The 121,896-nt window shown below is 40.6% G+C and overlaps 1 protein-coding gene across 4 annotated transcripts; it reads right to left on the bottom strand.

Moving 5' to 3' along the window:
• Positions 1–1,684: 1,684 nt before the first annotated feature.
• Positions 1,685–57,411, bottom strand: shc2 (SHC (Src homology 2 domain containing) transforming protein 2). Of its 4 annotated transcripts, none has more exons than XM_029000393.1 (14): positions 57,275–57,411; positions 55,925–56,176; positions 51,507–51,577; positions 40,300–40,360; positions 39,883–40,002; positions 39,528–39,581; positions 39,342–39,393; positions 33,117–33,243; positions 23,921–24,080; positions 10,121–10,214; positions 7,554–7,724; positions 7,178–7,467; positions 3,857–3,964; positions 1,685–3,546 (listed from the first exon to the last, which is right to left on the bottom strand). In XM_029000393.1, exons 2-14 carry the CDS (start codon positions 56,066–56,068, stop codon positions 3,436–3,438), a joined length of 1,563 nt encoding a protein of 520 aa, XP_028856226.1. In that variant the 5' UTR covers positions 56,069–56,176; positions 57,275–57,411; the 3' UTR covers positions 1,685–3,435. The 4 variants fall into 4 exon arrangements, with proteins under 4 accessions (XP_028856226.1, XP_028856224.1, XP_028856222.1 ...); XM_029000391.1 differs by lacking the exon at positions 57,275–57,411 and adding an exon at positions 56,269–56,394; XM_029000389.1 differs by lacking the exon at positions 57,275–57,411 and having other exon boundaries at positions 55,925–56,980.
• Positions 57,412–121,896: the final 64,485 nt, after the last annotated feature.

Raw genomic sequence — 121,896 nt, 5'->3', positions numbered from 1 at the left:
TTATAATATTTTTCTTTTTCTTAATTAAGTGAAAGTTAAGTGATTGAACGTGAAAGTGAAGTGATTGTCACTTTTGATACACAGCAGCACAGCACACGGTGCACACAGTGAAATTTGTCCTCTGCATTTAACCCATCACCCTGAGTGAGCAGTGGGCAGCCATGACAGGCGCCCGGGGAGCAGTGTGTGGGGATGGGTGCTTTGCTCAGTGGCACCTCTGTGGCACCTTGGCGGATCGGCAACCTTCACACCATGCTATGGTGTGAATCGATGATGTTGAAGAAATCAGATTAGGACTATGTAAATTAAAGCAACAATCCTAAAATTAATAATAATTTAAACAATGCTTAGTTAAAGACACAAATTAGGCTTTAAATATTTCTTCTTGTAATGGAAATATTCTTCTAATCTAATATAAACCTTAAAACTGACTCACTCCAACCTGCAGAAAATGCACTGTTTACTGCAGCCTGAGTGGTATTATAACTGCAATGCTCTCATCCTTGGTGTGATACAAACTTCTGACAATGCTACATTAAAGGTACATACTAACATGATAATTGGTAAGATGTACATATTCCGTATTCGCAAGCACACTGCTGGTGTCTTCCTATTGTAAGTCGCTTTGGATAAAAGCGTCTGCTAAATAAAGTAAAGTAAAGTAAAGTAAAAGCACATTGTATTTATTATACAATTATTACAATTATTTCCACATTAAGTTTTTATATAAAGTATTAGTATCTGGATCAGTATTGCCGATACCAAGCTAAATTTTACTTGGTATTTGTCTGGATTGGCTCCAGGTGAGGTTGCCAGCTGGGGTCAATTCTGATAGCTGTTAAAAGTCTGTGGCTCCGCCCCTTCTGCAGGGACTGCATTTTCGTGGACTCTGTGTGTGAAATTGACCTGTTCCTGTGTTTTTTGAGTTCTGCCAACCACCACATGCCTGCGGGCTTGTTTGGGTTTTTCCCTTGTTTAACTTTCACTCTTTTCGGCCACCAAGCCATGTTTATTTGTGTTTGTTAATAAATCCTTGTCCCCAGTATGTCCCGCCTCAGCACTTCCTTCCCCCATCAGCTTGCCATCGTGACTATTGAATCGGAAAGAAAATCAGTTGTATTGCACATCCCTACCTGGATGTCCGTGCCAGGTTTTCTTGGTGTTTCTGTCTATTGTGCTCCTGTTATCACCGGTATGTTATTCTAAATATGGTTTGTATGTGGCCAGTCTTTGTGCCAGCATTGTACCTGTCACCTGGTCTGTTTCCTGCTTCATTTCATGTCTTGTCATTAAATCCTGGTTTTGTTTTGGAGTTTGTGTCCTCCCTGCCCTGTACCGCCATGACAAGCCCCTTTTTCAAGTAGGCTATTTCAGTTTGAAAAATATAAAATCAGTTATTAGAAACAAAGACAAAGACAGACTAAGTTGAACTACACTATCCATTTCATCATCCTTTCCATTATTTTAACCAGTGAGGATGAGCTCTGCACTCAATTTCTCTTCCTGTAGGTCCCCAAATGTCAGCTTGAATTACCGATAAGCATCTTCACTTGAAACAAAATGTGCTGAATAATATCGGATGAATAAAGTTATTTCCATTAATGATTATGTTTGACTTTTTTACTGAATTTCAATGCCTGTATATTTGCATAATGAATCTTAAATGCATTAATTACCAATTAAATAAATTCAAGAATGTTTTTTATTCAGTTGCAGTTTTTTTTTGTTGTTGCTCCATACAATATATAAATACATTTTACTGTGATGAAAATAATTTCTAAAGCATTTCTGAAACAACCACTTCCCCTTTGACAAGGCCCCTAGCAGAAAGACATGTGAGTTTGAACCTTTTCATGTGCAGCAAACACATTTCATTTGAAAGAAAACAAATACAACAGAGAGGTTTAAGTACATTTAAGATCTGCAGTTGCAGCCATAATAAGTCAGGCAATGGAGCTCATGAAGAAGTCAGAGTATAACCCTGAACACTAATTGACCAACTTATCAAACTATTTGGTATTGGAGCAATTTTTACAATATATGAATTATGCTGGAATAAAAATGTTACAAACACTGCTGATATTAAGGAAGAACGATGTAAACATGAATTGCTGAGTGTTCCACAAATTCAAAGACATTTACAACATTTGGCAGACATTCCTAGCCATAGCAACTTACATAAGTTACATAAATGTAGGACCCTTTCTTAGTAGGATATTAGGACCTTTAGAAGCTATGCAAGACTCTTTTCCTTAGGAGAACACATCATTAAACAGTCTATAATGTATACATTTACAGCTTCATTTTAAAGGTCCCACCCATGTAAATTTGCACAAGATGATGGGTTTTATGAACACTAATGATACACACATGAATCCCTGAAAAAGTTTCTGAGTGAAAGATCTTATCCTCAGTCAGATTTGAAGGAGAATTGACATTCTCCTGTGGTATCCTTGAGATGCGTCTTTACTTGACTGAGAAACATAAGATGGGAGGGTGTTTTTTTTTGTTATTCTCATCAGAAAACAGCTTGACTTCATCTACTTAATATTCCAAAATGAATTCTTATAGAAAGACTTCATAGGATCAACTTAAATTTTGGTCCTGAGATTGGGTTGCAATAAATAGCTAAATTGTAAAAACATGAATACACGTTCTATAGAGCTTTTCTGGGATTGCAGAAAAATACAAATACAGACATTTCATAGAAGGCATTATATATGAATCTATACGAATTCTGCATCCTGCTAACCAGCTACTGCAAATTTTTGAATTCACAACAATCCTCAAACATACTGTCCAGCTTTTATAATGTGATCTGGCAACTTTGCATACATTGCATAGTGCAACATTGCATAGTGCTGTATGTGTTCAGTTAGAAGATCGTGCACAGAAATTACTCTACTTCTCTACCTCAAGCTATACTGTGTGTGCGATTAGCCACATTGGGTTTTAAAGCAGAAATTGAACAGCATGCACTCACCAACTACTTTATTAGGTACACATGTTCAATTGCATGTTCAATATGGCAGAAACAGAATGAATTTAAGCATCTAGATGTGGTGAAGACAACTTGCTGAAGTGAAAGTAAAGTGATTGTCATTGTGAAACGCAGCACAGCACATGGTGCCCTCTGCTTATCCCATCACCCTTGGTGAGCAGTGGGCAGCCATGAAAGGTACCCGGGGAGCAGTGAGTGGGGACGGTGCTTTGCTCAGTGGCACCTTGGCGGTCTGCAACCAGCAACCTTCTGATTACAGGTCCTTTTCCTTACCCACTAGGCCAACCACTGCCCCTGAATAAAGAACAAAGGATTGATTTTGGAGTGACTTTGAACATAGAATGTTGTTGGTGAGGGTCAGAATGCCTTGTTGATATCAGAAGTCAGAGGAGAATGGGCAGACTGTTTCAGATGATAGAAAAGTGACAGTTGTTTTAATAACCACTTTTTACAACCAAGTTATGCAGAATACCATCTCTGAATGCAAATGTTGAAAGCTGAAGCAGATGGGCTACAATTTCAAAAGACCACACTCGGTGCCACTCCTGTCGGATAGGAAAAACAGGAAAATGAGGCCACAATATGCACAAGCTCGTCAATATGGGACAACAGAAGATTGGAAAATGTTGCCTAGATTGATAAGCCTATATTTAAGATGCGACATTCATCTGGCATAAACAAGCAATGTTATCAAGGTCTACCTAATGAAGTGGTCAGAGAGTGTACACAGATATGACAAATTAGAATCTAAATTTAGGCTCATAATGAATGACTGCCTGGATGTGTGAAGCATGCATATATGAAGCAGAAATACCTGGCTGGGTGGATGTAAGTTCATTGCTTCCGGCACACTACCTGCTGGAGGTGAAGTTCACTCTCAGCTGCCATGATGGGAAGTTGGTTCCTCAGGTGGTAGTTGATGAGGTGGCTTATGCTCTCAAACAGCATGTCTTTAGTACGCACCTGTAAAACAAGAATTAAGCTGTCAGTAGTCTATTTTTGCAAGCATTGCAAGTATTGAAACTGACTTATGGCCTATCTCACATATTTTAATCTTGAACATCACAATCGTGATTGGGAACATTGGGAACACTGGGAAAGTAAAATGTTTTAAAATCCATTAAAATTAAAATTCATTTTGTAGAAGAATTTTCTTTACTTAGTTGTTGGTTCTGTGTGGCACACCCTGAATTTTCACCCAAATGGCCTGGTAAATGCACAGTCTGTGATAGCTCTGAGCACACAACGAACATTCACTGTAGGATGCATAAGCTCTGTTTCAGATGTTACTCTCCTGGACATGTTGGTAGTAACTGTAATTCTGTGCCACGCAGATCAAAATCTGGTCACAAAAAGGACGGGCTGTGTCAGGGAAACTGAAATGCCTTGAGTTGAAGGAGGGCAATGAGGGGCTAATTGATTCATCCTCCACTGATGATAATGAGTCTGTTTATTCACATTGTTGTACTATGGCGCCAGGGGGTAAGGCAGTGGTGTTTCAGAATTCTTAAAAAGCAGGTCAGAGTGAGGGCCTGTTTTACACCTCAGTACGAACTGCAGGGGATGCTCGATAGCGGATCTATGGCTACTACCCTATGTGCAGATGTCATTGCTCAGCTACAGGAGGAAGGTGTGTTCAGTGATCACCAGTTAACCCTGTCAGATGTGCTATTGGTGGGATGTGGGGGTAAGCAGACTAACCCAGTGGGTGAATGTACACTAAAACTCGAATTGTTTGGAATTAGTTTTGAGGTTTCTGTATTAGTGGTAGAAGATCAAGTAGATCAATTGGTTATTGGTACTAACGTTTTGAAACCATTGATCAGGCAGTTGAAATCCAATGACCGTTATTGGAGTGTCTTAAACAAACCGGATGGACTGTGTCAAAATGAACATGGTAATTTTCTGCGGATGTTATCCAATCTGGAGAGATGGAGGGGGGGAAAGCCTTCCAGATAAAGTGGGTACAGTTAAGTTGAAGAGGGCTGTCACACTTGAACCCTTAAGTGAACATCTGGTCTGGGAATGATTGCCACCTGGAACACATCTCTCTGCAGGTAGTACTGTCGTAGTTGAGCCGTGTAAGACCCGGTGTGTGCATCGTAACCTACTGGTGGGTAGAGTCGTTTCACCTCTTTGGGGAGACGGATGGCTCCCAGTAAAAAAGATAAACCCTACTCCCTCTGAAATCACACTTTGCCAGAATGCAAAAATTGTTGATGTGTTCCCATGTATCGCATTGGAAATTTCACAGAATTTTGGAACACTGGCGTCTGACAGGAAAAATCATTGTCTGATAGCAACAAGCACTGTAAGTGTGGTTGGAACGTCTATGGAGAGTAGATTGGAGAATTTCGGTCTGCAGGACATAGAAAGATAAACTTCTGGAGCTGATTGAGAAATACGAAAGTGTGTTTTACAAACATAGGTTGGATTGTGGAGAGGCAAGTGATTTTTGTCACAGGATACGTCTCACTGATGACAGACCCTTCCGGCTTCCCTATCGGAGGATTTCACCAGCACATTATCAGACGTTGAGAGAGGATTGGATGACATGGAGGAGAAGGAGATAATACGCAAGTCGAGCAGTGAGTATGTGTCACCTTTTGTGTTCGTGTGGAAAAAGACCTACGCATCTGTACTGATTTCAGATGGTTGAATGCTCGCACAGTGAAGGACGCCCATCCGTTGCCTCACCAGGCAGATGTCCTTGCTGCACTTGGAGGCAATGCATATTTTAGTACCATGGATTTGACGTCGGGCTACTATAACATTCCCTTAGATGAGGAGGACAAAAAGTTCACTGCTTTTTCGTCCCCCTTGGGTCTGCATGAGTACAATCGTCTCCCACAGGGATTGTGTAATAGTCCGGCAACTTTTATGCGAATTATGTTGACTGTGTTTGGCGACCAAAATTGTATACGTCTCCTCTATTATTTGGATGATTTATTGGTTTTTGGGAAGACTGCGGAGAAGAATTTGCAGAGGTTGGAAATGGTGCTCCAATGTCTCAAGCAGCATAACCTGAAACCTTCTCCATCCAAGTGTCAGTTTTTGAGACAGTCACTTTTGGGCCATATCATCAGTGTGGAGGATGTGGCTACTGATCCAGCGAAGGTGGAGGCTATTTTAAATGTGAATGAGCAGGATTTGATGGAGTCAGATGGTGTCACACCTTCAGTAACTAAATTAAGATCTTTTCTTGGCATGGTAGTATATTACCAACATTTCATAGAGCATTGTTCCACCATAGCAAGACCACTGTTTTTGCTGACCGCTGTTCCGAAGAAGCCTCGCCGAGGTAAGGTTGTGAAAAGGACCACTAGCACTCGTCGGTTGACTCTGTCAGACTGGACTAGTGAGTGTAGAGAGGCCTTAAGATTGTTGAATGCTCACATCTCCGGTAAGACATACCAGAGATGTGAGCATTCCTCATATGTTGTGAGATAGGATGTATCAGTCTTGTGTGTAACTGTTTGTTGGGCATAGTTACCTATAGGTAATTTGGGGGGTGACCTCCATCGGGTTACCTTAATCCTTTAGGGGATAGCATATTAGCTGGAGAATCACTTTTGATTATAAATCAAGACTGTGTTTTAGGGTTTTGGAGTGTTTTCTCTCTGCTCAAAATATTTTTTTCTGTGTTTTTTTTTTCTGTTATTTGTATCATTGTTTTGTGAGTGGGTTGTTTTGGGGAGTTTTATTAATCTAGTGTAATCCATGGTTACACTAGATTTATAAGTATATTTCTATAAAGGTGTGCTTTGTGTCTTTTATTTTCTTATTTTCTAAAGACTTTTATTTTGGTTACCTGTATTCTGGTGTGGGTAAGGGAATTATAATGACAATCCAGGTGTTTAATTAATTGTAGAATGTCGAAGTGTGTTAGTGTTTCTGGTTATGCCAAATATGTTTCTATATTTTTGTTTGTTCAATTTATGGTTATTGTAAAACATTATGTGGGTTATAAAACTTTGATCACCCCCCAACAATTGTTTGGAAGCGGCCGTGCCCTTGGGTTAGTGGGTTGGAGACCCACCCGGTTCAGTTCTCTTGGACATATTTGCGGTTCGAGAAACGAAAAAAAAAAATTTACACAACGCAGAAGAAGAACCGCTACATTAGCTTAATACATGCAATTATAACTTACAGCCTAGTATCATTAAAATATCTTACCACTCCCTCTGGGTCAACAAGCAGCAGGTGTTTTGGCAGACCACAGTGCATGCCGGTCAGGACATATTGCCCAGGGTTAGTGGTGCTGTCACGAACAAAGAAGTCTCCGTCTCTGACCAAAAGCTTCTCAGCATCCCGCCGGCTCATGCGACCATGGTACCAGGGTTCGTGCCTCAGTATCTCATCAGTGGGTGCAACAGGTGCCCGTCTGCTTGGAGGGCTTGGCCATTCGTCCGTAACCATGCATACACCACCAGCCTCATGTAGTCGCAGTGCATCCTCAAGTGGCCCTGAAGGAATTTTTTTTTCTCTAATGTGTTGATGTAAAAAATTTATTTTTTTTACTCACTTTAATACTCATGTTTCAGAGACTTACTCATGTCAAATATATCCTTGTTAGGACTTTCTGCTCTGACTCCACCATGGTTGCTGGCTGTCCTACTCTCCAGACTGTCCAGGTTCTGCGTGTTTACATACAGGTGCTCCTCATAGTCCCGACTGCCATGGAGATCGCCATCAGCCCGTAGGTAGCCATCTGAGGTTAACACTAGATCAGGTAGAAAACGGCAAATATGCAGAAATTGTCTTCCTTGAGATATGTTCCATAAAACTGAGATAATTTATGTCCTTATACACCTACATCATTTCATCTCAAGCAGGAATGTCATAAAACATGGAAACATTATAACTGAACTAATAACATCAATACATTTTGTAACCTTCAATTTATTGAAGTCATTTTTCATTTATTTATCATTCACTTAAAATACAAGTGTTTTATGATTCCCTTTGATTTACTGTAGAATACTGTAGAACATTAGGTTTTTGGATGTGTACCCTTGTACACATACAGTACAAGCCAAATGTTTTCATTCATTGTGTTTATTTTCATGACCATTGACATTGGTAGATTCTCACTGAATGCATCAAAACTATGAATGAAACACATGTGGAGTTATGTACTTAACAAAAAAAGGTGAAATAACTGAAACCATGTTTTATATTCTTGTTTCTTCAAAATAGCCATCCTTTGCTCTGATTATTGCTTTGCACACTCTTGGCATTCTCTCGATGAGCTTCAAGAGGTAGTCACCTGAAATTGTTTTCCAACAATTGGAAGTACATAACTCCACATGTGTTCATTCATTGTTTTGATGCCTTCAGTGAGAATCTACCAATGTAAATGGTCATGAGAATACATTGAATGAGAAGGTGTGTCCATACTTTTGGCCTGTACGGTATACCTATGAAATATGTCTATTTACACCACTAAGCCACAATTCAGATTAGGAAAAGTGTAGGACAACATCCTTGTTTGTGATTGGACAGTACTCGTGTCACTCATGACAATGAATCCTGTTGTCATTTTCTGCTTGACCTTTCTTGCATAAATGTTAGCTAAGATCGTTTGTAGGAAGAATGATCAGTCATTGCCAAGATTATGTGATTAGTGTGGGAAAGCATTGACATCCCTATAAAAAGTTCCAGGAGAGACTAAACAGATTAAGTGTAGCATTACTCTGATTATCTGTACTTTTTTCTACTCCTTCTTAACACTTTTCTTTATTTAGGTTTAAGGAAATTTAGCCACTTTCCAATTTTTTTTTCTTAAGATAAATTTAGTGTCTCCTCCAAAACTTAGCCTCATGCCCTCACAGAACAATACAGACATGCTCTGGCATCAGCAAAACCAAATTAATTTGTGCAGCTAGCACCATCTAGATTCCTGTGTAATAAGGATTAAAGTATTAAACATTCAACAATACAGTAAACATCAAGATATAAGGGTGGTAGTAGCCTAATAGGTAACACACTCGCTTATGAACCAGAAGACCCAGGTTCAAATCCCACTTACTACCATTGTGTCCCTGAGCAAGACACTTAACCCTAAATTGCTCCAGGGGTACTGTCCCTGTCACTACTGATTGTAAGTCGCTCTGGATAAGGCCGTCTGGTAAATGCTGTAAATGTAAATGTAACACCCTTGATCCTTGCTGCAGTGGTTTATGTGTGATTTTGTATAGATTATATTTAGTGTAAATAATACCCTATAAAGGAATAGTTGTTACCTGGTTTACTCCCATCCTCCCACTGCACTACACCACAACAGCCTTGTTCTTCTCCTTACCCTAGACCAGGGGACAGGAACACCCATATTCGCAGAATCTTGGCAGCAACTGAAACCTCTTCCCACAAAATGCATAATACATATCCTAATTAACTCCTGATTACCTCAGCTAACACTTGCACAAAGAAAGTCAAAGGACAACCAGGAAATGACAACAAAGAACATTGTCATGCATGTCATTATACTGTCTAATCATAAAAAAGAAATGTGGTCCTACCCTTTTCATAATGTGAAATGTTGTGTTTTTTTAAATGTCATTGTGGTTTTTGAAATGTCTTTAACAAAGGATTTAAATTTGGATAATTACTGCATGGATGATTTATTTAACCCTAACTGATGCAGTGAGTAGCTTCTCATTTCTTAAACAACCATATCACAAGACATGTCCTGTTGTTCAAAAGTGGTTAAATTATTGGCATGCATCAAATAAAGAAAACATCTAAGGAGATTTGGTTAAGAGCATTTCATCTTAACAACAGACATTTGCTCATTCATTCTGATACAATCAGAGCTTAATGTTCACCATATTACACTGTGTTTATTTTTTATCTCTGTTTGATTTAGTCCAGTCTAATGCAGCATGTGCATGTTGCTTCAACTTCCCAGATTGTGTTTAGCCTCTTGTTAGTTTAGTTCTTCCCCTTTAGACATTTTCTGTCATTTGATGTTTTTTTTTTATCATAAAACTGATTAGTTTGTTTCTGTAACTTTTCTTCATACATTTAAGGTAATAAAAACAAATGTGAGTGAGTATCTGTTTTATTAATGTTAATGATGAAAAAAACATTTGTTGTTCCTGCCATGTGGTGTCTCACCTGTGTTGCTACTGCTCTCTGTGTCCCACTGGGGTTCATAACTTGGCTGAGAGCAGGGGAGAATGGATATGTCTCTTTTCACATGAGACCCAATCTGAGGACAGCAGACCAAATTACATTTTTATCATCTTTTATCATGACCAATAAAATTACACACGTTAACTTTCAGTAACCAAGTAGGTCTGTGTTATAAATATGCAGCACAAAAAGGTTAGCCTCCTGACTAAAAACATTTTCTAAAAATATTTACACATCTTTATATCAGAATATATAATTGTAAAAATTGTGCCAATTTTTTAACTGTATAACAATGTTCAGTTTGTCTTTGGGGCCCATTGACTTACACTGAATGCAAATTATGCACTGCGTTTTTTGTGCATTCACATACACTACACATTTTGTTACGACAACAAACTAAATACTTTATTGAGATTTTTTTATGTAGGAAACTCATTTTGTATCCGCTTGTATCCGCGATCTTGTTCTTTCAGTCATTAACCAAAGCTCATGACCATAGGTGAGGATTGGTACAAAGATTGACCGGTAAATCGAGAACCTTGCTTTCTGGCTCAGCTCCCTCTTCACCACAAAAGATCGGTTCAGCGTCTGCACCACTGAACCTACCCAGCAAGAGATGAAAGTCAGATCCTAATGATGCTAGGAGGACCACATCATCTGCAAAAAGCAGAGACCCATATTCTCCTGCCACCAAACTCCACAACACGACTGTGCCTAGAAATTCTTCAGAACCGGTGACAAAGGGCAGCCCTGGTGGAGTCCAACCTTCACTGAGAACAGGTCCGACTTACTGCCGGCTATGCGGATCAAGCTCACGCACCTCTGGTACAGGGACTGAATGACCCTTATCAAAAGGTCATTCACCTCGTACTCATGGAGCGCTCCCCATAGGGTGCTCCTGGGTACACGGTCATAAGCCTTCTCCAAATCCATTGGTTGGGCAAACTCCCATGCCCCCTCCATCACTCTAGCAAGGGTAAAGAGCTGGTCAACAGTTCTACGGACAGGACGTAAACCACATTGCTCCTCCTCAATCTGAGATTCAACTATCGACCGGACCCAGTACACTGGAGTAGACCTTTCCAGGGAGGCTGAGGAGTGTGATCCCCCTATATCTTAATCTTGGTAATCAGCTTTTGTCGTTTTTCATGATCATAGCCCGACTTATTGAAAGTGAAGTGAAAGTGAAGTGATTGTCACACGTGATACACAGCAGCACAGAACACAGTGCACACAGTGAAATTTGTCCTCTGCATTTAACCCATCACCCTGAGTGAGCAGTGGGCAGCCATGACAGGCGCCCGGGGAGCAGTGTGTGGGGATGGTGCTTTGCTCAGTGGCACCTCAGTGGTACCTTGGCAGATCGGGATTCGAACCAGCAAGCTTCTGATTACGGGGCCGCTTCCTTAACCACTAGGCCACCACTAGTGGAGGCCAGCCAACCTGACTGTACCAGCATGCTTTGTGAGAACTAGACTAGGAGAGAGAGGAAATGAATGAGTCGGATGTAAATAGTTGAGCGTTACATGTAACACAGATGTGTGTTACATGCATAAGCAAAAATCCACCCACTGACATAAATGTGTCACCCACAAAACCCTATAAAACACAAAATATTTTTTATTTAAACAATAGATTAATGTTTGTTGAATGCACAATACAAGTTTTGCTACTTAAAAACACACTGTTTAAGAGTTATAACAAGTCTTATAACAACCCAAAGTGCACTGTGAGGTGTAGAGCAGTGCTGATTGGCATGTATATAGTTGCCTGGTGAGTTTTTTTATGCATTCAGTCATGTGTTTAATGCATTAAAACTGATTATTGATCACTACATTTGTTCAACAAGCACAACACAGGACAGTTCAGCTCCTTTGTGCAAAGTTTCACATAGGCAACATATATTGTTAGCTTAAGCAGCGTGATGTGTTTATATTTATAGGTGCAGGGCTTGTTTGATCAGGTGGAGGTGCTCATCAGAATCTTGTTGGTGGTACCAGTGTCTTCATGTGAAGCGGAGAGGAGGTTTAGTGCATTGCGCAGATTGAAGAGCTGGCTTTGTGCTAATATGGTTTAAGAGAGGCTGAATAATGAACAACATTTGGTTCTTTGTTTAGAAAAATGTTTCTTGTTTCTTATGTGGAGAAGTGTTTTAGTGTAATACAGTGCATTGCTGGCATGGTTGAGAGGTTCCAATGAAGATACATTTATTTTATAAACCACAGGGCTTCTGTTGTGTCCTCCCTTTGGAGGACCCAGCCCATCAGGCTGGCTCCCTGGTGTGGTTCCGCATGGTGGCCCCGGACCCTCGGGCTGGCTCCACAGCATGGTCCTAAATGGTGGTCCCCGACCCTCCAACCTGCATACATAAATCAAGGACGATCCTTCCAGGTACATGCGGGCCCTGTCTCCGCATGTCCCCTTTGACGCCTATTGCGTCGTCCCTGCCCTGCGCAGGTGCCTGCTGGGATCATGTAGCCCCTCTCACTGCACGACCCCGCTGGCAGAGCGACCGGCTTCTCTCTGGTTCCCGCTCTGGGCTCTCCGGGACCTCCTCAGGGGGTACAGCCAGGATCACCGGAGGTACAACCGTCTCGCTGCCCACCAGCGCTGGGCCTTCTTGCACCAGATCCTGACTGGCGCTGGGTGTGGTGGTGGGGCAGAGTTCGATCCCTGGCTCAGGCTCTGGCCGAAAAAAACTCCACCCTCAGTCTCTCCAGGAAGTCCTGAAAACCCATTCTGTCTGTCTCTCCCTTCTGCCATAGGGATGCACCCCAGCCCCAGATGCGTGAGGATAGTGGTGATCTTCTCCGTGTCTGAAAGGGAGGGAAGAACAGCAAAGTACACACCACAGGATCTTATATATGACTGGCAGGGCCGTTCAGATGGGGAGTGACCAGAGATGGAGAGGCGGATTCCCCGCGAGGCAGTCCCACCAGCGCAGTTGCTGGCTGACCTCCCGTCGCCATGTTCAACCAGCTTACCTCCTCGTCGCCGTCTTCCTCCTTGCTGTCCTCACACCTCTGGGAGTGACGTGGGTCTCCCCGGACCTCGCAACGAACCTGGACGGGAGCAATGGAAGGAGTCATCCCAGCACCGAACGCCCATCCCGCATCATGGCTCATCGTAGTCCGTGTCTCCTTTGTCTTCCTCATAACCCCGGAAGTCATGTGGGTCGTCACGGATGGCCGGAGCCATCCCGGCCCCAACCGCCCACCAATCCACGTCATTGTCGCTTTCGTCATTCGTGTCCTCCCACTGGTGATCCTGAGGGTTGTCCACCCTGCTGACATATCGGACCCAGGGCACGATCAGCTCCCACAGGCAGTACTCTGGCCCATCGCTCCACTGGAGGAACGCCTCTGTTGCCGCTTCCGGGTTTCACTGACTCTCCAGGGGTTGACGTCATTGCGCGGCGCCACGCCATGGCTCGCCGGGAAGAAAGCGGTCCACCAGAACGGGTGGTGCATCTCGCCGCGGATCTCTACCTCACAGGCGTCCCTCCAGCGCTTCCTGCTGGCGCCTGCACTCACCATGCCTGGCTAAGCGCTTTTGGTATATATTATTTTATTTAATTTTTTTATTATAAATAAATAATTTACATTCACATCATTTATCAGACGCCCTTACAGCAACTTACAGTCAGTAGCTACAGGGACAGTCCCCCCCTGGAGCAATTTAGGGTTAAGTGTCTTGCTCAGGGATATAATGGTAGTAAGTGGGATTTGAACCTGGGTCTTCTGGTTCACAGGCGAGTGTGTTACCCACTAGGCCACTACCACCCCAAATAAATGCGGCGCGATAGCCGAAAACAGTGGACATAAAGGGAAGAAATAAAAACTAGCCCGCAGGTCTGTGGCAATTGCCAGAACTCAAAATACACATACGACGTTGCCAGGTCATGATCACACACAGGTTCATGAACTGTCACATGACTCCATCATGTGACCGGGAGTAACACGGAAACGAGGTAACGTGACTCCTATAAATTAGGCTAGAGAGCAGCTGCCAACTACTCAGTCATTGAAGGACGCACGTCATTTGACTCGGCCCCGAGGTGTATGAGTACCTGTCCTCTCTGTTCTCCTGATTCTCGAACTCCTTCCTGTCACCCTGTTCTGCCCTGTCTTGTGTCTTAAAACGCGAACGACAACATCAGTGTGGTGTTGCGGCTCGCGCTGTTCGCGTTCGCAGATAAACGCGGAGGAACTTACCTGCCTCGCTGCGTCCCGCCGCACCGACGTTTTTCGTCTCCTCCTACACGCCTCTCTCGTTCTGATCCCGGTTCGTGTGACAGAATGACTGAGCCGGAAGTACGCGCTTCACAACTCGCTGCTTTATGCGATCAAGTAGCGTGGCAGGAGAATCTTTTTGGATGTCTGTCGCAGGAGGTCTACATGAGATGACTGTCGTGCACCGAGAGCATGAAGCGGCGAATGCTGCGCAGAGCCCTCGCCCTGCCGCGGTTCCCGAACCCAGTTTGCTGCTCCCGGAGCGCTGGAACGGGACCGAGGGGAGCGGCGAGTCACTCCTCACCCCTCTCTCGTTGATTTTCGAGCTGCAGCCTAGCCGCTACCCCAGTCCCGATCATGAATCGCCTTATTATTCACCCTGCTCGTTGGTCCCGCGGCGGAGTGGGTGGCCTTGCGAATCAGCTCACCCAGTTCTGCGTCCCTCTCATATTCCGAATTCGTGGAGGAATTGAAAATCACCTTCTGCCATCCGAACGGTGTGGAAGACGTCGTGTCGCAGCTCTACCGTCTGCGCCAGGGTTCCTCATCTGTCAGCCAGTTTACCGCAAGATTCTGGACCCTAACTGCAAAGACTACGCTGGGCGACCACGCCCTCCGGATGATGTACTATGAGAGACTGGCCCCACAAATTCGTGGGGAGATGGTCAGCCGGGAGATGTCAGCAACGTATGAGGCCCTCATACAACTCGTGCTGAGGATTGTGCCTGCTGGCACTCCCGAAAACTGCAGCCCCCACTCCAACCCTGCACCGGACTCCCCGACCGCCTTTCTCACCACCTCAGCCCACCGTCATTCCTCCAGACCATAGGAGGGAACCCAGGCAGCTGTGATGGACAACCCTCACACCCGAAGAAAAGCAGCTGCGTTTTCGGGAGGGTTTGTGTGCATACTGCGCTTCCCCCTCACACCTCCGGCTGACCTGCCCTATTCGTCTGGGGAAACGGGACACCCAGCAGATCGGCGTGGCGCGGTCAGCTGGGTCCTATCCTCCACATCTGATGACACCGACCTCCCGACTCACTCTCCCGGCCGTCCTGGAATGGAATCAGCGAGTCATCTCCACCACAGTCTTTGAGGATTCCGGGGCGGCTGGAAATTTCATAGACCGCTCCTTCGTCCGACAACATCACATTCCCCTGGAACTCCTCACAAGTCCTCTCACAATCACCTCCGTGGATGGTCATTCGGTCTCCTCAGGACCCATCATTCACCGCACGGTCCCTCTTCAGGATGCATTTAACACTATAGTAGGATGAAAGAGGAAGCATGGAAGACGAAACCAAAGAATAATGATGAATTCTGGGAGGCATGCAAGACTGCTTTATTTGCTATTCCTGATGACTTCATCAATAAATTGTATGAATCCTTGCCAAACCGCATGGATGCAGTTCTTCAAGCTCATGGAAGTCATACAAGATATATCTCACAACACCACTACTTAATTTGCTGACATATTTTTGTATTTGCAGTAAATTTGTTTAATTTCTGTATAGGCTACAAAACTTTTGTCTTGCCAAAATTTTACCTTTCTGTCTTGATTAAATGATAAATCATTTTTCAGTGAAATTAATTCATTTTAAGCTTGTGATAGTTGGCCATACCACCGCTCCTTATAATTTATTATGCCTTGGCTGGGCCTTTGCTAGTCTTATCTCATTTCTTCCCATACCTCCCAAGCCTTTGGTTAGCTTTCAAACCCTAGGGAGTTTTCTGCAGGGGCATATGAAGTTTAGAATGAACTTAGGTGGAGGGTCAGTTTTTACTGCTTATTTTTATTTATACTCCATAAATGTATGTCTGTCTCTCTGTGTACTTGTATGTCTTGTACATACATTGTACTTACATTATATGTATTTTTCTCTGTGCATTTGAGCATAAGCAATTTCCTTCAGGATTAATAAAGCTTTCTGATTCAGATTCTTCAAATTCAAATTTTTATTTGTCACATATACAGTCATAGACGGTATGATATGCAGTAAAATGCTTGTGCAACTGCTATTGACCTTGATAATTACAAATATTGTAAGTAATTACAAAAGTGTGATTACAAAAGTCCATTTCACCTGTGTGTGCGTCTATTTCAGCTGTATCTGTGTGCGCCTTTCATATGTGTGTGCATCCATTTCACCTGTATCACACCTGTGTGTGTGAGTTTTCAGTAGTATAAATGCATGCATGTCAGCTTTACACCTTGGCCGCACAAATTAATTACAATGCAACTTGCAAGTTCTTGATGGGACAATTAGAGGCTTTAAAAGGTAGTCTTACAACACTTGTCACAGAATTAGTGTGAGGTTTTCTGATGATTTGGCTTTACAATGACCTTACACTCTAGATGGCCTAGCGTGTAAGGTAGCAGATTTAGGAGGTCCAACGAGTTCTCAGAACGCTGATGCCAGCTCTCAAAGAATCGTCAGTGTTTGAGAGTGCAGAAGAGAGAAGTTTTATACTATTATACAGCATGTGAATCAAGTGCCAAATTCACTTGATTCACATGCTGTAATTATTGTATAAAACTTGTTTTAAGTTGGAATTCTTAATTCCTTTTATTTTTTTAAAGGGCCAATGTGTTCATTTTTAGTGTATACACTTACATAGTGTAGCACTGATTTCTTCCTATTTTTTTTCCGTTTTAATGTGACTTAAAATGTTACAGTAACTAAAAACAGAAAAATTATTTATTTCGTGCTACTGCCTAGTGGGCCATTTTCTACCCATCAACAGAACAATTTTAAACTGACACTTCTCCTGCCTGTTCCTTTGGCCATCTGGCATTTTTTCTCACCACATGGTTGCACCTTATCCTAGAGGGTAAACCAAAATTCTGTACTCCTTCTTTAAAAAAGTGAAGAACACTTACTGCCCTGTTGTTGTCCAAACACCTGAGATACACAATGGTCCTACTCTCCTGGTCCTGCACAACCATGAAACACCTTGCCATCTCACTAATTTATGATTTCCATTCAAATGCCCATGAATAAAAAATCTCAGTTTAACTCAAAAACTTGACTGTAATAACTTTAGGCAGTGTGTCCCCGTAATCACTAAATGTGAGAACGTCACCTAAATATAAAGGTGATGCTCTTACATAATTAGTTTGGCGAACGAATGGTGTCGGAAGGAGTGTCCAATAGGGTCAACAATGTGTAGCCTCATTCGTACACGCCAGTGCTGGATACGTAAGCCTCGAGAAAACAGACTCCCAATTATGTGGACTTCACCTGCACATCTTTTGTGTATTACAAAGAAGGTCAATTTCAATAAATGTCCACAAAGGAAACCACAGTTGGCCTCTGTTCATCCAACCTGCACACAGAAAACATCAGGGCCGACCATTCCGGGTTCCAGATGCAGTCCCTCACGCTGCACGTCCCTGCTGGCAGAGCGACCAGCTTCTCTTGCTGCACCGCGCAGGGAGGTCATTCCGGATCCTCTGGCAACCATTTACGGCACCCCTGTCTGGTGCTTTCTGGGCACGTGCAGGCCCTCTCACTGCACGTCCCCGCTGGCAGTGCGACCAGGTTCTCTCCCTGCCCTGCACAGGGAGGTGGTCCCGGACCCTCCAGCGACCATTCATTTCACCCCAGGCTGGTGCATTTTAACACTATAGTCAAGATAACCAGGAATAAGACAGAAACGGATACTACCACTCAATATCATCATAGTTGCGACAATTTTAGGAATTTCTTTAATACTAAAATAGTTATGAATAGAGACAAGATTAGAAGAACAACAAACATCTCTGTCGATATTTCTATGGAAAACAATCTTAAAATAGCTGACCACCGATTAGAACGCTTCAACCTTATTAAAGAGCATGAACTAATTAAACTAATTTTCAAATCAATGACTTGCGCATTGGATCCACTTCCTACAAGGTTCCTTAAACAAATAGCACCTGATGTTATAAAACCTATCCTCAAAATGATTAACTCTTTGCTTAGTACCAAGTTTGTTCAAGGTAGCAGTCACCAGACCGCTGATTAAAAAAACTGATCTTGATTGAAGTCAGCTTTCAAATTATAGGCCAATATCCAAGGTATGCAGCTGAGCGCATACCTAGACAGTAACAATATCCATGAAGCCTCTGATCAGGGACGCATCTCGCTGCTTGTTCTGCTTGACCTGAGTGCAGCATTTGACACTTTTGATCACGCTATTCTCCTTGCCAGGTTAGAGAATGTTGTTGGGATTAAGGGAACATCCCTTATATGGTTCAGATCATATCTGATGGATCGGTATCAGTTTGGGGACACCAATGGTGATTCGACTTCACATAGTAAAGTAGAGTTTGGTGTTCCACAAGGTCCTGTCCTAGGTCCATTACTATTTTACTTATACATGTTACCTTTAGGTGATGTCATCCGCAAACACAGTATTAGCTTTCATTGCTACACTGATGACACACAGTTGTATCTATCAGCAATGCCAGATGAGAGGCAGCAGCTGAACAGAATAGAGAATTGTCTGAAGGACATTAGACAGTGGATGGTCACCAGCTTTCTTCAGTTAAACCCTGATAAGAGGGAAGCTCTTGTAATTGGGTCTAAAGCAGCTAGACATAAGATGGCTGACTACATCATAACTCTGGATAGCCTTTTTATCTCACCAAGTACTGAAGTAAAGGATCTAGGTGTCATCATTGATACAGGTCTCTTATTCAATTCACATGTAGATAATGTCACTAGGATAGCAGTTTTTTACCTTAGAAATATTGCAAAAGTAAGAAATATAATTTCAATGCATGATGCAGAAAAGTTGGTCGATGCATTTATTACATCATGGTTAGATAACTGCAACGCATTACTGTCTGGATGCTCTAGTAGGTTCATGAGGAAACCCGAGCTAGTACAGAATGCTGCATCCAGAGTTCTAACTAGAACTAGGAAATTTGACCACATCACCCCAGTCTTCCAATCACTGCACTGGTTACCCATCAAACTTAGGAAAACTGCTAAACTGCTAAATGACTTTTTTTTTTTTTCTTATCGACAATCACAAACTCTTCACTGACACCACTTGCAGGATCACTCTATCCTGGAAGGGGATGCCTCTCTCTATCACTCCTTCCCAAGGTTTCTTTTTTTCATTTTTTCTCTCTCCTAGAGTTTTTCCGTGTGTGCAGAAGGGTCAAGTGTGGGGGTGTCAAGACAGGTCTTGTCAAAGCCCATTCAGACATACTGTATGTGATTATGGGCTATATAAGAAATAAATGTTTTTGTTGTTGTTGTATTCTGGGAACATGCAGCCCCTGTCGCTGCACGTCCCTGCTGGCAGAGCGACCACTTTCTCTCCCGGCACCACACAGGGAGGCGGTCCCGGACCTTTCGGCAACCGTTCACTGCACCCCAGGCTGATGCCTTCTGGGCACGTGCAGCCCCTCTTGCTGCACGTCCCTGCTGGCAGAGCGACCACTTTCTCTCCTGGCATCGCACAGGGAGGTGGTCCCGGACCCTCCGGTAACCGTTCACTGCACCCCAGGCTGATGCCTTCTGGGCACGTACAGCCCCTCCCGCTGCACGTCCCTGGTGCCAGTGAGGGGCTTCACCACACCATCCCTTCTGCGTCCATTGGGACAAGCAGGCCCTCATCCTGCCTGTCTCAGCTGGGTCCTGATGCCTTCCAGGGGGCTCTGTGCGCTCCGCCCCTTTGGAAGCGGACGCAGGGCCATGCCTGGCCTGCCCTACTTACAGGCTACCAGAGAACCCAGCTTCATTGCTTCACCACCCACCCTCCCCTCAGGAGGAGCCCCCAACCCGAGCTGCACCCCCCCACTTAGGGGAACCTTGGGTCCACCTCGACCTGGACCAGTGCAGTCGGCTCAGGAACTTCCTCCCTGGGATTCTGCTCCGCTGCTTGGTCGCCATCAGATGGACATAAAGAGGGGAAGTGGGGGTGACACACACCAAACATACGCACACACACAGACAGAGACAGAAAGAAGAGAGGTTCCCTCCATCTGGTTCCCTCTCTGGGATCTCCGGGACCTCATCAGGGGGCACAGCCAGGATCACGGGAGGCGCAACCCTCTCATCACCCGCTGAGTGCTGAGTTTTCTTGCACAGGATCCTGATTGGCACTGGGTGTGGTTGTGACGGCAGGGTTCAAACTCTGGCTGATCAAACTCCGCCCTCAGTCTCAGTATCTTGTTGGCGTCTGAGAGGGAGGGAAGAGCAGCAAAGTACATGCCACAGGATGTTAAAATGGACTGGAATGTACCGTTGGTTGTCCACCCTGCTTACCCCCCTTGAGCCAAGGCGTGATCAGCTCCCACGCACAGTACTCCGGCCATCTCCCCAAGGCCTCCGTTACAGCTTCCGGGTTTCGCGGATTCTCAAGGGGTCGATGTTCCATGGGTCGTTCACCTTGCTTACCCCCTTGAGCCAAGGCGCGATCAGCTCCCACGCACAGTACTCCGGCCATCTCCCCAAGGCCTCCGTTGCAGCTTCTGGGTTTCGCGGATTCTCAAGGGGTCGATGTCCCATGGGTTGTTCACCTTGCTTACCCGCTTGAGCCAAGGCGCGATCAGCTCCCATGCACAGTACTCCGGCCATCTCCCCAAGGCCTCCGTTGCAGCTTCCGGGTTTCGTGGATTCTCAACACTCTCACCACGGCTTGACCCCCTGCATTGCCGGGAAGAAACTGCTCAACCACTACGTGGGGGTCGTATCACGGTCCCGCCGCATCTGGCTGCGGATCTCTCCGACCCCACGGACGACCATCCAGCTCTCCCCGCTGGTGCCCGCACCTACCACAATTGGATGCGCTCTTCTCCATGGTCTACTTCCTTGCTTTTTGTCCGTGTGCTTTTGGTGTGGGCTCGAACATTCTGTCATGTCAGTGAGCTGATGGGGGAAGGAAGCGTAGAGACGGGACATTCTGGGAACAAGGATTTATTAATTAACACAAATAAACACGCCGCGATGGTCAAGTTCACAAAAAATGCGGCGGAACCCAACACACAACTCAAAACACACAACAGTTGTCAAGTCCACTAAGAAGGACAAGTTCACGAAAATTGATAATATATTTTATACATTATCCGTTTTATATAATAAAAGGATTTTATTATATAAAATCCTGATTGGGTACAAGTCCCCAGGTGCCATCAATCCAGACAGCTGGGACATTTTGGCAGTTGAGACACCTTCACACCACATATATACATATTAACATAAAATAATTTATGTAACTGGAATGAAAACAAGCCAAACTGAAATAGGGGGTAACAGGGCTATTTTTGTAAAAAGTACAAATAATTACGTGACAATGTAAGGAGAATAAGTAACAAAAACTACTCCAGTAATTTTGGTGTGTGTGGTAGCAACCAGGTGAGGAGTACAATGATAGGAGTAGACTAGTCTAAGAGAATACCAGTGGCAACCAACATGAGATGTCTCGTCTCATCGTCATCGCATCAAAAATTACAAAGACATTTTGTCATAAATTTCTTTGATGAAAACATAACTATTGGGGTGTGAACTTTATTTTCCTGATGTTTCTTGTCTCAGCGACAAGCAGATTCCTAAGGCCATACTGCAAAGTTGTCAGCATGTCTGGGTGTACTACTTAGGCACGGTATGCCGAAAATTCCTTACATCAATCCTCCACAGGCTTAACACCTTTTTGATATGTGCTTGGCTATCATCCCCTGCTGTGTCCATGGGACAAAGAATTGTCTGGAATGGCTCATGTTGACAAGATGGTCAGAGAGGGTCTGGGAGGGGGCACACGCTGCCCTGCAGACAGCAATTTTAAAAACCATCGGTAAAAGGAAGCGGCTTCCCAGCACAAAGCTTACCTCACGTTTTCTCTGCCCTGTTTTTGCTGCGTTTTAGATTAACACCGTCACATTTAAACTGAAACTGCCCCCTAACGTATATGTCCACCCTGTGCTTCATTTTTCACTCCTCATACCAGTTACACTGGGTTCAGTGATCAGGAATGACATGTCCGTGACACCCCTGGAGGCAGTGGAGGTGCACAATAGGTACTGAGAAACCCAAAGAATCTAAATGCTTAATTGTTGTGGCACTATAATGATGCAGATCTTGAGTCAGGCTCACTAATGTAGACGTTTGTCTTTTTGGCTTCAAATAAATATACAGATATGAATAAGAAATTGCTAGCTATCTGTATCTTGGAGACAAGAAACCGACTTCCAACCCAATCAAATCTGCACATAGATTCTTGAATGAACTTTTAGTTCTTTACGACCCGCCATGCCCCCTTCGATCAATGGGTGCAGGGTCACTACTGGTACCAAAAGTACAGAAGGTCACAGCTGGAAGCAGATCCTTCTCCTATAGAGCACCGCAGTTGTGGAACGGCTTGTCTGTCAGTGTCCGGGACTCAGACACAGTCTCAGTGTTTAAATCCAATCTCAAAACTTAGCTGTTGTCTCTGGCTTTTTGTTAAAGTCCTAAACACTCATTTCACTTCACTTTGACAGTGTCAATTATAAAGTCCAGTTCATCACAGAGTCCCCCTGTTAGACACAGACACAGACAAAGTTAAATTCACCCTAGTTAGGCTGTCCTAGTTAGGGTACCGGGCCACTGTAGCACCAATATTAAAGTGAAAGTGAAGTGATTGTCACATGTGATACACAGCAGCACAGCACACGGTGCACACAGTGAAATTTGTCCTCTGCATGTAACCCATCACCCTGGTACCTTGGCAGATCGGGATTCGAACCGGCAACCTTCTGATTACAGGGCCGCTCCCTTAACCGCTAGGCCACCATTGCCCCTTAAATATACTACTAAATATACTACTATCACCACATATTTCAGTATTGGTCGTACAGTGCCACCGTCTGCCGCTGCTTCTGTTTGTTTTCTCCGAGACACGGAATCAAGCGTACAGACTACTGGCAGGCTCCAGTGAAGAGTCAAGCAAATAAATCCTGGTTTCTGACAACTGCTAAACGAGGACATAGCATGAAACAAACCAGAGGGTCACCACAGCCACCACCACCGTTACAACTACAGGTTCAGGGATCTTCAAGTGGACCAGTAGCATCATTATGAACACGTAATCTAAACCATGACATTGGACTACATTCTGGACTTCTCCAACCCTACAACTGTAGGACTTATTATTATATTGTACAAATCATCACCAGCCCTGCACTGACACCATTTGCAGGCTCACTCTACCCTGGAAGGGGGTCCCTCTCTGTATCACTCCTTCACAAGGTTTCTTCTTTTCTTTTTTTCTCTCTCCTAGAGTTTTTTTTCTGTGGAGTTTTTCCTTGTGTGCAGAAGGGTCAAGTGTGGGGGGTGTCAACTATAGGGCTCGTCAAAACCCATTGACTCATACTGTATGTGATTTTGGGCTATATAAGAAATAAATGTTGTTGTTAAGCATTTAATTCAATATTTCTAATTAGCTAGTAAATCTGACATTCTCAAACACTCCCCATACACTTTGTTGCATATATTGTGCTTTGAAAATAACGCCATACATAATAAGATAGATACAAATAGTTGTAGAATATAATTTTTTACGAAGACTTATAGCTGACCTGTGCGGTTCCACTTTGTGTTGAGCTGTAGGTGGAGAGTTTGAGTCTTGAATCAACCACACCCCCAACAGGGGGGAACTTCCCTGGGATGCTGTTGTAGTAGTCATGCTCTGAAGAGTCATCATCATCACCCCATGCGGACTCGTCTGTTCTGATATTTCTGTTACAGTTGTAACAAACAATATAAATAATGATAAACAACCACAGCAAAAAAAGACAACCAGTCTTAATAAACTACTGTATTCTAAAAATTTCAGTCCTTAACACAGAAACAGTAAAAATATTTATTTGTTTAGAATTAAAAATAACAAATCTGATTTGTGCATAGATGAGTGTAGGATACTAAATATAATCACAGACATAGGACTGTAATTGACCAAAAACAGAAAAAAAAAGCATGGAAGATGCAATGCTCTGGACACACAAACACACACACACACACACACACACACACACACACACACACACACACACACACACATTAGTGACGCTCTGGGTGAGTCCCTGCCATGAGCACTGAGTAGAACGAGCGGTTTAGATGGGCAGAGAGGGTCTGGGAGGGGGCACACACTGCCCTGCAGACAACACTTATGGAAAGTAAAGTAAAAGTGAATGCATGACTGAGTGTCCAACTACATTTTCTTGTAATGCCAGCATGTTTGTTGGCTGTTCTATTGAGTGTGTGTGTCCAAGATGATGCCTGTGTGGCCTGACATCAGTCACTACCCTTTCTACGCGTGTTTCATCGTTTTGTCTTGTTTTAATGTGCCATAGCTACTGCTTGTTCACTGTTAACTTACAACCATCCTACACTTCTTTGGAACTGCAAAGTGGAGTCAGCCTGGCCCTAAAAATCATGCCTTTTCTCCTCCACTCTCCTCTGGAATTCCAACCTTTCTCTGGCAAACTTCAGCTCCAACTCAGCGGGCAGCTGGCGAAGCTGACGCCGAGCCTGTCTCGCCAACCCAAGGTCTTTATGGTCCAACAAGGACTGGACCCTTGCAGGCTGGGCTTGATGAATGCCAGATAACTGGTAAACAAAACCTACATCCTTTTTTTACTTTACATGAACTGGACTTTCTTTGCTTGACAGAAACCTGGATGTCCCCTGGTGAGTCCAGCCCGCTAGACAAACTGCTACCATATGACTGTTCATATTTTAATTCCTCATGGTGTTCAGGTCGTGGAGGTGGCTTAGCAATACTTAAATCCAAATTTGACTGCAAACAAATCTTCTTGCATGTTCCTTTTACATCGTTTGAAATCTCACTCTTTGAACTGGGACATTTGCCTGCGATCTTCTGTGCGGTGCATTATCGGCTGCCTACATACCATAAAGACTTCTTAAGTGACTTTTTGGACTTCCTGGCAAATTTCAATCCCATATACAATCAGCGTGGGAGATTTTAGTATACACGTTTGCTGCCCGGACAAGCCTTCCTGAATCTACTGGACTCTTTTAATCTAGAGCAATCTATAAATGGGCCCACTCAGGAGCGGGTGCATACAGTGGACCTTGTTATAACACGTGATATCAGTAGGTAACCTGGAAGTTGGAGACGCAGGGTCCTCATATCAGAAGCCTGTTTTATTTGATTTTACTTCTGCTGTTAAAACTGTGAAGCCATTTCTTGCTGCTCGGACCTGCCGTGTTGTAAAACCCTCCACTACTGCTCAATTTTGCGGCTCTTTTATGTGTAACCAACCCTCGCTGTCTGGCAACCCCGAGGAGCAATTACTCTGATTTAAATGACACCACTATCAGACGAGAGTATAGGGGTGCTGAGCAAAAAAAAAAATGCTTGCAAGTTTCCTTGAAATGGTCTATGAGCACAGGTGGCAATATCAGAGGCCAGTGAAAGTGGCTAGAACCAAATTCTATTCTAACCTAATATCTAAAAATTCACATAATCCCTGCCAACTTTTTAACACGCTAAATTCCATTCTTAACTCTCAGGAACCTGTGCCATTAAAGGCTGAATCTTTTTTAAGCATTTTTTATGGAAAAAGTGGATTGCATTAGAGCCCAGATCGTGCCACCACTTGACCACCCATCAATTGCACCACTGAATGTTGCAGTGTTTGCCCAAAAGTTTAAAGCATGCTGTTGTTCAACCCCTGTTAAAAAAAACAGGTCTTGATACCACTGCTAATCAAGCTTTAGGCCGATTTCAAAGGCCGATATCTAAACTTTTTGAAAAAATCTAATCCTGGAAGTTTTTCTGTCTGGGTTTAAATCACATCACAGTACAGAATCTGCTCTGTTAAAAGTCTTTAATGACATAATCTTAGCAAATGATTTTGGGGACGTGTACTTCTCAATTTTACAGCAGCTTTTGATACAATTGCTGATGATATTCTTGCTTCAAGGCTGGAGCATTGGCTGGGTATTAGGGGTCCAGCTCTCAAATATCTGTGTGATAGCCTCTTCGTCTCTATTAAGGACTCTTTCTCATCTTCAGCAGCACTTTGTGGGGGGTAACACAGTGCTTTATTCTTATTTATTATTTCTCTTTTATTCTCATTATAATTACTTCCTCTTGGAACTATTTTTCGAAAACACAATGTTTCTTTTCATTGCTATGCAGATGACTGTCAAGTCTACTTTCCCCTTAAGAGTAACAAGGGGTGCTCTATCCAGCTCTCCTCTCCTCAAGCCTTAAATTTCCTGGACCTAAATGAGACCTAAATGTATGCTTTCTGGTAGTGGTGACCCCTGTATTGACCTAGCTTCCCGAGCCCCTTGTGAAAAATCATTTATTACAGACCTAGGTGTAAAAATGGACTCAACTCTGAAAATGGATGCACAGGTTAACATTATTGTAAAATCATGCTTTTTTTTCAGTTGAGGCGCCTGGCCAAGTCCTTTCCAAACTAAATCTGAAAACAGTGATTCACTCTTTCATTACGTCCAGCCTTGATTTTTGTAATTCATTGCTTTTTGGATCAGCCAGACATCTCTATCTTGCCTTCAGTTAGTACAAAATGCAACTGCACATTTTCTTACTGGTACAAACAGGCGAGATCACATAACCCTGATCTTAGCCTGAATACATGGCTCCATGTCTGTTTTAGAGTCTGTTTTAAAATTATTTTATTTGTTTTTAAATCACTGAACGGCTTTGTCAGACCTACTCCATTCCTACACTCCACCCGTTTTCTCAGGTCTTCAGACCAGAGACTATTACCTGTTCCTAAGTCCCATTAGAAGCTCAGAGGTGACAGAGCTTTTGCAGTGACCACCCCTCGTCTTTGGAATGACCATGCTCAATGTGTTTAAATCTCATTTAAAAACTATTTTTTTTTATTCAAATTGCTGCATGTTTTTTTTATCTTCATTTTAGTAACTTTTTGTCCCTGGTATTTTAATTTTAATGTACAGCACTTCCGTCGGCTCCTTTGTTGAGTTAAAATGCTTTATAAACACAAGTGCTTTATCACATCTGGAACAAATTAACATGCCACTCAGGGAGTCACTGCATTCAGTCTCTCCCACACATGCTGCAGTTACTAGGAATTCTGCTACCAGTCTTTATCCAGTGCTGTGTGTAACACCTGTTAGGTATGTTGATTTGGTTTCTTATCATTCAGTATGTTTTATGTGTGTTTATCTGTGTTTGCAAACGTCAACATCCATGGTTGTGGCTCATGCTGAATTTAAGTTCGCAGATTAACGTTGTAGGGTAAATTGAAAAAAGGTGTGTCCATTTGTCCTTATCTTTAGATCAGCAGAGAGAGAGCTCTGTAATACATACATACATATTGTATGTGACATACATACAATATTTACATATTACTGCAATAGCAATCTACCTGTGTTAATACATTCAAAACTATTCATTCCTGCAACTTCTAGGTAACATCAGATGAGTTTAAATACATTACTAACATTTAACAAGGTCAGCACAATTCTCTGATACCAAACACATCTTAAGTGATGTGCCTAAACACCTATTTTAACATATCGCAGTAAATAGTCATCTGTTTACTTTTATGTGAGCCTCACCATTCACAAGTAACTCAATGTGGAAATGCAAAGATTGTGATGTCTCCACAGTCAAGCGTTCTGTGCTTCTCAAGCATTTTAAGATTGATCATAGGAATTTTGGATGTCATCATCCCTATCCTTGTGTTTATTCAGACTGTCCTTGTTTATTTAATACTTGGAGTTCTCTGAAGAGCCATGTGTCAAGGAGGCCTCCTCAGCATTCCCTTCAAAAAGATGCATTGACAACTTATAAATGCTTGCTTTGTGAATACAAACACACATCATTGTTTAAAGGCTACATCCATCACATTAGACAGCACCTGAAAAATACTGAAACTGTTCCTTGTGTTTTTAGTGAGTGCTCATACAAAACCAATATTTATGGATCATTCAGAACACACAAGGCAAGAAAACACAAATCATCTCTGAAGAGGACTTAAAGCCTGACATTGTTGTCAGTGAAAGTTGCTTTTGCCAGATGGGATTCCTGAATCAGTGAATTAAATTACAGATTCAGACTACAGTATCAGGACAAAGATTTGGTGGATTTGTTTGTAAATTTGACAGAAACTGGAGAACTTGAGAGTCTTGGCATTGTAAAGATTTTGTTTCCTAAAAACAAAACAGTCTCTACGAGAAAATCAACAGTGGCCAAAACAACTTATCATCCCATGCTTTTATTATAACACTGAACTGCAATTAGAGAGAGGAAATGCTCTTTTGAAGGATCAAGGCTGGCTGTCACTCCCAAGATGAAGTCTGATATTCTGGAGATGGTTTGTAATGAAATATACAAGTAGAAATCCTATCCCAGCAGTGCAAACTTCAGTAAAGTTTCAGAGGCACTTATCAAGAAACACCCTTGCTTAGCAGAAAAATTATCCTTCAGTGGGTGCTATGAGTTGACACAGAGACTCAAAATGAAGATGGGAAATCTACGCACACCGCTGAAAACAGATTCTCTGAAAACCAAAGCCTCAGACCATGTTTGTCCAGCAAAAAATGTTAAACAACCTAAACTTGGTGAGGCCAGTCATGTCCCATCCCGTCCTGCTGAGACATCAGCAAACCATGAAGTTGAGCACCTGCCACTTTTAAGGGATGAAAGCGATGCATTGAAAATCAGAAAACAAAATGACAAAGATGTTTGCCTTACGCAAACAAGAGAAAATGTTATTGTGAACATAAAGTAAATGTTCAGATGAAGGGGTGTTTTTTTTCCATGAGTAAATTTGTTTCTTTTGACCCAGCTGCTGTTAAATTACTTAGAAGATGTTGGATTGTAAAAAGTCAATTTTACGTCTCTACATTAAAGAAAGAAAGTCCAGTTGCCATGATTCAACTTTCAGGCCCTTTTTTATGAAGTTAACTGTACCACTGTTGACTAAACCTAATTTGTTTATTTTGTTTAAATGCTTCAAGTCTATTATTGTATTTGTCTTTTCTGGGAAGGTAGGAATCTAGACCTTGTTTACTGTCTGTTTGTAAGCTCAGTTGTAGGACTGTGTTGGACAAAGATTCTACAAATGCTCTAAATCTGTATCACATCAGATGAAATCATTCAGATGGCAATCCAACCACCTGTCCATTAGATCCAATCCCTTCTGCAATGCTCCAAACCATCACTCCTGAAGTCATTCCTTTCATTGCTTATATCATAAACAGCTCAATCACATCTGGCCATGTACCATCTGCCTTTAAAATAGCCAGGATCTTCCAGTCCTAAAGAAATCTTCTGCTGATTCTACAGATATCAACAATTACCAACCAGTTTCTCTCCTCTCATTTTTTTCTAAAATCCTTGAGCGCTGTGTCTACAATGCAGCAGTACGACTGATTTTCAACCTTCCAAAATTCTTCCACACCACCCCTCTGCTACGTACCCTCCACTGGCTCCCAGTAGCTGCATGCATCAGATTCAAAATACTGATGGTGGTCTCCAAACATGGAGTAGCACCATCCTACCTCACATCCCTTATTATACCTTGCACTGCACCTCATCTTCTCAGAGCCTCCATTACTGCTCGCCTGGTCCCTCCATCTCTGAAGGTAAAAGGAAGTCACTGATCTAGACTCTTCTCTGCCTTGGCCCATCGGTGGTGGAATGGACTTACCCTTGAGGTCAGAACAACACAGTCACTGAGCACTTTCAAACAGCAGCTGAAGACCTTCCTCTTTAGAGAATATTTAGATTAACTTGTAACTTTCTTATTGTCTGACTTATGTACAGAAACTACAAAACAGTGAATAAAAAGATAGTTGGGGGTCCTAGTGAACCAGAATTGATCCCTTTATTTATGGTAAGATGGAAGCACGTTGTAAGTCGCTCTGGATAAGGGCGTCTGCTAAATGCCTTAAATGTTAAATGTAAATGCTGTTTACTCCTCATTAAGCCATTTTATCACAATTATGAGAAAAGTTTCATTTTTGGGAAAATGATTCAATGAAAGTGAAAAGACCTTTTTTTCCCTTTCTGTCTTTATACCATGGGCTAATTTGGTAGGTGCTTGGTTTTACACTGCCCATTTTAAACCAGTTTTTGGGGCAATCTTGTTTTAACTTCAGAAGAATTCTAAAGGTTTTACTGTGTATTCAGTTCTAAATGATTGTTCAAGGAAAGATTACATGTTCCTCTTCAAAACCATAACTGATTTAATCGTGTTATTTATGTATTTATGAAATAAATAATTTTCCTCTAATAGCAACATGATTGAAAGACAGAGGAGATACAATTCAAAGAACCATGTATCTAGCATTATTTATGAAGCATTGATCAGCACAAAGATATGGAAACAAATCAGTAAGAACATTAAAAGTGAAAAAAAGAATAGAATTGTTATCACCACATAATAATATTTGTTAAATATTATTTTGATTTAAATGGCCACTTTCGTGTTGCGGTATATTCGCAAATTTAATATTAAAAAAGACAGCTTTATTCTGCAGTACAGAAGACAGCAAAGCACAGGAGAAGATTACAGTTCTGTGGAAGAAAATAAGATGTACATATGCTACTTCGTGCAACACAAAAGAGAAATTTATTCTTTGAATCTTATGTGAATGTTATGTGAATGTGTGTTTTTTTTTCTTTATAGTATTGACTAATTATGATGGGACCTTGGAACACTTGCACTTATGCTATATGCTGGGTCAGTTATTACAGTCATACTGACTGCTTAGTGAAATTACTGTTAAACATACAGTGTCATGCAAAAATCTTCCCAAGAGTAACTCTAATATAGTTGAGGAAGGGAGTCATCTAAAAGTGTAAAACACACAACTCTCAATGATTAAAATGTAAATGTGGTGATAATGTTCATGTTGATATGTGATGATGTGCTAGAAAAACTGAGGGTTGGTCTTCCCCAAATCTCTAAAGTAATTAATGAGCTCTTACGAGTAAAAATCTACAGATGGAGAACAACATTGCTGCTCAGAGAATAAGTAAAATAACTAAATTCTGCAATAAACACTTTTTTTCATTTTTTTTCATGAAATTAGTGTGTTTCATTTTTGTTGGGGTCTGTGAAGTAGTTTGTGTTTGTTTTCTGTAAAAATTTGTTTGGTAGCGTGGTAGTAGCCTAGTGCGTAACACACTCGCCTATAAACCAGAAGATTCAAATCTCACTTACTATCATTGTGTCCCTGAGCAAGACACTTAACCCTAAGTTGCTCTGGGGGACTGTCCCTGTAAACTACTGATTGTAAGTCGCTCTGGATAAGGGCGTATGATAAATGCTGTAAATGTAAATATTCTGATTAACATTTCTTCAAGCAGGAAAACTGGTGTAGTCTATAACAAATCAGTTCACATATCTTTTGTTATACCTGACATAAGGTCTGGTTTATAAGAACAGGGTTTGGTGTGTGAGGACCAATACAGCATCATGTAGCACAAACCAGAATTTGTAAACACAGTATTTAAATATTAAAGGCATAAGCTCTCAATTTTGCTTCTGTATTTGCTGTATATTACAAAACAATATGTTAATGATTTAAACCTTAGTTCATTAAGGGAAATGTTCTGCAGACATTAACCTTAGTTAATAAGAACACTTTGGTGTTTAATGACTTAATTCAAAAAAGTTTTGGAAGAGGTCTGTGTTAGTAGGGGTGAAAACAGGGGTCCTGTATCAGAGAGGGGAGAGTGTGGGGTGTGTTCAACAAAATCTTTACAATCATAAATCAGCTGAACTTGTTATGAATCCATGACAACGTTTCACCCTTCCATTCCAGAGAGCTTTCTCAAACTTGAGACTTGAGAATGGAATGAAAGGGCAAAACATTGCAAAGAATCCATAACAAGTCTAGTTGCCAGTGGAATAACCTTTTTTGAGATAACCATGTCATGGATGACTGAGAGACAGTACTGATACTGAAAAATTACACGTGTGTTCATGGCACCAAGTGTGACTTATCTGGGACATAAGATCACAGATGAATGTCTCTGCCCAGTACAGGAGAAAATAAGGGCCATAAAGGAGGCTTAAGGGCACCAAGGGCAGTGGTGGCCTAGCGGGTTAGGAATCGGACTTGTAATCAGAAGGTTGCCGGTTTGAATTACAAGCCGCCAAGGTGCCACTGAGCAAAGCACCACACTGTGAGTGCCTGTCATGGCTGCCCACTGCTCACCAAGGGTGAATTTAATGGGGACGAGTGTTATTATATGGATTTTATTGATAAACCTATTCTTGTCTTGTAGACTGAGGGAGCCCTGACAACTGGAATTAATGGACATGCAGGATTTGCTACGGGTTGTCTCTTCTTTTTCAGTAGAGAAAAGCAGTGTATATATATAACATGCCCGAATGATGGAAATAAAAAAGGACATTCCCGGACATCCTTTCTTTGGAGTAATTTATTGCGAAGTTACCGCAGTCACCTTTTAAAGACTGTTCGGCATAAAGTGTGAATCACAGTTAAAAAGGTGAAAATTCTATCAGTTTAGTTTATACTAAAGTAAAATTAGAAACAAAGCTTTAGATCTACGCCTACATCAATCCAGGAATAATTGTGTCAAATTAATGATGGTGTGTGTTTGTGCGTGTGGGGGTGTGTGTCTGTGTGTGTGTCTGTGTGGCCATATGAGAGACTACATACAAAGATTTTGATTCCGGTATCTTTGTCTTAGTAATTGCTAAAGTTCCTTATTTTTATTTCCTCAAGAAAATGTTGAATTACAGTAACTTTGGTTACTAAGGTTCTTACCTCTCTGCAGTTTTGATGGCTTTAGGTGGACTGTGCAGGTATTGCTTAAATTGCAGCTCAAAAGCCTGACCAATTGTGCAGATGACACTCTGGGCTAGACCATCACAGCACTCCAAGATGTGACATGCTGAGGAGACACAACATTGGGTTACTTTGATAAGAGTGATGTGTTTCACTGTGGCAATCACTTTGGGCATGACTATCTATGGAAGTCCAATGACATAAACATAATACAGATATCTAGCAAGTCCCGTGCCAAACGAAATGATGCAGGAACACAGTGAGAACTCAAAATGTTTATATGAACCTGAAGCAGAGATGTGGAGCATGTTGTCTTCGGCACTCTGCCCCCTAGCGTCGCTTCCCCAACTGTTAGAGTAATGATGCTTTCACGCAGTGCACCAAAACCTTTATCAGCCCGTGGAGGTAATGGTATATGCAGAGGCACAGAGACATGTCTCACCGCTGAAATTCTCTCCTTAGTTTTCCTGGCAGGGCTAGTACTAGACAGGCATACATGAGGGGGGTCAGACAGAAATGTGAAGGGGGCACATGATGGCAACAGAGTCTAGAAAGGGGTGGGTTGAGGCTTGTCTGGATAACTGATTTTGTCATGTAGCTGGTTTGCAGGTTGTCAGGCATCTAAACCCTGTTCATCTTAGGTGTCTCACCAAAAGGCTGATATTAGGGACAGAGCATCATTTCAACAGTAACCTTGAAGAAAAGTTGAACGTATTGCTCTTAAGTGAGGTTCAGAGCATGTAAAGCCCACAAACCCCTTCATCACGGTAAGGTGGCAATTCAACAACAACATCAACAACATTTATTTATTATATAGCCAAAAATCACATACAGTATGTCTCAATAGGCTTTGACAGGCCCCACACTTGACCCTTCTGCCCACAAGGAAAAACTCCACACAAAAGGAGGGGAGTGAGAAAAAAAAGGAAGAAACATTGGGAAAGAGTGATACAGAGAGGGATCCCCTTCCAGGGCAGAGTGAACCTGCAAGTGGTGTCAGTGCAGGGTTTGTGATTGTCCAATAAGAGAAAAAACCCTATAGTTGTAGACGTGGAGAACCGTGTCACCATGTCTGGGTCTTTGACAGAAGGCCAGAGAAAACAGATAGGTTTTCAGTTTCGATTTAAACACTGAGACTGAGTCTGTGTCCCAAACACTGACCGGCAAGCCGTTACACAATTGCAGAGCTCTATAGGAGAAGGATCTGCTCCAAGCTGTGACCTTCTGTACTTTGGGTACGAGTAGTGACCCTGCACCCATTGATCGCAGGGGGCGTGGTGGGTCGTAAATAGCTAAAGGTCCACTCAGGTACTGTGGGGCGAGGTCTTTATAGGTCAAAAGTAAAATTTTGTTGTCAATCCTAAATTTGATGGGTAGCCAGTCACGTGATTGTAAGACTGGGGTGATGTGGTCAAATTTCCTAGTTCTAGTTAGAACTCTGGCTGCAGCATTCTGTACTAGCTGGAGTTTACTCATGCACCTACTAGAGCATCCAGACAGTAATACATTCCAGTAATCTAACCTTGATATAATAAATGCATGGACCAACTTTTCTGCATCGTGCATTGAAATGATATTTCTTATTTTCGCAATATTTCTAAGGTGAAAGAATGCTATCCTAGTGACATTATCTATGTGTGAATTGAATGAGAGACCTGCGTCAATGATGACACCTAGATCCTTTACTTCAATACTTGGTGAAATAGAAAGGCTATCCAGGGTCATGATGTAGTCAGCCAGTTTATGCCTGGCTGCTTGAGGCCCAAGTACAAGAGCTTCTGTCTTATCAGGGTTTAACAGGAGAAAGTTGGTGAGCATCCACTGTCTAATGTCCTTCAGACAATTCTCTATTTTGCTCAGCTGCTGCCTCTGATCTGGCTGACAGATACAGCTGTGTGTCGTCAGCGTAGCAATGAAAGCTAATACCGTATTTGCGGAAGACGTCACCTAAAGGAAACATGTATAGGGAAAAAAGTAACGGACCTAGGACAGAACCTTGTGGAACACCAAACTCTACTTTACTATGTGAAGACAAATCACCATTGATGTCCAAAAACTGATATCAGTTGGTCTGATCTGAACCATTCAAGGGCTGTTCCCTTAATCCCAATAACATTCTCTAATCTGGCAAGGAGAATAGCGTGATTGATAGTGTCAAACGCTGCACTCAGATCAAGCAGGACAAGCAGCGAGATGTGTCCCTGATCAGAGGCCAACAGCAGGTCATTTACCACTTTAACCAGCGCTGTCTCAGTGCTATGATGAGGTCTAAATCTCGATTGATATACTTTGTGGATATTGCTGCTATCTAGGTGTGTTCTCAGCTGCTGGGCTATGAAGATTTTTGATATAAACGGAAGGTTGGATATCGGTCTATAATTTGAAAGCTGACTCAAGCACATTGATTTGACGAATAAGATGAATCCGGAATCGTTTTTGTTTTTGTCTATTAACGAGGAGAGATACGTTGATTGAGCCGCGCTAAGAGCCTTCTTATAGTTAAGTAGGCTTTCCTACCAAGCTATTCGGAATATGTTTAATTTACTTCGACGCCATTTATGTTCTAATTTCCGGGTGGTCTTCTTAAGCAAGCGCAAGTGATCATTATACCAAGGAATTAAGTTTTTATCTCTTACTATCTTCCTTTTGAGGGGAGCAACTTTATCTAACTGGTAAGGTAAAACTGGTAAATCTGGTAAGGCATTAATACACCTCTGTGCCATACTTGATGTAATTGTCTGTTTTTCTCTATAACGAGGGGGGTTGAGTTTATTGTGTCTGATACATTTTTTAAAAGCGATGAGGAAATTATCTGAGATCATTTCAGATTGCAGAAGAGTAACTATATCTTCTATATTTAATCCGAAGATCAGTACAAGATCGAGCGTGTGACCACCTTCATGGTCCTGTTATATGTTATAGACTCAACTCCAACTGAGTTTAATATAGACAGGAATGCTGTTCTTAGTGAGTCTTATAATTTATCACAGTGGATGTTAAAGTCACCGACAATTAGGGCTTTATCCACAGATACAACTAAGTTGGAGACAAAATCTGTAAATTCACTAAGAAACTCAGAATCAGGTCCAGGGGGTCTGTAAATAATAATCAATGGAATTAACTCAGGTTTTTTATTTTGTGAGACTACATGAGTTATATTGGTATGTAGAATCACAAAAGAGTTATATCCATGTCCAGGTTTATGAGTAATACTGAGGTTATCCTTATAAATTACTGCAATGCCACCTCCTCTTCCAGTTAAGTGAGGTTGGTGTACATAGCTGTATCCAGGAGGACTAGACTCGTTTAATGCTACAAATTTGTTTTGTTTTAACCAAGTTTCGGTCAGGCACAGTACATCAAACCCCTGATCTGTAATAATTTCATTGACAATGAGCGTTTTAGGTGTAAGGGATCTAACATTTTATAATCCTATTCTTATATCGGGAGTGCTGGTGGTACGTTTAGAAGGAATGATAGTACCGGGTAGTAAGTTGCTGAAACAGACACCCCGTCCAGCCCGTGGAACAGACACAGTGTCAGCATATTTATGAGTATTATTATTAATGTTTCTTGTAGAATCTCTTGTTTTAATAGAGCGAGGTAAAGACACAGTGTCAATATTGTACACGCTGGGTGGCGACTCTACACAAATGGCAGACACTCGGGTTAGCCAGTCTGTCTGCTGCCTGGTCTCGGCTCTGGCGAGTCTGTTTTGTTTTTTGGTTCTAAGACTATGAGCTAAGTTTTTAGACAACTGAGTGGCGCCCGCCCAGTTGGGGTGGATGCCATCTCACCCAAAAAGACCAGGCTTCCCCCTAAATGTTGGCCAGTTATTAATAAAACCCACTTTATTTTTTGGACACCACTCCGACAACCAGCGATTTATGTCCCTACGCCGAAACTGGGGTAATGGGCCAGAGCAGATTACTTTATCCAAAATCGTTTTAGCCAGTTCAAGCATCTCTATAAAATTATCTTTGGTTATTTCTGACTGGCGTAGCCGGATATCGTTAGCACCGACGTGAATCGCGAAACTGGAGTACCTGCAGTTATTTTTTGCCAGCTCTTTTAATTTTGCGCGGATGTCGGCTCCAGGAAAACACAGGATTTTATTTGCTGGTGCCGCTATCCTCACGTTTCTAACTATAAAGTCGCCAATGAATAAAGCCAGTGGTTTGTTGGACCCAGCAGATGCATCGCTGGTAGAGACACTCACCGGCTGATTTGGCTGGTGCGCGTCCGGAACTAGAAAAGAGTCAATTAAGATTTCTGTTTTCTAATAAAATATAAATTTCGGATGCGCTTCTCTAGCTCGGCTATTTTCTCCGTCATTTCAACTAGTCTCCTACACTTCCCACAGGTGAAATCCTCACTTCGTCAAGCTGTACATTTCACACACTGGACATGGGATTAGCGAGGGAGCCATAATATACATTTTGGTGAATTTGTGTGATTAATTCAGAGGTAATTCAGGGAGTCCTTGGACATAATACCAGCTCACGCCAAGCACACCAAACAGTGCAGCACCAGACTGCCCACTCCACAGAGAAAGCTCTTCTGGCTATTACAGAAAAACGACATGCTGCTAGATCAGCAAAACTGTAATCAGTGCTAATCTCTCTGGAAGTTTCAGAGAGAAGGTTGCCGGTCCGAATCCTGAGCCACCACTCAATGCTCCCCGGGTTAATGCTCCCTGGGTTAAAAGCAGAGGACACATTTCATTGTGTGTACCGTGTGCTGTGCTGTTTATCACAATTAGGGATGACATTTGAAGTTAAAAGTGTTTCATTCCCCCCAGTTGAAGTGCTGAACCCAGAGATAGCTCACTCAGAAGTATCCAAATGTGAAATAAGTTATTCTGTCTGTCACTGCCAATGGCATAAATTACAAAAGCGATATGATGCTTGCGGATGGCTCACTTGCAGGCCTTCCTGAATTTGTGAAATTCTGCAAATTTGCATTTTTCACAAAATTTGCCAGAGTTGTTTTCCTGGTATAGAAAACATTTTGGAGCATATGAGATAAATGTGTCATATCACGAGTGAGCAAGTTGAACATTGTGATCTAATGATCTTTAGAACATCTTTATTGAACATTGTGATCTAATGACTATCCAATTGTGTGCTATTTGGTTGGAGCGGCCAAGATGCTGACTTTGAAGAGATACATTAACATTGACTGGAAGTGACAGAAAGTATGTACATGCCTTGGTCAACTAGTGGCTTCTTATCTTTTTTGCTTAACACTTTCCAGGGCAACTTGTTCTAGCTGTCTAGGAAAAGTTCAAGGGCGCTTTCACACATTAATACATTTGCTTTGGTCCACATCAGTCAGTGAGTTTGTAACATTATATCATTTTCTTCTTGGTTCGGTTTGCTTTCACACAGGGAAAAATCCAAGCGAACCAAAATGTGTTGTTCCAAATCACACGATTTTCTCTCTCTGCTCATTGGCCAGATGTATCACCACTAGAACAACAAAAGTAAATACAGGAAGCAGATCTGCTGTTAACGAATCCTGTGATAAATGCCGTAAATGTAAATGTAAATGTAAATGTAAAGGTAAGTTGGGTTCGTGGTTCATTTTTAGTTTCGTGTTGCTTGCTCTGTCAGTTGTCTGTGCCTTGACAAATCCTAAACCTAACAAAAACCTAAAATGGCAAGTGCACATCATTTGTACAAATTAAACGCCTAGAATAAGCACCTGATTAGGGCACACTGCTCTCCTTTAAATGCTTCTAATCCAAATGGCAAACTGACCATGTGAACCGCTACGGATTCATACATGCCTGCTGCTCCTCCTGTATTAGGCAATCAGTATCTGTTGATGAGGAGGCAGGTACCAGGACATGTCGTGCAACCAAATGTTAGAACATAGGAGATAAAGGTTTGGGACTTAATTTAAATTAAGCAGAATTGGTTTTGCCTTTCCATAGGTAACAGAATAGGATGTGACCACTCAAACCTGAGCAGTTGAAGGTCAGTTTTAATGTTTGATATTTGACTTGACTTGACCGGTCTGTCACTGACAGGCGAGGTGTCATGGGAGCTTCCATATTTAATCAAGCCAAAAGCGATTCCCATAGTGAAGAAAAGTTACAAAAAGAAATCATCTTACATATTCATAATGTACATTTTTTTATTGTTTTTCAGAATTTTTATTTCAGTTGAAATCAATGTTATAACGATTTAGTCACAGTACCTCTCTGATTGACAGGATCTTTGGCTACATAAGCCACATAATCTGGTGTGTCCTGAAATAAAGGGATTAAACTCTGATTAAAAACATTAAGAAACTTTTAAGAAAATTAAGATCTTCAGGTCTAAATAAACAAGATTTTTTATACAAAACTGAAAAAAACCAAGGACCTCTATGAGGGCACCTCACCGTATCACCTCCAGAAGCAAAAGAGATGGACTGCATGGGGTGATGTGCAATAATCTGAGTAAAACATAAATAGCCATATAATAAGTCAGAACAGAAATAATATTAGTATCAAGTATGAGCCACAAGGACAGAGCAACATAAAATACATTCTGACACAGTACATGTACAGGGCTTGATTGGTCTCTTCATTGTTTATCCATCTAGTCTTATTTTGTACCTTGTTTCAGTATATGCCTTAAGCCCTATAGATATGAAAAGAAGGGTAGCCATGAAAGTGATGACAGATCAGATTTGTAACTGGCATTAACCTCCCAGCAACTCTACATAATGTGCAATGAAACCTAAAATGGCTGACCTGTCGTGTTGTGGGGATGACCAGACTCAGCCCCTCAATGGAGATGTTGACAGCTATGCTCATGCCAGCAAAACGGAGGTTGCTCTTTCCCATAACAGACTGGAGGGCTTTGTTTGTTATCTATAAAAGCAATAGGTAAAACTAGAATTTTACACAAGTTTTGATTAATTACAACAAATGTGCAAATAAAAAGAACAAAATAAGCAAAAAGATATACAGTACATGGACAGTATTCAAAGAAAATAATATAATTGTAGAGTGTAACTGCACCAAAACAGTGTTTTTAATTACATTGCAGTCTTTAAATGTTAGGTAAAGAGTCTTTATCACTGTATTTTCCTGGTGGTAATTATTGTCTAATTCTAATTATGTCTCAGCAGCAACTATTTTCACTAATTTTGACTAATAAAAACTTACCTTCTTTTTCAAGGCTCCTTTCACCCCTGGCACAGCCTCACACAGCCTGTTGATGGCTTCCCTGACAAAAGAAGAAAGAGGTGTTATAGAATGATTTTAGTTAATACAAATTAGAGAATGCCTGATGTTCAAATCTGATTATGTTTCCATTTAGCTATGCAGAACAAACACAAAAATGTTCTTCAAGCAAACCTTGTTGTTGACTGGAACTAAACAGAACTAACCAAATCTGCTGAATTGGGCTATGGGACATTCAGTGAGTGTTTACTGATAATACATTAAAATGTTGAGGTGATTTATGTCTTTTTTAACAGGCATATTCTGAGTTTAGGGTTAGCCTTTACAGCAGCCTCACATTGTGAGCTGACCTTTTTTTCATAGTCTGTCATTAAAACCAATCTCTTCTGATTTCTGCCGCTTCTGTCCATATCCTTGTACTTGTCATGGTGTTTTGTTTCATAGTGTCTTTGTATGTTAAATTCTTTGGTTACCACTATATTGGCCCCACACACAAGACAAACAACTGTGTCATTAACATTTGTGAACAGATATTGAGCCTCTCACTCATCTTGAAAACACAAGTCTTCGACCTTTCTTTTGCCCATTTTTGCACTAATTGCTACGGACAGCAAGAGGGGGCTTGTGGGTAAGTGAATTGAAAGTGAAGTGATTGTCATTGTGATACACGGCAGAACAGCACACGATATCTGTACATCACCCTTGGTGACCAGTCATTACAGGCACCCAGGGAGCAGTGTGTGGTGACGGTGCTTGTGCTCAGTGGCACCTTGGCGGATTGGGATTCGAACCGTCAATCTTCTGATTACAGGGCCACTTCCTTAACAGCTAGGCCACCACTGCCCCCTAAATGACGCACCAACACACCTGCAGGGGTTTCTAGGCCACCAATTTACATTTATATTTACATTTACAGCATTTATCAGACACCCTTATCCAGAGCGACTTACAATCAGTAGTTACAGGGACAGTCCCCCTGGAGCAACTCAGGGTTAAGTGTCTTGCTCAGGGACACAATGGTAGTAAGTGGGATTTGAACCTGGGTCTTCTGTTTCATAGGCGAGTGTCTAACCCACTAGGCCACTACCACCTTACCACATTTATATTATATTTACAGCATTTATCAGACGCCCTTATCCAGAGTGACTTACAATCCGTAGTTAAATTTTCAGCATTTACATTTTCAGACTTTTGGCATTTTTCAACAACAAACAAATAACAGCTGTTGACCAATATCCACCCACCACCCTCAGTCCCACCCGTCAAACAGCAAGAAGAGAAATAAATAAAAAAGAAAAGCAAAAAAACAAAACAAAAATAATATAAAAAAAGGGGAAGGGAAGCAGTCTTCTCTCAGTGTTGTAGTATTTTATTTGTATTAAGAAATGACATGTCTATGCTGAACTTAACCTGGATGATTTAACATAATCAATAAATGGTGACCATATCTCCTTGAACTTTTCCTGACGATTAGCTTGATTACATCGCAGTTTTTCCAACTGCCACATGGAGAGCATTTCCTTAATCCAACCATTGAAAGAGGGGGGCTTGTCTGATTTCCACAACAGAAGAATAAGTATTCTGGTCATTAATGAGGCGAAAGCTACCACCTTGGCTTGAGATATCATTGAGATATCTGGAGGGGGGACCCCAAAAATAGAAATGTATGGTGTTGGTTCAATTATTCTATTATATAAAGATGACAAGACTATGCAATTATTTTCCCAGAAATTGTACAATGACTGGCAGTTCCAGAACATATGGCCTAAAGTAGCTGGCCCTTGGTGACATCGTAGGCACTCCGAGCTGGTATTAGGAAACATTTTTGCTAGCTTATCTAATGAGTAGTGTAGGCAATGTAGCCATTTAATCTGGATCAAACATTGTCTAATACAGACCGAGGAGGTATGAATAGCTTCTAGGCACTGTTGCCAGGTCTCACCTGTAACTACAATGTTAAGATCCTGTTCCCATGCCACTTTAGTTTTCTCCCATGAGGGTGAATAAATGTTCTGGATCAGAGTATATAATTTTGATATATTGCCTCTCATAAAGGGGTCCAGAGCAAGAATTTCATCTTCAGCATTTTTAGCTGGTGAATGTAAAGATCTAAAGTGTTTGCTCACAAAACGTCTAATCTGTAGGAATCTATTGAAATGAGATTTGAGAATATTGTAACTTTTTTGTAATGTTTCGAAGTGTTCCTTCAGCAAAAAGGTCTTTGATAAAGATCAAGCAATTGTTGTGCCAGGTTTGAAATGCTGCATCTGTTCGGGGCGGTAAGAAAAGATGGTTATTCAAAAGGGGAGAAAACAATCTTAGTTGCTTTATACGAAAATGTTTCCTAAACTGGAGACAAATCTTAAGTGAGTGTTTTACTACAGGATTAAGGAGGCGTTGCTGCCCAATAGTAATACATGAAGTTGGCAAACCCATACCACCTGCTACTTTAGGCATTTCAAGGAAAATATTCCTCATCCGCGGGACAGATTTCTTCCACACAAATGAAGAAATGAAGAAAACTCCTTGAAGACAGACTTGGGTATTAAAATAGGAATAATTTGGAATAAATACAGAAAGCGTGGTAGGACTACCATATTAATGGTATTCACTCTTCCAGCCAAAGAAATGGGCTCATTTTAAATCTTCATTAGACCATTGTGAGAAATCGTTTTTTGTACGCTCAAGTAGAGTTTTAAAATTGCGCGCATAAAGGTCCTTATAAGGGGGACATTAATTCTCAGATAGGTAAATTCCACAACTGCTTAAATGGAAAGGAACTAAGATCCAGTGACATTGCTATCTGATTAACCTGCAAAATGGTGCTTTTAGAAAATTTCTGTTTATATCCTGAAATTAAACTTTATGACCGTAATAGTTCCATGAGGACTGGTATGGATTCTAAAGGGTTAGACAAATATATTAGAAGGTCATCTGCATAAAGTTACACCTTATGAGTTTTATTGAGCCTGGTTACACCTGTAATCCTCTCCTCTTTCCTAAAGGTAATCGCCCAAGACTCTATAGCTAAGTCAAAAAGGAAAGGTGACAGACAGTAACCCTGTCTTGTACCACGATGCAAAGGGAAATAATCTGATATTACAGAGTTAGTACGTACAGAGGCCAGTGGTGAATTATACATTATTTTAACCCATGATATAAATATCGGACCAAAACCAAATCTTTCCAAGACCTCAGATAAATATTCCCACTCAACCCGGTCAAACGCCTTTTCGGCATCTAAAGAGATAACGATTTCAGGCTGGAGAGTGGAGTGTGAAGAATATAATATATTGAACAAACGGTGCATATTAAGAATGATTGCCTGCCTGGTATAAACCTGTTTGGTCCAAGTCAATTATTTTAGGTATCACTTAGGAAGAAGACTTATTGGTCGGTATGAACCACATTTATGTGGGTCCTCATCTTTTTTTAGTAAAATCACTATGACTGCCTGGGTCATTGTACAGGGCAGTTTCTTGAATTGCTCATTTATGATTGTTGGCTGGTTTGATACAGTGCCATGCGTCATGTGGATCTCAGATATCATGTGGCTGGCCTGAATTTGTTTAAGCTGAGATAATAACCTGCTCATAGTATGTGCATCTAGTCTTCAAAAGCAGCCTTTCAGTCTCAGCAATAGAAAGATTGTTAAATTCTGCTTGCAGAAGCAGCCTGTCCTTGTACAACTCTGGATTAGAGGAACCAGCACATTTTTTGGACAGGTCCACTAGCTGGTGATTATGCATTTTCCTCACATGGGCTGTATATGAAATTATTTGTCCCCTAAGGAATGCTTTAAGTGTCAGGATTGACTGCACCTGGTCTTATTTCCCCTTTATTTCCCGTTTTTGGCCACCGCGCCATTGTTTATTTGTATTTATTTATTGTTTATTAATTAAACCCCTTTCCCAGCATGTCCCGCCTCTGCGCTTCTCTTCCCCGTCAGCTCGCAGTTGTGACATTAAGAGCATCCCAAATAGTGATGAAGGACATACCAGTTGTGAGATTGACATCAAGAAAGAAGTCAATTTGCTCTGAAATATGGTCTCAAAATGTTTTATAAGACAGCAGTAATGGGTTGAGGCGCCACATTCGACGAGTTGCGATGTTGCTAGGAAAGCACATATCGAGCTGCACAGGGGAGTGACCCGAGATCACGATAGGATGATATTGACTATTTGTGACGCAAGAGAGAAACCTTCTATCTATCAAAAAAAGTCTATTCTTGAGTATGAATGATGGACAGGTGAGAAAATTGAATATTGCTGGTGGGGTTAGTATACCTCCAGGGGTCAAACAATTTGTAGGATTCCATAAATGACAAAACAGCTGATGTTGACTTGGACACAATCTTGGACAGTGTGGGATTCGATCAGTCTAGATTTGGCTGCAGGACCAGGTTGAAGTCACCCCCCAGAACTAAGTGATATGTGTCTAGGTGTGGGAGCTTTGCAAAAAAGGTGCAAAAGAACTGTGGGTCATCCCAGTTGGGGGCCGTAGAAATTTGCTAAAACTACATTAAATCCACACAGCTTGCCTATAGCTTTCAGATGGGAAAAAACCCAACGTTTTATAGGATGGTGCAACCCTTTAATATTCCAGCTTACAAAACGCAGTGAGCCGAGCCCTGACCCGTTAAGACCAGCCATTTTGTGGATAGCCTAAGCAATCCCACACTGAGAAGGAGAAGGGGGAGGGAGAAAGAGAAAGTAAATAAATAAAACAATAATAAAAAAAATAATAAAAAGCCAACTTAAAACCCCAAAACCTATGCTGGCCCCCCATAAAGCGGGGGACCGCATCAACACTAATGAGCGATAAACATAGCACAACAGTGCTCAGGGTGAACTGCCATGCTCTAATAAGCACCACTGAGCAGTAACAGCAAAACAAAAAAAATTATGGCAATTATGGTAACATCATCAATAACAATAAACAGTCAGTAAGCAGTAATAACTGAGCACACCAATAAGTCAGCTCAAATTGAACATGTACCCAGTTTGGGTTTAATATTTTAACCAGAATTTTGTCAATCATGAATCAGACCAGTTTTACAGAAAATACCTAAATAGAGAATACTGTACTTCCTATATGTACAAGATAAATAACTTCAAAGGATCAGCTGACTTTCTTATTCAAAATGGGCGAAAAAGAAACCTGGATGTCCTTCAAAGCATCGAGGGATGAAGGCTCGGGCCTCCTCCGGAGAGGAGAATGTTTTCTCGGTATTCAGATGGGTGATTCTGAGTCGAGCAGGATACAGGATGCCGAACTTCACCCCCTCCATCCCGCAGAGCTGCCGTCTGACGTCATTAAATGCAGCCCGAGCCTTAGCTACTTTAGCCGTGAAGTCTGGGAAGACCGAGATGGACATGTCATTTATCTGGATACGATGCTTCTCTCTGGCAAGACGCAGGATATTTGCACAGTCCTGCGTCGTCACACTTATTTTGCAACATTTCAGTCAGTTTTGTAAGGCAATCTACTTCTTTCTGCAGACGTGTAACATCGTCAGTGCATGTCGAGAGGCTTTCTTCCATGTTGTTCACTTTAACGCTGAGTCCAGACAGCTCCGTAGTAACAGTATGCCTGTATTCCTTCAGCTCAGACCGGACCGCTCTTATGTCCGATTTAATAGAAGCCAGCTCACTCTCCAACACCGCCCGGACCTCGGTTTTTAAGGCATCAACCAAATCCACTCACAGCGTGGACAGAAGTTCAGCTTTAAAAGACTCAACATTAATCGCTAACGCGGCTGCGTGCATTCCAGCATCTTCAGTGCGGCCCTAAATGCCTAAAATGATACTATTTAAATCACGCTCGGCGGAGCTCCACACGGATGCATCTACTCCATAACACGCTCCTTGGCAGCTGCTTTTACCCATATCTCTCTAACAATTTACAGTCCCTGACAAAAGTCTTGTCGCTTGTGTACAAATTGACCTCAAGTGCTGCTGAAATATATTCTAATCAAGATTTTTTTTACAAGAAATGGCTCATTTTATTCCCAACAGCTTTTGTAATAATGTTTCAGTGCAAAACAAAACTGTCAAAAAGTATTCTAATATTCAAAGCTTGGTAAAGCCCATTGAGTCAATTGGCTCAAAGTCCAAGGGCAGACAATTTTCCACTGGAGCAGAGCTCCATGAAACCTGGTCACCTGAAGTCCTTGTGTCAACAGTTCATCAGATTCTGTCTCGAAATGGCCTCCATGGTCGAATCAGTGCCCAGAGGCCAGCACTAAACAAATGACAATTGAAAAACTGTGTGGTGTTTGCTAAGGCCCACAGCCTGCTAAATGGATTTAGCAGAAGATGGAGTTTTTAGATGAATGTTCTGCTGAATTACACCACAGTTGTCACAAATATTGCAGGAGACCTACTGGAGCCCGCATGGATCCAAAATTCACCCAGAAAACAGTGAAGTTTGGTGGCAGAAAAATCATGACCTGGGGTTACATCAAGTATGGGGGTGTGCGAGAGATCTGCAGGTTGGAAGGCAACAATAAATAATCTGAAATACCAAGAAATCTTAGGTACCTTTTATATTTCCAACCATAAAAGAGGCCAAATTCTGCAGCAGGATGGTGCTCCATAACAAAGTTCCTTAAGGTGTAGAAGATCCAGATGCTCCAGGATTGGCCAGCCCAGTCACCAGACATGAACATCATTGTGCATGTGTGGGGTAGGATGAAAGAGGAAGCACGGAAGATGAAATCAAAGAATATTGATGAACTCTGGGAGGCATGCAAGACTGCTTTCTTTGCTGTTCCTGATGACTTAATAAATAAATTGTATGAATCCTTGCCAAACCGCATGGATGCAGTCCTTCAAGCTCATGGAACTCATACAAGATATTAAAAAATAAGATATTAAATCTTACAGTACTACTCAAACTGCTGACATATTTTTGTATTTGCAGTACATTTGTTCAATTTCTGTAGAGGCAACAACATTTTTGACTTGCCAAAATTTGACCTTTCAATCTTTTTTCAGTTAAACTAATTCATTTCAATGCATTAAACATAATTTGGTAGGGTTTTAGCTTTTCTTATGAGTTATTTCTAACACCAACTGATTAATTAAAGTCAGGTTAATAGCAGGTGTTTCTCCAAAATAGATAAGCAACAAGACTTTTGTCAGGGACTGTATATTACGAGTTGTTGTAGTCCCTTTTTATTCTATGTCTATTTTGTGCACATCTGTAACCCTTTAGCTGACAATAGACAATTTAAAATACATCCTGCAATGAGGACAACTATACTCAAGCCCTTTTAAAAAAAGAGAAAATAAACATTACATTTTTAGTTAACATTGTTGGTTGAGATTCTGTGAGAATCTGTTGGTCGTATGCTCCCACGTTTTCTGTGCGGCTGGCTGTGTTTTTGTGTCCCGTCTCTTTTAGATTGGCTCGGAAGTGGAGCAGTGGATGTGCCGCAGCGCGGTGGGGAGGGAGCTATGGCTCCGTTGGGTGCAGTGACAATGGAGGTGAGGGGATGAGGTTGGGGTGGACCAGGGAAGAGGAGAACAGGAAGACGGCTGGCTTGAGGACGGTCCAGGAGCGTGTGGTGGATGGGAGGGCGTCTTGGGTAGCAGGAAGGTGGGGTAACATATAGTATTGTCGTGGTCTAAGGGTAGAATGAGTCAGGTGTTTGTAAAGAAGGCTAGCGTCTCTGGGAATTAAATAAAACAAAGAGCAGGCAGTGTCCCCCTGGCCAACTGACTTTACACTTACATTTACGGCATTTAGCAGACGCCCTTATCCAGAGCGACTTACAATCAGTATTTACAGGGACAGTCCCCCTGGAGCAACTTAGGGTTAAGTGTCTTGCTCAGGGACACTTTTATTCTGGGTGCTGCATGCTCTCACTTCTGTTTCTGGGTCGCTGTCTCCCCGGCTGATCTTGCTCCCTCTGGTGGGCTGGAGGTGGTACATTGGCCCAAGTATCTAGTTAAACTCCAGTGTGTGTGTATATATACTTATTGTTTAACCTATGTAATGTATAGAATGTCATAATGATGCAAAATAATAGTAATAATCATCATAATAATAATCTATTCATGGCATGAAACTAAGTCACTTTTCATAACCACTTGTTACTACATGAGTTTCTATTATTATAGTTATTTGTTAATTTGTACATATTAGTTAAAAAGTCATAATTTAAATTATTAGCTATATTTTGATGTTTTGTTTATAATATTCAGTCATTTTTCTAACAAAAGAATTTCTATTAAGATATAAATTCCTTACCTTATCATATCTTAATAAAACATCTTACCATGCAAAGACAATACAATTCTCGGTTTATTCTATGATCATATATTTAATGTTTCTACCAAAATATTGCCTGCATAAATGATTTTGTAAAAGGTTTATGCTAGATGCCCTTCCTGATGCAGCCCCCCTCATTTACCTGGGCTTGGAACTGGCACCATGAAACACACATTCACATGTTTCCTGAGTAGCTGTGCCTCTACCAAAATATGTTTTTTTTAAATGCATAGTATTATTGCATTCCTTTTTGATATACATACAGTTGTGGCCAAAGGATTTGAGAATGACACAAATACTGGTTTTCAAAAAGTGTGCTACTTCCGTTTTTATAATGGTCATTTGCATATAATTTTATGAAGAGTGATGAGATGAATTGCAAAGTCTCTCAGAAGGCTTCAGGATCCCCAAGAAACTCTCGCAAGTGCAAGGACCGTGTCCTGAAGATGATTCAACTGTAGGATCGTGTGCCACCAGTGCAGAGCTTGCTCAGGAATGGAAGCAGGCAGGTGTGAGTGCATCTGCACACACAGTGAGGTGGAGACTTTTGGATAAAGGCCTGGTGTCAGGAAGCACAGCAAAGAAGAGTCTTCTCTCCCAGAAAAACTTCAGGACTTATATTCTGCAAAAAGTACAGATCGTTTTTTCTGTAATGAAGAATCTTTCCAATTGTTTGGGGCATCTGAAAAAATTATTGTATGTAGCCCTGGGAACAAAACATTGAAAACTCCCTGGACTTTAATCAAATTGAGAACTTGTAGTCAATCCTCAAGAGATGGGTGGACAAACAAAAGCCCACAAAATCTGACAAACTGATTATGAAGGAATTTAAAAAGAAGTTGATTGACATCAGGCCTGGGCGAATTGCAGAGGTCTTGAAAAAAAGGGCCAACCCTGCAAAATTGATTCTTTGCATAAAGAATCCGGCAGTGGCTACTCCGGAGTTTAATGTGTGTCCTGTGTAATGTTCCCTGATTGTTATCACCTGTGTATCATTGTATAAAACTATCCTGTTCATGTCTGTTTGCCGTCATATTCGGACGCAGCCAACAGCGCCCTGCTGAGATCCAGGGAGCAGTGGTTCATTGGTTTCATGTATGGATTCCAGCGATGCACCTCCGGTTCCCCGCCATGATCCATGTCATGTTTTTATCGGTTCCCCAAGAGTGACACTGCTCCAGGGGGACTGTCCCTGTAACTACTGATTGTAAGTCGCTCTGGATAAGGGCGTCTGATAAATGCCATAAATGTAAATGTAAATGTAAAATGTCTCCGCGGCCTACGAAAACTAACGAAAGTGAAAGTGAAAGTGAAGTGATTGTCACATGTGATACACAGCATCACAGCACACGGTGCACACAGTGAAATTTGTCCTCTGCATTTAACCCATCACCCTGAGTGAGCAGTGGGCAGCCATGACCGGCGCCCGGGGAGCAGTGTGTGGGGACGGTGCTTTGCTCAGTGGCACCTCAGTGGCACCTTGGCGGATCGGGATTCGAACCGGCAACCTTCTGATTACGAGGCCGCTTCCTCGTAATCAGCGAGGAGTACCGACGAAATTCGTGCGACCGGGCTTAACCCTGAGTGTCTCCAGGGGGACTGTCCCTGAAACTACTGATTGTAAGTTGCTCTGGATAAGGGTGTCTGATAAATGATGTCAATGTAAATGTAAGGTAAATATAAATTTCAATTATTTTCTAGTCTTTTCTTCAGACATTACGTCAGCTTTTTTCAATTATTAGACTCCTTCATCAATTATACATTTCACTATCACTCTCTCCCTTGCCTGCAACCCTTAAGCTTGTTGTGTGTGTGTGTGTGTGTGTGTGTGTGTGTGTGTGTGCATGCACTCAGGTTACAAAGCATTGATTGGTGAGTGGAGCAAAAACACAGTTAGTCCCAGCAAGTAGTCCCTCCTCCATTGCATTGCACATCTACACCAAGCCAAGAGACATACAACTACTACAGCACTGAACTGCTTGATTCTGAATAACTGCATTCATAAACAGATATTTTGTTAATCAAAAAGTAATGTTTGCTCATAATTATCCTCTAATACAATAGTTCCCTACCCTTTTCCCTTAAGCCCCCCTGCCTGTGTCCAGGATAAGCACCCCCAACACCAATTCCTTCCCACATACATACATTAAAATAATTAAATGATTAAATAAAATCTTTTATTTACAAACAAACAGCAATAATAGTATTTTGTTCTTATTCTCCTTGTTTTACACAGCAGAGTCTATATTAAAGTTGTATTTGGTAATTAGACCGGACTCGGCTGTTATGCTCTATGTTGCATTTGAATATATGACAGTCACACAGTCAGTGCTGCGAAATGGCACAGTACAGCATGATTTTCATACAGCCATGACCCAGTGAGCTCTTGCAATGTACAGCTTTTTGAAAGCTCGGCCACGACTAAGAGGGAAAGGAAAGGTGCAGTTTTAAAATATATTCAGCAGATGCTTGCCTCCGTTTCACCTCCTCAGCGTCTCTCATGTGATAATTAAAATGCTGGTGAGTTGCAAAACAAATGAACATTTCATTAAAAAAATGTAATAAAGTAAATTTAAAACATGCAAAACACTTAAACCAATCACTGAAAAAAATTACAAGCAGCGAATCATGTGGAAAGTTCTTTATACAGCAAATATTTATATTTAATATAATAATAATATATTTTTGGTAACCTCAGAACAGATACTGTGTCCTTCCCTGTGATCTCTGGGACCCCAGCTTCTGAACCACTGCCCTAATAGGTGTAATAATTCCAACTTATTGTGAATATGAATGCCTCTTGTCTGAACATGTTCTTTACAAATATGTTAAAGATATAATACTACTAACTTTACTTATAATAACAAAAAGAATATAAAGAAGACACAAAATGCTTTATACACAAAACTTGCCTGGTCACTTGTGTTCGTGTGTTGAAATCCAGGGAGCGCATGGACTTCAGGACCTCGATGCAGCCCATATACTGTAGAAATAGCAGTGATACAGTTATTCTCTGGGCTCTCCTTATTCTCTTCCTGCCCTTCCTGAATGATTAATGGATTGCCCTCAGATCTTTAGAAGCCAATGCTCAGGTTTTAATGACAATAGAAATTTCTTGCATTGTATTCACAATTCAAATTGGATCGCTATTGTTAACACCCACGGCATCTGCAAAAAGCCTTGGGGTTTGGATAGATAACAAACTGAGTTTGAACCATCATGTTGCTGCGATCTCCAGATCCTGCAGGTTCACTCTCTACAACATTCGCAAGATTCGGCCTTTTCTCTCACAACAGGCTACGCAGCTCCTCGTCCAGGCAATGGTCATCTCCAAACTCGACTACTGTAACTCTCTCCTGGCTGGAGCCTCTGCAGTCACCATAAAACCACTCCAGATGGTCCAAAATATGGCAGCCCGTCTCATCTTCAATCAGCCAAAATACAACCATGTTACACCTCTTCTTACCTCCCTCCACTGGCTCCCGGTAGCTGCTCGCATTGAGTTCAAATCCTTGATGCTTGCCTACAGGGCTGTAAATGGAACTGCGCCCTCCTACATCAACACACTACTACCTAGATACACTCCTACACGCTCTCTCAGATCGGCAAACGAAAGGAGACTAAAAATTCCTTCTTCACGGGGTCTCCGATTCCAATCATGTCTGTTCTCCGTTGTTGTCCCTGGCTGGTGGAACAACCTGCCCTCCTCCACACGACTAGCCGAGACTATCACCACTTTTAAGAAGAAGGTGAAAACCCTCTTATTCCAAAAATATTACAGACAAATTTAACACATACACATGCATACACATTTAACAAACAAATACAAAATGTATAAATACATTATAATTTTTCTTAGTCTAGCACCCAACACTCTCCGCGCATGTTCTTCAATGACAAGTCTAAGCCTTATCAGGGCTCTTAGTTTGTATACTTGATATTCTATAGAAATCGAACGAGAATTGCTGGTGTCTTCCCATTGTAAGTCGCTTTGGATAAAAGCGTCTGCCAAATAAAGTAAAGTAAAGTAAAGTGAAGTAACATTATTTTCTTTTTTGAGTTTGTAGTCTGCTTACTGATCTCATTGTGCAATTCTTAATGTGTCAAAAGGACTGTTAATTGGCTCAGAAGGCTCAGTTCTCTATAACATTAAAAACAAACACAGAAAGAAATACCAAATGCAAATGCCAAATTTGTAATTTGATTAATGTTTGTATGGCAGCATGCAAGGTAAGCTGTCATTGCTGTTTTTAAATATATAAGAAAAACAGTGTGTGTGTGCAAGATATACACTGTAACCTGGTGCCCCACCAGGTAGTGCCATGTCTCTGTTGTGTTATTACATCTAGTGATGTTCCATATGTTCACAATTATCATTCAAATTTATTTCATGCTCCCTCACTGATGGTCTCTTGTGTGCATAGGTCATGTGTACGTCTATAGTGTTCCCTTTTAAGCTCAGACCTTGCCTGAGAGTGATTACAGGGTCCATTGAGCAAGTCCATTGAGCCCATGTTGCTTCATTATTATTAAACTTTAATTATGTTGTGAATCTGTGGCATGACAGAAGTAGCAACCGTCAAAGGAAATGCAGTCAACAAAAACTGAGAAATAAAGTTTTTGGGTCCACTCAACCCACCGGCTCAGTGAAAACCCTGCTAGAAAGTCATGAAAACAAGTCAAACCTCTCCACTGTCCCAGAAACCCTTACAATCCCAAAGCAGCTTGTCTAGCTGGACTCTAATGAGGACTAGTGGTTTTATAATTATCTGGGATGAATGGGAACTTGAGGAAGACGAGGACTTAACTGCTTTCTGGGCCAACCTTCTCCATAAAATCCTGGGAGTTCTGCAGCTGCAGCTTTGGGATGTATAAAAATGAATGTTGTTGTTTTTTATCTCTATTTCTTACGGCAGCAACGGGAGGTCGCTCATAAACCACAATTTGAGAAGTGCTCTCAAAAACACTACCTCTTCTCCTACTCTGCACCACCCTTCCAGTGGGGTAGAGTACCTGTCATGTATATTAGAGAACACTAACAACTCAGCCCACTTCTAATTAATGACTACCACACTCTATATACATTACCACTGAAAAACAGCAAAAGAAGCAGGTGTTCCTTGTCCACTGTTCAGTTTTGATTAATCTCCTCTGTTGTATGCTTGCCTTTTTTGGATTGACCTCACCTCACGGTGACTCTTTTTGGGTTTTTGAATTTGCAGTGTTTGTCTCGTCTGCATTTTTACCCAAGTATTTTACTTCGCTACATTTACATTTACAGCATTTATCAGACGCCCTTATCCAAAGCGGCTTACAATCAGTAGTTACCCAAAAAAAGAACAAAATAAGAAAAGCCAATCAAAAAATAGCACTATTGTATCTGGGCAATATTTTATCGATAAAGATGTGTTGATAGAACGTTCTGTTTTTATTCTTCGTCGGTGTTGCGTTTGTTCCGTTTCAGTCACGCCCCCTCCCGAGCCTTTTAACTACATGCAGCACTGAACACGCAGTGATGACGTCATGTGTTGTGGCGAGAGCAGCTATCGGTAGCAGAGCAGCCCAGCTGGTAGCATTTAGCTAATTAGCTGGGTTGCTAGGCTACTGATAGCAAGTCCACCCCAACCATCAGCCAACGCAGCAGCAGCACTACCACTGTGTATGTGTGCTTAAAGTCTTGCTTAACCTCCTCGTGTGTTTTGATGGACAGTGCTGAGCAAGAAAACGTGACAGGAGGGAGCTTCTCCACCGGAGCTTCTCAAAGTGGCAGTAGCTGCTAATGACTGTGGCTACAGCTCATGTAGCTTTAGCCCTCAGGCTATTCCATCTCCCTACACAGGCGTGAGGTGTTGCCAGTGCCTGTTTTCTACTGTGGCTAAACAGTGGATTTTGAGAACGGGCTGGATTGGCCCTTTTTATTAAGCATTTGTTACAAGTTTTTTTTCTTACAAGTTTCATTTTGCATCTTAAATGTTAAGATATCATTTTAAGTGTTCATTGTGACTAGACTTATGTTTACATTTTAATTATTTAATTTTTCCATGGTTGACATTTGTCTTAACTGAGGGCATTTATGATCAAAGGAAGGTTAAGTTTAAAATAAAATGTTTAAATGTAATTTTCTGCGTAAACTTGTGAAAACCTCAAGTAAACCTTGTTTCATGTTGTCATTCTGGGGTGTTGTGTGTAGAATTCTGAGGGGGGGGGGGGGTTAATTTAATGCATTTTGGAATAAGTCTGCAAAAAAGTGATACTTTCTGGATGCACTGTATATACTTTTTGCATGTGTATTTCATACATTGCTCACTGAACAAGAGCTTTATAGCCTAATACTGTAGTGTTCTCTGGGGCAGGGCACTTTATTGCATTTCTTATGTTAGCTGTCAGTGTGCTCATTTGTCAGTAAAGACAACTGATAAATTTATGTTTGCTATAGAAAGAACAAAAAGCACAGTTTGTTAATGAGGAATCATTAAACATTTACACAGTTTTGAGTACTTTGATTTTGGCTTTATTTTCTCTTTTTTTATTGTAATGTTTCAGATGGACCATACAATTTAGAATTTGGTACTTTTGTGGCCAACGATGCTTAATAATGTTTTATGGGGTGGTCTGAACATAGAAACTAAATTCTAAATCAAGTATTTTTTTTACTTTTACTCAAGAAGATTTTTAAATGGGTTCTTTTACTTTATACTTTTACTTAATACAATTTTTTCAGTACATTGCCAAGCCAAGTGCCCCAGCCCAGTTTCTGTGAATTGCTCATGCACTCCAGCCACTCCAGCAAACATGTCCACGGCAGTGCCCCCATGTTTTCCACCACATCTGACAGATGCTCAACAACTTCAGTTATCATAATATTATGGCTGATTGGTGTATATTAGTGTAGGGTGTGAAAACATTATAAAATTCAAGATAGTCTTTGCTTTTTGCTGCTAGACAGGGCAGTGGAGAAACTGCCTTCTTCACTACTGCATGTGATACTAATGACTTAGTGATTTTGACTAAATTAAATTGGAAGTAGAAATGAATGATGCTTGTGTATCTGTGTAACTGAGTTAGAAGCATCTTTCTGGGTCATGCTGGGTTTTACAGAGGGGTTGTCATAAACATGCCCTAAAGGTGGCACATTTTATATGTGACATTAGGCAGATTATTTATTTTTCACTATTATTAGCCATTTGCTTCTTAGTTCACAGTTATATGCACTGTTATTCTCCTACCAATAATCTTACACCCTCCATTGCAAATTATACATTTCTATACACTCCAAAACAGTTTATAACAAATAAGTACAATGTAAATAACGATACAACTGGTCCCTTACCCTGATGATGTATGACGCTCCAGAAGTAATGATCTTCTTGTCTGGGTGTAGCCACCCCTGGGAAGGTTTGTGAAAAAAGCTGCCCTTCTGAGAAAATTCGTCCCCCCCAAACCACATGCCCTCCAGCCTTGCCCGTCGGCTCATGCCTGTTCTGGTTCCTCCACTGGGACCTCCCAAAACATCTGTTGAAATGCCTGTACTCAAGCTGTGGCTGCTGGCAGACCCCACTGCTGCCCTGTGTCTTCCAAGAGCCTGCAGAGAACAGGGGGTGACACATACTGGATCACATGAATTCAGCACAGCCACAAGGCTTGCAACTGGCCCGCTGATCCCTGATACACCACCTCTAGCCCCATTGGCCCCACAACCATTTCTTGAATCAGTGTTATCTCCCCATGCTCTGCTTGAGTCTTTGTTGCTGCTTGAGCTGGAGGGGCTGCGGCTTAGCAGAGAGTTAGAGAATTTCCACTGAGGCATCTTGGGGATGAGCATGCAGAAGGTAGTGGTTCCATCTTGCTCCCCATCCAGGCAAGGCGAGTCAGCCAGGTTTGGGGCAGAGGAGGCAGAGTCACCCTGAGCTCCATTGGGGGTACGGTCCATGGACGGCAAGGAGAGGCTGGGGCTGGAGGATGCTACAACTGGTGTGGCCACCACTTTGCCACTCATGGCTAAGCTCTGAAACAGGTCGTCTGAGGAGGAGGTCACAGAGTCGTTGCGGAAGCGACCATACTTTGGCTTAAGAAGCATACCCGGAGGAGCAACCCTCAAGCAAAGGAGAGGAATGAATAGAGCACTAAAGAAGGAAAAAGGCAGAGGAGGGGTTGGGGGTTGGGAAAGAGGAAGGGGAAGGGGGGAGAGATAAGAATAGAAGGAGCGATGCAGACAGACAAGGCAGAAAAAAACGTTTCTTCTGTTGCAAATGAAAAATTTCTGAATCCTTTTTTCTGAAGAATGATCGTCCTGTCCTTTCCTACTTTCTTTCCTGCAGCAATTCCACCCATGCGCTGTTTCCTTTCTGAATGCTGGCTCTTTCTCTTGCCACTCCCTCCCCCAGACTCTCTCTTACTCCCTCTCTCTTGGTGATGTCATTCTTTATCAGTCCAGCATAGCCAAGCTGCTCTCTGACTGCATTAGCGGACACACATACACTATCTACCCCCACCAGCTCTATTCATACACACATAAAGACAGTCAGAAACATGCGAAAAAGGAAGTGATTACATTTTAAATTGATATAGTTCAGAAATTGGAATGTACTGATGTATTAAACGTACTAAACGTACATTTTGAAATTTATCAAGAGCATTTGCAGACAATACAATTATTTTTATATCTTAAAAATCCCAATACCTGATGATTTAACTTAAGTGCAGTCCCATGCTCTTCATTATTCACTCAATCGAAATAGATCATTAAAAGGAATAAGACTATTAACATTCTAAAACACGTCTGCAATACACCCAGCTTTATGAATAGCCTACTTCTATATTGTGCATGCAGGAAATGCAGGAAACAGGAAATACTATGCCACCTCCCTTGTCATACTGAGAAACCTTGTGGTTTCTCAGTTCTTAAGTACAATAGTCAAAAAACATTCAGAGAATCAGAAATGTAATATAATCATTAAATGTGTGTTGAACTGTTCTGAGGAAACCGGTATGTTTGTTGCTTTTCATTGGTGAAAATGGACTCTTTGTATGTGTGGGTTCATCTCTATTTCAGTATGTATGTATATTTTAGTGTGTGTAACCTATTTATCTTTTAGAACTAGAGCTCAAACTGGTCTAGTCAGTGAGAAAAATTAAAGTGCCTCGTACATCTCTGCAACCGTAACCCTAATGCCCAGATAAACCACATAACCAATAGATGGCAGCTCAGACTCCAGCCATAGCCATTGGCACAGCCATTAGTCACCAGTTTTTTTAAAGTGGTTGGGCAGATAGTCAAGAAACCAATGACTATGCTGAGTGAGATCCAGAGCTCCTTTGCGCTTAAAGAAGAACATACAGAAGGATGAACATCAATGCAACACTTAACACAGTATGGTAGAGAGGCCTGCTGGAAGTACACTTTGATTATGGCACATAGAAGCACCCCAATGATGTTATCTGCTGATCTCACCACCATATGCAGGCACTGGTGGTTTGAATATTTTGGTTTTCCTTGTAATCATACAATAAGAACAGCAGAATGCCTCTCATCTGAGTGACATATTTTGAAGTTATATCCAAATGTGCATGCTGCTGTTGTCTGTCTTGTCTTGTCTTCTTTTATCTTTCTTGAAATGGGAATCAGACTGTTCTTATTATATGTTGTTAAGTACCAGAATAAGAATTGCGTTTGATGGCCAATTATGTGAGTGAACACATACAAGGAATTTGATTCCTGTTGATGCCATCTCTCAAGGACAGTATAAAGGACACAACAATATACAATATAGTAAAAATATACACAGAAAAATACAAAGATTACAGGAAAACCACAGTGTACAGAAGAGTTGACTTTTTTGACCTGCTGGCTTCTGGCAGACGATATAGGAGCCTGCATACTAGGACCAGCCAACACAGTAACAATTTATCTCTCTCTCTCTCTCTCTCTCTCTCTACTAGACAAATGGGGCATTGGGCAGGAATCGGATGAGGGGGAGAAATGACAAAAACATTGAATTCAACATTAAAAAGGAAAGGTTATCTTTATTGTTTTTTTACATTCTCTTTTGAAGTGAAGAGGCGAATCTACTGTATATTTGTATAGAGTACATGTTATACAAAATCATTGTCCTTACCATGTTCTAAACTTATTGAAATCTCACCTCAAGAGTACAAAAACATATTACAATTTTTTTTTTTAAGTCAAACAAAGCCAAAAGATAAAGTGGAAAAGTAAGTGCACCCTTGCTGCTTCAAAAGGATTTAAGAGGGTAACTTGCAACTAGGACTGTTCGGGTCACAAGGGGAATCCGGTGACGCACTTGCAGCCATACTATGGGTGGGGGGACAAGCCATCGTACCGGGAGAGGACACTGGACGCGTTTGGTCGGTGAGGGAGAGACTGGTGGGGAATTAGGATGGGGAGGAAGCAGTGGATGCGCTGTAGCGCAGCGGGGAGTGAGGAGAACCAGAAGACAGTGGGTTTCAGGATGGTCCGGGAGCATGGACAGGACAGGAGGAAGGTAGGGGAGCATGGATTCACGTCTTAACCGAAGGATCAGGCAGGCTCAAGGTCAGGGGCAGGCAGAGGTCGTGGCCAGGAATTTCCAGTCGGGGTTCATGGTTTCAAGGGGGTCAGGCAATTCTCGAAGTCGGGGGCAGGCGAAGGTCATATTTCATGGATCACAGTATCTTGGGCGTGGGTGAGGAAGCTAGCGTCTCTGGTGAGTAATCTCATTCAAAGAGCGGGCGCGTCTCCTCGGGGTCACCTCACTTTTATACTCGCCGCCGCCCGCTTCCATTTCCTCTTCCTGGTCCGGCGCCCTCTAGCGGGCTGGAGGTGCGTTGGCCATGACAGTTCGGTATAAACGGTATACAATATAAATTCCGCCATGTTGCAGGAGTTTTGACTGATTGAAATGTTTTCCAGTCTATAACTGGCCAACAACAACCATATTAATAATAACCTAGTAGTAGGATACGTACCTGTAAATTATTATGACCAAGCAACAACAATAACATTAATTTCTTATATAGCCAAAAATCACATACAGTATGTTCCAATCGGCTTTGACAGGCCCTACAGTTGACACCCCTCACACTTGACCCTTCTGCGCACAAGGAAAAACTCCACACAAAAAAAAGCTCTAAGAGAGAGAAAAAAAAAAGTAAGAAACCTTGGATACAGAGAGTCTGCCAGTAGTCTGTGCGCTTGATTCAGTGTCTCGGAGAAAACAAACAGAAGCAGCGTCAGACGGTTGCGTTGTACGACTGATACTGAAATATGTGGTTATAGTGGTATATTGGTGCTACAGTGGACCGGTACCGTAACTAGGACAGCCTAACTAAAGTGTCTGTACTTAACAGTGGGACTGTGTGATAAAGTGGACTTTATATTTGACATTGTGTCTGGGACTTTAACAGAAGGCCAGAGAAAACAGATGTGTGTTTAGTTAAGATTTAAACATGGAGACTGAGTCTGGGTCTCAAACACTGACCGGCAAGCTGTTCCACAAGTGCGGAGCTCTATAGGAGAAGGATCTCCCAGCTGTGACCTTCTGTACTTGGGGTACCAGTAAGCAATAAGAATAATCAGAGCACCATGTTTCATCTCCTGTGTTCTTTAACACAAAATACTGGGAACTTCGCTCATATTCATATTGGTTTATAACAATTACTTCACTTTCTAAAAGTCCTTGATTTGGCCTAGTGGCCATATTTGAGTTGAATTGGAAAGAGAGAGGATGACTAATGAAGTGTGCTGGTACCACTTTTAAACAAAAAATGATGTATGACTTAATTTCCATGGTGAATATTACAGAAAGAATGTTTTGAGCCTAGTGGACATTTCTCATAAACCAATGTGCATATGAGCAAACTTCAATCTATTTAGTTCAAAATTTTGTGGACATTGACATATACAAATTTAAAAAGTTGCTGTTCCTTATCATTAAAATCTGTTAAATTTAACAGATTTTCTGAACACAAGACACGCTAAACCAGGGGTGTCAAAGTCAAATGGACAGGGGGCCAAATGAAAAATTTAGGAACAAGCCAAGGGCTTGGACTGATCAAATGTTCATTGAAAAAAAAAAAAATGACCGCATATATTCTAGTGATCCCCATTAAACAGTCTGAAAACCTAAAAACATATTACTATATGATCAAATAAATAAATAAATTCTTATGGCTCTGGCTTCAACAGGGACAAAAGCTTTATGTCCATATCCTTGTCTTTGTCCGCGTGTTTTGTCTCATGATGCCGTCTCTAATTAAACTCTTTCATCACCGCCACACTTTCTCCACACAAAAGACACACAGGTCTTCCAGCTCCACACAGGTTTTCCATGTACTCCGACTCCCACCTTGTTTTAAAAGTCCGGTTCTCAGTGTCCACCTTCCGTTTTGCCATTTTAGGGTAGGCTATCTGAAAGTTGACTTTTGAAGTGACGCTAATGCCCGCTGACGACTAATGAAAGGAAGTGGCCTCCCGCTCGGAGCGCCACCGTTGAATTGTGGGAAATGTAGTGCGTTGGTGCGTGTAAAGTACCTGGATGCCGCTGGCGTGCAGTGACCTGCGGGCCAGTTCTAATAATAAATTTATATAATCCCGGAGGCCAGAAAAAACCCTCTCGCGGACCGGATGTGGCCTTGAATTTGACATATGTGCGCTAAACTATCCATTCTTGAGCAAAAAATGATTAGTGCAGTCTGCAAAGCAGGATTTAAGGTGAAACAAAAAAATCAAATAAGCTAACTAAAGTTCCACAAAGCTGGCTTCAAACAAATAACAAACAAACAAACAAAGAGAAATAATCTCTCACATATGCAATCCATGTACTACAGTGTTGCTTGTAATAATGTATGTACGTAATTAATTCACACCGTCATTTTGTGCAACCTACCTACACAGAACACGAACATGCATCTCAAGGCTGCAGGTTTCTCATGAGTGACGTATCCTTCCACCTTTACATTAACAGGTACATACAAAATAAATGCTCAAGGCAGCAGTCCTGCAGATAATGGGAATAGAGAGAACATAACTGTTGAAATACAATAAAAACTGGGATTTTAAAGGCTTTCATATGGTATAGTGGTAACAAAAACTTCATTTAAATGTATATTTTACAGCATTTATCAGACAACCTTATCCAGAGCAACTTACAATCATTAGTTGCAGGGACGGTCCCCCTGGAGCAACTCAGGGTTACGTGTCTGATCGGGGTGGAGAGTGTATGTGTAATGCAGTCGGAGAGAAGTTGGGCTATGTCATGTCATGTCTGCCCACTGCTCACCAAGGGTTATGGATTAAAAGCAGCGAACAATTTTGTTGTGTGCACCATGTGCTGTGCTGCTTTTTTCACAATGACAATCCTTTCACTAGAGCCAGCAGAGGCTCTACTTCCTCCGGAGGCTGAGGAAAGCCCATCTCCCACCAACCATCCTCACCACCTTCATAAGAGGGACCATTGAGAACATAAGGTTGGTGAGGCAGATCATAATGTTGATTACTTGTGTATTGATTTGGGTGGTAGAAAAAAACTATTTGGTGGATGAATTCTCAAAGATCTAACATATGTTGAGAACATTTATACAGAGAGGAAAACGACAATGGAGAGATGGATGCAGTTACTCTCTGGGATGCCTTGAAAGCAGTGTTGAGAGGGAATTTTTTTTTATACACATATCTAAAGAAGACCAGATTAAAATGTACCAGGAAATGACTGCAGAACTTAAAACTTTAGAAAAGAAAATATAAAATTACAAACAAAACAGATTTACTCATTTACAGCATTTATCAGACGCCCTTATAATGGGGTGGCAGTAGCCTAGTGGGTAACACACTCGCCTATGAACCAGAAGACCTGGGTTCAAATCCCACTTACTACCATTGTGTCCCTGAGCAAGACACTTAACCCTAAGTTGCTCCAGGGGGACTGTCCCCTGTAACTACTGATTGTAAGTCGCTCTGGATAAGGGCGTCAGATAAATGCTGTAAATGTAAATGTAAATGTAAATGTCTTATCCAGAGCGACTTACAATCAGTATTTACAGGGACAGTCTCCCTGGAGCAATTTAGGGTTAAGTGTCTTGCTCAGGGACACAATGGTAGTACGTGGGATTCGAACCCGGGTCTTCTGGTTCATAGGCGAGTGTGTTACCCACTAGGCTACTACCACCCGAAAAAAATCCTACCTCAGCAGCAGAAGCATGTAGACGCTACACAACATAAAAAGTAAAAGTCATTTATAACGTGGGCAAGAAAATGTGGATGTAATCCCGCATAAACTAGCATTGGTCCAATTGTCATGGCTGCTGCTACTCTGCCAGACCACCAGTGGAAGAAGACAGAGACTGGCATAAACGGACAAGATGTAAACAAATACACTGCAAACTCTTTGTTGATTTATGCACAATATTGTAAACCATTCCTGGATATGATTGTTGTGTTGCTAACCTGTTTTGACTTGGCATGTGGATTTTCCTTACCTGTTTGTGTTTGACCTCAATGCTCTTCGACCTCTGCACTCCCAACAACATTGCCTTTTTCTGCTCCACGGACGATCCTCGCTCTCTTGGTATGACCCCTTTCAACCTGCCTAATCTCCAGCCAAGCACCACCGCTCCAGCAGCCCCACGAACCATGGGCTCCTCACAGACAGTTCCATCCCTGGGATTGTGCCCCGGGTCCTGCCGTCTGATACCAATTCATAAAAGAACTCAACAAATCAGTTAATAGACAACAAAATAAATTGAGATTTCTGAAACAGGCATATAATGAATTAGGACCCAATGTAGCAAAATTACTAGCCAGGAGAATAAAGCAAAAACAAGAACTCAGCACACTTTATAAAATCAGAGAACCCATGACAAACAATTTAGAATACGAACCAACAAAGATAGACAAGATATTTATATTTTTTAGACTCAAGTTTCAATATAAAATGGAGAGAAATTGAAATAGGCATGGAAGAGAAGAGTGCCATATTCTCTCGTTCTCTTCATTTCTGTCTGTCTCTCAGTGGAGGCTGGTATGCTGCTCTCACTCTCGCCCTCGTTCTCCCTCTCCCTCCCTTGTCTACTGTATTTGAGAGACTATCTCAGCCGTGCTCTACGAACAACAAAAATCATGTATTTGATCAGCTGGTCTCTCAACGCTGTCTCAAAGAGGTGCGGGAGATCCTGCATGTCCTAGAATGTTTGCTGCCGGGTATGTGATAGACGGATGGGATAAGTGGAGGATTGTATGCCTGTCTGCTCTTTCTGTAGAGGACATTGCTGGTGAATCAACATCTCCCTGTCAGGGTCAGGGCAGCTTGACGCTCTCATTGACTCTCTCTCTTAAACACATACACACACACTGATATGCACTCACCCCCACCCCACGTCTCTGCCTGCTTCGTACCCCCTGGCTTGAACTGGTTGGTATGTGTGAGTGCCGTTTGGCAGTGGAACTGGACCAATGCTAGTTTATGCGGGATTACATCCACATTTTCTTGCCCACGTTGTGAATGACTTTTACTTTTTATGTTGTGTAGCGTCTACATGCTTCTTCTGCTGAGTTCGGATTTTTTTTGGTTCCCACAATGTTCTCCCCATTGGAATACAATCTGGGTTATTAGTATTCTTCTTCTCTATCCACATGTAGCCACCACCTGCTTTTCTGATCTTATCCCTTATTTTCCTGACTTGACCCCCCCCCCCCCACACACACACACACACACACACACACACACACACACAGATAAGTGAATTAAACCGAATGGGTATTATGACACTAACTGTATCTATCTTGAAGTCTAATATAATTTGTTAATTTGTTTGATTGTAGCTTCCAGTAGCCGCTGGGGTCTTAAAATAATCTTTAAAACAGAACCCTCATTTTTAAAAGATTTTTCATCCTACAGTCTCAGTGTTAATTATGTTTAAAAACTTTACATTTTGGTTTATTTTTAAATGCAATTCATATGCTATTCATATTCTGATTGAACACAGCAGAATACCCTTTTTTTTATATATTTCAAAAGATACATCACCTAACATCATACAGAAAAATCTCTATTTTAAACAAAAGTTTTTTATTTTTAGAATACACAAAACACCCTCTATGACAGGACTGTTTGAGCCTAAAGGTACAACCTACTCAATTTATCATTGCGGCAGTTCGGGAATGCACTCGCAAACATGCTCGGAGTCGTAGCATGGGGAGTGGGCACTGGAGTTGCTGGGGAGGCGCTTGGAGGCAGAAGAAGAGTGGAAAAAATATATGAAAGTGAAGTGATTGTCATTGTGATACACTGCAGCACAGCTCATGGTGCACACATCGAAATGTGTCCTCTGTTTTTACTCAATCACCCTTAGTGAGCATTGGGCAGCCGCCTCAGGATTCAAATTGTTCATGAACTGATTACGGGCCACTTCCTTAACCGATAGGCCACCTGGTTCCTGACAACTGCTAAACGATGACTCAAATTAAAATTAAAATTTTATTTGTCACATACATAGTCATACACAGTATGATATGCAGTGAAATGCTTTTTGCAACTGCTACAGACCACAGTATTACAAATGTTGCAAGTATACAATGAAGACCAATATGCAAATATTGCAAACATAACCAAATATTACACTTTTACATCATTAACATAAAATATGTGTAACAGGTTGGGTGAAGGTGTGCAAATGAGTGAAAGACAATGTATAAGATAATTTTTTTTAAAAAGTAAAAAGCTGAGATTGTGCACAAAGAAAAAAACACAAAGATTTTGTGCAAAGTGATTTGTGCAAAGAGTCCAGAGTGATTGAAAGTGAAAGTGCTGGAGTGTATTGGAGTTCTATGTACTGTTGTTGTTGAGAGCTTGGATAGCCTGTGGGAAGAAGCTCCTCCTCATTCTCTCTGTGTTGGACTTCAGGGAGCGAAAGCGCTTCCCTGATCATAGCAGAGAGAAGAGTACATTGTTGGGGTGGCTGAGGTCCTTCACTTGCTGTAGACAGATTGAAGGTCAGGGAGCTTGGTACGTATGATTCGCTCGGATGATCGAACCACCCTCTGTAGGGCTCGTCTGTCCTGCATGGTGCTGTTCCCAAACCAGGTTGAGATATTTCCCATCAGGATGCTCTCTATGGTGCAGGAGTAGAGTTCCTGAGCACCTTGGAGGGCAGTCTGAAGTCTCTCAGGCGTTTGAGGTGGTAGAGACTCTGCTAGACCTTTTTCACCACGGTGTTGATGTGACATGACCATGACAGGTCCTGCGTGATGTAGACACAGAGGTAACGGAAGCGGTCCACTCTCTCCACTGGGCTCCTGTTGATGACAGGGGTCTGGTAGGTCCTCTCCTGCTTGGTACTGAACTCCTTTGTACTTGGTACTGAACTCCTATTAACTCCTTTGTCTTGCTAACGTTCAGGTGGATATTGTTCCTCTGGCACCAGTTCACCAGATTTTCAACCTCCTCCAGGTAGGCAGTCTCGCCGTTGTCGGAGATCAGGCCCACCACGACGGTGTCGTCAGCAAACTTGATGATGGTGGTGGAGTTTGTAGTGGCTGTACAGTCGTATGTGTACAGGGAGTACAGCAGGGGGCTCAAAACACAGCCCTGGAGAGCTCCAGTGCTGAGAGTGATGAAGGCTGAGACATGTCCACCCGTCCTTACTGCCAGTGGTCTCCTGGTTAGTGATGAAGAAATGACCAGTCTCTGACCAGCCGGTCAAAGATCTTCATCATTACTGAGGTGAGGGCTACAGGGCAGTAGTCGTTGAGGGAGGCAGGATGGGTTTTCTTTGGGACCGGAACAATGATGGAGTCCTTGAAGCATGTGGGGATCACCGACTGAGATAGAGAGAGGTTGAATATCTCTGTGGACACAGGTGCTAGCTGGTCTGCGCAGGTTCTGAGGATTCTCCCCGAGATGCCGTCTGGTCCTGCTGCCTTCCTGGTGTTCACTCTCTTGAAGGCTCTCCTCACGTCATGCTCGGTGATGACAAACGCGTTCTCGGTGCAGGCAGTGTCCTCCTGTCTGCAGCTGTGGGAGCCGCTAGCCGTAGCAACGCTAGCGCCTTTAGCTGCAGCCTTGAAGCGAGCATAGAACGTATTTAGCTCATCTGCCAGAGACACGTCTGCGTTCGTCATACCGGATGTTGGTGCTTTATAGTCCGTTATTGTCCTTAGTCCCTGCTACAGGCTCCTAGAGTCAATCTGTTTGAGTTGTGTCTCCAGTTTCTTCCAGTACCGCTGCTTCGCCTCCTTCACCACTTTCCTGACGTGGTACGACGCAGCCTTGTATGGTTCCATGTCCCCGGAAGTAATTCTTCTTTATTTATATATTTAGTTGTTAATAAAATACTGGTTAAAATTCTCTGTTTCGTCTTAGTAGGTTTACGTTTGTGTCCTTTCTTTTGTTATGGGCCGGAGCCCCTAGACCTATATTTTGGGGGAAGACTCTCGTTCGACGTTCGTTGGGAACTCTGGTAAGTTCTCGTAATCCCTCCATCGGAGTGCATTTGTTGTTTTGTTGGTTTGTGTTTGGGGATTTTATTTGGGTGGTGTTTTGAAGAGGTGGGGTTTGTCTTCTGACAGACCACAAACCTTCAATTGGTAACACTCTTTGAAGAAGAGAAGGTTTATTTAGTGGGATAGTTAGGCAGGTTTAGGGATCAGAGTTCCCACACGAATACGTTGTTGCGGTGGAGAAAGCACACATTTCACTCCGTTCGCAGTCTTATATATATTTTTTGGTGCAGCATATTGTTCCGCTTGTGTCTCTTGGTAACATGTCATTGGCAGGCGAGTTTATTCAGAGCCCTACGTACGAACTCCTGTCGCGTTGCACTAAAGACAATTTGTTGCAAATTGCAGAAAACTACACGATTGAATTAACAAGCGAATATAAAACGTTGAAGGAATCTCTTTTTAAAGCCGTAGAACGGGCTTTAGTGGGCACTAATGTACTTGCGCCGCGGACCGAGGGTCCGGCGTCCTCGCAATCTGCAGCCAGTAGCATCTCTGAAATGGAATTAAAGATAATATGCGCAAATATTCTTTTCGGGAGCGGCAGATGCAATACGAAGCAGCCAAGTGGAGATCTGAACGTGACAGCCGTGCTGTACGGGAGAAGGAAATCGAGAAGGAGTTGCAGATTCATAAAATGGAGATCGAATTAGAAGTAAAACAATGTGTGAGGAACGCGAGAGAGAGCGGAACCGGGAATATGAAAGTCAGCACGAAAGGGAAGAGCGGAATTTTGTTTTAAAGAAATTAGAATTAGAATTGTCCACTAGAAAAGATGCCATAGTTCCAGCGGTGGTCTCTGTTCCTCCTGTGTCGCTGTTACCTCCTGGCTCTGTGTCTCCTCCCCACGTCTCTCCTGTTGACCAGACTTCTTCTGATCCAGGTGATTATGGGTTTGATGTGTCTCGTAATATTAGTCTCGTCCCTCCGTTCAACGAACGGGAGGTCGAGAAGTATTTTAGTCATTTTGAGAGGGTTGCCATAACATTAAAATGGCCAACTGCTGTCTGGAGCCTTTCATTACAGTGTGTGTTGTCTGGTAAAGCTCAGGAAGTTTACTCTGCCCTCACAGTTGAACAGAGTTCGGACTACAGTACTGTTAAAACTGCGATTTTAAACGCATATGAACTAGTACCTGAAGCATACAATCAAAAATTCAGTCGACTGAGTAAAAATGACCGAATTACATATGTTGAATTTGCACATGAGAAGGAGAATCTGTTTGACCGCTGGTGTACGTCAGAGCACGTTACATCCCGCGAACAGTTGAGAGAGTTAGTACTGTTGGAGGAGTTTAAAAACTGTGTTCCTGATGCTGTTGCTACCTATCAGCATGATCGACAGGTGACTATGTTGGCTCAAGCTGCTGTTTGTGCTGATCAGTATGCTCTGACACACAAAAGTGTCTTCGTCCCATTCTCTTTGTCTCCCTCACACTGCATTCGCTCACCACATTCCAGCCCGAAACAGAGCTGGAGGAATTCTTGTCATGAGCCGGGTCATTTAATTGCTTCATGTCCTCGGTTACAGAAAAAGAATCTAGCATTGTCAAAATCGCTCCCAAAGAAAGTTGGGCTAGTACACACTTTAACTTCGGAGAACATTAACGATGAAGTTGATCCTAGCTATGAGCCATTTATTTTAAATGGAACGGTGTCTCTTACTGGTTGTGTGGAAGATGACGTGGCTATCAAAATTCTGCGTGATACTGGTGCTGCGCAGTCGTTCATTTTAGGTTCTCCCATTCTCTACGGAGAGTTGTTGTGATTCCGATGTGCTGGTTCAGGGAATTGAAATGGGGTTCACTAGAGTCCCATTGCACACTCTGCACTTAAAAAGTGAATTGGTCTCGGGTGATTTAGGATTGCGGTTTGTTCTCGGTTTCCTTTCTTTTGGGAAATGATGTCGCTGGAGGAAAAGTCCTTCCAGTTCCAGAGGTTGTAGACATATCGACTATCGGACTCAAGTCTGGCTTCAGTCTATCCTGTGTGTGTCGTTACGCAAGCTCAAGCTCGTAGGTATCAAGATTTCTGCGCGTGTATCTGAGGTGAGTGCATTTCGTGAGCGTTTGCATCGAGCATGTGAGTGTGCAAGCAAAGCTTTATTAAAATCTCAGTTAAAGGGGCGTTATGATCGTAAGGGGCTGTGAGTCGGGAGTTCCAGCCTGGTGAAAAAGTGCTTGTGCTCTTGCCTGTTGTAGGATCTGCTTTACAGGCAAGGTTTTCTGGCCCTTACGAAGTTGTGTCTAAACTGAGTGAAACAGATTATGTCATTCATACACCTGATAGACGGCATAAAACTAGAGTGTGTCACATTAATATGCTCAAGTCTTATGTTACCAGGGATGTGGAGAAAGTAGCTGCTGGAGCCGTTCCAGTCGCAGCCATATCCACTGCGGTGATTCCTTGCTACAGTCCTGAGGAGGATGGCCTTACTCTGCGAGACGTTCCTGTGACTTGTGCCCGTCTCCAGAATTCTGAAATCATGTCTGATCTGGACTCGTTTCTGTTACATCTCTCTGATCAGCATGCTTGTGAGATTGAAAATGTAATAGGCCTCTTCCCTTCTTTGTTTTCAGATGTGCCATCTTGTTGTAATGTCCTGTGCCATGACATTGACATGGGTGACCATGCTCCCATAAAGCAGCATGCATACCACCTCAATCGCACAAAGAGGGCTGCGATGGCAGTTGAGGTGGCCTATCTTGCTGATCATGGATTAGCAGTGCCCAGTTCTAGTGCCTGGAGTTCTCCGTGCATTCTGCTTCCTAAACCAGATGGCACTCATCGGTTCTGCCTACCTGGAGGAGGTTGAAAAGGGTTGCTTTGTAGTTCTCCAGTTCTTGCTACAAACTTTAATCTTCCATTCATACTGGAGGTAGATGCAAGTGCTAATGGAGCAGGTGCTGTACTTTTACAAGAAGATGCAAATGGATTTGATCACCCTGTTTGTACCCTTTTAAGTTCTAGAAGCACCAACTCAACTACAGTACCACTGAGAAGAAAGCCTTGGCGTTGTTGCTGTCATTGCAACATTTCAAAATTTATGTGGGGTCAAATTCCATTTCTGTTAAAGTGATCATAACCCTCTTGTCTTCCTCACCAGGATGAAAAATCAGCGTCTTATGTGCTGGTCCTTATTTTCAAGGGTTTAATTTGGAGATCAGGTATAAAAGGGGCTCTGATAATGTTTTGGCGGATGCCTTGTCATGCTCCTACCAATAAATGTTTTTGATCAACAGTAAATGTTGATTTTTAGTGGTGGGGGTGTTACGTCCTGGTATTTTGGGTTTCTGTTCTGTGTTTTGTTTTGTTTGCAGGTGCCTGGGGATTACCAAATTCAGCCCACCTGTTCCTGCTGTGGGACAGGCAGAATAAAAGGAGCCACTGTCTCCTTTTTCGGGGCTGCGCTTGCCGCGCCATCCACCCTTCCCGCCTTCCTACCATTGCCCTTTGACATCACTTCCATTTTCCCCTGCGCTTCCCCTAGGAGGCGATGCAACTTGTTGTGTCGGCCTGCTTCGTTGTTTGTTGGTTTTCCGCTGTTTTCCTGTCTTGTTTGCTGTTATTTGTTGTAATTTGTTTTGTATGTAATTCTTTATTTATATATTTAGTTGTTAATAAAATACTGGTTAAAATTCTCCGTTTCGTCTTAGTAGGTTAGTAGTTGACAGCTGCAGTAGCCTACTACAGGTACTGTAGGTGGCAGTTGTTGATTAGTGTGTGAGGTCAGATGACGAGTTGAGTGACGACGCGGGTAAAAAAGAAGAAAAAACAGACATATGATTGACCCTTGTGTAAATACCGCGCTCAGTTGGACACCAAATTTATTCTTCTGAAGAAGAACAGGGTGGGAGACAGTCGCCCATTTTGTAAGATTTGTAACTGCGACTTTGGCATCGCACACAGAGGAAGGAATGATGTCTGTAAGCACAGGAAATCCGCCAAGCACAAGCACGGGCTAGAGGCACAAAAACATGTAGGCTACTAGCTAATTACTGGACACTCAACAGGTGCCATAGCAGCAAGGATCCCATTTTGGCCAGAAAATTTCCTTTATTTTCAAATCCAAAACTTGACAGGTATGCCCCAGCCCCTGGGGTGAAGGCAAGGGACCGGGCAGTCCTTGCAGCGAGAAAGCCCACTAGCCCAGACCCCAGCTGACAACCCTCTGTCAAACAGCAGTTGGTGTTTGCTCGGCCTCTCCAATGAACCCTCAATGTCTAAGTGCAATTAAAACTTAGAAGTGGACACTGGCACCAGAGGAAAGTCTGAATAAATAGATCATCCTCTGGATGCCACTCAGTGTGCCCAACCCCAATGATCTATATGTATGTATAATGACAGAGTCAGTAATAAGAATGTCTAAGTTGTGATGAAGTGCAGGTGCCCATGAGGAAGCAGAGAAGAAATATCTCATAAAAATGCAATTCTGTGTCTTACGGATTACAATTTATATGTTGAATTCTGCAATTACATCCACATGCACCTAAATGCCAAAAGTACAGGGAGCAGATCCTTCTCTTATAGCGCTCCACAGTTGTGGAACTGCTTGCCGGTCAGTGTTCGAGTCTCAGTGTTTAAATCTAAACTAAATTAAATCTTCCCATTGTAAGTCGCTTTGGATAAAAGCGTCTGCCAAATAAAGTAAAGTAAAGTAAAGTAAAGTAAACTGAAAACACATCAGTTTTCTCTGGCCTTCTGTTAAAGTCCCAGACACGGTGTCAATTATTAAGTTCACTTTATCACACACAACACTTCTCTTGACACCCTCTCAGGTGCCATATTCTACACCAAACTCATCCTCAGGTCAGCGTACAATTTGTTCCGCATCTGAGAGGGTGACGACTAAAAAAAACGCCTTTATCACACCCACCAGTCACTATGAAAGTTTATGAGAGTTTAGTCATCCCCTTTGGACTGCAATGCACTCGCCTTCCAAGAGTTCTGCAGATAATCTGGGACGGTGGGTGTACGCATACCTCAATGACATCTTGATCTACTAACCGTCACTTAAAACTCATGTCCAGCATATGAGAGCAGTCCTCAAGAGACCGCTTGCCCACCGGCTGTTCTGTAAGCTTGAAAGCACGTTGTAAGTCGCTCTGGATAAGGGCGTCTGCCAAATGCCATAAATGTAAATGTAAATGTAAATGAAATGAGCTTTCCACCAGCACTCCATCATGTTCTTGGCATTTACTATCTCATTCCAGGGTGTGGCCATGGAGCTCACAAAGCTATAGTCAGTAGCAGTTGCTACAGATTCTTGGGTTTGCTAAAGTACAGTCATCACCATGCCCTTTCCAGATGACCCCTGACGCCATCCACTTTGCGTCAACAGTCCAGAGCCCGGCAGACCAAAAGTCCTGCGCTGAGAGCACTCCTCCACCTTCTCCGGCGACCCAGGATGCAAATGGCTCATCTTCATCCACCGGGTATTCTGGTGGCCGTCCCTGGCCTGACCTACATGGGTTCCCTCAGGACATTGTGTCTGACTGGGGTCCCCAATTCTTCTTAGCATACCTGCTGTCTCATCGGTACCACCTGCAGTCTCTTCTCTGGTTATCCCCCTAATCCAACGACCAGGGGGAGAGAGCCAACCAGCAGCTGGGATGTTTCCTGAGGTGCTTTGTTTCCAGTCATCAGCGGATATGGCCACGCTTTCTGCTGTGAGTGGAACTCATCAACAATTTGCAGGTCTCCTCTTCCACCGGCAGCATAATAAGGGATCTTTAAATTTAATCAATTTAAATTATTAAACGAATAATTTTTCATGATCATTTTGGTTCAATTCGATTCTTGATTATTTCCACATTAATTGGCTAATATAGCAATTTATACATTCTAATATCCATATTGTAATGAAAAAACGTAAATTTCTTAACATTGCAATATATGTTTATTGTTCATAAACTAAAAATAATGTCAGATGTAGCATACATTTTTGTTTAATAAAAATTTGACGGTTTTTGATAAAAGTCTGGTGAAAGTGATGTGAACCAGCAACCTTCTCGATAGGCCACCACTGCTGACCTCTGATATGGAAATTTGCAGGGAGTAAAGGCACCTTCCATTTGCGAGGTGTGCCTCCTGCTTGCTGCAGACCAAGGAGAGGGGGCGGCAGCAGGTTTTTTTTTTTATCCAGGCAGGGTGCTGAGCGGTTGGGGCTGATAACCAGTTCTGGTGGGGTGGATGGTGCTCACCCAGTGCAGCAAACAGGTCTGTCCTGAAACATCCGGGTTTTTACAGTTGCCCGAATTTTGGAGCTGCTTCAACATTTGTAATGTCATTGGCATTCTATGCCCACGTTTAGGATCCAACATATTTTGCATTACCCAAGCCCTAAAATATACAGTCATTGCCAACATTTTTGCGAATGACATAAATATTGGTTTTCACTTAATTTTCTTAATGCATTTCAGCCCTGCTACAAAAGGACCTGCTGAGATTTCAATGATCCTCTCATTAACACAGGTGAGAGTCTTTACAAGCACAATGCTGGAGTTCATTCTGTCATGCTTATTGAGTGAGAAGTGTGCAGCCATGACAGGCGCCCGGGGAGCAGGTGTATGGGGACGGAGCTTTGCTCAGTGGCACCTCAGTGGCACCCTGGTGGATCGAGATTCAAACCACCACTGCCACATTATAGATGATTCAGCTGCAGGATTGGTGTGTCACCAGTCCAGAGCTTGCTCAGTAATGGCAGCAGGCAGGTGGGATGGCCAGAAAGGGCAGCGAAGGACCCACTTTTCACCAAGAAAAACTTCAGGACAAACTGATATTCTGCAAAAAGTACAGGGATTGGACTGCTGAGTACTGGGGTAAAGTCATTTTCTCTGATGAAGCCCTTTTCTGATTGTTTGGAGAATCTCTAAAAATCATAGTCCAGAGAAGAAAAGGTGAGCATTACCTGTCCTGTCTCGTGCCAACAATAAAGCATCCTGAAGACCACTCATGTATGGGGCTGCTACTTATCCGAGGGAGTAGGCTAACTTACAATGCCCAAGAACACAGCCATGAACAAAGAATGCTACCAAAACATCCTCCAACAGCAACTCCCTGGATCTTAATCCAATTGAGAACTCAAATAGACAAACAAAAAGCCACAACCTCCAAGAACTGATTATGAAGTTGAGTTGCCACCAGTCAGGATTTGGCTCAGAAGTTCATTGACAGCATGCCAGGGCAAATTGCAGAGGGTCAACACTGCAGAAACTTAATGTAATTGTCAATAAAAACGTTTGATGCATATAAAATGCTTGTAATTATACACCACAGAAACAATTTAACCTGCAATGTTTATGTTTGTTTGTTGCCGTGAGTTGCACATTATTTTCTGGATTAAAACTCATCTCTATAGAGGTTAGCCAATATGAGAAGTGAGTAAATGTGGATTTTTTATTTCCATTGATTGCATGCAAAATGGTACTATATGTTTTTTTGTGTGTGTGTGCCACTGATGACATACTGTGCATGCTGTGTATACAGATTACTAAAGATGACAAATCCCAGATTTCATTAAAACACTTTCATTAAAACACCAGAAAAAGTGGCCCTTGCCAATCTGTAATAAAATTTGATTACTTGACTTCATTAAAAACTTGAATAACTTTATTTCCTCTCCTGTTGATGGTAAAAAATACCATACCAAATGGCTATGGTTTTGTATTATCTAGTGTTGTAGTGGGTGCACAGACAACCTATTTTTGCTTACAAAAACATGAAACAGTTGCTTCCGGGCAGCGCACTATAAACCTTTAAATTTTTTTCTTACAGTCTTACAACATAGAAACCTAATTTCCAACACAGATAGTTGAAGAAATCAACATGTCTCATGTGTTTTATGCTTGTTATCTGCAAAAACACGTTTGACCTTGAAAAACTGACTTTCTTTTTGATAACACTTTTCCATCAACATGTTAAACATCTAACACTTTGAAATACAGATCATAAACTAAAAGTATCCTTAAAAGTAATTTGTAATTTCATGTGTTTTAGGCTTTGTTTCTGTAAAACTATGTTTGACCTGGAATGGAGTGCTTTAAAGTGTTTTTCAGCGTGTGAAATTTCAAGTTGATTCCGGACAGCGCACAATAATCTTTTTTTAAAGTTTTTTTTTTCCTACAACATCATAAACTACTTGTATCTTTAGAAAAAAAAAATTTCATGTGTTTTCATCTTTGCTTCTGTAAAACTATGTTTGACCTTGAAAAAAAAACACTTTCTCTTGGAACAAAATTTTCCCATCAAAATGTTACATGTCTAACACATTTCTAACAGTATCCTTAAAGAAAATGTGTAATTTAAAGTGTTTTCAGCTTTGTTTCTGTAAAACTATGTCTGACCTTGAGCGAAGTGCTTTAAAGTGTTTTTAGAGTCTGTAAATTCCAAACATGAAAAAGCTGATTCCGGACAGCGCACTCAAATCCTACAACATAGAAACTTAATTTCCAACACAGAAAGTTGAAAAAATCAGCATGTTTTTCAGCAGTATGTTTTCAGTAGTGGTGGGCCGTTATCGGCGTTAACGTGCTGCGTTAACGTGCTGCATTAACGTGAGACTTTTATCGGGCAATTAAAACATGCTGCCGTTAATCTATTCACAAAGTTGGGTTGGGAGCTGGGTCTATACTACGCAAGCTATTGTGCCGGAGTTAAATGGTTACACTACATTTATAAGTATATTTCTTCTTTCTTGTGTCTTTTAGTTTCTTATTTCCTAAAGACTTTTGAGACCCGGTTCAGGACTCTTGGACACATGGCGAGAGGTGTGTGGGGTTTGTGTGCAAAAAGTTATTTCTTTCATTTTAACTTATGTACATATTAGGAATATTTTGCATGTGTGTTATTTTGTGAATATTTTTTTATGTTCTTTTAATACTGTATATTGTAGAGAGAGGTGCAGAAAGACGCGATGTGTGACGCGATGTTCTGACACGACCTTGCTTTTTGTACAGAATACACTCATCATTTGTGGTTCAAGAAACGAAATCAAAAAGTTACACAACGCAGAAGAAGAACCGCTACACTATGATGACTTTCACCTTGATATTTTAGAGTGGATGTATACCTAGCCGAATTGCACTGTAGGGGGCGAGAACGAGTCTTCAAACTGTGAAATTACCACATCAAAAGCTAAAAACACATGAAAGTTTAAACTTTTTTTTAAGATACTGCTAGAAATTATGTTCTTAAGTGTTTCACAGAGTTAGACGTAAAATTTTGATGGAAAGGTGTAGTCACTTTTTCAAGGTCAAACATGTTTTAGCACAAAACAAGCTGAAAACACATGAGACATGCTTAATTCTTCAACTTTCTGGGTTTGAAATGAAGTTTCTATGTTGTAAGAAAGGAAACGTTGTAAAAAGATTACAATGCACTGTCCGGAAAAAACTTTTTCATGTTTGGGCCTTACACGCGCTAAAAATCACTTTAAAGCACTTCGTTCAAGGTCAAACATAGTTTTACAGAAACAAAGCTAAAAAACATGAAAGTTCAAACTTTTTTTTAGGATACGGCTAGAAATGATGTTCTTAAGTGTTTCACAGAGTTGGACATGTAAAATTTTGATGGAAAGGTGTAGTTTTAGAAGAAAGTGTGTTTTTCAAGGTCAAACATAGTTTTACAGAAAAAATAATTAAAAACAAATGAACTTTCAAATTTTCTTTATTTCTCCTTTTAGTTTATGATGTTCTTAAGTATTTCAAAGTGTTAGATGTTTAAAATGTTGATGGGAAAGTGTTTTATCAAAAGATAGTCACTTTTTCAAGGTCAAACGTGTTTTTGCACAAAACAAGCTGAAAACACATGAGACATGCTGAAATCTTCAACTTTCTGTATTGGAAATGAAGTTTCTAAGTTGTAAGAAAGAAAACGTTGTAAAAAGATTAGAATTCGCTGTCTGGAATCAACTTTTTCATGTTTGGGCATTACACATGCTGAAAATCACTTTAAAGCACTCCGTTCAAGGTCAAACATAATTTTACATAAACAAAGCTAAAAACAAATGAAACTTCAAATTTTATTTAAGAATACTGCTAGAAATTATGTTCTTAAGTGTTTCACAGTGTTGGACATGCAAAATTTTGATGGAAAAGTGTAGTTTTAGGAGAAAGTGTTTTTTTCAAGGTCAAACATAGTTTTACACAAAAAAGGCCTAAAACACATGAAATTTTAAATTCTCTTTATTTCTCCTTTTATTTTGTGATGTTCTTATGTATTTCAAAGTGTTAGATGTTGAAAATGTTGAAGGGAAAGTGTTTTATCAAAAGATTGTCAAACGTGTTTTTGCACAAAACAAGCTGAAAACAAGTGAGACATGCTGAAATCTTCAACTTTCTGTATTGGAAATGAAGTTTCTAAGTTGTAAGAAAGAAAACGTTGTAAAAAGATTAGAATTCGCTGTCTGGAATCAACTTTTTCATGTTTGGGCCTTACATGCGCTGAAAATCACTTTAAAGCACTCCGTTCAAGGTCAAACATAATTTTACATAAACAAAGCTAAAAACAAATTTTCTTTAAGGATACTGCTAGAAATGATGTTCTTAAGTGTTTCACAGTGTTGGACACTGTGAAACGTCTAAAACATATGAGTAGTATGTATCATATACTTTATGTCAAAATGATTGATGGCTTACCATAAATGTTAAAAACTGGTTGTGATGGATATCCTTTCCTTTCTCTGTCTCTCTATCTCCCTGTCTCCCTCACACCCCTCCCCTTACCATTTCCCCCTGACACTGCTCCCCCCTCCAGTTCACACACAGAGCAGGAGGACTTATTTTAATGATATATGTTTTAAAATACTTTTTCTAGTTAAAGAAAATGAATCATTTTCTATAGAGTGGAGACTATATCTCTTTAGAAACAAAAAGCTTTCTTTGCCCCACCTGCTAAAATAAAACTAATTGCATTGTAACACTGTTTATAAACATATAGATAATAAAAATATAGACCCACCATAGCCTGGGGGAACTAACGCTACCGGGTAATTAATCACAATTAGTGTTAACTTGAAACTGATACTACCCCACTTCCTCACATATTTTTAAAACCGAAGATTTTGGAGAATATAAGTTTTCAACAAAAGACATAGTTGTCATGGCTAATCATCGGTGACATACGCCAAATGTTTTTTTTTTGGGCATATAAGCAGCGGCTCTGGGTAGTCATCTGGTGAAAATCTGGTGAAGAAAGCAGCATCCAGCATTACCATGGGATCTGAGTATGTATTACTTTCTATTTTTATAATATATGTTTCTATGTACTTTGTTATCGTTTATTTATTTATTTATTTATTTTGCTTAATAGGTTTGATTCTTTCTTAGATTCGTTGGAAGGCCCGTCAAACCAATTGTGTTTTGAAACACTGGGGTTCGATAGTCTATGTATGTATAAATATGTGTAAAAACGTTATTGCATAAATTATTAATTATTTACTGATGTTTATATACTTTTTATAGTGCTCAGAGCGTATGATAGTGAACCAATTGCTGTTGGTGAGTGTGAAAACTATGACTATTTTTTTTTTCTTGTACGGGGTGTTTTTAAATGCATTTCTTATTGTTTTAGCAAAACAACAACAAAACACGTCAAGAAGTGACAGCTCTGGGTGTACCGCTGACTCCCTAGGTAAATCTATTTTACCTAATAGTGTGTGTAACAGTATGATTTCTTATTTCGTTATTTTTGTCATATGATATCTTTGTAATATCTAACTTTGCATACAGCCGCTATTAAAAATTTTGTAGCAAGCATACCCAGTCCAGGATTTGAAAAACCGGCAGGAAGAAACGCCATGAAGAAGAGACGAAATTTGGACCCAGTCAAAAAACGTGGTGAAAAAAGGTATGTTTTTACATAGATCTTTAACATGTTTTATTATTTTAATACAAAATAGTAATTTTAACTTTTGTGCAGTTATTAGTAATCCGGTAAAGGGAGATCTAAACTTTGTCGGATCATGGACAAGGAAGATTACGCAAGTTGGGATGCAGCTGATTTCACAAACAATGAAGAACCGCCTGAAACTTCAGATCTCCAACACGCCGCCTCACAGGAACACACTACCTCGCCGGATGAACAGAGGTATACAGCCCCTTCTAATCAAGAACAACGTTTTGAGTGTGGTGTGGATCATAAAAAACTATTAGATTACCTTGTCAAAGTTTACACGTCACAAGAGAAGTTGATTAAGGCTGTGGAAATTATAGCAAGAGGAATAGAAAAAAATATGTGATTTGGGGAGAGTTGACTGGAATGCATTAGCAAATGTACTGTTACGTTTAAATCATATATCACGTATATAATTATTATTATTTTTTATTTTTTGTAGTTTTTGTATATAAGTCATTTTGTATTTGCTAATGTTCGTTCAAGGTAGCAGTCATTAGACCCCTGATTAAAAAGCCGGATCTTGATCGCAGTCAGCTTTCAAATTATAGACCGATATCCAACCTTCCGTTCATATCAAAAATCTTAGAAAAAGTTGTAGCCCAGCAGCTGAGCACATACCTAGACTGTAACAATATCCACGAAGTATATCAATCAGGATTTAGACCTCATCATAGCAGTTAAAGTGGTTAATGACCTGCTGTTGGCCTCTGATCAGGGACGCATCTCGCTGCTTGTCCTGCTTGATCTGAGTGCAGCGTTTGACACTATTGATCACGCTACTCTCCTTGCAAGGTTAGAGAATGTTAACGGGATTAAGGGAACAGCCCTTGAATGGTTCAGATCATATTTGACCAACCGATATCAGTTTGTGGACATCAATGGTGTTTCGTCTTCACATAGTAAAGTAGAGTTTGGTGTTCCACAAGGTTCTGTCCTAGGTTCGTTACTTTTTTCTCTATACATGTTACCTTTAGGCGACGTCGTCCGCAAACACGGTATTAGCTTTCATTGCTATGCTGACGACACACAGCTGTATCTGTCAGCATTGCCAGATCAGAGGCAGCAGCTGAACAATATAGAGAATTGTCTGAAGGACATTAGACAGTGGATGCTCACCAACTTTCTCCCGTTAAACCCTGACAAGACAGAAGCGCTTGTAATCGGGCCTCAAGCAGCCAGGCATAAACTGTCTGACTACACAATAACCCTGGATAGCCTTTCTATCTCACCGAGTATTGAAGTGAAGGATCTAGGTGTCATCATTGATGCAGGTCTCTCATTCAGTTCGCACGTAGATAATGTCAGTAAAATAGCAGAAAAGTTGGTCCATGCATTTATTACGTCAAGGTTAGATTACTGCAATGCATTATTGTCTGGATGCTCTAGTAGGTGCATGAGTAAACTCCAGCTAGTACAGAATGCTGCAGCCAGAGTTCTAACCAGAACCAGGAAATTCGAACACATCACCCCAGTCTTACAATCACTGCACTGGTTACCCATCAAATTTAGGATTGACTACAAAATCCTACTTTTAACCTATAAAGCTCTAAATGGTCTCGCCCCACAGTACCTGAGTGAACTTTTGGTTCCTTACGAACCGCCACGCCCCCTTCGATCAATGGGTGCGGGGTCACTACTGGTACCAAAGGTGCAGAAGGTCACAGCTGGGAGCAGATCCTTCTCCTATAGAGCTCCGCAGTTGTGGAACAGCTTGCCTGTCAGTGTACGGGATTCAGACACAGACTCAGTGTTTAAATCCATTCTGTTTTCTCTGGCTTTTTGCTAAAGTCCTAGACCCTCATTTCACTTGATTTTGACGCAGTGTCAATTATAAAGTCCAGTTTATCACAGAGTCCCCCTGTTAGACACAGACAAAGTTAAATTCACCAGTTAGGCTGTCCTAGTTAGGGTACCGGGCCACTGTAGCACCAATATATCACTATAACCACATATTTCAGTATCGGTCGTACAGTGCAACTGTCTGCCGCTGCTTCTGTTTGTTTTTCTCCGAGACACGGAATCAAGCGCCCAGACTACTGGCAGACCCCAGTGATCAGACCAGCAAATAAATCCTGGTTCCTGACAACTGCTTTACAAGGACAAAACATGAAACAAACCAGAGGGTCACCACAGCCACCACCACCGTTACAACTACAGCTTCAGGGATCTTCAAATGGACCAGTAACATCATTATGGACACGTAATCTAGACCATGACACTGAATACATCCTGGACTTCTCCAACCCTACAACCGTAGGACTTATCATTATATCATATCCAACCCTGCACTGACACCATTTGCAGGCTCACTCTACCCTGGAAGGGGGTCCCTCTCTGTATCACTCCTTCCCAAGGTTTCTTCCTCTCTTTTTTTTCTCTCTCCTAGAGTTTTTTTTGTGTGGAGTTTTTCCTTGTGTGCAGAAGGGTCAAGTGTGGGGGGTGTCAACTGTAGGGCCTGTCAAAGCCCATTGAGACATACTGTATGTGATTTTGGGTTATATAAGAAATAAATGTTGCTGTTGTTGTTGTTGTATTTTATTATAACTCTCTAACTCATGTAAATCGTCTGTAAAAACCATAATGAAATCTAAGCGTCAATGTCTGGGGGATGATACGGTATCTAATTTTAATAAAACACTACATAATCTGTTAAACAGTGATACATGGGGTGAGATTGATAGGTTTAATAATGTTTTACAATACATACAAAATGGTGGTGGTGTTGAAAATAGAACGCAATATGACCCGGTGGTTTTAGAACAGTTGTGCAGAACAGGGGGCACCATAAACGGTTTTCAGATATCACCTAGACCACGTTTCAATGGGGTTGTGCTACACAGAGATATTAATTTCAGAGCCGGATCAAACACAGACATTACATCATATATTACACACCTCCATGACATTTTCACAGATATTATTAGTTTTTCTCACACACTGGCTGGTCAGAGCGGGGTTTTTGATGTCACACTGAGCGGCAATTCTCTTCTTTCCGATGTAAATGCCGTGTTGACCCCTGACAATAACCACTCCTATGAGAATCTAATAGATGCTATCGAAAAAATTCTTCAGCGCAATCAACGGCTAATGCATGATGAAACTTTACATCTCACAGTGTCGATCGTTAGAGGTCGAAATAGCGGGGTGCGCCGTAAATTGTGTGATCTAGCTCATAACCAGATAATTAGCAAGAACAGAATGAACCTGTTCTGTTCTGTTAATGTTTCAAACAATTTGTGCTTTGCTTTATGTCTGGCAAATTTTGTACATCCACAGAAATCATCAGAGTATTTAGAAAGAATGGCTCTCACATTTCAGACTCGATGCGACCTAGGTAGTCATCAGAACGTGGGCTTTAACGATGTTCCAAAATTTGAGCGTCTATTAGAGGTCAAGATTGTTGTTTTTTACAGATCAGATGATGGCATGCTGCAAAAATTTCAAACAAATATCATTCCACATCCTAAAACGGTGTTTCTTTATCTACACGATTCCCATTATTACAGAATTTTGAATCTCAAGGCCTTCATAGGAGTGCCATATGTCTGTGAATTCTGCTACGCCGGTTACACCTCGTTCTGAGATCATAGTTGTAAATATCGGTGTGATGTTTGTAACGATCCAGAGTGCCCTGCGAGGGAGGGTGTGTCAAAATATTGTTCGTCTTGTGGAAGGTTTTGCAAGTCTGATTTTTGTTTTGACCAACATAAACAGCCCAAGCCTATGAAGAGTGACCCCAGCGTGGTTACATCAAATTGCGATCTAACAAAATTTTGTAAAAATTGCAACAGACGTTACCACGTTAGTGTGAAATATCCTAAACCTCACAAATGTTCTGCCTTGCGATGTGTTCATTGTGGTGAAGAATTGATTCCGGACTCTAATGTTTTTTTACATTGAAACACATTTCGAGAATGGTAGACATCATGCAAATTTTGTTTGTGCAATTACATTTACAGGAGAGGAGTTCACGGCCGAAGGTGTTGATTGCGTGCATGAATTTGTGAAGTGGTTTAGACGACCAAGATTTTACGGGTTCACATTTTTAGCACACAACGCAGCTGGGTTTGTGTTGGAAAATGTATATAAGTTATCATGCTATTAACCTTTACTACCTTTTTGACAAATATATCCCACATGTATTAAACTCTATTAATCCTTTTGACATATATATATATCTCGCATGCATTAAACTATATTAATCTTTTTAATATGCGCACTACATTGAATCATTAGTCTCTTCAGAAACTGGTGGGCTAAAGGCTGTCCTTCGAGCCGGAAATAAAAAACATTGATACATGCTTGATGTGGTAAAAACAACAATTGGCTTCTTTAAGTGGAGCAAGCAGCTAATATCACTCAACAAGATTGCGTGCTTTGTATGGGGCCACGACCATTATTTCAGGTAAAACCAGCGGTTATAACTCAACCAGATTGTCGTTGCAGAAGTTGGGATCAAGTTTGGTATCAGGTTGTTTGATCGATTGCCCACAAACACCACCGGGTTGTGTGTCTTAGTAACCCTTTTATTACCAGTGTCCATATATCCAACAACAATAAGTAACCTATTATTCAAAATAGACAGCCTGGTGCCTGCAGACTGGCACCAGACGAAGCGGTCAACCCCGCCCTGGGAGAAGCTAACAGATCCAACTTACATAGATGCAATTGGGGTTCCCAGGGGGGTGCCTGACGAATATAAAATAGCAAATCAAATAGCAGCGGGATTCGAATCAACCTTGTGTTGGTGGTGTACGATTAATAAGAACGTAGACAGGATCAACTACATCCATTACAATGTTCAGAAATTAGGAAATTGGACACAAGTCGGTTTTGAGGCCGTGCATGGGCAATTATCCGCCACTTCCCTAATGGCTTTTCAGAACAACATCCCTTTGAGTGTAAATGTTGTATTCCTTGTCTGCGCTGTCTTGTGAACCGTCTCATCACTACGGCCTTATCACCCAGGGAGGTTGATCCTACACAGTTATACCCACTTTTGGAAAATAAAAACCATGATGAGGGCTTTGAGATGTCCATGGAGCCCAGTGACTTACAGTTGAGCCAACTGTTCCGAGAATCTATCTTCGAGAATTGAAGCAACATCCCTTTGAGTGTAAATGTATTGCTCGGTTTATGAATTAATAGTCGAAAATCCTACCGGAAGAGGTTATTAGGGAAGTACTATAGAGAAAAAAAAAAAAATATATATATATATATATATATATATACATGAAAACAGGGGGGAAATATTGGGGGACATATGCTTGACTCATTATGTTTTAAATGTATTTTTTGTTGTTTTAATTCTGTATTTCCTGAATTTATCAGGCTTTTTGTTGTTTTAATTCTTATTTCCTGAATTTATCAGGCTTTTTGTTGTTTTAATTCTGAACTTCCTGTATTTATCAGGCAAGGTGCTGTTTGGATAAGGCTGGAAACGACGTTCGGAAATATGGTGACTTATGGTGATAGGATGGTAGAATATGGATCTCTCAGCAGACTTGAATCTGCTGATTCAAAGAAAAAAAAAAAAAAAAAAAAGGAGCAGCGTTTTGGATCGGCAGGGTAGCGTTTATCCTGTCCTCTCCTGTACAGCGACACCACGTTTTTGTTCTCTTGAATGCTTGGTTGGTTGCATTGTGGTTTCGATTCTGTGCGTCATGTGGCCTGTTCTCAGCACCGTACTACAGTCCCTATGTGGTCCAGAACGGCATTATCACTCTGTGTGATACTCACGATGTTCTCCTATTATTTTTATTATTCTTTATTCACGATTTTTTCTGTTATTATTATTATTGTTGTTGTTATTATTAAGAAAAAAAAAAAAAAAAAAGATATATGTATATATCACTATACTCACGATTTTTTCTATTATTATTGTTGTTGTTATTGAGAAAAAAAAAAAAGAAAAAAAAAAAAAAAAGAAAAAGGTTTGATACATGATAAACAGGGGGGAAATGTTGGAAAATGTATATAAGTTATCATGCTATTAACCTTTACTACCTTTTTGACATATATATCCCACATGTATTAAACTCTATTAATCCTTTTGACATATATATATATCTCGCATGCATTAAACTATATTAATCTTTTTAATATGCGCACTACATTGAATCATTAGTCTCTTCAGAAACTGGTGGGCTAAAGGCTGTTTGCAGAACAGAATGACCGCGACTTGATAAGAGGAGGCCTGCAGCCGCGGAGAAGCAAGAAAAACAAGAAGACCTTGGCGATGGAGCGTCTACCAAAGAGACAAACCTACATGCAAATTATAAGCTTATTTGGTGTGATCCTGTGATGAATGTACCGCCCTATTATTGAATAAAAAGAGAGGAAGCGGAAGAGACGGCAGAGCTTTTTGGAGGCTGCTGTATTGGTCGTCTCTGATCGCTCTCCTTGCAAGTAAAAGAGCTCAACTGCTTCGTGTCATATCTCTCTATTTTATAAGTGTTGGATAAGACGGATAACTCTAACAGTTTGACAATTTCATTCTTTTGGAATATTATTCCAAAAACGGCATCACTCCTAAACTCACAATGAATGGTTGCCGCTTGATTTTCATGTACGACGAATGTTTTAAACAGAGGTTTATCGACAGCTTGTCACTCAGGCGATTGGCGAAAACAAAAGCGGCATTGAATCTTACCACCGCAGAAAAGGGTTATTTTCCGCATAAGTTTAACACAAGCGAGAATAACCACTACATAGGCCCTTATCCAGATAAATCCTTTTATGGATATGATACTATGTGTAATAATTGCAGACGTGAATTTGATGATTGGTACAATGAGGTTGTGGGTGGTGTTTTTGACTTTCAGAAAGAACTTCGTTCCTACGGCCGAAACGACGTTGTGTTGTTAAGAGAGGCGTGTCCGAAATACCGCAGTGAGTTTATAGAATGCACAGGGCTAGACCCTTTTGGCCAAACCACGTTGGCCTCATGCTGCATGACGGTGTACAAGACACATTTCCTTCCACGTGACACACTCGCACTTACGCATAACAACGCGTACATAAGACAAAACAAGGCATTTTCAGACGTCAGCATCGAATGGTTGGAATACATTAAGATATCCAGAAATGTTGACGTTCAGCATGCTCTGACAGAGGGTGAGATGGCTGTGTTTTAAGAAGGCGATTTGTTGAAACCCTTACCAAAGCGTACGGCTTAAAAGTCGAAGTTATGTGGGAGTGCGAGTGGCGTCGTTTAACCCTCCTGTTATGTTCGTTTCTTAGGAACACCAATAATGTTCCTGGGTCAATTTGACCCGGGACATGTTTACTTATCCAAAAGTGTCAGAAACCAAAAAATCCCAATAAACATCGTTTATATTTCATTATTAACTCCATTACTAACCATTTCAATCAATATTTGGTGTAATCATGGTTCAATGAGGATAATTCACTTGTTTTTCATAAAAACTGCATTTTTAAACTTTTTAAATGTATGTTGGAATTACCTACATATAAAACAAAACAGTTTTACATGACATTGATGATTTAAAAATTTTATTTTTATGCATGTTTAATGCATAGCTGGTGTTTGCATCACATGCTGCCCAGATTTTTATGCCATATTTGGCTGGTTTGGAAGGCATATATTGCCTAAAAGGGCAGCGACCTCTGAATGCCACTAGCCTTTCATCCACTGTGACATTAGGGCCTGGGTTATAGAGTAGAGGAAGTTGCTCTACCCACTTGTTCCACACTGTCCTAACAGCTGCCAGCTTGTCTCTCTCCCCTCTGACAGTCCTTGTCTCTCGATTATCGAATCGGATTACTCTGGAGAAAATGTGAAAAGTCTCCAGAGACATTGTGGCACGAAATATAGCCCTGCCTATCTCTGCATCCCACAGACTGGCTGTTGATTCATCCTTTGATTTGTAGACCCCAGCCAGGATGAGGACTCCCAAATATGCATGTATGCACTTCTCCCCCAAAACACGCCTGCCTTCTAAATTTGTCATTTCAAGAATGATTTTCTGTATTGAGTTGGTCATGACAAGCTCAAAAGCTGACTTGATGTCTGTTACACGAGTCACTCCCATCCTAGTGGACCCTGGCACTGTCTTTATTATGTTTTCTGCAGACAGTTTTGCCTGACGCATATTTGGGGATGAAGACCACTGTATTTCACCATTTTTTGATGTAAATTCCTTGCTAGGAGGAATATGAATAGAAGCTTCCTCAGTTGGCTCATAATCAGAATCATCAGACTCAGGATTGACCTCAAGATGGTCTTCATCTTCAGACACATCCTCCTCTATTTCATCATCGTGATCAAAGATTAGTTCCAGAGCCTCCTGTGCTGTCATCTGTTTATTTATGCTGCTCATTTTCTAAAGCTCTGACAGAGACTAGATCATATGTAGCTGCAGAGTGTAATGTTGTAGGACCCCCTTGCAGAGAATCTTTATATGTTTGGCTCTTCCCCTACTAAGTGCCCACTCAGTGTGGGTGGAGTTTGCCTACGGGAACTTTTTCTGTTCCCGTGGGCAAACTCTATTCAGTGTGGGCGGAGTTTACCCACGGGAACAGAAAAGGTTCCCGTCAAAAGTCATAACACCTGCATTCTTGCACATACAGATGAGGTCACTTTAACCTCCACTTTGACTGCCGGGTCAAATTGACCCGAACAGTATCTGTGTAATAGTAACATGTAGGGGGGGGTTGCACAGATGTGAAATGAACCATTTTTATTTTATATGTTGATTACTCTTATTAAGCCAAGCACAAGTAGTTTCATACTGAAAAAATACTTTTAACTATTTTTTTTAGATATTTGAAATTTAAAATGGGTCAATTTGACCCGCAACATAACAGATGGGTTAAAACAGGTCGACCCTGCAGTCATAGAGTTCATGGCAACATACTCACACCCCAGTCGTCTGAAACCGAGAGACAGTCTCTTTGGCGGGCGGACGAATGCGTACAAATTGTACCACAAAACCGCGAATGATGAAAAAATCAACTATGTCGATTTTACCAGCCTCTACCCGTTCTGTCAATCAACAAAGGAATATCCGATCGGTCACCCGCAGATCATCTTGAAAGACTTTGATAGTCTCGAAAATTACTACGGGTTAATTAAAGCTACAGTGTATCCACCACGTGGTCTCTTGCACCCTGTACTACCATACCGATGCAACGGTAAGCTGATGTTTCCCCTCTGTAGAACATGTTGCATGCTTCAGAATCAAACTACAACCTGTGATCACAGTGATGATGAGAGGGCTCTTTCGGGTTGTTGGCATCGAATTGACAAAAGCTGTGCAGATGGGTTATGTTTTATCTCAGATTCACGAAGTGTGGCATTTTGAACAACGGTCAGAAACATTGTTTACAGATTATGTGAAAACATTTTTACAGTACAAGCAGGAGGCCAGTGGGTACCCAGCGTATGCTGTGACGGATGCTGAAAAGAATGCATACGTCGATGATTATTTTCAGAAACGGGATCCGTCTGAACCCTGAAAAAATATGCACAAATCCTGCAAGGATAAGTATAAACAAACTTTTTTTGAATTGGGGGAGGTTTTTGATGAGAGAAAACCTGCCATATACAGAGTTGGTGAAAAACCCTGAACAGTTTGCTCGTTACATTTTTGGGGGTGATCATGAAATTACACATTTTGCGTTCATCTCGGACGAGGCGGTGTTGGTTCAGTGGCATTATGCAGACGGTTATGGTACACAAAGGCGCAACATTAACGTCTTCCTTGGAGCCTTTACAACGGCTCATGCACGCCTAGAACTATACTCTGTGATGGAGAAATTGGGGGACCGTTTGCTTTACAGCGACACAGACAGTCTAATCTATGTCTCAAAAGACAGTGACTGGGAGCCACCCCTCGGGCCGTATCTGGGTGATCTTACTGACAAGATAGGTTCCATTACGGCTAACGGTAAAACATCTATGAAGACCAAGGGCATCACACTCAATGCTGAGAATTCAAAATCTGTAAATCTACGCTCACTGGTTGATTTGGTTAACAACTATGTAACCGATAGAGATGGTGCGCAACATATTTTAACACGTACAGACAACATCACTAGGAATAAAAGACACCTCACATTACATAACAAATCAGACGTCAAAAGGTTCAAAGTCATGTACACCAAACCACAGTTATAATAGTTTTGGATTTTTCATTAGTTTTAGTTTTTATTTCGTTTAGATTTTTTTTTTCAAATTCAGTTAGTTTTAATTAGTTTTTAGAGGCAGATTTACTAGTTTTTATTAGTTTTGATATTTTGAAATTGCTTAGTTTTAGTTTAGTTTTTATTAGTTACAGTGTTAGTTTTAGTTATTTTTTTTTGTAAATTAGGATATTTGTCTGGTGCATGAGTCAAAATCACCAGAATAGCCTTATCCATCTTAGCTCCAATAAGGTTATTGACTCTTGCAGCTCCGGGTGTTTTTAATTTTGGTTCGAGTGAAGTGGTGAACTTTTTGAAGGTAATCGAGTCACACAGTCGTGTAGACATTCCAGTCTTAATAAACATATTTACCAATGCTTCTTCTCATTTGTGGTGTTCCTGCGTATTTACTAGCCAGCAGCTACTTGGTCGGCGGTGGAAGCAGTCCATTATGGATGCTGTAGTATCACGTTCCTTTCCCATGTTACCTGGCCTGGCTACCGCTTCTCTTTCGGGGGAGGGCGGGCGAGAGGCTAGCTTGTTCAGGTACTCTTGGTTCGCCTTTTTGTGTGAGCTTTTCAAATGGTCTTTCAGATTCGTGAGGTTTTTCCCCTTGAGAAGTATTCCACATATTGTATCACCTGCTTCTACAACAAGGCACTTACTTTTATTTTTGCCTTTCTTCCGCTTTCTTCCGACTTTCGCTGCAGCCATCACGCTAGCCGGCGCCGTCACGGACAGACTATGGACACGTGACGTCACAGACCACGTGTTACCATAATGATTAAAAACCTGGCTTAAAACTGGCAGCGTGAAGTAAATAGATTTTAATTAAACCCAAAAGGCTTATTACAAAGACGAAAACGAAGGACGTTTTTGCTATAATATTAGTTCGTTTAAGTTTGTTTTGTATACACACAAAACAGTTTCAGTTAGTTTTCGTTTTTTTTTTTTAACTCTTTATTTCAGTTAACGAAAATGCTTTTTCAATTCTAGTTTTAGTTTTATCGTTCGTTTTCGTTAACTATAATAACCTTGGACTAAACGAGTCCTGCTCCCAGACTTTACGACGCTCCCCTATGGTTTTTGATACACAATGAGTTTGAGAGATGTTACAGGTAGATATGTAATATGTGTAAATAATACTAATACTTCAACAATATGTATGCCAATTATATATTTGCTTTGTTTCTATTATTTCCATGTGTGTGATTTTTAAATATGTATGTAACATTTTGTTTATATAATATGTGTAATTTCTTCAATAAAATATTGTATGCATCACCCTAGGTTTTGATCTCAGGCTGCAACACCCGTTCTCCTGTATAGTGAGTGGTCCGTCAAACTCTGGGAAAACATTTTTTTTTAAAACATTAATAGCCAATGCCGACCATTTAATTTCTACGACTATTGAAAATATAGTCTACATTTATGACTGCTGGCAACCTATTTATGACGAATTGTTAAAAATCAAAAGTATCAAATTTATAGAAGGGATCCCGGATACTTTAGCCAATGACCGACTCTTGCCAACAACCAAAGCATCTGTCACTGCTGGAGTTCGGGGACGCATTTGCAGGCATGCTGGGAGCAAGGGGACAAGTCGTCGCACGGGGAGCAGACATAGGACGCACTGGGGAGGAGGACCGGAAGCGTTTGGTTGGGGAGAGGGAGGCCGGAGGTAAGTTGGGACGGGAGTGGAATCGTGGACGCACCGCAGCGCGGCGTGGAGGGAACTAGGGCTTCGTGGGGGGTAGCGGGGAGATCGTCTTCTTACAAGGGTCAGGCAAACTCAGTGTAAGTGGCAGGCGAAGGTCGTGGTGTCGAGGTAGCATCCGTCAGGAGATCGTCGTAATAAAGGGGGCAGGCAAGGCTCGTGGTCAGGGACAGGCAAAGGTCGTGGTCGTGGATTCTAGTCAGCTGGGTGTGGGAAAACAAGGCTAGCGTCTCTGGGAAATAGATTCAACTCAAAGAGCGGGCAGCGTCTCCTCGGGGTTACCTGACTTTTATACTCTACGCTGCCCACTCTCGTTTTCGCTTCCGGGTCGGCGTCTCTCTGTCTGGTCTGGTGCTCTCTGGTGGGCTGGAGGTCTATTGACTGTGACAGAGCACCCCCTCCTAGGCCCGGCTCCTGAAGGGCCCGGCAAATCAGGGTGGCGGTCATGGAAATCCAGGAGAAGGGCTGGATCCAGGATATCCCGGCGGGGAACCCAGGACCGATCCGCCGGTCCATAGCCCTCCCAGTCCACCAAATATTCTAGGCCGCGGCCCCGCCTCCGGACGTCCAGGAGGCGACGGACCGTGTAGGCCAGAGAGCTGTCGATGCGCCACGGAGATGGAGGCAGAGATGGGGGGGGTTGCAGAGGGGATGAGTGAGCCTTACGGAGGTGGGAGACATGGAAGACTGGGCTGACACGCAGAGTGCGTGGAATGGCCACCTGATATGCAACTGGGTTGATGCGTCGAGTCACTCTGAAGGGTCCAATGAAGCGGGGTCCTAGTTTTCGGGGACTGGACGGCATAGGCAGGCCTCGGGTGGAGACCCAAACTCTGTCTTCGGGATGGTACATGATGGCCGGCCGACGGCGGCGATCCGCCTGTCGTTTCATGCGCTCCGCGGTGCGGTTGAGGACCCGGTGAACTTGGGACCAGACCGTGTGGAGCTAGCGGAGTCGGTTGTTGACCGCCAGCACTGGTCCCTCGACCATGGGCGTGGGGAACCATGTGGGTCTGAGGCCAGTGACCACCTCGAAGGGGGAGCGCTCTGTGGCCGAGGAACTGTGCTGGTTCCGTGCGAGCTCCGCCAAGAGGAGGTGTTGGGACCAGGAGGTTGGTCGGGCCGAGCAGTAGCAGCGAAGGTAGGTCTCCACCTCCTGGTTGACCCTCTCGGTCTGGCCATTGGACTGGGGGTGGTACCCTGACGACAGACTGACCGATACCCCCAGTTGTCCCCAGAAGTGACGGCAGAATCTGGCGATGAACTGGGGGCCGCGGTCAGAGAGGAGGTCTACTGGGGGTCCAAACTGCCGCACCACTTCTTGGAGGATGACGTCGGCGGTTCGCGCAGCTGTTGGGAGTCCTGGAAGGGCAATGAACCGGGCCATCTGGGAAAAACGGTCCACGAGTACCATAATGGTGGTCATCCCTCTTGATCGTGGCAGTCCCGTGATGAAATCCATGGAGACATGGGACCATGGGCGATGGGGGCGAGGCAGGGGAAGGAGAAGGCCTTGGGGTCTTTGTGTGTCGGCCTTGTGTGAGGCGCAGGTGTTACAAGCGGCAACGTATGCCTGTACGTCTGAGGCCAGGCCTGGCCACCAGAACGTCTGCTGAATGTTGGCCAGGGTGCGCTGACGTCCAGGGTGTCCGGCCAATGGAGTGTCATGCCCCCATTGTAGGACGCGTGGTCGGAGAGGGGGTGACACGTAGGTGAAGTTGGGAGGCGTGGTCCGAGGTGGGGGGTGGTGTGTGTGATCCGCAATCACCTCTTGCATGAGGGTCCAGCGTACGGGGGCCAGTAGGAACGGCTGGGAGAGGATAGGGGAGGACGGATTGTCCTCAGCCTCTGGGGTGTAGTGGCGGGACAGGGCATCCGCCTTCGCATTCTTGGTGCCGGGGATGTAGGATACGGTGAATTCGAACCGTGTGAAGAACAAGGCCCACCGTGCTTGCCGTGGGTTAAGGCGTTGGGCGTTTTGGAGGTACGCCAGATTTTTGTGGTCTGTCAGTACCAAAAATGGGTGGACTGCCCCCTCTAGCCAATGGCGCCACTCCTCCAGGGCCAGTTTGATGGCCAGGAGTTCCCTGTTCCTGACATCATAGTTCCGCTCCGCCGGGTTTAGTCTTCGGGAGAAGAAGGCACATGGGTGCAATTTGTGGTCCAGGGGGTTGCGTTGCGATAGTACCGTCCCCACTCCTAGAATAGACGCGTCAACTTCAATGACGAATGGGAGTTGGGGGTCTGGATGGAATAAGATGGGGGCCGTGGTGAATAGCTGTTTGAGTTTACTGAATGCATGCTGAGCTTGGGGGTTCCAGTGGAGTCGGGTTGGTTGGTCTTTAAGGAGGGAGGTCATGGGTTGTGCCACCTTGCTGAAGTTGCGGCTGAAGCGACGGTAAAAGTTGGCGAATCCGAGAAACTGTTGTAGCTGACAAATGGTGGTGGGTACAGGCCAGTCCGTGACTGCGGTTGTCTTGATGGGATCCATGGCAATTCCTTGGGGGCTGATTTGGAACCCCAGGAAGGAGATTTCCGCTGTGTGAAAAGTACTCTTTTCCAATTTCACAAAGAGACGGTTTTGTAGAAGGCGCTGGAGGACCTTTCTGACGTGGAAGATGTGGGTCGAGAGGTTGGGTGAGTAAATTAGAATGTCATCTAGGTAGACGAACACAAATTGATCCAACATGTCTCTGAGGACGTCATTAACGAGCGCCTGGAAGGCGGCTGGGCTATTCGAGAGAGCAAAGGGCATTACCAAATACTCATAGTGTCCGGATGGCTTGATAAAACCCGTCTTCCACTCGTCCCCTTCCCGGATCCGAACGAGGTGGTATGCATTCCGGAGGTCCAGCTTGGTAAAGACAGTGGCCCCTGCCACGAGTTCAAAGGCAGTGTTCAGAAGTGGGAGGGGGTACCGGTTCTTTTTAGTTATCGCGTTCAGCTTCCGATAATCAATGCATGGCCGCAGTCTCCTGTCTTTCTTACCCACAAAAAAGAATGGGGCAGCAGCTGGAGAGGTGGAAGGACGGATTATGCCGCTAGCCAGGGATGCCGTGATGTACTCATCCATCGCCTTTCGCTCTGGAAGTGAGAGCGAGTACAGTCGGCCTCGTGGTGGTAAGGCGCCAGGGAGCAGGTCAATCGCCAGATCATAAGGTCTATGGGGGGGCAGCTCTGCGGCCTTGTCCTTGTCAAAGACCGCAGCAAGGTCATGGTAACAGTCAGGGACCCCCAGTAAGGAGGAGGTGGTGTCATGTGGAGATCGAGGTGTGGTCTCTGGCAGCTTTTGGGTCACATCGTCTCTAAGGGGCGTGGTTTCAGCTAATGGGCGTGGTTTGCAGTCTTGGACCAGGGTCTTGGTCCTAGGCAGGGAGCATGGCATGGGTTGAGGGGCGTGGCCGAGTCTCACCGTTGCTACATGTGTGGGTCCAGAGCGGTTCGGGGGCGTGGCCTGTCGGGGTTGGTGGTGGATGCATTGGCGTCCCCACTGTTTGATGGTGCCTGTGGTCCAGTCAATGTGGGGCTCGTGGGTGGTCAGCCATGGGTATCCTAACACAATTGGGTCATGGGGGGTCGTGGTTAAGTAGAATGTCATGGTTTCCACATGATTGGGCTCAAGGCAGATTAGTAGGGGTTTGGTTTGGAAAAGGATTCTGCCTGAGCCCAGCGGACTGCCATCCAGTCCCATAACCGCACGGGGGGGATCACACCGGGAGACGGGGAGCTGGAGTCGGGTGGCCAGATCAATGTTGATCAAGTTCATGGCCGCCCCGGAGTCCACCAGCGATCGCCCCTGACGGTGGCCGGGTCTGGGTTTATTCCAGCAGACGATGATGGGAAGTGAGCAGCGGGTGGTGGCTCTGGGAATGGCCTTGGTCCTCGCCAGGGGGCTCCGGACCTCAGGGAAGCGTGGGTTTTTTCCAGATGGGTGTGGTTTGATTCGGCGGTTGGGACAGACGGCGCTGAGGTGGTTAGGTTCTCCACAGTAATAGCAGCGTTTCTGCTCTTCTCGCCGCTTTCGTTCCTGGGGAGTGAGTGGGGGTTGGGCTCGGCTCATTTGCATGGGTTCGTAGGATCCACGGGGGGGCGGAGCCCTAGGGGCATCATGCAGTCATGCGGCGGGGGCACAGTGGAAAGGGGCGTGGCTACGCCGTTCTTGGTCGCGCTCAGCGTGAAGTCTGTCTATGGACGTGGCCAGCGTGATTATACTGTCCAGCGTGGTTCCCCAATCGCGATTTACCATGTCGTCTTTTACCGTTTCGTCTCAGAACCGATCTGCTTTCAGAGTATCCGGTGGTCTATGTTCAGAAAAAAAGAGTTTAACATGTCTAATCATCTTTATAGAAACCTGCCGCTTCTAAAACTCTTACTTAAAGCTAAACCTGCACAGAGACGGCTCATTTTACAAGAATCTTCGAATGAGTTAATTTTAACCTTGTGCGAAGTGGCTTTGAACGTGCTCAGAGGTACAATACCGCTGACAAAACCGCAATATAAAAAGTTGGAAAAGAAGAAAAAAGCTATAAAATTCATAGCTGATAAAAAAATTGCCATGTTAAGAAAGAAGCATGTGATAAATCAAGAGGGACGGTTCCTTTTGCCTCTGTTAAGCGTCACCGTACCCTTTATAAGCAGCCTAATCGCGAGACAATGGGACTGATGGAGTATGCTGAAAAGTTGTATTTGGTCCTCCAGCGACAGCTGGACAGGTTAAAAAACGATGGAGCACCCCCACCGCTAAGACAACACGTGGAAAACGATTTGGGCTCATCAATAAAAAACATTTTGCAGAGGACTGATTTGGGTGATTACGAAAAACTTAAACTATACACGTCGCTGTTGCAGAGGTATATATCGCTGGTTAAGCAGGGGGATCTCGAGACTAAAACAATAACGCTCAGCCTACCACAGGCATCTGAAAACGTACAGACAACATCCACACACGTCGCGACCGTCGATGACGACGCAACGGTTAAAGGGGTTCGACAAAATGTACCACCGCAAAGTAAAAGGAATGCTCGGTATATATTAGAAAAGATGATGAAACCGCAGGACGTGGCATCGTGGACTAAAGAAGGTGAATTTGTTTTCAATGGAGCTGCCATTCCAGGATCCCACATTTTCGATTTGGTTAAAGGGGTCACCACCCTTCAAACGATGAATCCTCATAGGAGACCCCATGGCTGGCGTGAATTTCTGAGTGCTATAGCCACGCTGAACATACCACTCTCTACGATTCCAAACAGACGTGTTAAAGATGAAGTCAATTCTTTTAAAAGTAATAATAACAAGAGTTTTACTACCTCCGATGCTGATCCAGGACCACCCATGTTTTCATCGCCGCTTTTAGATAAAAGCGCGTGGCTACATTATTAAAAAACAATATGTATATAGGATTGTTTTAAACATGTTTGAACATGTACTGACAATAAAACAAACTCATGTATTCTGGTTTCGACTCATTTATTTAGAATAAGCTTTTTCATAAATATCTCACCCGTTTGTACACATTGGGTGTTTTTAAACATGTTACAATTATAGAAATGCAGACGTAGTTTTTTTACAAATAGCGATACCATTTTATCATTTTTAGTCAAGTCATCGGAATATTTAGATAAAACATCTTCATAGCTCAAACCCTTTGACATGTGGTAGAGAAAGAATACACAGTGTTCGTAGCATGTAAGCGATGATAAATCCTGAACTTGTTTATTTGAAAATCGTACGTTGTAACATGTAGTTTTTCGAAAATTATTAACGGTTGAAGGAAACATCCTGTTGTCTGGTTTGTTTCCAAAACTGTCAAAAAAACATCCAACACGGTCTTCGGTTATGTACACTGCTAGCCAGTGTTCACCCGGCTGGTCCGAACTGTCTGTGTTGATAGCAACGATAGAACGGCTAAAAAATATGTGTTTGTGGAGATTTTGTCCATTATATTTAATAGTTGAACGGTGTTCATGGCATCAGTAGTGGTCCACATGAATTTGTCTGCGATTGGACACCTCGATTATGCTATCGAATATAGCATAGACTATCAAATTAACAGTGTTTCGAAGCGGTTGTCTAAAACGCGTTTCCAACCGGATGTTCCCCGACCTAATTAATGACGTGTGCTGGCTACACTCTTTGTCCGGAGTGAGGTTAAAAGCATAGAGCGTGTATCCGTTCAAGAAATCTTCTCTATCGATAGACAAAGCTCTGTTTTTTAGATGTCTACTGGTTGATGATGCCAGCTGGTAAAACTCTATTACAGCAGAACCTTCTGTGTACTGCGGTTGAAACGGCTTGGCCGGGAATTGTTGGCCTTCCACATACCGCTAGGAATTCTAAATCATAATGTTTGAATGCAAATGGATTTTTATTGAACGACCCCTTGAATGCATCATTGTCCAGCATGCCAATCACAAGGGCCTTTGGTAGTGTTCCCAAAAACAGGTTTTCCTGATTAGCACTACGGGTCCCAGCGGGCACTGAGAAATTTTTTAGGCACACTCTGTCGATAGGATATTTAGCAGTCGTTGTGAGTAGGGCCTGAGCATGTCCCAATCTGACAGCCGGTGAAACCGAAACCTTTTTAACAAATAAGGACGACGCTAGTATGTTGATTTTATATGCCAAATTGTTGCTGCGCATTAGACAAAACTCATCCTTAGCCCGAGTTAATCGAATTTTAATATCAATGCCGTTCAGCATCAGTTTTTCCTGAAAAAAGATATCGCTGTGTATAGGAGATAACAATTCCACCACACTACTAGCGTTGGTAAATGCCGCCCTTTTTTTCAACCCTTGGTTTGCTCCAGCCGGATCTGCGGCATCCATATGACCCGCAGTATCCTTGTAAAATAGGCCTGCAGAGAAAAGTGATTCCAGGGTGTGCCGATCATAATTCATCAGACACTCTATGATGCCTCTGTACGGGTATGTATTTGAACTCTGTGAGATCAGACGATCCCCCAAGGATACGTCGACCTGCGAAAATATTGTAGCTCCAGGGTAATTAATTAATCCGACTGGTGCGCCGTCATCTATGTCTGTACCATCCGGTTTAGTGATCCTGAGCCTTGTGTATAAAAGCGTATTGTTTAAATCAACATAGTCTTCACCATTTCCCGCTATGAAAAATTCCAGGGGCGCGGTGTCAGCCAATGGCGAAATAGGCGGTACTTCGACGTATGTATTTTTTTCTATAGACATCTGCGTCATAGGGACTGTGAACAAATCCAACTCAGACTTGACGCATTCGTCGGACATGCCGTGTATTAACGCCATGACTAGAAGATGTTTTTTTAAATTTCTTTTAGCCAGATACTCGTGCAAATGTTGTTTACACCTCGGGTTCCTTTTGGACAATGAGCTTTTTCTCTTCTTTACTTTGCTTTTCTTACCATGTGTGTGCCTGAATCATCATCCCTGAACCATCCTGTTAAACATTATCTTGTTTGGGTCTCATGACATTGCTCACGACATCGGAAACGATGTTCTTTGCGGCTGATTTTAGGTGGGGTTTTGCTATAGCGAATCCTTTTTACAATAGCGGTAGTGCCATTCGAAAAAAAGACCTCGGAAAATACCACCTAGCCCTGCTCCGTACATAGAAGGCGTGCCATAAAAACCAGGAATCCCACCTCCCACTTGGTTTTGATAATACGCCACATAACGATGCGGGTCTATCTCGTACGGGTTGAAAGCCTTCATAGTCTCTCAAATTTTTTGAGATTGTTTCATGGGTCTGAAATGTAGTTTTGTAACCACCTTACCGTATTTAAACGGTATGATGCTATTCTGATCTGATTTCACTTCTACAGCTATATCGCTGATGTGTGATTTCGAAACACGTACGTAGTGTGCTCTGTCATACTTGATTGTGACAATATCTTTGTTTTTCCCTGATATATGTACGCATCGTAAAAGGGGTACAAAATAGTCACCCACCACCTGGTATTCTATAATGTCTGTATAGACAAAAAGAGCGTATTCACCTCCATACAGGTCGGCGGGGTATGTAGCATATGACCGCCCCAATGGATCCACCGTAATGGTTGTGTCAAAATGTTCGCTGATTTTGAAACCTAAAACAATCCTAAGCTTACCGGATATTACTATGGTTACAGGTTCGACCGAATCGACATAGACCTTATTAAAACGTCGTCATAAACAAATGTAATGCCTTGTATAATTGTATGACTGTTGATCTCTTTGATTATTTCCTGAATACTTGTGTAATAACCCGCACGTACTGCTACATCTATTCTCTGACCGGTAATATTTTTGGTCAATATGATGATTTTGTCATCCTCTTCAAAAGTCGGCCATGATCTAGGGTACTGGAATTCGATCAGCGGCACTTCCCAATCGCCCTTTAATACAATAGGTCTCGCGAGTTTGGTCCTGTACTTGGATATGGCGTTATCAGGGTATACGCTGTGTGATGCGTTACTCGGCAGGGTTACATAAAAACCCTCAACGCCCATGGTGTTGTTTTATCATGAATGAAAGTCTGGTTTCTGGAACAACTGTTTTAAAAACGATTTAAACATCTACTACGTCTTTTTCATCAACCCAAGAGTTAAATTTTTCAGGCCACCCCAACCACTTCACAAAGACCATACGTCTTTTCCCCACGTTCTTCCTTTCCAAAATTTTCTCAACTTTAAACAGTTTATTACTGATTAGTTTGATCTTTTGCAATTCTTCTTCATAAAAGGTACCGTCTATTATTTCACCGTCATAATCTTTCAATTTGTAGACCGGGGGTATACGTGGGATACACTCTGATATAGTAAAGAATTCACCCTTATAGTTTTGTTCATATCCTTTTGTGAACGCGCCTCTCGCTTTAGAAATTCTTACAACGTCACCTATTTTGAATTTCAACACAGCGTTTTTCTGCTTCGCATCGTTCACACCGTACAATGCTTTAAACACTTGCTCTTCATTTTCAGAGGTAACATCGACGGGTCTTGTTCTAATGCTTCTGTGGTAACTAGCATTGTATGATTTTATTAAGGCTGGGAGTATGTCTATATACCTTTTAGAATTGACCGATGTCAGATATCGCCACATTCTACCCTTAATTGTCCTGTTGAAACGTTCAATCACACTTGCCTTTAACTCGCTACCGGTGGCAAAAATGTCCGATACCGTTTTTTTTCATTACATTTTGAAAACTTTTGTTGAAAAAAGTTTTCCCCGGTCGGTCTGCAATTTTTGAGGCACTCGGCCTTCCTTCAGAATAGTTTCAAATGCTCTAGTCACCTCGGTTCCGGTCTTGTTTTTTAAAATACGAGCCCACGCGTATTTACTAAATACATCTATACACGTTAGCATGTATTTATAACCGTCATTTTCCTTTGAATACATAGACATGTCAACAAGGTCTGCTTGGAATTGTTTGTCTATACCGTACACAGTGACTCTATTTCTCTTGTACTTTATACACGCTGGTTTGTGTAACGTGTAAGCATCCTCCCCTGATAACCAATCAGAAACTGTCCGGTTAGACAGACGAACTCCAGTATTTTTAAACACAGCGTCTTTTAACCTTGTTTTACCACCAAAGGAGCCCTCGCTGTCTGGCGTATAGTAGTGTGCTTTTAAAAGATCCGCCATGGTGTGTTGTTTTGTGAAATAATGACACAACCTGATTAGGTTACACAGCATTTATTTTCAAAACTTATACATTGTCAAGGTATTGTAAAAATTTCACACATATATCCAAATCTTTTTCAATAAGGAATGAAACCAACGTGTCCACGATGGTATAAACCTCCGTTTCAGTATTTTCATGCAGTTTAACAATACAGACATTGATTACATAAGTACACAACGTTATGATATGACCTATTCTAAAACTATGATTACACAACACGGTTTCTATGATCCTACATATAGACGTGTGATAACATTCGTCAGCGTTTACACACGAACGTACAAGGTTTGACCAAACTATAGAAATTCTTCTGGCTAGCATCATGTGTTTTTTAAGATTGTTCAAACGTTTGTAAGATGTCACATAAACGGTATTAAAATTACAACCTTCATCAGCAATAACGTTACACAACAAAGATGTTAGTTCAAATTTAACAAAATCTTTGGACGGACCAAGACCCATCTCTACAGTACTGGCTTCTCACCCCAGCTCTTTAGCGCTTCATAAATTACATCCGCGCTTTGTGAGTCAGCAAGTTTCTGGGTCATCTGATCCAACGTCACAAATATGTCGGGGTTGTCTTCTAACTCGTAGGCAAACGCCCCCACAGCACCATTGATTTTTTCAGGATGTACATGGACGCCGCATGATCCTACAACCTTTGTGATGAGGCGGTGCGTCTCTGGTTGGAAAAGCCTCTCTTTTATTGTATCCATGTTGGCCATGTAGAAATACGCCTCCGGCTCATAGAGACACGGATGCTGGGTCTGACTCGGGTGATCCACCATGCATCCGTAACAGTTCTCCCGTAGCAATCGGCCAACGATTTTTTGGAGGATTCTGCACATGCAAACCTTTATGAGTTTAAAAGTCTGTAGTGCCGAACCATCCAATTCGTCGCCAGACCACGGATTTAAGGCCTCGCACGAATGTGCAGCAGCTGTTGGGTCCTTATCATCAGGGGTACCTACTGGTGGCGGACAAGGTATGAATGACAAATTCTGCTCCCCCAGACTTTCGGACAGTTTGTCGATCCATCCGTCACGCTCCGCCTCCTAATGAAAATGGCGCACCCTGATTTCGTTGTATCCGGCCAAAATTTCACTCCATTTAAACATTCTGTCAATCTTCTTGAAGATGTTGTGAAGTATGGACACATCTTTCCATGGGTACATCACTGTTACGTCCTGTGGCGAACCGTAAACATGGCGTTCCAAGTCAGGCTCCACACGGCCACCATTCTCATGACTACACATGTAGACTTATGACTCTGAATTCATCTCTTGACCGCCACCAAACATGTAGTAATGGTTTTGATCCAGAGCACCGGACCACGATACGTAGAAAGGTCCCGTATTTACGTCTTCAATGTTTTTCCATCCGTTATTCTTGAACAAACCCCAGTCTTTCGCATGAAACGATATACACATTTGCTCATCTGTAATAAACTCATGGTCCATGTCCACCAAGTACAATTTCACATGAAGCTCTTTCTTGTCAAAAATGTAACCACCAACACGGCCGTCGGATAACATCCATTCAAATTCTTCACATCCACCAGGGTTCTGAAGAAAATTCACCAAGGATTGAGGCCTTCTCTTTTTTGGTGCAAATGGAGCATCACAAACAACTACCCTGTTTGTAATTCGTCTCTTCATAGTCGCAGCAAGCTGAGTGGACATTCTAACAACAAGCGTTGTACTCTGTTCAGAGACAATCAGAGCCCCTTTTATTACCCTATGTCGCTGAGTTAAAGACGCACACACACACACACACACACACACACACATATTACCACAGGCCAGAGGGGGGAGCAGTGTCAGGGGGAAATGGGAAGGGGAGGGGTGTGAGGGAGATAGAGAGACAGAGAAAGGAAAGGATATCCATCAAAACCAGTTTTTAACTGGTAAACCATCAATCATTTTGACATAAAGTATATGATACATACTACTCACATGAAATTTTAAATTCTCTTTATTTCTCCTTTTAGTTTGTAATGTTCTTATGTATTTCAAAGTGTTAGATGTTGAAAATGTTGAAGGGAAAGTGTTTTATCAAAAGATTGTCACTTTTTCAAGGTCAAACTTGTTTTTGCACAAAACAAGCTGAAAACAAGTGAGACATGCTGAAATCTTCAACTTTCTGTATTGGAAATGAAGATTCTAAGTTGTAAGAAAGAAAACGTTGTAAAAAGATTAGAATTCGCTGTCTGGAATCAACTTTTTCATGTTTTGGCCTTACACGCGCTGAAAATCACTTTAAAGCATTCCGTTTAAGGTTAAACATAATTTTACATAAACAAAGCTAAAAACAAATAAAACTTCAAATTTTCTTTAAGGATACTTCTAGAAATGATGTTCTTAAGTGTTTCACAGTGTTGGACATGCACAATTTTGATGGAAAACTGTAGTTTTAGGAGAAAGTGTGTTTTTCAAGGTCAAACATAGTTTTACACAAAAATGGGCTAAAACACATGAATTTTTAAATTATCTTTATTTCTCCTTTTAGTTTGTGATGTTCTTATGTATTTCAAAGTGTTAGATGTTGAAAATGTTGAAGGGAAAGTGTTTTATCAAAAGATTGTCACTTTTTCAAGGTCAAATGTGTTTTTGCACAAAACATGCTGAAAACAAGTGAGACATGCTGAAATCTTCAACTTTCTTTATTGGAAATGAAGTTTCAAAGTTTTAAGAAAGAAAATGTTGTAAAAGATTAGAATTCGCTGTCTGGAATCTACTTTTTCATGTTTGGGCCTTACACGCGCTGAAAATCACTTTAAAGCACTCCGTTCAAGATCAAACATAATTTTACATAAAAAAATCCAAAAAAAAATGAAACTTCAAATTTTCTTTAAGGATACTGCTAGAAATGATGTTTTTTAAGTGTTTCACAGTGTTGGACATGCACAATTTTGATGGAAAAGTGTAGTGTTAAGAGAAAGTGTGTTTTTCAAGGTCAAACATAGTTTTACACAAAAAAAGGCCTAAAACACATGAAATTTTAAATTCTCTTTATTTCTCCTTTTAGTTTGTGATGTTCGTATGCATTTCAAAGTGTTAGATGTTGAAAATGTTGAAGGGAAAGTGTTTTATCAAAGATTGTCACTTTTTCAAGGTCAAACGTGTTTTTGCACAAAACAAGCTGAAAACAAGTGAGACATGCTGAAATCTTCAACTTTCTGTATTGGAAATGAAGTTTCTAAGTTGTAAGAAAGAGAACGTTGTAAAAAGATTAGAATTCGCTGTCTGGAATCAACTTTTTCATGTTTGTGCCTTACACGCGCTGAAAATCACTTTAAAGCACTCCGTTCAAGGTCAAACATAATTTTACATAAACAAAGCTAAAAACAAATGAAACTTCAAATTTTCTTTAAGGATACTGCTAGAAATGATGTTCTTAAGTGTTTCACAGTGTTGGACATGCACAATTTTGATGGAAAAGTGTAGTGTTAAGAGAAAGTGTGTTTTTCAAGGTCAAACATAGTTTTACACAAAAAAGGCCTAAAACACATGAAATTTTAAATTCTCTTTATTTCTCATTTTAGTTTGTGATGTTCTTAAGTGTTTCAAAGTGTTAGATGTTGAAAATGTTGAAGGGAAAGTGTTTTATCAAAGATTGTCACTTTTTCAAGGTCAAACGTGTTTTTGCACAAAACAAGCTGAAAACAAGTGAGAAATGCTGAAATCTTCAACTTTCTGTATTGGAAATGAAGTTTCTAAGTTGTAAGAAAGAAAACGTTGTAAAAAGATTAGAATTCGCTGTCTGGAATCAACTTTTTTATGTTTGTGCCTTACACGCGCTGAAAATCACTTTAAAGCACTCCGTTCAAGGTCAAACATAATTTTACATAAACAAAGCTAAAAACAAATGAAACTTCGAATTTTCTTTAAGGATACTGCTAGAAATGATGTTCTTAAGTGTTTCACAGTGTTGGACATGCAAAATTTTGATGGAAAAGTGTAGTTTCAGCTAAAAGTGTGTTTTTCAAGGTCAAACATAGTTTTGCTAAAAACAGGCCGAAAACAAATGAAATTTCAAATTCTCTTTATTTCTCCTTTTAGTTTGGATGTTCTTATGTATTTCAAAGTGTTAGATGTTGAAAATGTTGAAGGGAAAGTGATTTATCAAAAGATTGTCACTTTTTCAAGGTCAAACGTGTTTTTGCACAAAACAAGCTGAAAACAAGTGAGACATGCTGAAATCTTCAACTTTCTGTATTGGAAATGAAGTTTCTAAGTTGTAAGAAAGAGAACGTTGTAAAAAGATTAGAATTCGCTGTCCGGAATCAACTTTTTCATGTTTTGGCCTTACACGCGCTGAAAATCACTTTAAAGCACTCCGTTCAAGGTCAAACATAAACAAAGCTAAAAACAAATGAAACTTCAAATTTTCTTTAAGGATACTGCTAGAAATGATGTTCTTAAGTGTTTCACAGTGTTGGACATGCAAAATTTTGATGGAAAAGTGTAGTTTTAAGAGAAAGTGTGTTTTTCAAGGTCAAACATAGTTTTACACAAAAAAGGCCTAAAACACATGAAATTTCAAATTCTCTTTATTTCTCCTTTTAGTTTGTGATGTTCTTATGTATTTCAAAGTGTTAGATGTTGAAAATGTTGAAGGGAAAGTGATTTATCAAAGATTGTCACTTTTTCAAGGTCAAACGTGTTTTTGCACAAAACAAGCTGAAAACAAGTGAGACATGCTGAAATCTTCAACTTTCTGTATTGGAAATGAAGTTTCTAAGTTGTAAGAAAGAGAACGTTGTAAAAAGATTAGAATTCGCTGTCCGGAATCAACTTTTTCATGTTTGGGCCTTACACGCGCTGAAAATCACTTTAAAGCACTCCGTTCAAGGTCAAACATAAACAAAGCTAAAAACAAATGAAACTTCAAATTTTCTTTAAGGATACTGCTAGAAATGATGTTCTTAAGTGTTTCACAGTGTTGGACATGCAAAATTTTGATGGAAAAGTGTAGTTTCAGCAAAAAGTGTGTTTTTCAAGGTCAAACATAGTTTTGCACAAAACAGGCCGAAAACAAATGAAATTTCAAATTCTCTTTATTTCTCCTTTTAGTTTGGGATGTTCTTATGTATTTCAAAGTGTTAGATGTTGAAAATGTTGAAGGGAAAGTGATTTATCAAAAGATTGTCACTTTTTCAAGGTCAAACGTGTTTTTGCACAAAACAAGCTGAAAACAAGTGAGACATGCTGAAATCTTCAACTTTCTGTATTGGAAATGAAGTTTCTAAGTTGTAAGAAAGAGAACGTTGTAAAAAGATTAGAATTCGCTGTCCGGAATCAACTTTTTCATGTTTTGGCCTTACACGCGCTGAAAATCACTTTAAAGCACTCCGTTCAAGGTCAAACATAAACAAAGCTAAAAACAAATGAAACTTCGAATTTTCTTTAAGGATACTGCTAGAAATGATGTTCTTAAGTGTTTCACAGTGTTGGACATGCAAAATTTTGATGGAAAAGTGTAGTTTCAGCAAAAGTGTGTTTTTCAAGGTCAAACATAGTTTTGCTAAAAACAGGCCGAAAACAAATGAAATTTCAAATTCTCTTTATTTCTCCTTTTAGTTTGGGATGTTCTTATGTATTTCAAAGTGTTAGATGTTGAAAATGTTGAAGGGAAAGTGATTTATCAAAGATTGTCACTTTTTCAAGGTCAAACGTGTTTTTGCACAAAACAAGCTGAAAACAAGTGAGACATGCTGAAATCTTCAACTTTCTGTATTGGAAATGAAGTTTCTAAGTTGTAAGAAAGAGAACGTTGTAAAAAGATTAGAATTCGCTGTCCGGAATCAACTTTTTCATGTTTTGGCCTTACACGCGCTGAAAATCACTTTAAAGCACTCCGTTCAAGGTCAAACATAAACAAAGCTAAAAACAAATGAAACTTCGAATTTTCTTTAAGGATACTGCTAGAAATGATGTTCTTAAGTGTTTCACAGTGTTGGACATGCAAAATTTTGATGGAAAAGTGTAGTTTCAGCCAAAAGTGTGTTTTTCAAGGTCAAACATAGTTTTGCTAAAAACAGGCCGAAAACAAATGAAATTTCAAATTCTCTTTATTTCTCCTTTTAGTTTGGGATGTTCTTATGTATTTCAAAGTGTTAGATGTTGAAAATGTTGAAGGGAAAGTGATTTATCAAAGATTGTCACTTTTTCAAGGTCAAACGTGTTTTTGCACAAAACAAGCTGAAAACAAGTGAGACATGCTGAAATCTTCAACTTTCTGTATTGGAAATGAAGTTTCTAAGTTGTAAGAAAGAGAACGTTGTAAAAAGATTAGAATTCGCTGTCCGGAATCAACTTTTTCATGTTTTGGCCTTACACGCGCTGAAAATCACTTTAAAGCACTCCGTTCAAGTCAAACATAAACAAAGCTAAAAACAAATGAAACTTCGAATTTTCTTTAAGGATACTGCTAGAAATGATGTTCTTAAGTGTTTCACAGTGTTGGACATGCAAAATTTTGATGGAAAAGTGTAGTTTCAGCCAAAAGTGTGTTTTTCAAGGTCAAACATAGTTTTGCTAAAAACAGGCCGAAAACAAATGAAATTTCAAATTCTCTTTATTTCTCCTTTTAGTTTGGGATGTTCTTATGTATTTCAAAGTGGTAGATGTTGAAAATGTTGAAGGGAAAGTGATTTATCAAAGATTGTCACTTTTTCAAGGTCAAACGTGTTTTTGCACAAAACAAGCTGAAAACAAGTGAGACATGCTGAAATCTTCAACTTTCTGTATTGGAAATGAAGTTTCTAAGTTGTAAGAAAGAGAACGTTGTAAAAAGATTAGAATTCGCTGTCCGGAATCAACTTTTTCATGTTTTGGCCTTACACGCGCTGAAAATCACTTTAAAGCACTCCGTTCAAGGTCAAACATAAACAAAGCTAAAAACAAATGAAACTTCGAATTTTCTTTAAGGATACTGCTAGAAATGATGTTCTTAAGTGTTTCACAGTGTTGGACATGCAAAATTTTGATGGAAAAGTGTAGTTTCAGCCAAAAGTGTGTTTTTCAAGGTCAAACATAGTTTTGCTAAAAACAGGCCGAAAACAAATGAATTTTCAAATTCTCTTTATTTCTCCTTTTAGTTTGGGATGTTCTTATGTATTTCAAAGTGTTAGATGTTGAAAATGTTGAAGGGAAAGTGATTTATCAAAGATTGTCACTTTTTCAAGGTCAAACGTGTTTTTGCACAAAACAAGCTGAAAACAAGTGAGACATGCTGAAATCTTCAACTTTCTGTATTGGAAATGAAGTTTCTAAGTTGTAAGAAAGAGAACGTTGTAAAAAGATTAGAATTCGCTGTCCGGAATCAACTTTTTCATGTTTTGGCCTTACACGCGCTGAAAATCACTTTAAAGCACTCCGTTCAAGGTCAAACATAAACAAAGCTAAAAACAAATGAAACTTCGAATTTTCTTTAAGGATACTGCTAGAAATGATGTTCTTAAGTGTTTCACAGTGTTGGACATGCAAAATTTTGATGGAAAAGTGTAGTTTCAGCCAAAAGTGTGTTTTTCAAGGTCAAACATAGTTTTGCTAAAAACAGGCCGAAAACAAATGAAATTTCAAATTCTTTTTATTTCTCCTTTTAGTTTGGGATGTTCTTATGTATTTCAAAGTGTTAGATGTTGAAAATGTTGAAGGGAAAGTGATTTATCAAAAGATTGTCACTTTTTCAAGGTCAAACGTGTTTTTGCACAAAACAAGCTGAAAACAAGTGAGACATGCTGAAATCTTCAACTTTCTGTATTGGAAATGAAGTTTCTAAGTTGTAAGAAAGAGAACGTTGTAAAAAGATTAGAATTCGCTGTCCGGAATCAACTTTTTCATGTTTTGGCCTTACACGCGCTGAAAATCACTTTAAAGCACTCCGTTCAAGGTCAAACATAAACAAAGCTAAAAACAAATGAAACTTCAATTTTCTTTAAGGATACTGCTAGAAATGATGTTCTTAAGTGTTTCACAGTGTTGGACATGCAAAATTTTGATGGAAAAGTGTAGTTTCAGCTAAAAGTGTGTTTTTCAAGGTCAAACATAGTTTTGCCAAAAACAGGCCGAAAACAAATGAAATTTCAAATTCTCTTTATTTCTCCTTTTAGTTTGGGATGTTCTTATGTATTTCAAAGTGTTAGATGTTGAAAATGTTGAAGGGAAAGTGATTTATCAAAAGATTGTCACTTTTTCAAGGTCAAACGTGTTTTTGCACAAAACAAGCTGAAAACAAGTGAGACATGCTGAAATCTTCAACTTTCTGTATTGGAAATGAAGTTTCTAAGTTGTAAGAAAGAGAACGTTGTAAAAAGATTAGAATTCGCTGTCCGGAATCAACTTTTTCATGTTTTGGCCTTACACGCGCTGAAAATCACTTTAAAGCACTCCGTTCAAGGTCAAACATAAACAAAGCTAAAAACAAATGAAACTTCGAATTTTCTTTAAGGATACTGCTAGAAATGATGTTCTTAAGTGTTTCACAGTGTTGGACATGCAAAATTTTGATGGAAAAGTGTAGTTTCAGCCAAAAGTGTGTTTTTCAAGGTCAAACATAGTTTTGCTAAAAACAGGCCGAAAACAAATGAAATTTCAAATTCTTTTTATTTCTCCTTTTAGTTTGGATGTTCTTATGTATTTCAAAGTGTTAGATGTTGAAAATGTTGAAGGGAAAGTGATTTATCAAAGATTGTCACTTTTTCAAGGTCAAACGTGTTTTTGCACAAAACAAGCTGAAAACAAGTGAGACATGCTGAAATCTTCAACTTTCTGTATTGGAAATGAAGTTTCTAAGTTGTAAGAAAGAGAACGTTGTAAAAAGATTAGAATTCGCTGTCCGGAATCAACTTTTTCATGTTTTGGCCTTACACGCGCTGAAAATCACTTTAAAGCACTCCGTTCAAGGTCAAACATAAACAAAGCTAAAAACAAATGAAACTTGGAATTTTCTTTAAGGATACTGCTAGAAATGATGTTCTTAAGTGTTTCACAGTGTTGGACATGCAAAATTTTGATGGAAAAGTGTAGTTTCAGCCAAAAGTGTGTTTTTCAAGGTCAAACATAGTTTTGCTAAAAACAGGCCGAAAACAAATGAAATTTCAAATTCTTTTTATTTCTCCTTTTAGTTTGGATGTTCTTATGTATTTCAAAGTGTTAGATGTTGAAAATGTTGAAGGGAAAGTGATTTATCAAAAGATTGTCACTTTTTCAAGGTCAAACGTGTTTTTGCACAAAACAAGCTGAAAACAAGTGAGACATGCTGAAATCTTCAACTTTCTGTATTGGAAATGAAGTTTCTAAGTTGTAAGAAAGAGAACGTTGTAAAAAGATTAGAATTCGCTGTCCGGAATCAACTTTTTCATGTTTTGGCCTTACACGCGCTGAAAATCACTTTAAAGCACTCCGTTCAAGGTCAAACATAAACAAAGCTAAAAACAAATGAAACTTCGAATTTTCTTTAAGGATACTGCTAGAAATGATGTTCTTAAGTGTTTCACAGTGTTGGACATGCAAAATTTTGATGGAAAAGTGTAGTTTCAGCCAAAAGTGTGTTTTTCAAGGTCAAACATAGTTTTGCTAAAAACAGGCCGAAAACAAATGAAATTTCAAATTCTCTTTATTTCTCCTTTTAGTTTGGGATGTTCTTATGTATTTCAAAGTGTTAGATGTTGAAAATGTTGAAGGGAAAGTGATTTATCAAAGATTGTCACTTTTTCAAGGTCAAACGTGTTTTTGCACAAAACAAGCTGAAAACAAGTGAGAAATGCTGAAATCTTCAACTTTCTGTATTGGAAATGAAGTTTCTAAGTTGTAAGAAAGAGAACGTTGTAAAAAGATTAGAATTCGCTGTCCGGAATCAACTTTTTCATGTTTTGGCCTTACACGCGCTGAAAATCACTTTAAAGCACTCCGTTCAAGGTCAAACATAAACAAAGCTAAAAACAAATGAAACTTCGAATTTTCTTTAAGGATACTGCTAGAAATGATGTTCTTAAGTGTTTCACAGTGTTGGACATGCAAAATTTTGATGGAAAAGTGTAGTTTCAGCAAAAGTGTGTTTTTCAAGGTCAAACATAGTTTTGCTAAAAACAGGCCGAAAACAAATGAAATTTCAAATTCTCTTTGTTTCTCCTTTTAGTTTGGATGTTCTTATGTATTTCAAAGTGTTAGATGTTGAAAATGTTGAAGGGAAAGTGATTTATCAAAAGATTGTCACTTTTTCAAGGTCAAACGTGTTTTTGCACAAAACAAGCTGAAAACAAGTGAGACATGCTGAAATCTTCAACTTTCTGTATTGGAAATGAAGTTTCTAAGTTGTAAGAAAGAGAACGTTGTAAAAAGATTAGAATTCGCTGTCCGGAATCAACTTTTTCATGTTTTGGCCTTACACGCGCTGAAAATCACTTTAAAGCACTCCGTTCAAGGTCAAACATAAACAAAGCTAAAAACAAATGAAACTTCGAATTTTCTTTAAGGATACTGCTAGAAATGATGTTCTTAAGTGTTTCACAGTGTTGGACATGCAAAATTTTGATGGAAAAGTGTAGTTTCAGCTAAAAGTGTGTTTTTCAAGGTCAAACATAGTTTTGCTAAAAACAGGCCGAAAACAAATGAAATTTCAAATTCTCTTTATTTCTCCTTTTAGTTTGGGATGTTCTTATGTATTTCAAAGTGTTAGATGTTGAAAATGTTGAAGGGAAAGTGATTTATCAAAAGATTGTCACTTTTTCAAGGTCAAACGTGTTTTTGCACAAAACAAGCTGAAAACAAGTGAGACATGCTGAAATCTTCAACTTTCTGTATTGGAAATGAAGTTTCTAAGTTGTAAGAAAGAGAACGTTGTAAAAAGATTAGAATTCGCTGTCCGGAATCAACTTTTTCATGTTTTGGCCTTACACGCGCTGAAAATCACTTTAAAGCACTCCGTTCAAGGTCAAACATAAACAAAGCTAAAAACAAATGAAACTTCGAATTTTCTTTAAGGATACTGCTAGAAATGATGTTCTTAAGTGTTTCACAGTGTTGGACATGCAAAATTTTGATGGAAAAGTGTAGTTTCAGCCAAAAGTGTGTTTTTCAAGGTCAAACATAGTTTTGCTAAAAACAGGCCGAAAACAAATGAAATTTCACATTCTTTTTATTTCTCCTTTTAGTTTGGCTATGTTCTTATGTATTTCAAAGTGTTAGATGTTGAAAATGTTGAAGGGAAAGTGTTTTATCCAAAGATTGTCACTTTTTCAAGGTCAAACGTGTTTTTGCACAAAACAAGCTGAAAACAAGTGAGACATGCTGAAATCTTCAACTTTCTGTATTGGAAATGAAGTTTCTAAGTTGTAAGAAAGAGAACGTTGTAAAAAGATTAGAATTCGCTGTCCGGAATCAACTTTTTCATGTTTTGGCCTTACACGCGCTGAAAATCACTTTAAAGCACTCCGTTCAAGGTCAAACATAAACAAAGCTAAAAACAAATGAAACTTCGAATTTTCTTTAAGGATACTGCTAGAAATGATGTTCTTAAGTGTTTCACAGTGTTGGACATGCAAAATTTTGATGGAAAAGTGTAGTTTCAGCCAAAAGTGTGTTTTTCAAGGTCAAACATAGTTTTGCTAAAAACAGGCCGAAAACAAATGAAATTTCAAATTCTTTTTATTTCTCCTTTTAGTTTACTATGTTCTTATGTATTTCAAAGTGTTAGATGTTGAAAATGTTGAAGGGAAAGTGATTTATCAAAGATTGTCACTTTTTCAAGGTCAAACGTGTTTTTGCACAAAACAAGCTGAAAACAAGTGAGACATGCTGAAATCTTCAACTTTCTGTATTGGAAATGAAGTTTCTAAGTTGTAAGAAAGAGAACGTTGTAAAAAGATTAGAATTCGCTGTCCGGAATCAACTTTTTCATGTTTTGGCCTTACACGCGCTGAAAATCACTTTAAAGCACTCCGTTCAAGGTCAAACATAAACAAAGCTAAAAACAAATGAAACTTCGAATTTTCTTTAAGGATACTGCTAGAAATGATGTTCTTAAGTGTTTCACAGTGTTGGACATGCAAAATTTTGATGGAAAAGTGTAGTTTCAGCTAAAAGTGTGTTTTTCAAGGTCAAACATAGTTTTGCTAAAAACAGGCCGAAAACAAATGAAATTTCAAATTCTTTTTATTTCTCCTTTTAGTTTGGGATGTTCTTATGTATTTCAAAGTGTTAGATGTTGAAAATGTTGAAGGGAAAGTGATTTATCAAAGATTGTCACTTTTTCAAGGTCAAACGTGTTTTTGCACAAAACAAGCTGAAAACAAGTGAGACATGCTGAAATCTTCAACTTTCTGTATTGGAAATGAAGTTTCTAAGTTGTAAGAAAGAGAACGTTGTAAAAAGATTAGAATTCGCTGTCCGGAATCAACTTTTTCATGTTTTGGCCTTACACGCGCTGAAAATCACTTTAAAGCACTCCGTTCAAGGTCAAACATAAACAAAGCTAAAAACAAATGAAACTTCGAATTTTCTTTAAGGATACTGCTAGAAATGATGTTCTTAAGTGTTTCACAGTGTTGGACATGCAAAATTTTGATGGAAAAGTGTAGTTTCAGCCAAAAGTGTGTTTTTCAAGGTCAAACATAGTTTTGCTAAAAACAGGCCGAAAACAAATGAAATTTCAAATTCTTTTTATTTCTCCTTTTAGTTTGGGATGTTCTTATGTATTTCAAAGTGTTAGATGTTGAAAATGTTGAAGGGAAAGTGATTTATCCAAAGATTGTCACTTTTTCAAGGTCAAACGTGTTTTTGCACAAAACAAGCTGAAAACAAGTGAGACATGCTGAAATCTTCAACTTTCTGTATTGGAAATGAAGTTTCTAAGTTGTAAGAAAGAGAACGTTGTAAAAAGATTAGAATTCGCTGTCCGGAATCAACTTTTTCATGTTTTGGCCTTACACGCGCTGAAAATCACTTTAAAGCACTCCGTTCAAGGTCAAACATAAACAAAGCTAAAAACAAATGAAACTTCAAATTTTCTTTAAGGATACTGCTAGAAATGATGTTCTTAAGTGTTTCACAGTGTTGGACATGCAAAATTTTGATGGAAAAGTGTAGTTTCAGCCAAAAGTGTGTTTTTCAAGGTCAAACATAGTTTTGCTAAAAACAGGCCGAAAACAAATGAAATTTCAAATTCTTTTTATTTCTCCTTTTAGTTTGGCTGTTCTTATGTATTTCAAAGTGTTAGATGTTGAAAATGTTGAAGGGAAAGTGATTTATCCAAAGATTGTCACTTTTTCAAGGTCAAACGTGTTTTTGCACAAAACAAGCTGAAAACAAGTGAGACATGCTGAAATCTTCAACTTTCTGTATTGGAAATGAAGTTTCTAAGTTGTAAGAAAGAGAACGTTGTAAAAAGATTAGAATTCGCTGTCCGGAATCAACTTTTTCATGTTTTGGCCTTACACGCGCTGAAAATCACTTTAAAGCACTCCGTTCAAGGTCAAACATAAACAAAGCTAAAAACAAATGAAACTTCGAATTTTCTTTAAGGATACTGCTAGAAATGATGTTCTTAAGTGTTTCACAGTGTTGGACATGCAAAATTTTGATGGAAAAGTGTAGTTTCAGCCAAAAGTGTGTTTTTCAAGGTCAAACATAGTTTTGCTAAAAACAGGCCGAAAACAAATGAAATTTCAAATTCTCTTTATTTCTCCTTTTAGTTTGGGATGTTCTTATGTATTTCAAAGTGTTAGATGTTGAAAATGTTGAAGGGAAAGTGTTTTATCCAAAGATTGTCACTTTTTCAAGGTCAAACGTGTTTTTGCACAAAACAAGCTGAAAACAAGTGAGACATGCTGAAATCTTCAACTTTCTGTATTGGAAATGAAGTTTCTAAGTTGTAAGAAAGAGAACGTTGTAAAAAGATTAGAATTCGCTGTCCGGAATCAACTTTTTCATGTTTTGGCCTTACACGCGCTGAAAATCACTTTAAAGCACTCCGTTCAAGGTCAAACATAAACAAAGCTAAAAACAAATGAAACTTCGAATTTTCTTTAAGGATACTGCTAGAAATGATGTTCTTAAGTGTTTCACAGTGTTGGACATGCAAAATTTTGATGGAAAAGTGTAGTTTCAGCCAAAAGTGTGTTTTTCAAGGTCAAACATAGTTTTGCTAAAAACAGGCCGAAAACAAATGAAATTTCAAATTCTCTTTATTTCTCCTTTTAGTTTGGGATGTTCTTATGTATTTCAAAGTGTTAGATGTTGAAAATGTTGAAGGGAAAGTGATTTATCAAAGATTGTCACTTTTTCAAGGTCAAACGTGTTTTTGCACAAAACAAGCTGAAAACAAGTGAGACATGCTGAAATCTTCAACTTTCTGTATTGGAAATGAAGTTTCTAAGTTGTAAGAAAGAGAACGTTGTAAAAAGATTAGAATTCGCTGTCCGGAATCAACTTTTTCATGTTTTGGCCTTACACGCGCTGAAAATCACTTTAAAGCACTCCGTTCAAGTCAACCATAAACAAAGCTAAAAACAAATGAAACTTCGAATTTTCTTTAAGGATACTGCTAGAAATGATGTTCTTAAGTGTTTCACAGTGTTGGACATGCAAAATTTTGATGGAAAGTGTAGTTTCAGCTAAAAGTGTGTTTTTCAAGGTCAAACATAGTTTTGCCAAAAAACAGGCCGAAAACAAATGAAATTTCAAATTCTTTTTATTTCTCCTTTTAGTTTGGATGTTCTTATGTATTTCAAAGTGTTAGATGTTGAAAATGTTGAAGGGAAAGTGATTTATCAAAGGATTGTCACTTTTTCACGTGTTTTTGCACAAAACAAGCTGAAAACAAGTGAGACATGCTGAAATCTTCAACTTTCTGTATTGGAAATGAAGTTTCTAAGTTGTAAGAAAGAGAACGTTGTAAAAAGATTAGAATTCGCTGTCCGGAATCAACTTTTTCATGTTTTGGCCTTACACGCGCTGAAAATCACTTTAAAGCACTCCGTTCAAGGTCAAACATAAACAAAGCTAAAAACAAATGAAACTTCGAATTTTCTTTAAGGATACTGCTAGAAATGATGTTCTTAAGTGTTTCACAGTGTTGGACATGCAAAATTTGATGGAAAAGTGTAGTTTCAGCTAAAAGTGTGTTTTTCAAGGTCAAACATAGTTTTCTAAAAACAGGCTAAAAAAAATGCAATTTCAAATTCTTTTTATTTCTCCTTTTAGTTTGGGATGTTCTTATGTATTTCAACGTGTTAGATGTTGAAAATGTTGAAGGGAAAGTGATTTATCAAAGATTGTCACTTTTTCAAGGTCAAACGTGTTTTTGCACAAAACAAGCTGAAAACAAGTGAGACATGCTGAAATCTTCAACTTTCTGTATTGGAAATGAAGTTTCTAAGTTGTAAGAAAGAGAACGTTGTAAAAAGATTAGAATTCGCTGTCCGGAATCAACTTTTTCATGTTTTGGCCTTACACGCGCTGAAAATCACTTTAAAGCACTCCGTTCAAGGTCAACATAAACAAAGCTAAAAACAAATGAAACTTCGAATTTTCTTTAAGGATACTGCTAGAAATGATGTTCTTAAGTGTTTCACAGTGTTGGACATGCAAAATTTTGATGGAAAAGTGTAGTTTCAGCTAAAAGTGTGTTTTTCAAGGTCAAACATAGTTTTGCTAAAAACAGGCCGAAAACAAATGAAATTTCAAATTCTCTTTATTTCTCCTTTTAGTTTGGGATGTTCTTATGTATTTCAAAGTGTTAGATGTTGAAAATGTTGAAGGGAAAGTGATTTATCAAAAGATTGTCACTTTTTCAAGGTCAAACGTGTTTTTGCACAAAACAAGCTGAAAACAAGTGAGACATGCTGAAATCTTCAACTTTCTGTATTGGAAATGAAGTTTCTAAGTTGTAAGAAAGAGAACGTTGTAAAAAGATTAGAATTCGCTGTCCGGAATCAACTTTTTCATGTTTTGGCCTTACACGCGCTGAAAATCACTTTAAAGCACTCCGTTCAAGGTCAAACATAAACAAAGCTAAAAACAAATGAAACTTCGAATTTTCTTTAAGGATACTGCTAGAAATGATGTTCTTAAGTGTTTCACAGTGTTGGACATGCAAAATTTTGATGGAAAAGTGTAGTTTCAGCCAAAAGTGTGTTTTTCAAGGTCAAACATAGTTTTGCTAAAAACAGGCCGAAAACAAATGAAATTTCAAATTCTTTTTATTTCTCCTTTTAGTTTGGATGTTCTTATGTATTTCAAAGTGTTAGATGTTGAAAATGTTGAAGGGAAAGTGATTTATCAAAGATTGTCACTTTTTCAAGGTCAAACGTGTTTTTGCACAAAACAAGCTGAAAACAAGTGAGACATGCTGAAATCTTCAACTTTCTGTATTGGAAATGAAGTTTCTAAGTTGTAAGAAAGAGAACGTTGTAAAAAGATTAGAATTCGCTGTCCGGAATCAACTTTTTCATGTTTTGGCCTTACACGCGCTGAAAATCACTTTAAAGCACTCCGTTCAAGGTCAAACATAAACAAAGCTAAAAACAAATGAAACTTCAAATTTTCTTTAAGGATACTGCTAGAAATGATGTTCTTAAGTGTTTCACAGTGTTGGACATGCAAAATTTTGATGGAAAAGTGTAGTTTCAGCCAAAAGTGTGTTTTTCAAGGTCAAACATAGTTTTGCTAAAAACAGGCCGAAAACAAATGAAATTTCAAATTCTCTTTATTTCTCCTTTTAGTTTGGGATGTTCTTATGTATTTCAAAGTGTTAGATGTTGAAAATGTTGAAGGGAAAGTGTTTTATCAAAGATTGTCACTTTTTCAAGGTCAAACGTGTTTTTGCACAAAACAAGCTGAAAACAAGTGAGACATGCTGAAATCTTCAACTTTCTGTATTGGAAATGAAGTTTCTAAGTTGTAAGAAAGAGAACGTTGTAAAAAGATTAGAATTCGCTGTCCGGAATCAACTTTTTCATGTTTTGGCCTTACACGCGCTGAAAATCACTTTAAAGCACTCCGTTCAAGGTCAAACATAAACAAAGCTAAAAACAAATGAAACTTGGAATTTTCTTTAAGGATACTGCTAGAAATGATGTTCTTAAGTGTTTCACAGTGTTGGACATGCAAAATTTTGATGGAAAAGTGTAGTTTCAGCCAAAAGTGTGTTTTTCAAGGTCAAACATAGTTTTGCTAAAAACAGGCCGAAAACAAATGAAATTTCAAATTCTCTTTATTTCTCCTTTTAGTTTGGGATGTTCTTATGTATTTCAAAGTGTTAGATGTTGAAAATGTTGAAGGGAAAGTGTTTTATCAAAGATTGTCACTTTTTCAAGGTCAAACGTGTTTTTGCACAAAACAAGCTGAAAACAAGTGAGACATGCTGAAATCTTCAACTTTCTGTATTGGAAATGAAGTTTCTAAGTTGTAAGAAAGAGAACGTTGTAAAAAGATTAGAATTCGCTGTCCGGAATCAACTTTTTCATGTTTTGGCCTTACACGCGCTGAAAATCACTTTAAAGCACTCCGTTCAAGGTCAACATAAACAAAGCTATAAACAAATGAAACTTCGAATTTTCTTTAAGGATACTGCTAGAAATGATGTTCTTAAGTGTTTCACAGTGTTGGACATGCAAAATTTTGATGGAAAAGTGTAGTTTCAGCCAAAAGTGTGTTTTTCAAGGTCAAACATAGTTTTGCTAAAAACAGGCCGAAAACAAATGAAATTTCAAATTCTTTTATTTCTCCTTTTAGTTTGGGATGTTCTTATGTATTTCAAAGTGTTAGATGTTGAAAATGTTGAAGGGAAAGTGATTTATCAAAGATTGTCACTTTTTCAAGGTCAAACGTGTTTTTGCACAAAACAAGCTGAAAACAAGTGAGACATGCTGAAATCTTCAACTTTCTGTATTGGAAATGAAGTTTCTAAGTTGTAAGAAAGAGAACGTTGTAAAAAGATTAGAATTCGCTGTCCGGAATCAACTTTTTCATGTTTTGGCCTTACACGCGCTGAAAATCACTTTAAAGCACTCCGTTCAAGGTCAAACATAAACAAAGCTAAAAACAAATGAAACTTGGAATTTTCTTTAAGGATACTGCTAGAAATGATGTTCTTAAGTGTTTCACAGTGTTGGACATGCAAAATTTTGATGGAAAAGTGTAGTTTCAGCCAAAAGTGTGTTTTTCAAGGTCAAACATAGTTTTGCTAAAAACAGGCCGAAAACAAATGAATTTTCAAATTCTCTTTTATTTCTCCTTTTAGTTGGCATGTTCTTATGTATTTCAAAGTGTTAGATGTTGAAAATGTTGAAGGGAAAGTGTTTTATCCAAAGATTGTCACTTTTTCAAGGTCAAACGTGTTTTTGCACAAAACAAGCTGAAAACAAGTGAGACATGCTGAAATCTTCAACTTTCTGTATTGGAAATGAAGTTTCTAAGTTGTAAGAAAGAGAACGTTGTAAAAAGATTAGAATTCGCTGTCCGGAATCAACTTTTTCATGTTTTGGCCTTACACGCGCTGAAAATCACTTTAAAGCACTCCGTTCAAGGTCAAACATAAACAAAGCTAAAAACAAATGAAACTTCGAATTTTCTTTAAGGATACTGCTAGAAATGATGTTCTTAAGTGTTTCACAGTGTTGGACATGCAAAATTTTGATGGAAAAGTGTAGTTTCAGCCAAAAGTGTGTTTTTCAAGGTCAAACATAGTTTTGCTAAAAACAGGCCGAAAACAAATGAAATTTCAAATTTTTTTATTTCTCCTTTTAGTTCTGGATGTTCTTATGTATTTCAAAGTGTTAGATGTTGAAAATGTTGAAGGGAAAGTGATTTATCAAAAGATTGTCACTTTTTCAAGGTCAAACGTGTTTTTGCACAAAACAAGCTGAAAACAAGTGAGACATGCTGAAATCTTCAACTTTCTGTATTGGAAATGAAGTTTCTAAGTTGTAAGAAAGAGAACGTTGTAAAAAGATTAGAATTCGCTGTCCGGAATCAACTTTTTCATGTTTTGGCCTTACACGCGCTGAAAATCACTTTAAAGCACTCCGTTCAAGGTCAAACATAAACAAAGCTAAAAACAAATGAAACTTCAAATTTTCTTTAAGGATACTGCTAGAAATGATGTTCTTAAGTGTTTCACAGTGTTGGACATGCAAAATTTTGATGGAAAAGTGTAGTTTCAGCCAAAAGTGTGTTTTTCAAGGTCAAACATAGTTTTGCTAAAAACAGGCCGAAAACAAATGAAATTTCAAATTCTCTTTTTTTCTCCTTTTAGTTTGGGATGTTCTTATGTATTTCAAAGTGTTAGATGTTGAAAATGTTGAAGGGAAAGTGATTTATCAAAAGATTGTCACTTTTTCAAGGTCAAACGTGTTTTTGCACAAAACAAGCTGAAAACAAGTGAGACATGCTGAAATCTTCAACTTTCTGTATTGGAAATGAAGTTTCTAAGTTGTAAGAAAGAGAACGTTGTAAAAAGATTAGAATTCGCTGTCCGGAATCAACTTTTTCATGTTTTGGCCTTACACGCGCTGAAAATCACTTTAAAGCACTCCGTTCAAGGTCAAACATAAACAAAGCTAAAAACAAATGAAACTTCGAATTTTCTTTAAGGATACTGCTAGAAATGATGTTCTTAAGTGTTTCACAGTGTTGGACATGCAAAATTTTGATGGAAAAGTGTAGTTTCAGCCAAAAGTGTGTTTTTCAAGGTCAAACATAGTTTTGCTAAAAACAGGCCGAAAACAAATGAAATTTCAAATTCTTTTTATTTCTCCTTTTAGTTTGGATGTTCTTATGTATTTCAAAGTGTTAGATGTTGAAAATGTTGAAGGGAAAGTGTTTTATCCAAAGATTGTCACTTTTTCAAGGTCAAACGTGTTTTTGCACAAAACAAGCTGAAAACAAGTGAGACATGCTGAAATCTTCAACTTTCTGTATTGGAAATGAAGTTTCTAAGTTGTAAGAAAGAGAACGTTGTAAAAAGATTAGAATTCGCTGTCCGGAATCAACTTTTTCATGTTTTGGCCTTACACGCGCTGAAAATCACTTTAAAGCACTCCGTTCAAGGTCAAACATAAACAAAGCTAAAAACAAATGAAACTTCGAATTTTCTTTAAGGATACTGCTAGAAATGATGTTCTTAAGTGTTTCACAGTGTTGGACATGCAAAATTTTGATGGAAAAGTGTAGTTTCAGCCAAAAGTGTGTTTTTCAAGGTCAAACATAGTTTTGCTAAAAACAGGCCGAAAACAAATGAAATTTCAAATTCTTTTTATTTCTCCTTTTAGTTTGGGATGTTCTTATGTATTTCAAAGTGTTAGATGTTGAAAATGTTGAAGGGAAAGTGATTTATCAAAGATTGTCACTTTTTCAAGGTCAAACGTGTTTTTGCACAAAACAAGCTGAAAACAAGTGAGACATGCTGAAATCTTCAACTTTCTGTATTGGAAATGAAGTTTCTAAGTTGTAAGAAAGAGAACGTTGTAAAAAGATTAGAATTCGCTGTCCGGAATCAACTTTTTCATGTTTTGGCCTTACACGCGCTGAAAATCACTTTAAAGCACTCCGTTCAAGGTCAAACATAAACAAAGCTAAAAACAAATGAAACTTGGAATTTTCTTTAAGGATACTGCTAGAAATGATGTTCTTAAGTGTTTCACAGTGTTGGACATGCAAAATTTTGATGGAAAAGTGTAGTTTCAGCCAAAAGTGTGTTTTTCAAGGTCAAACATAGTTTTGCTAAAAACAGGCCGAAAACAAATGAAATTTCAAATTCTTTTTATTTCTCCTTTTAGTTTGGGATGTTCTTATGTATTTCAAAGTGTTAGATGTTGAAAATGTTGAAGGGAAAGTGATTTATCAAATAATTGTCACTTTTTCAAGGTCAAACGTGTTTTTGCACAAAACAAGCTGAAAACAAGTGAGACATGCTGAAATCTTCAACTTTCTGTATTGGAAATGAAGTTTCTAAGTTGTAAGAAAGAGAACGTTGTAAAAAGATTAGAATTCGCTGTCCGGAATCAACTTTTTCATGTTTTGGCCTTACACGCGCTGAAAATCACTTTAAAGCACTCCGTTCAAGGTCAAACATAAACAAAGCTAAAAACAAATGAAACTTCGAATTTTCTTTAAGGATACTGCTAGAAATGATGTTCTTAAGTGTTTCACAGTGTTGGACATGCAAAATTTTGATGGAAAAGTGTAGTTTCAGCTAAAAGTGTGTTTTTCAAGGTCAAACATAGTTTTGCTAAAAACAGGCCGAAAACAAATGAAATTTCAAATTCTTTTATTTCTCCTTTTAGTTTGGGATGTTCTTATGTATTTCAAAGTGTTAGATGTTGAAAATGTTGAAGGGAAAGTGATTTATCAAAAGATTGTCACTTTTTCAAGGTCAAACGTGTTTTTGCACAAAA

The sequence above is a fragment of the Denticeps clupeoides genome, chromosome 13, assembly GCF_900700375.1.
Source record: "Denticeps clupeoides chromosome 13, fDenClu1.1, whole genome shotgun sequence".
NCBI classification, from domain to species: Eukaryota; Metazoa; Chordata; class Actinopteri; order Clupeiformes; family Denticipitidae; genus Denticeps; species Denticeps clupeoides.
The sequence above is the reverse complement of the archived record's forward strand: the minus strand, read 5'-3'. Positions and strand labels throughout refer to the sequence as shown.

Excerpts from the sequence above, each read along its gene's own strand:
- shc2 (XM_029000389.1), bottom strand. The coding sequence starts at position 56,671 with ATGCTTCTTAAGCCAAAGTATGGTCGCTTCCGCAACGACTCTGTGACC. Across the intron at positions 39,582-39,882 it reads TCATCCCCACAACACGACAG|ATTATTGCACATCACCCCAT; the intron begins GTCAGCCATTTT and ends TGTTTTACTCAG. Across the intron at positions 39,394-39,527 it reads TTGCTTCTGGAGGTGATACG|GACACACCAGATTATGTGGC; the intron begins GTGAGGTGCCCT and ends CCTTTATTTCAG.